Source organism: Saccopteryx bilineata, chromosome 1 (genome assembly GCF_036850765.1).
Source record: "Saccopteryx bilineata isolate mSacBil1 chromosome 1, mSacBil1_pri_phased_curated, whole genome shotgun sequence".
NCBI lineage: Eukaryota > Metazoa > Chordata > Mammalia > Chiroptera > Emballonuridae > Saccopteryx > Saccopteryx bilineata.
In genome coordinates this window covers 347741036-347882286 of record NC_089490.1, presented here as the reverse complement: position 1 = coordinate 347882286, position 141251 = coordinate 347741036, and the positions used below count along the sequence as shown (strand labels likewise).

At 50.6% G+C, this 141251-nt stretch overlaps 2 protein-coding genes, 1 long non-coding RNA gene and 1 other non-coding gene across 16 annotated transcripts; 3 read left to right on the top strand and 1 right to left on the bottom strand.

The window, feature by feature from the left end:
• The first annotated feature begins 8675 nt into the window (after nt 1–8675).
• Nucleotides 8676–66475, top strand: P2RY6 (pyrimidinergic receptor P2Y6). Of its 13 annotated transcripts, XM_066250542.1 has the most exons (6): nt 8676–8797; nt 14331–14540; nt 40845–40933; nt 57452–57515; nt 58524–58587; nt 59431–66475. In XM_066250542.1, the coding sequence occupies exon 6, from the start codon at nt 59465–59467 to the stop codon at nt 60449–60451; it is 987 nt and encodes a 328-aa protein (XP_066106639.1). In that variant the 5' UTR covers nt 8676–8797; nt 14331–14540; nt 40845–40933; nt 57452–57515; nt 58524–58587; nt 59431–59464; the 3' UTR covers nt 60452–66475. The 13 variants fall into 13 exon arrangements, with proteins under 13 accessions (XP_066106639.1, XP_066106640.1, XP_066106604.1 ...); XM_066250543.1 differs by lacking the exon at nt 40845–40933; XM_066250507.1 differs by lacking the exon at nt 58524–58587.
• Nucleotides 66476–73097: 6622 nt separating this feature from the next.
• On the bottom strand, nt 73098–74837 carry LOC136320565 (uncharacterized). The gene is made up of 3 exons (XR_010728355.1): nt 74627–74837; nt 73861–73997; nt 73098–73194 (listed from the first exon to the last, which is right to left on the bottom strand). It is a non-coding gene; the product is annotated as an uncharacterized lncRNA (long non-coding RNA).
• Nucleotides 74838–75403: 566 nt separating this feature from the next.
• ARHGEF17 (Rho guanine nucleotide exchange factor 17) lies at nt 75404–139521 on the top strand. Its single transcript, XM_066250463.1, has 21 exons — nt 75404–79027; nt 119583–119660; nt 125159–125341; nt 128445–128561; nt 128751–128843; nt 129026–129202; nt 129497–129547; nt 129798–129907; nt 130015–130100; nt 131707–131825; nt 132154–132367; nt 132904–132977; nt 133458–133657; nt 133862–134160; nt 134664–134913; nt 135201–135287; nt 135612–135679; nt 135932–136080; nt 136501–136675; nt 136787–137056; nt 137984–139521. Exons 1-21 carry the CDS (start codon nt 75836–75838, stop codon nt 138178–138180), a joined length of 6189 nt encoding a protein of 2062 aa, XP_066106560.1. The 5' UTR covers nt 75404–75835; the 3' UTR covers nt 138181–139521.
• TRNAA-CGC (transfer RNA alanine (anticodon CGC)) lies at nt 81263–81338 on the top strand. Its single transcript has one exon. It is a non-coding gene; the product is annotated as a tRNA-Ala (tRNA).
• Nucleotides 139522–141251: the final 1730 nt, after the last annotated feature.

Here is a 141251-nt window from a genome sequence, read left to right as displayed (position 1 = left end):
GTCCTGGGACTCTGCCTGGGGGCTTTCTGTGGCTGTTTTGAGCATATTGACCAGAAGTGTTAGAAAGTTTGGAGACCAGCCTTTAATCAATGACAGCTGGAATTGACAGATAAATGCTCCATGTGTCTCCCAGAGGTTCCCAACGGGATTGACCCCCCCCCCCCCAGTGATAATCAGTTCGTTGCCCGCCCTGAATTGTCTTCCTTCTTCCTCTTGTCTCGCTTCACCTGCTCTCTACTGATGCTTCCTAGGATCGTCTCAGAAATTAACCATTTGCAGTTGAATCCCTTCCTCAGGGTCAGCTTCTGGAGGAACCCCAATCAAAATAGCCCCCTGTTTCCCTCACATTCTCATCCAATCTGCCTGTCCTGGGGATTCTGCATCCTAAAGAGCCCCGAAATTCACCTCATAGTCAGCTTCTCAGTTATCACCCCTCTTCCATCCCCACTGCTCTGGCCACCACTTGCCTGGACTAGCAGCCCAGCCTCGTCACTGGTCCCTTCTGCCCCTCCACACAACAGCCAGGACAAGTGAGCTTTCTAAGACCCAAGACTGATGATGTTTCTCTCGTTCAAACCCTTCCATGGCTCTCATCACTTCCAGGATAAATCAAGCTTCCTAGCCTGGCTTTCAAGGTTCTGCGAGAACTGACCACCTGCCCTCTTCAGCCTTGTCACGTCCCACTCCTCCCTTTAGTGGACTCTCCAGGACACCTGAGCTTCACAAGTTTCTCAGTATCTGCTACATTTTCTCTCACCTCTAGGTCTTTGCATGCTGCCCCCCTCCCAGGAACACTCTCCCTGATTTTTCCCAGATAATTCTCGATCTTGAACACTCAGCTTAGAACACACTTGTACTCTGACCTCCCTGTGACCCTGTCCCAGGCTGGGGCTGGTACCCTCTGGACTCGTATGTCTCACTGTATGTCTCCGCATCCCAATGCCCCATGTCCTGATTTACCCTGTCTCCACACCAGACACTTACTGAGGGCGTTAGCCATGGAGAAGTCATCGCTGCATCTCTGACGCCCTGACCATGCCTGGGCACATAGGAAGGGCCAAAGAATAAGTGATAGTGATGACTCTAAGTCCCCAAAGAAACCTATATTTATTCCTTCATTTAGATATTTACAGAGCACTGTGCCGACGGTGAGGGAAATAGGGCTGGTGAACAATAGTTAGTGTCTGTCATGGAAGAACTTTTCTGCTGGTTGGGAAAAGATGTGAGGAGAGACATCAGGCTGGAGGTGATCAGTGTATCAGAGAGAACATTGCGACCTTGGAAGCCCAGAGGAGGCACTGGGCTCTGTCTGGTGGGGAGAAAGACAGAGAAGGCTTTTTTTTTAAAGTTCTTTTTTTTTTTTTGAAAGTTTTTTTTTCTTTGTGGCAGAGACAGAGAGAGTCAGACAGAGGGACAGACAGACAGGAAAGGAGAGAGATGAGAAACATCAATTCTTCCTTGAGGTTTCTTAGTTGTGCATTTATTGCTTTCTCATATGTTCCTTGACCAGGTGGCTACAGCAGATCGAGTAACCCCTTGCTCGAGCCAGCTACCCTGGGCTCAAGCTGGTGAGCTTTGCTCAAACCAGATGAGCCGCGCTCAAGCTGGCGACCTCGGGGTCTCAAACCTGGGTCCTCTACATCTCAATCCGATGCTCTATCCACTGTGCCCAGAGAAGGCTTTTGAGAAGAGGTACCTACTCTCTGTGCTGGCCCTGCTCACCCTCTGTCTTTGCAGAGCATGCAGGAGGCTTGAGAAGTCAGGAGAGAAACCCAGTCTACTATGATCTTACCTCCTCCTTCCCCTCAAAGGTTTAGTATTATTTTGAATGTTTTAAAATGTTATGTTCATAGTATAATATAATACTATGTGTATCCTTCTTGTACTTCTTCTTGTAAGATTTAGCTTTATTGCTGGGTGTTGCTCTAGTTCATTCTTTTTCTCTGTTCTATAGTATTCCATCATATGAATATCAATACACAGCCATCTCTTGTTATCAGAACATAGACCATTCCTAATAGCAAATTTATGGATAATGAAAGCTCATGTTATTGAATTTTAGCTGGGAAAAATATGTTCCCAGCTCATCCTAAAACTTCAACTAATTTCCTGCAAATATTATTAAAATTATTAATAATCAACAAAGATTTGTACACAGTATAAAGCTATGCTGTCCAATATGGTATCTGTTAGCCACACCACGCTATTTAAGTTTAAATGTAAATTAATTTAAAGTTAAAAATTCAGCCCTGGCCAGATAGCTCAGTTGATCAGAGCATTATCCCGAAGCGCAGAGGTTGCTGGTTCAATCCCTGGTCAGGGCACATATAGAAACAGCTCGATGTTCCTGTCTCTCTCTCTCCTCTTTCCTCTCTCACTGAAATCAATAAATAAAATTTTATTTTATTTTATTTTATTTTTAATTTCTCTTAAGTGAGAAGTAGGGAGACAGAGAGACAGACTCCCACAAGTGCCTCGACGGGATCTACCCAGCAAGCCCCCTATAGGGTGATGCTTTGCCCATCTGGGGCTGCTGCTCCATTGCTCAGCAACTGAGCTATTTTAGCACCTGAGGTGAGGCCATGGAGCCATCCTCAGTGCCCAGAGCCAACTTGCTCCAACTGAGCCATGACTATGGAGGGGAAGAGGGGGAAGAGATAGATGAGAGAGAGGGAGGGGTAGAGAAACAGAGGGTTGCTTCTCCTGTGTGCCCTGACTGGTCGAACCTGAGACATCCAGATGCCTGGCCAACACTCTACCACTGAGTCAACCAGTCAAGGAAAATAAATAAAAAATTTTTTAAAAAAGAAGAAAATATCTGAATCTCAGTGAAAGGTGTTCTCTAAAATACTTTCTAAAAAAGTTAAAAATTCAGGCCCTCAGTTGCACTAGACACATTAAAAGTGATCAATAGCCACATGGGTGGCTACTGTATTGGATGGCAAATATAGGATATTTCACTCATTACAGAAAGTTCCAGTGCATTTAAAGCACTGATTACTTCATAATCTAACACTGAGTGAGCATTTTATGTTTCCTCACACATTAAGCAGTTTCTGTATGTGATGAAGAAGTGTGTATGCCTGGCCAAGCTCTCTCAATGAGCTTTATTACTTTCACATTTTCTTTTATTGTGAGAGCATTTCTAAGCCTTTTGGGCTCACCTATTCTTCTCAGGTTTTTCCACTTTCTTAGAAGATATTTTCACTTAATAATGAGGGGAAGATGGAAACAATTATGCACCAAACAAGTTTAAACAACAGGAGCATGAGGCACAATCCTATCCTTTCAGGAGAACAACTGAGAACAGCTGCAGCTCACTCCTCATCCTCTCACCCAGACTCAAGTACCTGCAGATTTGTTATGACAGGTTTTCTACTAGTAAAAATATTGCAAGTCATTAGAATAAACATTGGGAAAGTGAAAGTTCAAATGGCGTAATAATGTACTTTTCCATTCTATTGATGGATATATATTTTAAAAATTTTTTAAAGATTTTATTTATTGATTTTACAGGTCAGGGAGAAGAAGTATCAACTTCACTCTAGTTTTTTGTTGATTGCTTTTCACATGTGCCTCGACTGGGCAAGCCCAGGGTTTCAAACTAGCGACCTCAGTATTCCAGGTTGACCTTTATCTACTGTGCCACCATAGGCCAGGTTTATTGATGGATATTTAGACTGTTTGCAATGTTTTGCTCTAGACACGATACTGTGACGTACATTTTTATATACCTGCCAGAGTTTCTCCTGGTTATATATGTTGGAGTGGAATGGCTTAGTCTTAGACTAGGTATTGACAAATTGTTCTTCATCTTAGTTGTGTTCAGTTTCTAGTCCAGCACTGCATAAAAGTTCCTATCTCTCCACACTTTCAACAAAGTTTATATTATCTAACTCTTTAATTTTTGCTAATCTACTATACAAAAAATGGTACTTCACTGTGGTTTTAATTGAAATTTCCCTGGTTGATAGTAAGGTTAACATATTTTCATATGTGTATTGGCCATCCTTGCTTTCTCTTTTGTAAAATGACTGTGTCCTTTGCTCATTTTTCTATTAGGTTGTTTGGCTTTTTCTTATTGATGTGTAGAAGTTGTTATTAGATGCTGAATAACAGTCCTTTGTTTGTTACAAGAGTTACAAGTACCTTCTCTCAGTTTGTGGTCTGTCTTCTCATGTGTGTGTGTGTGTGTGTGTGTGTGTGTGTGTGTGTGTATTTGGAATAACAAAATTTTATTATGCTTGAGTTTACCAATTATTTTCTTCATAATTTTTTTTTGTACTTTTCTGAAGCTGGAAACGGGGAGTCAGACTCCCACATGCACCCGACCGGGATCCACCCGGCATGCCCACCAGGGGGCGATGCTCTGCCCATCTTGGGGCATCGCTCTGCCGCAATCAGAGCCATTCTAGCGCCTGAGGCAGAGGCCATAGAGCCATCCTCAGCGCACGGGCCATCTTTGCTCCAGTGGAGCCTGGACTGCAGGAGGGGAAGAGAGAGACAGAGAGGAAGGAGAGGGGGAGGGGTGGAGAAGCAGATGGGCGCTTCTCCTATGTGCCCTGGCCAGGAATCGAACCTGGGACTCCTGGCATGCCAGGCCGACGCTCTACCACTGAGCCACCGGCCAGGACCCATAATTTTTTCTTTTTTGTTGTGTTTAAGAAATTCTTCATTAATCCTGGCACACAGTAGGAATTCAGTAAACGTTTATTAGATATAAGCTGCAATAGGAGATAAAGGAGTGCTGCAGGTGCTGGGCGGAGTTGATGGGCTGATGGTGTCAACACAGAGATGAGGACATTGGGGAGGTTATTGTAGAGAAGAGGGTGCTTCAGTTATCAAAAAGGAGATGTTCAAGGAGCAGTAGGTCAGGGTGGGTATTGGAGAAAGGCTGGGGGTGGGGACCGTGATTATCCAGCATACAGGGATAACTTATGGAAAGCCACAGCCCTCTCCCAGGGAGAACATGTAGAGTAAGCAAGATGGGGAAGCAGCTGTGGGAGGAGTCTGGAAAGCAGGGGAGAATGGGGAAGGTTGTTGTAGGGGGCCATATGGAGAGTTCTTGATTGTATCTGTGGAGTGACTTCCATGGGCACTCCCTCAGAGGCATGGAGGGCACTGGGTCCATGGAGGGACCATCTTGGGAGTGTTCCGGGGGCAGAAATTAGATAAATGGGCAGAGAACTAAAGAGAAGACAAGTCCTCCTGGACCAACCAAGGCAACTTCTCCCCAACTGCTGGCAGTGACGGGGAGAGAGGGAAGCAATACCTGAAGGGGGTGGCTCTAAGGTAGGGTTTGGGGAGACACTGGAATGTGTTCATAGCCTGAGCCCCAAGAAGGAATATATCTGCCAAGAAGGACCCCTTGTGGTTAACTGAGCCCAAATTCATAACCAGAACCTAGTGCCATTGCTGACAGAGGCCTCTCAAGCACATTGCCTTTCATAGAAAAGCTACAGACTGAGCTGCCAGCCTCTCCTATTATGTTTCTGCTAGCTGAGTCAACCCTTACAAGGGGGCTCCTGGCATGGTCTCTTTATACCAATAGGTCTGAGACCTGCTCTGTCTAATCAGAACTGTGCAGCTGCATCTTCATTTGCATCTATACTGACCAATCAGAGCAGTTCCATAACAACCAATCAGAATGCACAATTACAGCCAATCAGGACTGTGAGATACGGGCTAATTAGATTATGCAGATGTGGATTCCTAATTTGCATATAATGGACCAGTCAGGAACCAGGATGGGAACTTTATGAAAGGCAGCCTCTCTTTTGTCTCAATTGAGTGCACTTTGGATTTCTGCTGGAGACTGTATTTCCCAGGTTTGCAAACTATTCATCTGAATGAAGTTTCTTCTTTTTCTGCACCCCAGATTTGGGACTACTGTTGACATTAGTTTGGTGTCAGTTAACTTTTGGTACCTACAGGGAAGGGAACCAGGAGAAGGTAGAGCACCCGAGGGTGTGGGGACCTGGCTGCAGAAGCTGAAGAGCAGCTCTGGGCATAGCTGAGGCCTTCATCTGGAGGTGAAAGAAGAGCCAATTCTTGGGGAGATGGATGCTGAGCAAAGAGGTTGAGAATGGGAACTTAAGTGAGCCCCCTCCGATGTGCTTGGCCTCAGTTCTAGTGTCTGCCTGGCCCAGGGAAGAGCCACTGGGCATTTGGTGAATGAATTGTCTTGGTGAGTAAGGTGGAGGAGAGTGGAATCAGCAGCTAAGATTGAGGTGTCAGTGAGTTAGGGCTTGTGGGAACGGAAGATTTGGAAGGGCCACTGTGAAGGGAGATGAGAGAGCTTCCGTAGGTGGTGGGTTTCTACGGCCCAAGTCTACTAAGTCACAGGCAAATACCTTTCTACAAGAGGCTGGCAGCAGTCCCCCCCCCCCCACCTCCCTCCTTGAACCAGACAAGGCCTTGCCTTTAAACCCCTTTAGTCAGGGAGAGATAGCCACAACTATCAGTCCATGTCACCAAACACCCCTGGATCTGTCTTCAGATCTTCATCCCCACCCTCTCCCTGGGCCAACCGCCATCATCTCTTCCCAGATTACAAAACAGCTTTCTAGCTGGGCTCCTGCTGCCGCCTTGCCTCTCCAGTTTTTCCCTCATTCTCTATCCAGCAGCCTGAAAGATTTATTAAAACAAGATTTGATTATGTCACTGCTGCTGCAAACATTTTGGTGACTTCCACAGCCCTTCAAACAAAGGCCAAATACCTGACCATTGCCACAAGGCCCTGCTGGGCTGGCCACTGCTGCTCCTCCAGCCCTATCTCCAACCCTGCCTCCTGGCTTGTGGGGCACCCCAACTCTGGCTGTACTCTATTACCTGGTCTGTGCCAAACCCTTTCTTGTCTCAAGCTCTCTGTAGAATTCCCTCTGCCTGGGACACTCTTTCCCTCACTGTCACCAACTTCTCACTCTGGTTTCAGCTTAAATGACACTTCCTCTGGGAAGTCTTCCCAAATCTCCCAATTTAAACTGGGTGCCCCTCCATTATAATCTCTCCTCTAGCTTTCCACTTTTCCTTCTTAGCACGTACTGCAATGTGTAATTACATACAAACTTATGTGACTGTTTAATGTCTGTGTTCCCCACCATATTTTAAACTCCATGAGGCCAGTGCTATCCAGCCAGTCTTGTTCACATATATCCTTAGTGCCTAGCACAGAATCTGGCACATGGTAGGAACTCAGTAACTGTTGAATAAAAGCTGTAGTGGTACCCAAGAGGAAGGGCAAGCTTGTCTGAGGACTACAAGTCATGGAAAGTTTCAGAGATGAGGGAATCAGAGACCACTGCCCACAGGAGATATTAGAAGATAAAAGAAAAGAAGAAAGGGAAGGGGAGTGACGTTCAGGAGGAATGTTGACATTGATGAGCACCAACTATGTGCCAGGTACCATCCCATTACATTATTCTGATACTCACCATCTCCAGCATCACTCCCAACCCACCCCCATCTTTAGTGTGATATCCCACTACTGGGGTGACCTGGGGTAAAATAATCTCCCTGAACCTCAGTTTGTTAATCTGTAAAATGGCTTTGTAACACCAAGCCCTGGGATTGTTAAAAGGATCAGGGAGCAGTGTATGGTATGGAAAGTGCCACCAACCCACGCTCTAGGGACACTTAGGTTCTGGAGTCAGACTGCCTGGTTAAAATCTCAGGTTTGCTATTTACTAGGTATGTGACCTTGAGCAAGTCACTTCACCTCTCAGTGCCTTGGCTTGCCCCCCTGTAAAATGGAGTTAAGAACACCTCTGGGATTGCTATGGTGATTAAATGAGGTAATGTTTTTAAAACGCCTAGCAAATGCCTGGAACAAAGTAGATGCTCAAGAAATATCAGTATTGCCTGACCAGTGGTGGCACCGTAAATAGTGTCAACCTGTGATGCTGAAGTCCCAGGTTCGAAACCTGAGGTTGCCAACTTGAGTGCAGGCTCACTAGTTTGAGCACGGTATCGCTGGCTTGAGCATGGGATCATTGACATGATCTCATGGTTGCTGGCTTGAGCCCAAAGGTCGCTGACTTGAGCCCAAGGTCGCTAACTTGAGCAAGGTGACACTTGCTAGGCTGGAGCACCCCCCCCCCCCGGTCAAGGCACACGTGAGATGCAATCAATGAGCAACTAAAGTGATACAACTGATGAGTTGATGCTTCTCACCTCTTTCCCTTTCTGTCTCTCTCCCTCTCTGTCTCTCGTGCGAAAGAAAGAAAGAAAGGAAGAAAGAAAGAAAGAAAGAAAGAAAGGAAGGAAGGAAGGAAGGAAGGAAGGAAGGAAGGAAGGAAGGAAGGAAGGAAGGAAGGAAGGAAGAAAAGAAAAAAGAAAAGAGAAGAGAAGAGAAAAAAGAGAAAAGAAAAAAGAAAAGAACAGTATTAACCTTTCCTGTCCTCCACCGTTTCAGAACTGGATAATGATAGAGCCGAAAAGATCTGAGGAATCACCACTTAAGCCACTGTCCCCAATACAAAGAGTGAAACAGAAACAGAGCCAGAGGATAGAAGTCGCCAGGGAACCTGGGCGGGAAACCAGGTGTTCTGAGTCCTAGTCCAGAACGCCCTCCTCCCCTGATGTCTGTACTCCGCAAGGGCTAGCAGACTAGCCGGTCCTGCTAGGTCTGGCCACACCCCCTCCCCGCCCCTTTGCTCTAGCGGCGCAGGGCGCGTGGGACGCTTGGGGCCGGAGCTGTAGCTGGCAGACTTGGCTGCCCCTCGGTTTATGGTTTGTTTCCCAGCGCCCGAGCAAGTGACGTCCACGGCCCAACCCCCGTTTGTGCTACGCGTCCCAGGTAAGAGAGGTTCTGGGCGGACGACCAGGAGGCAGGAGGTGCGGGACTGGGGATACAGGGTAGGTCTGCTCACTCCAGGCTCATGTTGCTGCCCCCCCACCGAGGGGGTCTCGGGGTGAGTCTCTGTGTGTGTGTGATGTGGGCAGTATGTAAGAGATTAGAGTGGGCAGTGTGTATGTGCTGGGTTGTATGTAGTTAGTGTGGGGGGTGTGCCCAGTGTTACCAATGGATTGTAGTGTGTGTCATTGTGCACAAAGTGTGCACGGTAACTATTCAATAGCCTTGGGTGTCTGTGCCAAAGTAGCCCAGAGTCCATGGTGTGTGTTGGGAGCCATGGCGCACTGGTGCATAGATGTGTGTTGTGTGCATTGTGAGATCTGTGTTCTGTGTGTGGCACATCCGTGGCCCCATGTGGTGTGCGAAGCCAGGTAATGGAGGTGAGAAGTGTTTGTGCAGCTCTTACCACCAATAACACGTTTTCCATGATCCCAGGATGGTTCTGACTTTTCCACCCAGCACCCCTAATAGCTTGGGAGAGTAAAAGTCACCCAGGCTCTGGGTGGAGGATGTAAACAGTCCCATGTTCATCCTCACACACACGAATCTCCTTTGAAGTCTCATTTTTCACTCTTCAAAATTCATGTGGATTTTGCTTGATGATGAGTGGGTTTATCCCGTGATGGGAGCCCTCCAGCACCTGTAGAATACAAATCTCCGTCCTGTCCTCCAAGCTGGGAGGGCAGGACCTAGACGTCCCGAGGGAGTATGGCAGTATGGTTGTGCTGTGTGTGCATGTGTGCAGCTCAGCTCTGTGTTGGGAAGCTGAAGTAAGGCTACCTGTGCTGTGTATGAAGGAAGGGGTCACAAGGTGTGGGGGTGTGCCCTATGTGAGGGACAGTGGTGGGATCAGTCTTGGTCATTTATAGTGCAGGGACAGAGGAGCTGGCTTCAGGGGAGGAGCCCTGATCAATGAGGTTCTCGCCTTTGCTCCACTGGAAGTGCAGGAAGAGGTTGCCAGACCCCAGAGGACCACAGGGTAGTCCCATAGCAAGCAATCAACCAGGACTGTCAAGGTAGTTGTGTTATCCAGGCTTGGTTTAAATACCAGCACTCTCTACATGGAGGACTTGGGTAAAATCTCTCTGTACCTGAGTTTCTTCCTTTATAAAATGGAAATGTTAATAGTATTTGCCTTGTAGGGTTATTATGAGGACTGAGTTCCTGGATATAAAGTGCTTGGCACAGTCTACAGCACATAAAAACCCTTAACAGCGGGTAATAAACTACGGTGCTGGTAATAAAACTATGATGATAATGATGGAGCCCCCATAGGGGTGGGTTCTTGCCTGCCCAGAACCCCTCAATTCCCACAGAACCAATGATTTCCCATGAGCCAGTCGGGTAGGAGTCTAAGAACCCCCCACTTAAGTGTGTCTGAAGTAGCCATTTCTGTCCCCAAGCTCCAACATTGTTGAACTCTCAGTGACTATCTGACTTCTAGAAAGATGCAGTCTGAAATGCGAAGATACCAAGTCTCTGGCAAGGCCTGGGATGGGGTGTGGGAGAGAGGCTGGGGGAGAAGTGTAGGGGTAGCCTTGGAGCTGGGGTGGAGGCCTCTCTCGCCTGACAAATACCAGAGGAACAGAAAAATGCTGGTCTGTGTGTGTGTGGACTGGTAGGGGCAAGGGTGCCCTCTGCCTAGAATGTGGAAAGTCAAAGCCGGCCTTGGGAGCTGGAGGGAGGCTGTGAGCAGGGCTAGCGCAGGTGGGTCTGAGCTCCGGGCTGAAGTGGACCAGGAAAACCCTCAGGCTGAGCTTCATTTTGGGAGGAAAACATTTGCATTGGCAGAGAAAGAGCCCTTGTTCCTAGTGACTTTATCGGGTCAGTTTAGAGAAGGAGCTCAGAGGCCTCAGAGGATGAGGGGACTTAAAAGGCAGTGTTGGGAGCTGTGGAAACATATTTAGGGAGGGCACCTAAATATATCCACTGTGGTGGCGGGGTGCTGTGATGGGCTGGTGACAAGGCTCCGGCCAGAGCAGAGACAGACCACTGTCCCCACTGTCCCCGGGCAAGTCGTCCTTTGGCCCAGAGGCTCTGAGTGCTGCTCCAGGAGGTCTGGAGGATGTAACTCTGCTGGGCAGCAGGAGGCCTGGCCCAGCCCCTACTGGCAAGGTGACAAGGCCAGCTGTCTCTTCTCAGCTTTCATAGAGGTGGGACAGAGTGATATTGGCGTCACTTTTCGCCCCAATTTTCTTTAATCCGCAATCCCAACTATAACTGTTTATGATTCTACAGCCTTACTCCCAAGAGTTGATCATCTCAACTCAAACATTCTAAAAGTCTATAACCCAAACTCTAACTTTCTGTACTCTGGCTGTATAATTCCCTGACTCCAGTTCAAATGTTCAAGAATTCCGACCCCAGCTCTGGCAGTCCAACAGTGCCACACTTATAAACTACCAGGGAAGATTTACTAGGGGTCACTTCTGCAGAATTATTTGAGAAGCCCCAGCAATTTTCTCTCTATAGCCAGCCACCGCCATTGTGGGTTCTCTGGAGTAAGGTGCGTTCTCTGCCATAGGCTCCCTGGGATGGGTGACAAGGAACCCAAAGGCCCCTCCTCACCCCGGCAGTTGAGGTGCTTGAAGCAGCTTGTGGTTCTCAGGGGAGGGTGGCCTGGGAGAGGCAAAGGTTAGGATACAGACGGTCATCAGTCCCCTCAGGATGAGGGAAATGTATGTAGGTCACTCAGTTCCTGGAGAGGGAGAGAAAAGGAAATGGGGCTGAGAAGACCCCAAAGGCAAACCTCATTCTATCTAAGAGATTCTCTGAACACCTTAGGTCAGGGGTCCCCAAACTTTTTACACAGGGGGCCAGTTCACTGTCCCTCAGACCGTGGGAGGGCCGGACTATAAAAAAAAACTATGAACAAATCCCGATGCACACTGCACATCTTATTTTAAAGTAAAAAAAAACAAAACAGGAACAAATACAATATTTAAAATAAAGAACAAGTAAATTTAAATCAACAAACTGACCAGTATTTCAATGGGAACTATGGGCCTGCTTTTGGCTAATGAGATGGTCAATGTCCGGTTCCATATTTGTCACTGCTAGCCTTAACAAGTGATATGACACGCTTCTGGAGCCGTGATGTGTGCGTCCGGCGTCACCGGAAGTAGTACTGTATGTGAGCGATGCCGCGTTTTGCGGCACTGCCACATACAGTACTCCAGGAGCACAGGATGCCCCTCTCACTGACCACCAATAAAAGAAGTGTCCCTTCTGGAAGTGTGGCGGGGGGCCGGATAAATGGCCTCAGGGGGCCGCATGTGGCCCGCAGGCTGTAGTTTGGGGACCCCTGCCTTAGGTTGTAGAAAGACTCCCGAGGTCTTAGCAGAAACAGCACCATTAACGCACAGCCCTGTTTGAACTCAGTGTGGGCCGGGGAGTGGAGAGCTGATGGCCAGTCCCAGTTCCAACTCCCTGACCTCTCTTCCCTGTCAGCACTGTTGTGGACCTCAGCGCTATGGTGGAATGCCTGGCCCTTGGACCAGTCTGTAAACATTAGTTGAATGAGTAAGGAATGAATGAACACATGAAGAATCAGATGAATACATGTGAAAATACAGCATAACGCACATCTCCCTTCCCCTCCCAGCCTCAGCCTACGTGTGAGAAATTGATCTCAGGACTAAAAGAACTGGGGGTTTATCCTCTGGAAGAACCCAGGATTGACGGACAATTTAGGAGATTGGGTGGGGATAGGAACTCTTGGGTGTTACCTGTTGCCCTGCAGCATTTTTACTGCCAGCCCTGCCCTGGGCCCCAGGGAGCAGGCCTGTCGATTCACAACACTCCCCATGATTACTTCCCCCTGATCATTGCCCCCAAACCCCATCCAACCTGCCTCCCAAATAACTCTCCATTGGCCCCTTGTCTGCACCCCCTTGGGTGCCTTTGACCCAGCTCTGGGACCCTCACAGCTCCCCACCCTTAGCCCCATTTTCCTCCCTTTTTCCTTCGGCTGCTAGGAAGCTCAGTCACCACCTTAGTGGTGGTTTCTGCTTAGTCGAGGTTTCTGCTATTGTTTTTTTTCTGTTCTGTGTCTAATAGGATCCTGTGGCATTCGTGGGTATTGTCTGAGCTCCTTTACGGACATAGTTGTAAATTCTAAAACAATCAATAAGTAAACTCTAGTATTTCCCAGATTTTTATGAGGACATCCACTGGTTCCTTGGATTTTTCATGTTTCTTTATTGCCTCTCCCACCACACTGACCCCTTCCCAGATATGGAGACACTGCTGCTGAATGGGGCAGCATATTAGTTCAAAACATTGTGTTTAGATCCTGGCTTTGCTGCAAGAACCTTGGGCAAGTTAACCACTGAGCAGCCTTATTTTCCCATCTTTAATATGGGGATATTAATGGTACCTACCATATAAGGGTATGTGAGGACTAAATGAGAGTTTTTCCTGTGGTAAGCACTGTGCCAGTATAGTTATTACCCAAACAGCTCTTAGCTATCCTGGGAGGGTTGGCAGGAGGAGGGGCTGGCTCTGTATGGAATGTTCTAGACCAATGCTTCTCAAATGTCAGTGTACACATCAATCCCTGAGGTCTGAGTCAGTGGGTCAAGGTGGGGCCTCAGAGTGCATTCCTGACATGCTCTCGGATGATGCTGGTGATCCTGAGCAGAGTTCTCACTTCAGTCTGTATGTGAGGACTTAGGTCATGCTGTGGCTGGGATCCTTTGCAGAGACCCAGAGAGTAATGGAGAAGCCTAAGACTGGTGACCTCCACACCATCCTGAAGCTCTGAGGAGGCTAGACTCTGAGCTGGGTCTGGAACAACAATGCTCTTCTTCACCACTAAGTCACCAGCAGACAGAAGAGCTCAGTGGATTAAATGAGTGAATGAACCAATAATCCAGTGAAGTAAGGGCTCCAGTGGGGTGGCTGTGCTCTCTCTGCCTGGAATGGCCCTGCCTCCACTAGAACGCCACATTCTGTCCTTTGAGCTTCCAAATCCAGTGTGATTAATTAGCCTAAAGCCTCGCTTTAATCTGGTGACAAACAGGGCTGGTAGCTGGCTGGACAGGTTGGGGACCACACTCCCAAAGGGACCTGGGAGCCTTCTGGCCAGGGCATGTGAAGAATGGCTGAGGAGGAAAACTGAACAAACCATCTGTGTTCTTGGTAACCCCTTGGAAAGAGATGAGGAGGGGCCTGGCCATCTGAGGACTCAGTTCTTTCCCTCCATCTCTTCCCTGGTCCTGGAAGTTATTTGTGTGAAACTTTCTGCTCAGCTGCACAAGAGCCCTGCATATTCTGGACCACACGTGGCTGCATACTATGTGGGTGCATGTGTGTGTGATGCGAGTGGTGTGCTTCCAGGTGTGACAGGTGCCTGGGCATATGTGCGTGTGTGGATCTGTGTGGGTTATATGGAGCTACATCAGGGTCTGGGTGTGCTGTGCATGCACCAGGCAGGATTGCACCCACAGGCACGCCCTCTTTCCTCTTCTGCCAGGTCTCTGTGGCCCGTCTGTGCTTTCCTGCAATGGTAAACAGCAGACCCCAGACTCTGGACAGAACTACAAAGTGTCCAGGTTGCAGAGAAGAAAAACTGAAGTGTAACAAGAGGGACCAGCCTGTCCCTGTCTGAGGGACCACCAAGCATGTTGCCTGCCAACCTGAAGTGATAGCAGCAGCTCCTTTCAGGATCTGATCTGAATCTGAGGTACTAAGTCTCTTCCATCAGACTGGGGCCAGGCTGTTTCAGACAGACAGCTGAGGGTGGTGTTTTCCTCTTGGCTCCTGGAAGCAGCAAAGGGCCAATGGGCAGTGGCCTTGGGTGCCCGGATGTGTGTGAGACCATTCCTGTCAGCCGGTGGCTCACAGAGACCCTTTTCAGCTCTTGACTCACATGGACAGGAATAGCTCCCTTCTGTAGCTAGGGAAACCAAGGTTCAGGAAGACGTGAGACCCACCCAATGAAGTGGCCTGTGCTGTACTGTGAGCTGAGCCCAGGGCTGGGACGGGGGACCCTGAGACCCAGCTGGCAGTGGCTGCTTGGGGGTGGGGCCTCTGGAGGCAGGGTTCTAGGGTCAGCCTGGCATAAGCTTGGTGTGAGCAGCATGCAACAAAGACACATGGGATGTGAACTGTGAAGTACTTGCCTGTTGTACAGGGGCTGTTGTACAGTTCCTGCGGTGACTGAGGGCAGGAGGATGGCTGTGGAGGGGTCAGTGCCCACAGGCAGCAGAGGGTTTAAGGACCCCTGAAGGGCTTTGGCCTTGGGGACACACCAACCCCCCTCCCAAAGTCCACCCACCCCCCAGGAGCCTACATGCAGGACTAAGCTAGAAGAGCTTGAGTTAATCTTCTAATCCTTCCTCTTCCTCTTGTCTAACTGCTTTTGTTCCTGGGGAAAATCAAGAACCTGCAGTGACCCCACAAATCTCCTACAGCATCTGGACCACCCTGGGATTATGGCAAGACTTGCCTAGCCTGGGAAAACAAGGCCTGTGAACCGGGGGTCTGTGAGCTCCCCAGGAGTAGGCATGTGTGTCTGTGTGTGTACATCACATGCTGAGGCATAGGCACAGGAAAATAGACACTGGAACAATTCCAAACACATGTGAGTACGTGTTTGTAACTTCCAGGTTAGACCCACACGTGGCTGACACCGCCCATGCAGACATGTGCATAGCCAACATTCCTGTACGTACATCCTCTAGCAACCAGCCTGAGGGCCTGAGGTGGGCGATGAGTGACCCTCACAGTTACCTCGGGCCTGCTCCTTCCCCTCCCAGCATACGCTTTCCCAGGCCCCCTAGCCTTGTCCCTTCCCATCTCTCCCTCCTCACCTCATCACAAAGATAGAGGAGGGGCTCTTCCTGTCAGCTGCCCACCAGCTGGTTGAGAGCAGAGGTGACTTTGTCTCTTCTTAAGAACTGGTCCTGCGGAATGTCCACTTATTTCCTGCCAATGTCAAGGCTTGCTCTGGGGCTGCCTCAGGGCCTCATAAGCATGAAGAGGTTTTCAGAGAAGCAGGGAAGTTGAACATACGACCGCCTCTGACATCTGGGTAGCACCTAAATTTTGCAAACTGCCTTCTTGCCAGTGTCTTGCTCATTCTTCAGGATAGCCCCAAGGTGTAGGGCCTTCATGTCCTCCATTTGACAGATGAGGGGACCAAGGCCCAGAGAGAGAGGGATGGAACCTGCCTGAGGTCTCACAACAACATGAGGCATAGTTGACCAAAATTCTAGTCTACTGAGCTAGGGCTTTGGAGAAGTCATTTTAGCTTTCTGGGTCTTGGAGAATAAGAACCAGAAGGCTGGGGCAGGCAGGGACCACCAGGTGGGCCCAATAAAGAAGCATTTCACACACCTTACCAGGAGCTGGCTAAGGGCACAGACAGCGCCATCACAGGCCAATGCTTTGCTGTGAGGCTCAGCCCTTAGTCCGCCATTGTGGACATGCAGGAGGAGAGGGCAGGAAAGGGAACAAGAACCCCTTTGCCTTGCTGTGTGATCCAGGCAAATCCTTGCCCCATTATGGGCCCAAGGCCCTCTCTCTACAATGGAATATTAGGATTGGTTGGAGGATGCGCTCCCTCTCCCAGCCTGCAGAGGGGGCTTCCGCAGGGCCTGGAGCAGAAGTCAGGCTTGGGATGCTCCAGGCAGAAGCCTTGGTGGTCCTCAGCTGAGGCCTAGGGAGCCCCTGGCCTGCTGCTGAGATCAGCCAAGGCAGGGCCTTACACAGAATGGGGTTTCAAGGTCTGGGGTCTCCTTCAGGCTGGGCAGGAGATGGTGTTGTGAGAGGAGAACCCAGCAAAGCCCCATGGTGCAGTCCAGCCTGTCTGAAAGTGGCAGCTCACCGGCTCTCTGTCCTTTACCCTCCCTTATGTTCCTCTATAGTTCTTATCACTACCTGACTTGCTATATATTTACTCATTAACTAAAATAAACTAGTCTCCTCTGCTAGAATGTCGGTGCTACAAGGGCAAGGACTTTGTTTTATACACTCAAGTGTCTTGAACATTACCTACACAGAGTAGGTGCCCAATAAGTACCTGTAAAATAGGGTGCGGGTGCGGGTAGAAGAGGAAGAGGACAAAAAGAGGAGGAGGAGGAATCAGCTAATGGACGGGAGGGGCCCTCCAGGCCCACACTGACCTGAGGCAGAGCCACTGGCTTCCTTCTCATCAAGCCAGCCTCAAGGATGGATTGGAGCTAGGGAAGGGGATGGTGACCAAGCTCAGATTTCCCCCCAAGTCACCTTCAGTCTGAGGAGCCATCCTCAGTCCCCTGGGAGAGGCATGGCATCTGGACCCATGGAGTCAGAGCTGCAGTCAACTGAGACGTTCATCTCAGGGTCTCAGCCTCTCTTAATGGGTCTTCCAGGCAGTCTTGAGAAAACCAGGTTAATTGTTCCCTGTGACAGCTGTGAGCAGGACCAGGACTCTCTCCAGACTTGAGAAAGGCCAGGAGAAAGCTGGGGTGGAGAGAAGGAGGGGAAAAATGGTCACCTGATGAGTTTCTACCCTGTGTCAAGCCCTGGTCCTTGAATGTCATCTCATTCAATCTTCCGCATAGCCCTCAGGGCTGACTTGATGAGCACACTCAGGGTGAAGTGACAGCTCACAGCTAGTTAGGGGCTGAGTCAGCCTTGGTTTAGGGCTTGAGCTGGTATGTTCTTGGAATTTGGGTCCCAGCCCTGCAGTTTGCCCGCTCTGTGCTGTGGCAAGTTACTTCCCCTCCTCAGATTTCTCAGTTTCGTCATCTGCTGTCTTCCGGGACTTCTGTGAGACATGCACATGACAGTTTGTGCTGCAGGAACTGGTTAGCGATAGGGGCTGCTCCAGGAGTCAGAATTTGCTTCAACACTTCATAGACCAACGTGGAGCTCACTGACTCCTGGGTGAGTGTTCTGGGTCAAGGCTGTGAGGTTGCCCGAACCTCTACCTCTTCTCAGCCCCTATGCAGTCTGCTTGCAGCCATCATGGCCCCTCATAGACTGGGGCAGGAGCAGGAGCAGATTTGGGGCGTGCTCTGCCCTTCTCCTGCCTGATTGCGGCCGGAGCCAGCAGACTGCGCAGCATGGAGGGCAGAGGAGATGGAGCTGTGGGGACCAGGCTGGGCCATGTTGGGGGAGTAGAGTAGTCGAGGCAGAATTGAGAACCACATAAACCTAGATTTGAATCCTGAATGACACAGGACACTTTTCCACACTGGGCTTCAATTTCTTACTCTATAAAATGGAGATAACAGTGATCTCCCCCACCCCCACTCTGAGTATTGGAAAACTGTTAAGGGTTGTATGCTGGTGAGGGGTCCCTCGAGGAGGAGCCTGTGGTGGGAGAGACTACAATAATGAGGTGATCAGATAAGAGTCCATGGAGGAGGGCCTTGGGAAGTTCTGGCCTCTGCCATTCCAGCTACAGTTCAAGAGAGCCTGAAGCTGACCCTGTGTGACCCGTAGGGAAAGTGTGTCCCTGAGTCAAGGTGGGACTTGTTAACGGGGAACAAAGTAGGGTAAGTGAGTGTATCTGGGGAGCTGGGGTAAACCTGGCTGGGGTTTCCGTTGCCTTCCAACTCCCGCTGACACCACCACTGGGGGAGAAAGGAGGCAATACAGCCCATGGGACAGGCCCTGGCCTCTTGAAGGTATCCGGTATGCACATCTCCTGCGAGCTCTAGAACAGATCCTAAGCCAATTCTGGGACCATTTTTCCACCCCTCGTGATCAAATGAGATGATAAATGAGAAGGCTCTTTGCAGACTGTAAAGTGCTCTGCCTCGGACGGCATATCTGCATGTGTGTGAAAGGCCTTGGGTATGTATGCGTGAGTGAGACTGTACAATTTGTGAGTGTGCGTGAGTGCACACGTATCCCCTGGGTTGGTGGGGTGGAGTAACTCCACACTGCCCAAGGATCCCTGTTTGGCTTGGGCTTTTCTCCTCTAAATGTCTTACAGTCTTTTTCTGTGTTTCTTAGTTTACCAGAAAGGAATCAGGCCATTGTTCAAAAACCTAGCAGTTGTCTCTGAGCCTACTGACTCTTCTCCCCTCCCTCCAGCCCTCGCCTCATCCTGTGGTTGTCCCTGGAGGCCCAGCTGCCCTGCACGCCCAGCACGGCCCGGTCTAAAGGGGCTGGCAGCTTGCCTGGCTCTTCTCTGCAGCCCACTCGCCACCCACTTTCCCCGCCAAGGCTCTTTGCTGCTTTCACATTATTCTTCCACTGACTCTTTGAAACATCCCAGCACCCCCGGAGGGGCTCTTATTATTCCCACTTTACAGGCAAGAAAATGAAGTCTCAGTGAGAGGAAATGGCTTTCCCAGAGTTACCCAGCCAACTAGTGGCAGTGCTGAGGTTTAACTCCTACCTAACCCCAAAAACTTTACTCTTAACTGTGGTGGCCTACCTGTCAGGTATGTGCTGGCTGGTTGGCTGAATGAATAAATGAATGAAAAACAAATGAATAAATCACTTGGTCAATACTGAGGTGAAAGAAAACAGTAAGTGATATTAACTATCACTTATTGGGCACCTACTATGTGCTAAGTGCTTCACATAAAGGCAAATGCAGCCAAGATTATTGTTATCCCCATTTTGCAGTCGAAGAGGCTGAAGTTTAGAGAAATTAAAGCATCTTGTTCGGTGTGGAACCCGGGATGCCAGTTTATCCTCCCTAAAGGAGGGGTGAATTGGAAAAACCTGGTGACAGGTGCCCACTGCAGCAGAGGCCAGTCAAGACTCTTAGGAAGCTGTGTCTACAGAGCCCTCCCCAACGACACTCCACCGCACCCCTCCTGCCTGGGGCCATTTCCCCATTTGTCTCTGAAATGGTTTTCTATTTCAGTCCCAGATCTAACTTTTTCTCTGACTATTGGCATGTCTAGTAAGGGCAAGCACCCTGGCCTGGGCATGTGGAGATATCCTCCTGTTCCCCTTGCCCCAGGGTCAGCCCTGTCATTAACAGCTCCCATGGGAGGGCAGGCCTGTGCAAGATGCAGTTATGGGTCAGTAGAGATGGCCTAGGGGCCTAGAGGCGAGTAAACCCTCTGCTTAGAGAACTCATGGACTGGGTGGGCTAGTTGGTTGTCTTCTGGGCAGAGCCTGGCATCCTGACTCCCAGTGCAGAGCTTGTTTTCATGACCTGGGATAAAGCAGGGGTTGTTTTGTGGCCCCAGGGAAGAGCTGACTTGTGGCATCTAGAAGGCAGATCTCTGCACAGAGTAAAGGATGACATTTTCTCTGTCATGCCAGTGGAATGGGAACCAGCCATTCAGGTTAGCCCGAAGTTCCCTGACTGCCCTCTGTTGGGGGTGGGGATGCAGGCTCTGCACAGGGAAGAAACACAAAATGTTGAAATCAGAGCTGGGTTTGAATCCAGGACCAGCATTTGCTGGCTATGTGATCTCAGATAAGTTTATTTAACTTCTTGGAATATCAGTTTCCAAATTTGTAAAGTGGGATAACAAAACCTAGCTGGCTCATGGAGTATTTTAAACACGGCACATAGCCTGACTGGTGGTGGCACAGTGGATGGAGCCTACCCAGAGCACTGGGGCTCCTGGTTTGAAACCCTGAGGTCGCCAGCTGGAGGACAGGCTTCTCAGCTTGAACACAGGGTCACTGACATGATCCTGTGTGCAGGATCATTGACATGATCCTGGGGTTGCCGGCTTGAGGCCCAAGGTCACCGGCTTGAGCAAGGGGTCACTGACTAGACTTGAGCCCGCCTGCCAAGTCAGGACACATACTAGAAGCAATCAGTGAACAACTAAAGTGAAGCGACTACAAGTTGTTGCTTGTCACTCTCCTCCCTCTTTCTCCTTTCCTATCTCTCTCTCTCTCCTCTCTAAAAAAAATAATAATAAGGCACATAACATTACTTGCTGGTTCTTAGGAAGGTTTAGTTCACTTCCCTCCTCCCCTGGAGAGCCCTTCATCTGAGAAAGGAGATATTCCTTTAGGCAGCAGCTAGTCTGATAGTTCAGGCAAAAGAAAAAATTGGTAAGATGTTCAAATAAACCTACCAACACTTGACAGACTCACCAACACTTGACATTATGGAGCACAGTCTCGTTTCCGATGTCACAAAGGGGAAACAGAGGCACGGAGAGGCCAATGTTTGAGAGGCACCCTAAAATGCCTCTGTTGTAAAAAGTTGTTAGAATAAAGCAGATAATAGATTAAAATCTAAACAGTTCCCAGTCTCTGACTCTGTACTAAGTTGGAAATCTCCCTGTCATATTCCCAGATTCATTAATGAGATTCACCTACTTTGTTCTATGCCCACACCATGGCTTTATTATAGATTTATCTTTACAATAAGAGCCAACAACCATGAAATGTTGATACTGTAACCCATGTTCAATAAGGAGGTAAACTGAGACCCAGAATGTTACATAACTTGCTCAAGGTTACAGCTAATAGAAGCAGAGGGAGGATTCAAGACCAAGACTGCCTGGCCCTGAAACCCATGACTGTCCTACTCCAAGGGGTACTTGTTTCACAAAAAGTCAGGCCTCAAAACAGAAATACAGCCTGACCTGGAGTGGCATAAAGTGTCAACCTGGAACGCTGAGGTTGCTAGTTCAAGACCCTGGGCTTGCCCAGTCAAGGCACATATTGGAGTTGATGCTTCCTGCTCCTCCCCACCTCCTTCTCTACAATGAATAAATAAAGTCTTTTTTAAAAAAAAATCAGAAATACATAAAATAAGATGGTAAAATGTAAATGACAACCCCCCCCCAAAGAAAAAAGGAAGCAATTAGGGAAATAAAAATCAAAAGTGTAATTGATACCATTCCATACCCATGAGAATGGCCATAATGAAAAAGACAGGTAATAAGTGGAGAAATTGGAACTCTGATACATTGCAAGTGGGAATGTAAAATAGTGCGGCCACTTCTTAAAACATTTTCTCAGTTCCTCAAAAAGTTAAACATAGAGCCTGACCAGGTGGTGGCACAGTGCATAGAGCATTGGACTGGGATGCAGAGGACCCAGGTTCGAGACTCCAATGTCGCCAGCTTGAGCGCAGGCTCATCTGGTTTGAGCAAAAAGCTCACCAGCTTGGACCCAAGGTCACTGGCTTGAGCAAGGGGTTACTTGGTCTGCTGAAGGCCTGCAGTCAAGGCACATATGAGAAAGCAATCAATAAACAACTAAGGTGTCGCAATGAAAAACTGATGATTGATGCTTCTCATCTCTCTGCATTTCTGTCTGTCTGTCCTTATCTATCCCTCTCTCTGACTCTCTCTCTCTGTCCCTGTAAAAAATAAAAAAAAATAAAAAAATAAAAGGAAAAAAAAAAAAGTTAAACATAGAGCTACTATATGACCCAGCAGTTTCACTCTTAGGTATATACCCCCAAAATTGAAAATATACACCCATGAAAAAACTTACACACAGATATTTGTAGCAGTGTTATTCATAATAGCCAAAATGTAAAAACAACCCAAGTGTTCATCAATTGATGAACAGATAACCAAAAAATGGCATATCCATACAATGGAGTATTATTCAGCCATAAAGTGAAATTCTGACCCATGTTGCAGCATAGATGAACCTTGAAGACATTAGACTAAGTAAAGTAAGCCAGAAAAAAAAAGGGATGTATCATTTTGTTTATATTAAATGTCCAGAATAGGCAAATTCACAAATGCAGCGAATAGATAAGTAATTTCTACAGGATAGAGGAAGACAGGAATGAGGACTGATAATGAGTACTTTTGTGGTGATGAAAATATTCTGAAGTTAGATATTAGAGATAGTTGCACAGTCTTGTGAATATACTAAAACCCATTCAATTGTATACTATAAAACATGAAGTTTATTATAGGTAAATTATATCTTAATTTAAAAAAAGAAAAAACAGAAGCAGGAATATACAAGTTATACAGGAGGTTGAGACTAACTTTGATCCTAAGATAGAAGATCATAGACATTTGACTTTATCCTTCTTAGCAGCTAAAGAAAAAGAAAGATGCAGCTTCTAAGAGGAGGAAATGTGCTAGCTCTTTAGAAAAACCAACTTTTCCAGGGCTTAGATCTAGGATAAGATTCTCACACACCTGAGTTGGCTGACTATCATAATGAATTGTCAAAAACACAAACTTCCTGTATCTCCCACCTGAAATTCTTTTTTTTTTCTTCAAGATTTTATTTATTCATTTTAGAGGAGAAAGAGAGAGGGAAAGAGGGGAGGAGCAAGAAGTATTAACTCCCATATGTGCCTTGACCGGGCAAGCCCAGGGTTTTGAACCGGCAACCCTCAGCATTCCAGGTTGACACTTTATCGACTGCACCACCACAGGTCAGGCTCACCTGAGATTCTGATGCAAGCAGTATCAGGAACTGTGATGAGACCTGACCAGTGGTGGTGCAGTGGATAGAGCATTGATTTGGGATGCTGAGGGTCTCTGTTCATAACCCTGAGGTTGCCAGCTTGAGTGTGGTATCTCTGAAATGACCCCATGGTCAGTGGCTTGAGCCCAAAGGTTGCTGGCTTGAAGCCCAAGTTCACTGGCTTGGCTTGAGTTGCCACCCCTCCCCCCCGTCAAAGCACATATGAGAAGCAATTGATGAACAACTAAAGTGACACAACTATGAGTTAAGGCTTCTTATCTCTCTCTCACTCTCCCTCAAATTAAAAAAAAAAAAAAAAGAGCTGTGAGGGGTCTGCAATTTTACTACACTTGCAAGTTAACAAGTTAGCCAGTTATAGTTTCAGGAGATGCTGACAGAAAACCTGACTCTCCTGGTAAGAAACAAAGAATCTTTTTCTCACAGCAATAATAACAGGGAGAATATAAGCATTAGCACTGGTTCCTCAAACTCCAACTCCCACAGGCAATGCAAAGGAGGCCAAATAATACCTGCACGTTCAATCAGTTATATTACAAGAAAGGGACCTGGACCCTGGGCAACTCAAATATTTACAACGGGCAGTAAGTCTGCCTGGCTTTTGCCCCAGAGGAAGACATCATCTTTGTCAGGCTAGACAGCCAACAACCCTGCCTTTTGCTCCAGAGGGAGAGACTATCACTAGCTTCCAAGGCTTTTGGCTAGGCAAATATCCTTGAAAAAATGGCTGGCTCAAAAGCCACGCAGAAATCTGAGAGACCCATGGAGAATTATCTCCTAACATGTAGCTCTACTGATTGGGGCTGTTTTGGTTTGTATGTTTGTTTGTTTGTTTATTATTATAGTAAAATATACACAACATAAACATTACATTTTAATTATTTTTTGGTGCTAAAATGCACAGCACTTCTGACACCAAATGTGTAGGGTTTTCTCCTCCTCATACCAACCAATTCTGACACCAACTCTGAGAGTTAGCACCGACCCCACAGGTTAATGCTCAATCCCACAAGATTGTCCCCGTAGTTCAGAGGTCAGTGGCAAGTCCTGGGCCTCACATCCTTCTGACTAACCTACTATATCTTGGGAGTTCCCACAGTCCTCTCCTCAGGTTCGATAATTTGCTAAAGCAGCTCACAGAACTCAGGAAAGCATTTTATTTACTATTACCAGATTATTATAAAGGATACAAGTCAGGAGCAGTCAAATGGAAGAGAAGCACAGAGTAAGGTATGAGGGAAGGGTTGCAGAGCGGAGCTTCCATGCCCTCTCGGCTACACCAACTCCTAGCGTTTCAGTGCATTTACCAACCAGAAGCTCTCTTAACCCTGTTGGTTAGGGTTTTCTAAGGAAGTTTCATTATGTGGACGTGGTTGATGGGATCATTGGCCATTGGTGATCGAACTCAATCTCTAGCCCCTCTTCCATTGCTGGAAATTAGAGAATGGGACTGAAAGTTCTCAGACCGGATCAAAGTTTGGTCTTTCTGGCCTCCAGCCCCCATCCTGAAGTTATCCAGGGCCCTGCCAACAGTCAACTCATTAGAACAAGAGATGCTCCTATCACTCAGGAAATTCCAAGGGATTTAGGAGCTCTATGGAGCTGAGGGCAAAGACAGCTATGTATTTCTTTTTTTGAGAGAGAGAGAGAGAGGCAGGGAGAAAGACAGGAACATCGAGCTGTTCCTGTCTGTGCTCTGACTGGGTAATCGAACTAGCAGCCTCCGTGCCCTGGGACAAAGTAACCAACCAAACTATCTAGCCAGGGCAAATTATGTATTTCTTATGCCACAAATAAAGTTTACCATTTTAATTCTTTTCGATGTATAATTCAGTGGCATTAAGTACATTCACATTGTTGAGCAACCATCACCATTGTCCATCTCCAGAACTTTATCATCCCAAACTGAAACACTGTACCCATTACACAATTCCCTGTTTCTCCCTCCCTCAGCCCCAGGTAACCACTATTCTTCTGTCTCCATAGATTTGACTATTCTGGGCCCTGGCCGGTTGGCTCAGTGGTAGAGCGTCGGCCTGGCATGCAGGAGTCCCAGGTCCGATTCCCAGCCAGGGCACACAGGAAAAGCGCCCATCTGCTTCTCCACCCCTCCCCCTCTCCTTCCTCTCTGTCTCTCTCTTCCCCTCCTGCAGCCAAGGCTCCATTGGAGCAAAGTTGGCCCAGGCGCTGAGGATGGCTCCATGGCCTCTGCCTCAGGGGCTAGAATGGCCCTGGTTGCAACAGAGCAACGCCCCAGATGGGCAGAGCATTGCCCCCTGGTAGGCATGCCGGGTGGATCCCAATCAGGCGCATGCAGGAGTCTGTCTGACTGCCTCCCTGTTTCCAACTTCAGAAAAATACCAAAAAAAAAAGAAATGACTATTCTGGTACGGATAGATAAAATGGCTACTCAGTCACCATCTTAAGAACAATGCAGGCCAGAAAGAGGAAGGACTTGCTTACTGAGTAATCTGGCCCAGACCTCCCTTGCAGCTAGATGCTGATAAGGGACAGTTGAATGGGATGCAGCAACTGCAGCTGCCTTTGCCCAAGGCTCTTGACTAATCCATATAAACCCTGCCCTATCCCTCCCTGTGGCTGACAACCTTTGCTGGTCTCAGTCTGCCTTTATCCAGGCACTTTGAAAATAGATTTTCCTTTTGGAACACACTAGCCTCATGTTTCAGGTTCTGTCCATGGTTTCTGCCTTTCAGGTACCTCATATAAACGGAATCATGCAATATTTGTCCTTTTATATCTTGCTTATTTCATTTAGCATGATGTATTCAAGGTTCATTCATGTTGTAGCATGTATCATATTTCCTTGTGGGTTTTTTTGTGTGTTTTTTTAATTTTTATTTATTCATTTTAGAGAGGAGAGGGAGAGACAGAGAGAGAGACAGAGAGAGAGAGAGAGAGGAGAGACAGAGAGAGAGAAGGGGGGGAGGAGCTGGAAGCATCAACTCCCATATGTGCCTTGACCAGGCAAGCCCAGGGTTTCGAACCAGCAACCTCAGCATTTCCAGGTCAATGCTTTATCCACTGTGCCACCACAGGTCAGGCTATTTCCTTGTTTTTAAGACTGAATAACATTTCATTGTATAGATGGATATACTACTGTTTCTTTATGCATTCTTCTGTTAATGGACAGTTAAATTGTTTCTACCTTTTGGCTGTTGTGAATAATGCTGCTATGAACATTGGTGTATAAATATCTGTTTGATCCCTGCTTTCAGTTCTTTTCACCTAGAAGTGAAATTGTGGGATCTTATGGTAATTCTATGTTTATTTATTTATTTTTTTTTTGAGAAACTGCCAAACTGTTTTTCATAGCAGCTGCTCCATTTTACACTCCCACCAGCAATGTATCCAATTTCTCCACAACCTCTCCAATACTGATTTTCTAGTTTGTTTGTTTTTTTTGAGACAGAGAGAGTCAGAGAGAGGGATAGACAGGGACAGACAGACAGGAATGGAGAGATGAGAAGCATCAATCATCAGTTTTTCATTGCTCATTGCAATACCTTAATTGTTCATTGATTGCTTTCTTATATGTGCCTTGACTGCGGGCCTTCAGCAGACTGAGTAACCCCTTGCTCAAGCCAGTGACCTTGGGCTCAAGCTGGTGAGCTTTTGCTCAAACCAGATGAGCCCTCGCTCAAACTGGCGACCTTGGGGTCTCGAACCTGGGTCTTCCACATCCCAGTCCGACGCTCTATCCACTTCGCCACCGCCTGGTCAGGCTGATTTTCTAGTTTTTTGATAACCATCCTAATGAATGTGAAGTGGTATCTCATTGTAGTTTTTTATTTTTTATTTTATTTTTTTTTGTGACAGACAGGGGGGGACAGAGAGAAGGACAGACAGGGACAGACAGACAGGAAGGGAGAGAGATGAGAAGAATCAATTCTTCATTGTGGCTCCTTAGTTGTTCATTGATTGCTTTCTCCTATGTACCTTGACCGGGGGCTATAGCAGAGCATGTGACCCCTTGCTCAAGCCAGCGACCTTGGTGCTTCAAGCCAGTGACCTTGGGGCTCAAGCCAAAGACCATGGGGTCATGTCTTTGATCCCACACTCAAGCCAGCGACCCCGTGCTCAAGCCAGATGAGCCCACACTCAAGCTGGCTACTTCAGGGTTTCAAACCTGAGCCCTCTGTGTCCCAGTCCGATGCTCTATCCACTGTGCCACAGCCTGGTCAGACTCTCATTGTGGTTTTGATTTGCATTTTCCTAATGATTAGTGACTTTGATCATCTTTTCATGAGCTTATTGACCATTTAGATATTTCCTTTGGAGAAATGTCTATTAGCAATATTTGAATTGAGTCATTTTTGTTTTTGTTGAGTTGTAGCAGTTCTATATATATTCTAAATGTTAATCCCTTATCAGATATATGCTTTCAAATATTTTTTCTCATTCTGTGGGTTGTCTTTTTATTCTATTGATACTGTCCTCTTCTTTAAAAAAAAAAAGACTTTATTCATTTTAGATATGGGAAAGAGAGAGAGAGAAAGAGAGAGAGAGAGCCTGACCTGTGGTGACTCAGTGGATAAGGCGTCAACCTGGAAACACTGAGGTCGCCGGTTCAAAACCCTGGGCTTGCCTGGTCAAGGCACATATGGGAGTTGATGCTTCTAGCTCCTCCTCCCTTCTCTCTCTCTCTCTCCCTCTCTCTCCTCTCTCTCCTCTCTAAAAATGAATAAATAAATAAATAAATAAAAAAAAAAAAAAAAAAAAAAGAGAGAGAGAGAGAGAGAGAGAGAGAGAGGAGGGGTGGAGGAACAGGAAGCATCAACTCCCATATGTGCCTTGACCTGGCAAGCCCAGGATTTTGAACCGGCGACCTCAGCATTCCAGATCAACACTTTATCCACTGTGCCACCACAGTCAGGCTGATAGTGTCCTTTGATGCAAAAAAGTTTTTGATTCTGATGGATTCTAATTTATCTGGTTTTTTTCTGTTGTTGCCTGTGATTTTGGTGTCATGTTGGCCAGAGCTGTTTTGTTTGTTTTTTTAATTAATTGTGTTTACATAGATTCTGGCCAGAGCTGTTTTGATTGCAAATGACTACCTTAGGCAATAAAGGTATTAGTTATGTCAACCTGGATCAGACATGGCTAGATTCAGCAGTTACAGTGATGTCATGAGCACTCTCTCTTTTTGTATTCTTTCTCCTGACTTCCTTTTGGATTCCTACATTCTCATCCAAGTTCTTTCGAGAAGCACCAGGCTTCCAGGACCCTCACAACTAATAATCCTGGAGGAAAAGGGAGAGAATCTTTCATGCTGGGACAAATTCTAACTGGTTTCCCCCAAACCAGTCACTGGTAATGTTGTAAAGTACCATACCTCACTTCCATGGGTTTACATAGAGACACCAAGTCCAGATGAATTTTGAAGGGTTTTATTAAAAGGAGATTTATTATTATGCCAGCCACATATGACTAACATGGGGCATATCTGACCCAAATCATGCAGCCTCAAGTATATCTCAGAGGCTGGTTATATACCCTTTGACCACATACAGGTTGGGGGGAGCATGACATCATGGTACAATCATTAACAAGCTTATAACATTTGTCTAGGGCAGGGGTAGTCAACCTTTTATATCTACTGCCCACTTTTGTATCTCTTAGTAGTAAAATTTTCTAACCACCCACTGGTTCCACAGTAATGGTGATTTATAAAGTATGGAAGTAATTTTACTTTATAAAATTTATAAAGCAGAGTTACAGCAAGTTAAAGCATATAATAATAATTACTTACCAAGTACTTTATGTCGGATTTCTGCTAAGTTTGGCAGAATAAATTTTTATAAAACAACTTACTATAGTTAAATCTATCTTTTTATTTATAGTTTGGTTGCTCTGCTACCGCACACCATGAAAGCTGGAACGCCCACTAGGGGGTGGTAGGGACAAGGTTGACTACCACTGGTCTGGCAGATCCATTAAAACATTAAAACTCTCAAGGTAATATAATCAAAGACACTCACAAATCTTTTAGTGTCTATCTCCCCTCCTTTGCCTAGAGGTATGTTACTCTCAGGATTCCAGAAAGGGAGGGAGAGCCAAAATCAGTGTAGGGTGGTATGTAAATTTTGTCTCTTAATGAAAGGGAAAGGAAGTTCTTCAGATAACCTTAAGCCTTTCAGAAAACTAAAGCTAAATGACCCAATTGTCCTTGTAAGTCAGGAGACTTTCATATCCTTCTCCCTCCATTTTCCAAAGAAAGGACAGGACAGAAAGCCTGACTTTTCCTTTTAAAATGGCATTGCCAATACTAAGTTTTACAGTTCTCTGGCACCTTACCACATTCCCCACTGGTTTTATATCCTGAGTCAAATCCTTGACTCATTTTAACGAGGTACATGAGGCAATTCTTAATTTTTATAGATTTTCTTAATCAGAAATAACTGGCTTTTATAACAATTTACTTTCTTCCTTTCTCTTTCAAAAAGTATTGCTGTACCCTATATTTTTTATTACTATACAATTCCTTTTAGTCAGAACTCTTAAAAAATACTTAACCTTTAGTGACAACCAAGCTGGCTTTTCTTTTACCCCAATTTCCCTTCTTCCTCAAGTCTAATTAAAAGGGAGTCTTTAGTGGGTTTCTTCAGGCATTAGCTGTGCATAGACCAACCAGCTTCCAGTTTGTGGTTGGAGCAGGGCATGCCGTCCTTCTCAGGGTTAACTTACAAGGGTTGGTGGGGTCAGTCTCCGCTGTCCACAAGGTGTCTCCGCTGGGACTGCAGGTTTCAACCGATTATGGTGGACCCAGGTGGGCATGCCTTCTATCTTGGCAGCAGTGGGAGTGGTCAGGATCACAGTGTTTCGATCCATCCATGTGGGAGTCAGTCCTTGGGTAATGTACTCCTTTACTCAGACTGGGTCCCCAGGCTGAAAAGTATGTACTGGATCTCCTGGCAGTGCTAAAAGCGCCTCTCAGACAGTCTTTTGAACAGCCTGCTGAGTAATTTGCAGACCCTGCAAGTACTTAAGGAAGGAGTGGTTTGTAAAGCCAGTAGCCACGGCCACTATCACAGCCGCCTGGCCCATGCAGGTTCGCGTTAGATTCAGACAGTTGGTAAAGAAACAACGGAGCCAAGAACTAGTGGGCCATCATCTTTAATCCTAGCTTGCACCCGGCAGGCAAGTAAAAACACACACTGGGCTCCAAAACCCACTCATTCAGTGCTCACAAAGCTCCTGACTTACCCGAGTTTCCTAGAATCAAAGGTTTCTAGCTCACCAGACTTATTCACCTCTGTTCCCCATCTCCTTCCTTCTCCCTGCACAAACTCTGCTCAAACTGGCTTTTCCTTCATCACTCTGCCATCTTGGCTGCTTCTCCTGGCCTCCTCCATGTGGCCTTTCTCTGCTCTCCTCTCTAATGTTAATCTCAGGAACCAAGAGAGCAAGCTCCTGGTCTGCCCCACTTTATAGTGCAGAAATCAAAACCTTTAATCCAATATACAAAATAGGGAAGTCTCTAATACAAAGTCACTTGTTGGAGGCATGATGGGATTGTACCACCCCACATCAAAAAGGGTGGGAAAGTTTAGTCCTAAAACCAAGCCCCAGGCTACAAGGATTCTGCCTGCCCACAGCCAGCCCCCAACACACATTAATATCACCTGGGTGACGGGCTTCCATGTGGGCAGCGCCATCTTTAACAAAGTGAGCATAATATATTTTATCTGCGCAACGGGGGCCTTAGACAGAAACATTAAAAACAAAGACTGAAGATCTCGACAAACAAAAATTTGTCCCTGGAAGTCTTGAGACAGGACTGATCAGCTCAGTATTAACCCAGTCTCTACTCAGGTCTCTTCCTGAGAGCACCCCCAGATGTGGTACCACCAAATGTCCCCACTCAGGTCTTTCTCTGAGAGTACAACCAGATGTCCCCGGAAGTTCGGGGTTAACTCAGTCCCCACTAATGGTCTTCCTAGAGCACGAAAAAATGTGCAAACACAAATAGACGCCTCTGGAAGCCCGAGGCAGAACTGATTAACCTGGTCAACTCAGTTCCCACTAATTATCTTCCTCGAGCACGAATAAATATGCAAACACAAATGGACGTCTCTTCCAGAGTACAACCAGATGCGTCCCAGATAAGCCTAAGGCAGGACCCAAAACTCTCCACCGACGTCTCAGTCTTGGAGAGCCTACTGAATGAGTAAGATTGTGTCCAATCCCCATGCAGCAGATCCAGACTGACAGACTAGTCCCAAACAGCAAAACAGAAGATTGGCCCTACCTACACACCTCCGGAGTCCCAAACAATAAAGCAGAAGCTCTATCTACATATCTCCAGTCACAAACAGCAAAGCCACAGATCTGCCTTACCTACATACTAGTCCAAAACAGAAAAGCTAGAATTCAGAGGAAAGTTAGAATTCAGTAAAGAGAAAGTTGCTTTACCTACACACCTCTGGAGTCACAAACAGCAAAGCAAAAGATTTGCCTTACCTACGTATTTCTGGAGTTACAAACAGCAAAGCAAGAATTCAGAACAGACAAAAAGCTAGAATTCAGTAAAGCAAAAAGAGTTGCTTTACTTACCTCCTTGATTTCTATGCCGAATTGTCCAAATCGTCAAATTTGGGAACGGGGGGGGGGGGGGGGGGTGTCTACCAAAGAACTGTCTGAACCCTACAGGAAACATATGTATTTTCCGATGGCTTTAGGCGACCCCTGTGTTTTGGTCGTTCGACCCCCGCCGGGGTTGCGACCCACAGGTTGAGAACCGCTGGCCTAGAGGTATGTTACTCTCAGGATTCCAGGAAGGGAGGGAGAGCCAAAATCAGTGTAGGGTGGTATGTTAATTTTGTCTCTTATTGAAAGGGAAAGGAAGTTCTTCAGATAACCTTAAGCCTTTCAGAAAACTAAAGCTAAATGACCTGGTTGTCCTTGTAAGTCCGGAGACTTTCATATCCTTCTCCCTCCATTTTCCAAAGAAAGGAAAGGACAGAAAGCCTGACTTTTCCTTTTAAAATGGCATTGCCAATACTAAGTTTTACAGTTCTTTGGCACCTTGCCACAATAAGGGGATGGATGCTTTCTGATTGATTGGCTTTGGGTCAGGTGCCTACTTTGAATGAACAAAATTACCATGGAATGGGGTAGGGGGTTCCCCAGAGCAAAAAGTGCTTGGCAGGCAAACATTTCTCCCCAAGAGTGGGCCAGGAATCTGATGAGCAGTCAGGGTCATGAGGTTCTACTTGAAAGGACATTCCTCATCTCAGACTTGCCATAGAGGGCACTGAAAGAAGTAGAGGCAATCCTTTTAGTTGGTCTCTGGAGGAGGCAGTATTTATGGAACCTTGAAACTGGTGGGAGGGTGAGCCCCGGTCAAGCTGGGTCCCAGGTGGTTAGGCAGAGCAGTGGAGGGGCTGGATTTCCCTGCCACAGGAGAGCCACCCTCCCCCAGCCCTAGTGTATTGTAGGTGCTCAGAACATAGACTCTGGAGCTGGTCTAAGTTCATAGCCCCAGTAGCCGTTCATTCTATCTGTGCCCCCTCTCTATGCCTTGGTGTATGGCCAGTACTCGCGGCCATCCTCGTCGTGGCCATGCACATGCAGGTTCCTGTTAGAGTCGGGCAGACAGCAAATAAACAGTGGAGCCAAAAAATGGTGGGCCATTCTTTTATTAAAGTCTCGCACTGGCCGACGAGCAACACACAGGGAAACGCTTCCCTCTTCATTCATTCTGTTGGGCAGATAAAATGTATTATGCTCACTTTGTTAAAGAGGCCGTTGCCCAGGTGATATTAATGTCTGTTGAGAATCCTTATAGCCTGGGGCTTGGTTTTGGGATTAAGCCTTTCCCACCCATTTTGATGTGGGGTGGTACAATCCAATCATGCCTCAGAGAAGTGACTGTATTAGAGACTTCCCTATTTTGTATATTGGATTAAGGGTTTAGATTTCTACACTATAAAATAGGGACGGAGCGGGACCTTGCGCTCTTGGTTCCTGAGATTATCATTAGCAGAGAGAGTAGAGCCAGCAGCGGAAGGAGGCCACGTGGAGGAGGCCAGGAAAAGCAGCCAAGATGGTGGAGTGCTGAGTGAGATGCCAGTTTGTGTAGAGTTTGTATCTGGGATAAGGAAGGAGATGGGGAACAGAGGTGAATAAGTCTGGTGAGCTAGAAACCTTTGATTCTAGGAAACTCGGATAAGTCAGTGGCTTTGTGAGCACTGAATGTGATTGGGTTTTGGAGCCCAGTGTGTGTTTTTACTTGCCCGCCAGGTGCAAGCTAGGATTAAAGACTATGGCCCACCAGTTTGTGGCTCCGTTGTTTCTTTACCGACTGTCCGAATCCAATGCGAACCTGCATGGGCCGGGCGGCAGCTGTGTTGGTAGCCCTGGCCCTGGCTTCTGGCTTTACACATTCAGAGTTCACAAAACCCTGACACATTATCCGGTTCCGCAACCAGGAGAATCTTCTCCGGTTCCTCCTGGAATCAAAGGCCCCACCAGTCTCAGTGGAGCTCACAAAAGCCCCTCACCTCTGGTTCTCCATCTGCATATCTTCTCCCTTCTCTCTGCACAAACTCTGCAAACATGGCTTCCTCCCTTCTCTTTTTAATATTGATACTTTCTGGCTCCAAAACCTCTCTTCCAGCAAACATTAGCAAGACAATAGCCCTTCCCAAGCAGGAAAGTAATTTGCAGTTTCACAGATCACATACCTGGCACTGCCCAGCACCATTTTTTAACAGTAAAAGTGAGCAAACTCAAAAAACACAAATTTTACAAACTCATTTACCCAACGCTTGGTATAAAGTAAAAATAACACCAGTCCTATTGCACAGAGATTAAATGTAATATACCTCTGGCACCAGTCAGGTTCAATATGTATCATTACTATTCTTAGTTTGGGGCTCCTTTCCAGCCACATTTACTGGTGCACTGGCAGCTCCAGCTGCAGTCACCATCCTTCAAGCTTCCTCATCCAGCCTCAGCCCTTGCAGTCCCCTCTGCCTCCATGTGCACTTGGCGGTTTCATTGTTGCCTCCTCCACTGAGCCTTCCGTGCCTGCAGAACCACCCCTTTTGGCCTGGGCCCCCTCAGGACCCTGCAGCACTGCCGTCTGCCTTGGACTATGGACCTTCAGGTACATGATCCCTGTTGACACTGAGCTCCTGAGGGCAGGGCCTGGGTTTCCTCTGTCCCTGGGTTCACAGCAGGAGTCCGCCAGCTGCAGATGTGGGGAGAGGGCAATCTAGGGGCAGAAACAGCACTGACCAGGGAGCAGAGAACACAGCTGGTCCCAGGAACTGAAAGTAGCTCAGGGCCCTGCAGGTCATGTGTGAGGGGCAGAGGGGGCGCTGAGAACAGAGAGGTCAGCAGGGCCAAGGCTTGCCTTAATTCTCAGGCCCTGGGAAGCCATAAAATGTTTGGGCAGTGGAGTGATGAGGTCAAATTTTTGCTGAGCACTAATCCTTCTGACTGCAGAAAGGAAACAGATTGACCCAGGAGATGGAAGATGGAGAGCATGAGGTGGCTGCAGTCTAGGTTGAGGCATGGACAACAGGATGAGAGAAGGGGACAGTATGACAAATGTAAGGATGGAGAACAAACATGGCTTAGTGATCGATCTGAAATGCGGCCTCAGTGTTGTCAATGTAAGAAATATCCAAATCTGCCAGAATTTTTATGATTTTATTTGAGCCAAACTGATGACAGCTATCAAGAAGTAAGATCTCAATGGATTGAGAAAATGCTTCAGAAAATGCCTGTTTTACCATTTCTTTTATACATCAGAATCAAAGAGCAAGATGTAGGGGGGTCACATGAAATCCAGTGGTGGCAGATGAGGGAGGTGGGAGAAAGCAAAGCAGGGAAATCTCTGGGATTGGATAAAAAAGTAAAACAAATAGACATATACCTTTTTTAAATTTTGGGGTATAGGATAGTTAACAGTTAACAATTAATATGGCCTGACCTGTGGTGGCGCAGTGGGTAAAGTGTCGACCTGGAAACGCTGAGGTCGACGGTTCGAAACCCTGGGCTTGCCTGGTCAAGGCACATATGGGAGTTGATGCTTCCAGCTCCTCCCCCCTTCTCTCTCTCTCCTCTCTCTCTCTCTCTCTCTCTCTCTCTCTCTCTCCCCCCCCTCTCCTCTCTAAAATGAATAAATAAAAAATTAAAAAAAATTATAAAAAAAAACCAAAACAATTAATATGATAACAATAACAATGAGGGGATTTGTGGTCTCCACTCGGGTGCAGTGGTTGTGCCCTGAGGGGTCTGGAAAAAAAAGAAAAGAAAGAAAATTACCCTGACATTCCAAAGATATGCTATCCTAAGTGCAAAAAGACAATAGACGCAGTTAAGGTAAAGACTGACCTTTGACAGGGAAGATACCAGCCTAGGACGTGACTACCTGCCTTGACCTGCTTTTAGTTAGAGAGTTTTCATTTCAGACCATCCTCTGTGGTTACTTCTGGTCTCTGAGTTTGTAAGGCCGCCATGCAGGCCTCCCCTGGGCTCATCAGGTTTAGTATGTGGCCCTTTATTTGTCCACACTTTTCCCACCAGGAGAATGGATGGCAGGCATCTGGCACTGACCATATGAAACAGTAGCATACCTCCCGGGTAGTTCCATAGGCTCCACCTGCCCATCCCACCCCCAGGTCCAGGTCATGCATAGGCCAGACACTGACGGGTCTTTGTCAAGTCTGCAAGCCCCAAGGCAAGAGCCAGGCCTCCCCACCAACCCCACCCTGGCTGAGCTGTGTTGATAGGACATCTGACTCCCTTGGAGAGGGTTAGGTTCTGGCTACTCCACCAGAGATGGGACTAGTCCAGGCCCACAGTTCCCTGGAGCAGATGGCACACGGTTCCTTCTTATTTGTCCTTCTCAGCCATGCCTTGCAGTGACACAGACTGATTTGGAAGGGGAGTACACCCTGAAAACAGAGCTGAGCACAGGGCAACAGCCAGAGACAGATGCTGTGCTGTAGGAGCTCCACCCCTCACCAGCTGCATACCCTCAGGAATCATGAATCCAGCTGCCCAGTGGCAGGGCCAGGCCTAAGGCCCATGTATTCTGTCTTCTGCACCTGATACCCATAGGCCAGATGGCTGTGTTTATATCCTAGGAGCCCAATGCCTCTCTTCCCTGAGCTTCGGTTTCCCCCGCTGCAAACTGGTGTGGAAACGGACAGGAGAGAACTCCGGAAACTCTAAGGGTTCCCCTTGCAGTTGGAGATGGGAGGGCCTACCTGGGCCTGGCAGTTGGAGCAAGCCATCCTTTCGGACTCCTCCTAGTCCCCATCTACCAAAGCCACACCTGTGCTTCCCCAGGAGAGGAGTTAGACTGGAGAAACAGGCTTGGGCATGGGGGCCAGGGTGGGAGGTCCCCATGGGGACACAGAAGGGACATAGGCCATGCTCTCACTTATTCTGGATCCTGGATTCCCGTTTGTGACCTGAGGACTGGAGGAGGGCATCTCTGAGAAGCCACACCTTCCCCCAATCCGTCTTTCTAGCACTGGCTGTCAGGATTGTGGAGGAGTGTGTAGAAGAGGGATAGGAGGCTGCTATGAACCTGGCATTCAGTGCCCCTGATTTGGCCCTACCTCTAGCCCCTACTGGAAGAGCCAGGGCACCACCTCAGACCTTCTTGTCTCTGACCTGGAATAGAACCACATCTAATCTGTCCTCCATGCAGCAGCACATAGGACCCCTAAATCTCAAATTTGATCAAATCTCTGCCCTGCTTAACAAACCATCGAAGGCTCTTTGGCTGGCACCCACATGCAGATGCCAAATTTGTAGCCTGGCATTTGTGGCCTGTCAGGACCTGGATCTGATGACCTCTCAGCCTCAGCTTCTACAAACACAACCACTTGCAGATAGCCCATGCCTTCACCTCTCCAGCAGTTCTCCCTGCCAGGATTACCCTCTACTTCCTTGACCACATCCAACAAAGAATTACCTCCTCCAGGAAGCCTTCCTTGGTACTCCAGGCAGGGATAGAAGCCTCCTGTCTCTTTCCAAGGACCCCTTCATTTATCTTTTCACTTGCTGGGGCTTCTCAGAAATAGGGACCAGAGCCCAGAGAAGTCCCTGCACACTGTAAGGCTCCCTGCAATTGCATGTCAAATGAATGAATGAATAAGTGAGTGAGTAAATGAGCAAAGGCTGCAAATGAGGCCATTTCTCATGGATTTAGCTGGTTTGTGATAAAATTATGAGTGAATAGAAGCCTCACTGAGTGACTGCCTGTTCTCACCAGATACTGAACCAGGTGTTCTAGTTCCATTACTTCATTTGAGTCCCAACAGTACTATGAGGTGGGTGTTATTATCTCTACTTTTCTCTTTTAGTGAGAGAAAGAGAGGCAGACAGACTGGAAGGGATAGAGATAGGCATCAACTCATGTTATTCATAGATTGCTTTCTCATATGTGCCTTGACTGGGAGGCTCCAGCAGAGCCAGTGACCCCTTGCTCAAGCCAGCAACTTTGGGCTAAGCCAGTGACTTTGAGCTCAAGCCAGCAACCTTTGGGCTCAAGCCAGTGGGAGTGTGTGGGACTGCACAGGAGAATTAGAATTACTGATGGGGCTTGAAGAACTCTGAATTTTCAGGGAGCTCTGAGGAGAGACCCCATCCAGAGTGTAGTCTCATATTTTGTATGACCAGGGTGATGCCAGGGGGTAGCTTAGGGAGCTTTGTACCCCACCCCACCCCCGCCTTCACCTGCTCCATGATTGATAGCCTCTCTTATTCTAAGATGCAGACAACATTTTCTCAAACTGATGTCATGACCTATGCAAAGGTATCAGTCCCCTCCTCTGCCCCGGCCAGATCCCCATTCCCCCCTAAACAGACATTCTGGAGGTGCTGCTGCCCACCCTGAGCTCCACCCTACCTTCCTGTCCGAGTCCAGGCCCTTTCCTGGACGCCGCAGATGCAGTGCCCCTCCTCTAGCCCTGCATCAGCCTGGTGGGGCTGAGGGGGGTCAGGGAGAAGTTCCCTGGAAGTGGCCTGTTTTTTCTCCCAAATCATGTTATGTCAAGGTCACTTCTGAGATTTCCTGGTGATGGAGCTCAGATGGTCACTCACTCCCATGGTCTCATCTCGCCAACTTCACCAAGAAAGACAGGGTGTCCACTATGTTTCTCTAAGCTGGGTCCGAATACTCCCTGCTCTGCCCTGCGACCAACTGTAGAGCTGGGAGAAATGGAGGCAGAGCAGCGAGGACTCTTCCAGAAGCTTGACTATGAAGGGAGGAAGACGCAGGGCTGGGAAGCATGGGGGTCAAGGAGGAGGTTAAACTGGATGGAGAGCTCTGTGGGCTGAGGGGGAGGAGCTGGCAGCCCAGGAGGAGAGGCCTTGGACCCAGGAGGGCTGCAGAACAGGGAGAGAAGGGGGCAGATGCAGGCAGGCTTATTTTAGTGACCAGAATGTGAAGAGGCCCCTCTGCAAGGGCTCTCTTTGCTTTGGAAGGAGTTGAGGGCTACTGGGGTTGAGGGTGTAGCGCTGACAAGAAAGATGAGGCAAAGGTTTGAAAGAGAGGGGAAGGAGACCAGTCCAACACAGGCAAAAGGTTGAGGACCCAGCCAAGTAGGGTAGTGACCTTGTCCATGGAGCCTTGGGGTCCTCAGCTGGGTCACATCCTCCAGCCACGCTCAACTTCGCAGCGCAGGACACAGCATTTGATGCTGCCAGAAGTAAAGGATATGAACAGATTGGCTGTGTTCCTAGGAATCCTGGGTCCAGACTGGCAAGGGAAGGGGTCCAGACTGGCAAGGGAAGGGGTCCAGACTGGCAAGATACCTGGGTCCAGACTGGCAAGATACCAGGGAGATGCTGGCCCAGGTGCTGAACGACTCTAAATCAGAGGCCCCAGTGCAGAGGGAGTGATGGTGTGCAGGCTGGGAGGCTCGGGGAGAATATGCTGGAGCAGCACCACTATGGGGTGGGGGGCATGATCTAGCAGGTGAGAGTGTCAGGGAGGAGGGAGAGGCAGGCAGCCCAGGCCCACCAGGTCATATCCTGTTTGCCTTTCTTAGGTGGGACTATTCACAGCCTGAATCATGCACACAGCCAGATAGAGGCAACCCCACTGTGGCTCTATGGTCTCTGTCAGTTCCCAATCCCCAAGAAACACATGCTGGAAATACAAACTGCAGCTTGTAATACAAACATAGCCTTAAGCGAAGTCCACTTTGCCCCCAATCAGATCTCTGCTCCCAAGTCCTTTCCATCAGACATTCCCCTAGAAATTCACTCATTCATTCAATAATTTTTATTTTAAGTGAGAGGAAGGGAGATAGTGAGACAGATTCCCACTTGTGCCCTGAGCAGGATCCACACAGCAACCCCTGTCTGGGGCTGATGCTCGAATCAACCAAGCTATTTTTAGCACCTGGGGCTGACACTCAGACCAATAAGCTATCCTCAGTGCCCGGGGATGACGCTCAAACCAATTGAGCCACTGGCTGCAAGAGGGGAAGAGGGAGAGAAGAAGGAGAAGAGAAGTAGATGGTTACTTCTCTTGTGTGCCCTGACTGGGAATCAAATCCAGGACGTCCATACATTGGGCCAATGCTCTATCTACTGAGCCAGCCAGCTAGGGCTATTTAACAAATATTAAGTACCTACTAGTGCTAGGCACTGTCTTTGGCACTGGAGACTCAGTAGTGAATAAAACATGAAACCCCTGTCCTGGTGGAGTTTATGTTCTGGTGGGGGGAGACAGACAATAAGCAGACAAATAAAATAGTACCTTAAAAGATGGTAAATGTGGCCCTGGCCAGTTGGTTCAGCAGTAGAGTGTCGGCCCAGTGTATGGAAGTCCCGGGTTCAATTCCCGGCCAGGGCACACAGGAGAAGCACCCATCTGCTTCTCCACCCTTCCTCCCTCTTTATCTCTCTCTTCCCCTCCTGCAGCCAAGGCTCCACTGGAGCAAAGTTGGCCCGGGCACAGAGGATGGCTCCATGGCCTCCACCTCAGGCACTAGAATGGCTCCAGCCGCAACAGAGCAATGCCCCAGATGGGCAGAGCGTTGCCCCCTATTGGGCATGCTGGGTTGATCCTGGTCAGGTGCATGCAGGAGTCTGTCTCTCTGCCTCCCTGCTTCTCACTTCAGAAAAATAAATAAATAAATAAATAAATAAATAAATAAATAAATAAGGTAAATGCAACCTGACCTGTGGTGCCTCAGTGGATAAAGCATCAACCTAGAATGCTGAGGTCGCCGGTTCAAAACCCTGGGCTTACTTGGTCAAGGCATATATGGGAGTTGATGTTTTCTGCTTCTCCCCTCCTCTCTTTCTCTCTCTCTCTCTCTCCTCCTAAAATGAATAAATAAAACCTTAAGAAATTTTTTTTTTTTTTAAAGATGGTAAATGCTAAGGAGAAAACTACAGCAGAAGAGAGGAGTAGGAAGCATGCATGTGCAGAGTGGGAGGGTGCATTTTAGCTCGAGTGGTGGGGGGGCCTCATCAGAAGGCCTCATGAGTGGCCCCTGAAGGAAGTGAGGTCTGTCCCGTGTTCCCTATTTTCTTCAAGCACTCTCCACATATAGCAGCATGCCCTTCTGCAGCAGGAACTGCCTGTGTCACCGCTGACCTCCCACATTACACTTTGAGCCAGGCATTGCCCTGACTTTGATCTCTTCCTCCCCAGCCACCCTTCAGATGCCTACAAAGTGCCGCTCCTCCCTCACTAGATTGGCTTCAAATGGGGCTCCAGTCCCACATGACTGATGTTTGAAGGTGAGGATTTGGGGTCCGGTGGAAGGTGGTCCAGCTGATTGGAAGACCACTGACTGGTGGCCTTGGTAAGGTACTAAGCTTATGGGGGCCTCAGTTTCTTCCTCCCAAAATGGTAAGAGACCCCCACTCTTCTTGCCCCCGACCATGTACACACAGACACACAGACCCAGTCAGGAAAGGGCGGAGGCAAAGGGTTTTGTCTTCACATTTGGAAATGGTCATAGCCCCTTGGCTTTATGCCTGGTTTGTGGGCTCCACCACTAGGTTCCCTGGGCCTGAACATAAACACTAGGATTGCCTAGTGACAATGAAGACCAACTGATGAATGGTCTCAGACAGTCTCTATAGGGTGCCCTGGGACTTGGGGGCAGCCAGGCTCTGTGACCAGAGACAGACTAGGCAAGGGAAAATAAGCGGTGCCTAGGGGCAGATCTCAGGGCTTGGTATGACAAAGCACATCTCCTGTTGAGCTTTCTCAAGGTAGAATGCAGTGGCCTGGAAATAAAGGAGTGAGCTCCCTGTCGTAGGAACTATGCAAGCAGAGGCTAGATAAGTCCTGTCAAAAGAGGCTTTAAGAAGCCTCCTTCTCGAAAAGATGGGAAGAGCTCCAGGTCAGATGCCCTGAGGGCTCAGAGCTCAGAGCCCTGTCATTGACCCCTGGGCCAATTGAGTATTGTATTTCTGCTAGGTGGGCTTGTGTGCTAGGGATGGTCAGAGCAGGGCCAAGGCGAGGGCTCTCTCTCATGGGAGCTGAGGGGTTCTCTAAGTCTTCCTCCACACCCAAACCTTACTGTGAGAGCCGTGGACAAAGCTGCTTACGTTTGGGGCCTCAGTGTCTGCTGTGAAACACTCCAGCAGTGTTGGTGTTCTGCCCTGCTGGTGGGTCAGGGACTGGGGTGCCCAGGAAGGCTCAGAGGTGCTACTCTGTTAACTGTATTTCCCCTTAACACAGTGGTTCTCAACCTGTCTAATGCCGTGACCCCGCAATACAGTTCCTCATGTTGCAGTGACCCCAAACCAAAAAATAATTTTGGTGGCTACTTCATAACTGTAATTTTGTTACAGTTATGATTCAGAATGTAAATACTTGATATGCATTATGTATTTTCTGATTGCTTTAGGCGACCCTGCCAGGGTCACGACCCACAGGTTGAGAACCGCTGCCTTAACAAGTCTTCTCTGCCATCAGCCAAGACAAAAAATTTGTAAAATTTTAATTGAGCCAGGCAACACCAAGGACAGAGCCATGTGGCCCTTCCTTCCTTCCTCCCCCACTCCCTCCCTCCCTTCCTTTCTTTATTTTTAAATTGATTTGAGGGGGGGGGAGAAAAAGAAACACCAATTTACTATTCCACTTATGTATGCATTCATTGGTTGGTTCTTGTATGTGCCCTGACCAAGGATTGAACCCACAACTATTGGGACAGTGCTCTAACCAACTGAGCTACCTGGGCAGGGCTGTGGCTTATCTTTACAGACTGGCTTCACTCATTTGATATTTCCCAGTGTTTCTTGGAAGCTGGCACCTATGCTGGTCTCCGGAGCCCCCAAAACAAAGCAGACCTTGTCCCAAATTCCTAACAGAATTAGAGAATGGAGGGAGTGTGGCTGACATCGACCCTGGGACTAGTCTTTTCTTCCCGATCTCCTGGCTCCCGTTTCTTTGTTCTTTCTCAGGCCGCTGTGTTCTTGAGAGGCTGGGTGGCATGGTGGATTTACTGGACACTTTGGGCAAGGTCTTAATTTCTCTGGTTTCAGTTTTCCTGTAGGAAATTGTCACCTCTCTTTCTGGGCACAGATTTTATCATTATTCAGACCTGCATCCTAGTCCTGGCCCACCACTGACTCACTGTGTCTCCTTGGGCAAGTCACTAACCCTCTCTAAGCCTGTTTCCTCACTCTAAAATTGGGATATTATGACCTACCACACAGGGTAGTTGTAAGAGCAAATGAGATTCTATAGCAAAAGCACTTAGCTCAGTGGCTAGCACCTCCTGAGTAGCCTAGAAACTGTCACAGTGAAATAGCTCAGGAAAATAAGGTTCAGAGAGGAGAAGTGACCTGCCCAGGGTTACACAACAGGTAGAAGGTGAATTAGGACTGGAACTTGGGTTTACAGCTTTCCAGTTTCCTGTCTAGAACCTACTGAGATGACAGTGGTCACCCTGGGAGCTGTTGAGGGGATTAGGTTTGACAGCTCCTCAATCCCCACCTGCCCCTCTGTTGGTGGCCCCGAGGGAGACAGTCTGTTCTAGCCTCCCCTATAGGAATGTTAGGATTCATGGGGGTGCAGGTCTGTGGGCAGGACTCTGGATTTCAAGTGGCAGAATCCTAGGTCAAATGGACTGAGACAAAAGGAGACTTTATCAGCTCACACCACAAAAGCCTGAACCTGTGGTGGCGCAGTGGACAAAGCGTCGACCTGGAATGCTGAGGTTGCCAGTTCAAAACCCTTGGCTTGCCTGGTCAAGGCACATATGGGAGTTGATGCTTCCTGCTCCTCCCCCCCCCCCTTCTCTCTCTCTCTCTCTCTCTCTCTCTCTCTCTCTCTTCTCTAAAATGAATAAATAAAAATTAAAAAAAAAAAAGTCCAGTGGCAGGTGAAGTTTCAGGTATAGCTGGAACAAGGCACTCAGTGGGGTTCTCAGGAACTTGTATGTTTCCAACCCTCTACTCTGCCATTCCTTGGCTTTACTTTGGACAGTATCTGCAGTGCTTAAGAGAGTGCCCGGCACATCGTTCACCTGGTTCGAGCAGCTCCAGGCTCATTCCCTACCAGCTTTGCAAATCCAATGGAAAAGTCTGTCTCCTTCCCAGTGTTCCAGCAAAAGCTCCAGAATTGACTCTGGGGCACCCAAGGAGGTTGCTCCTCCACCCGAGCCATTTATGGGGCCTGAGGAGCCCACTCTTCTCTGATTGGCAGGCCTAGGTCACAGGGCCACCCCCTCCCCCCAGATCCTCAAGGAGAGAAGGAGGGGATCCCCCAAAGAAAAAGCAGCAGGTGGGGCCCTAATCATCAGAGGGGGTCTGGGAATTGGGTGGGAAGAAGCTACAGAGGAGCAGAACAATGACTGGCTGGACCCGGGCCATCTCTTCCCAGCAGACTGGAGCCTGGTTATCTGAGCGGATGGGTGGGTCCTTAAGATACCAACAGAAGCTGTCAGTCAACTGCACTGCTTGCAACTAAATGGCTAGTTCTTTCTTGAAGAGAGATCCAAGTGGTACACATCCACAGGGAGAAAATTGAACATCCTGGGGTCCAGACAAAAAACAGAGATCCTCCCACATCAGCTCCAGGTGAAAGAGGGCTTATTGGATGATCTTGGGATCTCCTGGAGTCCTGGGTGGGAGGAATTGCAGTCCCAAGGGCACAGACTTGGGAAGCCAGGTACCGTGGGCTCTCCCTCTTCTGCTGCTGCTGCTTTCTGGGCTCTGTGCACACTCTCGAGCTCTCTCACAGTTCCTCAACCCCCCTAGGCCACCGTGACTTGCCAGCCCTGCACTCACCAGGGCATCGTGGTGTCTGACCTCATCTCATTTCCAGGAGAAAAGCTGTTGCTAACTTTGCCAAGCTGCAGCTTCCTCATCTGTGAAGTTGGGATGGTAACTGTGAAGAGCAAATGAGATAAAGCATGTAAAGCACGTTCGCACGTTACTTGGTGCATAGTCAATGCCAAAAAAATGTCTGTCCAGCCTGACCAGGTGGTGGCACAGTGGATAGAGCGTCAGACTGGGATGCTGAGGACCCAGGTTTGAAACCCTGAGGTTGCCCTCTTGAGCATGAACTCATTCAGCTTGAACATGGGATCATAGATACGGCCCCATGGTTGCTGGCTTGAAGCCCAAGGTCACTGGCTTGAGCCAAAGGTTGCTGCCTTAAGCAAGGGATCACTGGCTCAGCTGTAGCCACCACCACCACCACCACCACCCCTCCCCCCCCCCCCGCCACCGCTTCAGGTCAAGGCACATATGAGAAAACAATCAATGAACAACTAAGGAGCCACAACTACGAGTTGATGCTTCTCATCTCTCTCCCTTCCTGGCTGTCTGTCCCTGTCCCTGTCTCTCCTCTCTCTCTAAAAAAAAAAAAAAAACAGTCCAGATGCTGTGAGCTCAGCAGTGGGGCAGCTGGGGCCTGGCACATAGGAGAGACTCAAGAGATTCAAGTTTCCTCTTTGCTCAGCCTGTACAAGCTGGAGAGAAACCAAAGGAAGCGGCTCCAATTCCCCAAAGCTACAGCTTCTCCTCCCTTGCACTGAAAATGGTTGTTTCGGTTCCAGCTTTAATTCCTGTTACAAAGGAGATGAGAAGGGGAAGTGGGAAAGAGAAGAGAAATTAGGTTTCCTGCCTTCTGTGTGCCCCCCTCCTGCCAGGTTTTACTGCTTTTGTGGCCAGCCTGATACCACAGCTGAGATCAAAACTCCTACAAAAGGAGTTGGCTCTGTCCCCTGCCCTCTGTCCTCTGGGTGCCAGAGAGGCACTGGCATCAGGAACCTGGACTCAGACTGGCCATCGGGGGGCTGGATGCTGCCTGGGTCAGGGATGAGTTGGTGAGTGGAGCACAGAAGACATAATGACCCTGTCAGGTAAGCGCCACGATTAGCTCTGGCCTGTGAGTTTAGCAGCAAGGGCACGGGATGCCAGTCCATCACACAGAGACACAGGCGCATTGAGGGTAGGTAACTCATGCTGGGTCATGCAGCAAGTTGGTGCTGGATCCCAGCCTGTCTGACTCCTCAAGGGAAGGAAGCTGAGAGTTGACCCCTGTCATCCTGTGCCCTTGCTGCTAACCTCTCAGGCCAGAGGCTGAGCAAGGGGGATTCCAGACGAGTTTCCCAGCAGGCAGGCAGGCCAAGGTGGGAAGGACTCTTTCCACATTCAGCCTGGTCTGGGCTGGTTCCTGGCTGGCTGGAAGGCTGTGACTCAGGCTTCCAGCTCCTGCCTCTGGCTATCAGACCTCCTCATCCCTTCTAGATATGAGGTCCTTGGGGCCAAGGCAGGAGACGTGGGAGGCTGCTAAGTCATCTAAAGGGTATCCTGAGACCAGAGGATCCAGGCAACTCAAGGAGCATCAACCCTTGTCACTTCTTCCTTAGGTCTAAACTGAATTGCTTCTTCTCCTGGCATAAACTGACCCTGTGTATTATTGTTGGAATTGTAGAAAGGTTGTCCCCTCTATGGGGTGAGGGACTTCATTGTTTCTGCTGATGGTATACCTGGAGGAGAAATGGGTGGTGGATACCTGGTATCAAGGTGACACCCCCAGGGCCTCTACCTCAGAAGGACAGGGCTCAACACTGGCCCTGTCGTCCTGCCAATGTCCCCAGTGGCTCTTGTGAGCCACATTGACCAGGTGAGGGTCTGAGAACAGGGCTTGAGCTTATCTGGGAATGATAAGTAGGAGAAAGGCTGGAGAGCAGGTCAAGAGGAAAGGCTGTGAGAACCAGTCCTGACGTTGTTCAGTGCCAGCCCCAGTGGGGAGGCCCCTGCCGTGTGCAGACCTGCGTGCAGCCCAGGTCTGAAGGTGAGGCTGGCTCTCCTGAGCAGTCTGCTGGCGCCATCTCATGGCCATAGGCCTTCAACACCGGGAATACACTCCCCCAGGAGTCCCCTGAACTTTGGGGGAACGTTGAAACAGTTCCCCCAAGTCATAGAGTCAGAAAGACTCTGTTGGAATGCCACCTGGCTGGGACCCTTTTGGGAAACGCACTGGCCCTTCCTCAGTCTTAGTTTCTTCATCTGTAAAATGGAGAGAAGAGTCTCTCCCTGCTCCTCCCCTCCTAGAACTGCAGAGAAAGCATATGGCACAGAGGAGGCAGTTAAGAAATGACACTTGGTGCTGAGGGCCCAAAAAGTAGCGGAGACTGTGGAGGGCTGAAAGAGCCTAACATGGGGACATTTAGGTTGGGCCTGGAATGGATTCATGCAGCTAGCGAATGTTTATTGAGTACCTACTGTCAGTGGTGGGACTCAAGTAATTTAACAACCGGTTTTCTGCCCTAATGACTGTTTTAAGTACAAAAAATGATATAACAAAAGGTAGTTTATTATTTCATGCATTTAATGCTTAAATAAGAACACTAAAAGAGGTATACAAAACTAGATTATAAGAAAGTTTTAAAATATTAATAAAAAATATTAAATAATACCTGACAAAATTAAATGAAACTATTGTTTAAGATATTTCCATACTGCTTCTAGATTGGCATCCTCACTTGCAATTTTTTCACCTATGGACAAAATGAACATTGCTAAGGTGCTTAAAAGACACTGTTGCACAGATGAACGTTAAAAATGAGTAAGGGCCCTGGCCGGTTGGCTCAGTGGTAGAGCGTTGGCCTGGCATGCAGGAGTCCCAGGTACAATTCCTGGCCAGGGCACACAGGAGAAATGCCCATCTGCTTCTCCACCCCTCCCCCTCTCCTTCCTCTCTGTCTCTCTCTTCCCCTCCCACAGCCAAGGCTCCATTGGAGCAAAGATGGCCCTGGCGCTGAGGATGGCTCTATGGCCTCTGCCTCAGGCGCTAGAATGGCTCTGGATGCAACAGAGCAATGCTCCAGATGAGCAGAGCATCGCCCCTGGTGGGCATGCCGGGTGGATCCCGGTCGGGCACATGCAGGAGTCTGTCTGACTTCCTCCCCGTTTCCAACTTCAGAAAAATACAAAAAATAATAATAATAATAATAATAATAATAAAGAAAAAATGAGTAAGGAGTGTAAATTTGTGATTTCCACATTGGGCGGCTGCCCAGGCGCCCACCTTAGAGAGAACCATGATTACAAGTGCCATTTTAACAACTGGTTCATTGAACTCAACAAAAAAATTAGGTATCGGTTCTGCTGAACCGGTGCGAACTGGCTGAATCCCACCACTGCTTACTGTGTCCCAGGGCACGTCGGAAACATGGTTTCGTTTCATTTAACTTTTACATCAGCCTATGTGGTTAGTACCAACGATCATTCTCATTTCGCAGATGTAAAAGCTACAGGAAAGATAAGTAAGAGTTATTCAGAGAAGATGGGGTAGAGCGTCCCAGGCAGAGGAAGAGCTTGTGCATATGTGTAGGGGCTGGAAAGCCAGGTGGGGAAGGTTGAGGCTGGGCTGGGGAGCAGGGCAGTGGCACTTGGGCTCTGCATGGGGGTTTTACGATGGGCCAGCCCCCTGAGGCCTCCGGTCTGAACTCCTCTTTGCACTACTCATCCCGTGGTCTGGCTACAATATTTAGTCTTTCTTTCTTTCTTTCTTTCTTTCTTTCTTTCTTTCTTTCTTTCTTTCTTTCTTTCTTTCTTTCTTTCTTTCTAGAAAGGGACAGACAGGCAGGAAGGAGAGAGATGAGAAGCATCAATTCTTTGTTGCAGCACCTTAGTTGTTCATTGATTGCTTTCTCCTATATGCCTTGACCGGGGGGACTCCAACAGAGCCAGTGACCCCTTGCTCAAGTCAGTGACCTTGGGCCCAAACCAGCGACCATGGGTATCATGTCTATGATCCCATGCTCAAGCCAGTGACCCCGCAGTCAAACTGGTGAGCCTGTGCTCAAGCCAGCAACCTCAGGGCTTGAACCTGAGTCCTCTGCATCCCAGTCTGACACTCTATCCACTGCGCCACCGCCTGGTTAGGCTAGTCTTCATTTCTTGCACAAGGTAGGCCTATTCCCCAACTCTGTGCCTCCTGCCTGGAATATCTCTTTACTTTTCTTTCTTTCTTTTTTTTTTTTTTTTTTTTTGTATTTTTCTGAAGCTGGAAACGGAGAGAGACAGTCAGACAGACTCCCGCATGCGCCCGACCGGGATCCACCCGGCACGCCCACCAGGGGGCGATGCTCTGCCCCTCCAGGGCGTTGCTCTGCCGAGACCAGAGCCACTCTAGCGCCTGGGGCAGAGGCCAAGGAGCCATCCCCAGCGTCCGGGCCATCTTTGCTCCAATGGAGCCTTGGCTGCGGGAGGGGAAGAGAGAGACAGAGAGGAAGGGGGGGGGGTGGAGAAGCAAATGGGCGCTTCTCCTATGTGCCCTGGCCGGGAATCGAACCCAGGTCCCCCACACGCCAGGCCGACGCTCTACCGCTGAGCCAACCGGCCAGGGCCTCTCTTTACTTTTCAAAGTGCAAGTCCCCTTGACTCCCTAAGGCCCAGCAACAGACATGTCTTCTCCAGGAGCCCTTCTAGGTCACTCTCTCCTGGTTGTATCTATGACCCCCTAACACCTGAGCTCTCCCCCCAAGTGGCAGGAACTGAGTCCCAAGCCCTGTCCTGAGCCTAACACCTCCATGAAACCCTTGGAGCTGCTCCCATTCTTGGGACATACAGTGGCCCAACCTAGTGGGGGTGACCACAGGAGTCCATCCTAGGAACCCAGCAGAGGGCTGGCAGCTGGACTGAAGACCAGGACTCCTTGCCCTTCTGGGCTCCAGCACAGCTCAAATCAGACCAGGAATCAATCCATGCTTTCAAGCAACACAAGCAACCTCCTAGCAGATCTGAATATGTAGTAGGTGCTCAATTCATGCACGACTAACCAAGTTTTTCCAACAGTTCAAACCTGAATTTTCTCAGTTTGGTTTAAAGTTTTGGCCCTAACTTGGTTCCTCAATTTGCTTGCCCGTAAAATGCATTTGGGGGTGAGGTCAGTGCTTACACCATACAGGGTACAAAGGGTTCTCCCTCCCTCTGGCAGTTCATCCTCACAACCTGCTGGTGGCCAGTATGACCACATTCTACCAAGGAGGTCAGAGAGGGAAAGGGGCCTGTACAGAATCACGAAGTGGGCAGGAGCCAAGGCAGAGTGAGAACCAGGAACCGGGGCCCACAGTTCTGAGTCCGTGCTCGGCAGTAAGAGCAGTTGGGGAGGGCGTGCTCAGGCAGGGAGAACTTCACTCAGGTGAGCTCTCAGAGACATCGCCTCCATCCCCACAGCACAGACCTGTCTTTCCCAGTGAGCTCTGAGTCCACCACGGGGAAGGGGGCAGTCACTGCTATTAGGGGAAACGTGGCACTATCTGATGGCACATAGTAGTTGTGTAATAAGTGCTCTTGGAGAAAAGGAAGAGAGCTAAAAAGGGAGGGAGGGGATAGCTGATAATAGCCACATAGAGGTTTGGGCATATAATTGAATGAGCCACTAAATAAATGGAGAAAGGAGGGGTAGATGGAGGAGTCGGTGACTAGGAAGGTGGCTCTGGGTGTCACAGCTGAAGGAGGAGCCAGCTCTTTAATCACTAACCTGTCCATCTGACAGATGAAAAGGCCAAGAAGAGGCTGAAAAGAAAGGAAGCTGCTGGGTCTATGCGGCTGATCTTTGACAGGCAGCCTCTGGTCCCCCCACTCCCCTCCCTCTATTCCTTCATCACCCTCTTTCCTCTGCTGGGGTGGGGGAGGATTCCGGGAAGGGAACTTTTCTCCGCCTCCTTGCTCCTCTAGGCCCAGTTTCCTCCAGGCCTTGGTGTTAGGGGTGTGAGGGCGGGGCTGGCCCCTGCAGGGGCTATTTCAGTCAGAGAGGGCCCTGCCAGGAAACAGAGGAAGCTTCCCGCCCCAGCAGAGGTGTTGCAAACTGGGCTGAGGTGGGGAGCCTCGTATCTGGCTTCCCCTCGCTCCAACATACTTGAGTCCAGCAAGGCGCTTCAGGGACAGGAGGCTGCATGTGAGTGTTGGTGCATCTCGGGACCACGGGCCATTGTGGAGTGGGGCTGGTACTGGATACAAGGGACTCTAACTTTGGGCAGGCAAACTGGGTTTGGTACTGACCTAAAGAAGGTCCACAGAGTTGGAGGTCCCAAAGGAAGGGACTCTACCCAGCTGGGGGATCAGAAAAGAAGCAAGATTGGACCTGTGGCTTGATGGACACTTGGAGTTTTGATGAACAGAGATGGGTTGAATGATACTTTGTGTGAAGAGAACAGTCAAGATGAGGAGGCTGGAGCAGAAGTCTGGATTTCTGGCGGTCTCGGTGTCTTGGGAACAGTGTGATGAGAAAGGGACAGAGTGGAGGGACTTGGGGCACTTCAAATGAGGCTGGGAGGCTCAGCAGAAGCTTAACTGTCGGGACAGGGGTTTGAGCTTTTCCCCAAAGGACGGAGGGAGGCAGAGAAGGAGGTAGTCAGGCCTATCTGTTAGGAAGCTCCCCACAGAGTAGCCGGAGCCCAGGAAAAGGCTGGGGTCTGAGATGGTCCAGGCCTCAGGGCCCAAGAGTGGGTGACAGATGTGAGAGCTGGAGGGAGGCAATGTCAGCTGCTGCCTGGAGGCAGGGCCCAAGTGAGCCCTCTATCAGAACCAGCTCCTGCTGGGAACTGGAAGAACAGCTCATCCCTCCTACGTCCTCAGAAGGCAGAGTGGATGTGGGTGCCAGGTGACAGCCAGGCCTGCCTTTGCTGGAGCAGACCTGAAGGTTTGCCCTGGATCCTCTCGCACACCCCTGCTTCCTGCCGAGAGGACCCATCTCACCAGGGGATGGGGGCAGAAAATGAGTCTCCAGTCACCTAAGTCAGAGGGCTCTCTCTGGGGCGACAAGCCTCTCAAAAGAGGGTTAAGGGACACAGAACAGTTTCTTCCACTAACTTCCTCCTCCCTACCATGACCCTCAGCCCCAGCAGGCTACCCTCCTCTCATGCCTGCTCTACCTTCCTCCCCATCTGGAGAAACCCAAGGGTCCTTATACCCCTCCCCTCCCACGGAAACCCTCCTCAGCCATAGGGGTCTTCCTCCATCCCTCATCCTCCTCTGAAAATTCTCTTCCATCCTATGGCTCGCACTGGTCTCCTCCCTCAGACTAGCACATGTATAGGGTGGGGCAAAAGTAGGTTTTACAGTTGTTAGTATGGAAAATACTATATTAATTAATAATAATACAAAAGTACACTGTGTTCATATAAGTAAATGTGTATATGTATTTTTATATCTCTTTCTATCTACATTTATATACCTACCATCATACATCCATCCGGCAGTAAATACTCATTAAATGCCTAGCATGTAAAAACCAGAAAATGGCCTGACTGGGTGGTGGTGCAGTGGATGGAGCATTGGACTGGGCTGCAGAGGACCCAGGTTCGAGACCCCGAGGTCGCCAGCTTGAGCACGGGCTCATCTGGTTTGAGCAAAGGCTCACCAGCTTGGACCCAGGGTCGCTGGCTCAAGCAAAGGGTTACTCGGTCTGCTGCAGCCCCACCCATGGTCAAGGCACATATGAGAAAGCAATCAGTGAACAACTAAGGTGTCGCAACGAAAAACTAATAATTGATGCTTCTCATCTCTCTTTGTTCCTGTCTGTCTGTCCCTATATATCCCTCTCTCTGACTCTCTCTCTGTCACTGTAAAAAATAAAAATAAAAACCAATGCATGCCATTAACTGTAACAAAAAGAAATTAAAATTGCATTAAAAAAAAAACCCAGAAAATGAATGCATGAATGAAAGAATGGCCTACACATTCCTGGCTACAGTGGGGGACTGCCTTGCTTCCTCCTTGGCCTCCCCCTTGTGCCTGACTGTTCAGCTGGGCACCCAGAATCCTTCTAACTCATGGGATGAAGTCCCACAAAAAAACCTTTGGTAACTACAAGGTGATACAGTGTGTGGGATACAGACTAGAGAATCCAAACATCATTATTTTGCAATTGCTGACATCTGGGTAAAATCTATTTTTTTTAATTTATTTATTTATTTGCTTTTTTAGATTTTATTTATTCATTTTTATTAGAGAGAGAGGGGAGAGAGAGAGAGGGAGAGATAGAGAGAGAACAGGGGGACCAGCAGGAAGCATCAACTCCCATATGTGCCTTGACCAGGCAAGCCCAGGGTTTTGAACCGGCGACCTCAGCATTCCAGGTTGACGCTTTATCCACTGCGCCGCCACAGGTCAGGCCTTTTTAAATTTATTTATTTGAGAGAGAGAGGAAAGGAGAGAGAGAAACATCAATTTGTTGTTCCACTCATTTATGCATTCACTGGTTGATTCTTGTATGCGCTCTGATCAGGGATCACACCCGCAGCCAGGGTGTATCTGGACAACACTCTAACAAACAGCTACCCAGCCAGGGCTTGGTAAAATATTTTCATCAGAATCAAATTTTAAGTTGGAAGGTATTAGTGTGGGGAGTTATGTTTTGCTCTAATATAACTTTTTAAAATCTTGTAACTTTACTTAGCGAGTATATTCACATTAGGAATAGCTAACACATGCCCTGGGCCAAGCACTGAACTTCACAACAGCCCTATGAGGCAGGTACTATATTACCCCATTTTATAGGTGAGAAAACAGAGGCATGGAGGTTTAGTAATGAGCCTTAGGCCACACAACCAACATGTGGCAGAGCTGGGATTTGAACCTGGACATCTGGTCCAGAGCCCAACTACTCAGCTTTAACCCTCTATCACCCTCTGAGTGCATTTGCAGGACTTCATATTTTCCCTGGGGCTCAGTTTCTCCCATCTGTAAAACAGAGAAGGGGAGGATTTGACTCATTATCTTAACACATTGTTGACTGGCAATTTTACGCAGAAGTTATCTCATGTCACTGGCTATTTTTTCGTAATTGAATATGAAAGTGAAACAATCTAAATAAACTTCATTATGTATACTTTCTTTATACATAATGAATTTAAATGAAATTTTGTACATATCTGCTACATATTATATTTTATACATATTATATATATTTTAGTAATTTTTTTTGGTGTGGTATACTGTATAGCAATCACCTATGTGTAACGGTATGCAACATGTTTTGCAAATGTATCTGGTTTTGCTGCACTTTCCTTTTGAAACACACACTCTACACCAGGGGTCTCAAACTCGCGGCCTGCGGGCCACATGCAGCCCGCCAAACAATTTTGTGCGGCCCGCAGACTAATCCACGAAGTTCAAAATATTTTGGATAAAATTAAGTAAGCCTAGGGGCCTACTTGTATTTTTCATTTCTCTAGCATCCTAGCTAGATATTAGCTTAGTTAACGGCAGTTGTGATGTGAACTACAGTTTCTGGTCGTTTTGTGACACTGAGTAAACTGCATGTATGATTGTGCTTGTTGTACTGATTTTTTTTTTTGTTTTCAACTGCAGTGAGAAAAGTGTTGCATAACAGTTGCCTTTTGTAGACCTAGTGCGGCCCACCGAAAGGCTGTGATCTTGCTCTGCGGCCCACATGCTGAGTTGAGTTTGAGACCCCTGCTCTACACGTTCTAGTTGGATTTTTTTTTATACCAGTGGCTATTTTTTCTAAAACGTGCTCTTTTAGTTGCCCTGAAAGCCTAAAGGATGAATCAATGTAAGGAGCTCTCTTAGAAGTACCAGAAGTGTTAGGTTCTGAGCTGCACTCATTTGAACCAGCAGACATCCATTCCCTAGCTACTTCAAGTAGAAATTTTTTGTATTTTATTTTGTCTATTGTAATTACAGTAAATTTTGAATGCATTGACTAAAGCGCAATTGATCAGAAAGAATGTTACTTTTTTAGACCACTTTATACTTTTTCGAAAGATACTGCTGTTCGCTAAATATTGGTCTGCTCGATGGACTCCTTTCATGTATTTGTTGTAGTCTAATATGCACACAGGTTTAACTATATCTTCTGTAGAATCCCTTTTTTGCTTTCCAGTTGTTTTCATAGAGGCAGCGTGGATATTTGATATCATATTCACTAGTCTTTTATCTTTCCATGATATAAGGACAATGGGTCCTTTCTGTAAAAATGTCATTTCCCCTCTCTGAAGATTCTCTGACTTTTCTTTTAGTACTTTTGGCAAGCCATGGTTTTCTCTTATGGTACCACAGATTAGTGTTTTCTTTTCTAATAATACTTCAGCTGTAGAAATGCTGTTGTAGTAATTATCTTGGTATACATGATGCCAAGAATCAAGATATGGCTCTAAGACAGATACTATAGTTTCTTGCAGCCTTTTGCCTTCACCTGAATAAATCTCGAAGTTGCAAATGTATTTACTCTCACTTTCACAAAGCATTCTCACTAAAATCCATATTTTATTATTTTTGCTGGGTTATATGTTCTGAAGCTGATATGTTCTCTATATCAGTGGTCCCCAACCCCTGGGCCACAGACCGGTACCCATCCGTGGGCCATTTGGTACCGATCTGCAGAGAAAGAATAAATAACTTACATTATTTCCGTTTTATTTACATTTAAGTCTGAACGATGTTTTATTTTTTTAAAATGACCAGATTCCCTCTGTTACATCCGTCTAAGACTCACTCTTGACACTTGTCTCATAAGTTTGACAATTATATTTAAAAATACCACAGTTTTTACACCAGTCACATAATTTTATTTTGTGCAATTTATCCGTCCCACCCTAAAGGCCGGTCCGTGAAAATATTTTCTGACATTAAACTGATCCGTGGCCCAAAAAAGGTCGGGGACCACTGCTCTATATGGGGATATATAGATATTGCTTCATCTAGGGATAACTCCTGCTTAGGTACATACAAAGACTGAAATTTTAGAAGAAAGTAATCCAAAAAAAGCCTGGTTTTATACAGTCTTTATTAGATATATTTTGTGAACTATCACTAAGATGTAAAAATGTAAGAATTTGCTCGAACCTCATTCTGCTCGTAATTTTAGGAAATATTGGAGCTTCAACCAAAGGGCTCATTGATTAGTAATCCCTCTAATGTGATTTTTTCGTTTGTCCTATCAATACCAACAAACCGAGAAACTTCTTTTTTTTTTTTCTATAAAGTAAAGTTACTTCTCTACTTTATTTATTTATTTTTTTATTCATTTTAGAGAGGAGAGAGAGAGGGAGAGAAAGACAGAGAGAGAGAGGAGAGAGAGACAGGGGGGAGGAGCTGGAAGCATCAACTCCCATATGTGCCTTGACCAGGCAAGCCCAGGGTTTTGAACCGGCGACCTCAGCATTTCCAGGTCGACGCTTTATCCCCTGCACCACCACAGGTCAGGCCGAGAAACTTCTTTAAATTGGTATTGGTAACATTCGTCCATGGTACAGTTTTAGTAGACTTTTTTGTAAGATTGTTCCATTTGGTGGTGGTATAAACTGGTTTGAGAAACAACTTAATCAAAAAAAATCATAACAAAAAAGTAATTTTGTCACTTCCCTGATGCTCCCTGGATCAGTAAGGTCTGCGGTTACACCTGAAATATTTGAATAATCCTCCAAAGTTGGTGTAATATCATTTCAATCCACTCTTCTTCAAAATCACTTTCACTATCAGATCTTATTACATTTCTTTTTTTGTTGTTTTGGTGGTCTAATATCCGACTCATTACTGTCTTCCAATAAACTATCAATTTCTACATCACTACAATTTATTTCAAAGTCAATCAGATAAATTGTGTGCATATAATTCATTGAAAATTTCTTCACCTTCAAGATCCGTCATGGTTGAAACTTTTGTAATACTATAATTGTGATAAAACCTAAATATCGCCTGACCAGGCAGTGGCGCAGTGGATAGAGCGTCGGACTGGGATGCAGAGGACCCAGGTTCGAGACCCTGAGGTCGCCAGCTTGAGTGCGGGCTCATCTGGTTGAGCAAAAGCCCACCAGCTTGAAGCCAAGATCACTGGCTCCAGCAAGGGATTACTCGGTCTGCTGAAGGCCCGCGGTCAAGGCACATATGAGAAAGCAATCAATGAACAACTAAGGTGTTGCAACACGCAATGAAAAACTAATGATTGATGCTTCTCATCTCTCTCTGATCCTGTCTGTCTGTCCCTGTCTATCCCTCTCTCTGACTCACTCTCTGTTTCTGTAAAAAATAAATAAATAAAAAATAAAAATGAAAAAACCCCAACAAACCTAAATATCAAGAAAAGTCACTTTTCTTTCTTTCTTTCTTTCTTTTTTTTTTTTACAGAGACAGAGAGAGAGAGAGAGTCAGAGAGAGGGATAGATAGGGACAGACAAGAACAGAGAGATGAGAAGCATCAATGATTAGTTTTTCGTTGCGACACCTTAGTTGTTCATTGATTGCTTTCTCATATGTGCCTTGACCATGGGCCTTCAGCAGACTGAGTAACCCCTTGCTTGAGCCAGCGACCTTGGGTCCAAGCTGGTGAGCTTTTGCTCAAGCCAGATGAGCTCGTGCTCAAGCTGGCGACCTCGGGGTCTCGAACCTGGGTCCTTCGCATCCCAGTCAGACGCTCTATCCACTGCGCCACCGCCTGGTCAGGCCACTTTTTTTTATAATAAACTGAACACCACAAAGAAAGATTTTTCAATATCCTTGATATTGTATGTTCAAACTGCAAGCAGTTAGAAGATAGTCCAAGTTTAGACGGCTGGATACTGTGATTGTTTTTGTTGACCGTAGCTTTGATTTTGTGGTCTCACGCCTGGAGGAGTGGGAAGAAAAGGAGTCCATATCAGAATATAAGAAGGTGTGCTGTTTTTCAAACTTCGACCCTCAGGGCGAAGAGTCACAAATACAATAATCCTATATTACTCTGAGTTTCAAAAATTGAAATAGCTAATGCAAGTGCAAACACGAGTTAACTCGTGAGTGGTCAACAATGTGTTAATTAATAATGGCTTTGCCTTACAGGTCCACTGGAGTTAAGTGGTGAATTCACTCTAGACACCAGTAAATGTGGAATGCCAATTGGGAGGTAAGCATCAAGAAGTCAGACTTACCCCACCAGGGAACCCCTAAGGCATTTGTGCCACTGGCTCCCCCAAACCTCAGCCTGAAGAGATGAGTGGAGGGATAAGGTACAGGATAAAACAGCATGGCATGGAATTTATTAAGCATCTGCTCCATGTCAGGCCTATCATACATTTTACTGATGAGGACACAGGCCCAGAAAAGGAAAGTGGCATGCCCTGGGTTGAACAGCATAGAACAGGGGTCCCCAAACTACGGCCCGCGGGCCACATGCGGCCCTCTGAGGCCATTTATCCAGCCCCCGCTGCACTTCCAGAAGGGGCACCTCTTTCATTGGTGGTCAATGAAAGGAGCACATTGACCATCTCATTAGCCAAAAGCAGGCCCATAGTTCCCATTGAAATACTGGTCAGTTTCTTGATTTAAATTTACTTGTTTTTTTATTTTAAATATTGTATTTGTTCCCGTTTTGTTTTTTTACTTTAAAATAAGATATGTGCAGTGTGCATAGGGATTTGTTCATAGTTTTTTTTTATAGTCCGGCCCTCCAACGGTCTGAGGGACAGTGAACTGGCCCCCTGTGTAAAAAGTTTGGGGACCCCTGGCATAGAAGAAGGGAAGCCAGGACTTGAACCAGGCCTGCCTCATTCTGTGAAGCTGGCATGGAGCCTCTACATAGTATAGCCTATGTCCATGGGCTATACTAAGCTGCCTCCTCTGAGTCAGGTGATTGGGCTTGGGTTCCTGCTCCAGCTCAGACTCGGCTTTACTTCTATTTCACTGAGTAAAATTAAGTAGTGACTGCCTCCCCATTGTCTATGAATTTCCCTCCCTGTAAAGTAAGTTGATGTGGCTGCTCTCTCTGCCATTTGCCTTCAGGGAAGCTGTTTCTACTATAGCCACGAGAGGGCGCTGTGGCTTCAGTGCTCTGCCAGACCAGCCTCTGTATCTTTAAGTCAGCTGGAAGGAGGCTTAGGGACCTCCTGAATCCCCTCCTTTCCTCGTTTTACAGATAAGAAACTACAGCCAGAAGAAGGACCATGGCTTTGGAAGGTGGAGTCCTTGGTCAGCTCATGGTGTGTGGACATAGTTGATTCATTAAGAGTGACCGTGGCCCTCTGTACCCTGGGCCTGAGGCTGGGCTGTCACTCATAGAGAGGCACTGGACCTAGCGCTTCTCTTCAGGAGGTTCTGATCTGTGAAGGAGAGACAGGGGGCAGCCCCCTCTCCCCCATGACCACATCTCCAAACTCCAGGGTGCCTGGGGAAGCCCTGTATAACATGATTTAGCAGGCGTCCCCAAACTACGGCTTGTGGGCCACATGAGGCCCCCAGAGGCCATTTATCCGGCCCCTCACCGCACTTCTGGAAGGGGCACCTCTTTCATTGGTGGTCAGTGAGAGGAGCACTGTATGTGGCAGCCCTCCAACGGTCTGAGGGACAGTGAACTGGCCCCCTGTGTAAAAAGTTTGGGGACCCCTGATTAGAGCCTCTAACCTCATAACATTCTGAGAGGTAGGTGCAACATTCCCCCATTTTTCAGGTGGGAAAGCTGAGACTCAGAGAGGGTATATCAGTAGCTCAAGGTTGCATAGCTGGTAAGTTGGGATTCAAACCAATGTCCATCAATTTCCACTTACAGAGGAGAGACATTTGACTAAAGTTGTGAAGAATGAAAAGTTCACCAGGAAGTCTAGTGAGAAACAAATATTATAAAAAGAAAGTGGATTGGATTTCTCACAAGCTTGAGCTGTATTGTATTCCAGGTTTTTTCCTTGAAGTGAGGGCCTCTGGGGGCTGGTATCAGAGACAGTTTAGCTGGCGGGGAGGGGGGGGGGGGGTCAAGGCCCAGGGAGGGACAAGGGCCTACTTGGTGTCAGTGAATGTGGTCACTGACAGGTTATGTGTTGCTTCTCCAGCCTCTCCAGATGTAGGAAGCCCAGTCAGGCAGCCATGGAGTGGCACAATGGCACGAGCCAGGCTCTGGGCTCACCGCCGACCAACTGTGTCTACCAAGAGGACTTTAAGCGACTGCTGCTGCCACCTGTGTACTCAGTGGTGCTGGCGGCCGGCCTGCCGCTGAATATCTGTGTCATTGCCCAGATCTGCACCTCCCGCCGGGCCCTGACCCGCACGGCTGTGTACACCCTGAATCTGGCCCTGGCTGACCTGCTATATGCCTGCTCCCTGCCTCTGCTCATCTACAACTATGCCCAAGGTGACCACTGGCCCTTTGGCGACCTTACCTGCCGCCTGGTACGCTTCCTCTTCTACGCCAACCTACATGGCAGCATCCTCTTCCTCACCTGCATCAGCTTCCAGCGTTACCTGGGCATCTGCCACCCTCTGGCCCCCTGGCACAAGCGGGGGGGCCGCCGGGCTGCCTGGCTAGTGTGTGGGGCCGTGTGGCTGATTGTGACAACCCAGTGCCTGCCCACAGCCTTCTTTGCCGCCACAGGCATCCAGCGTAACCGCACTGTCTGTTACGACCTGAGCCCGCCCACCCTGGCCGTCCGATACTTGCCCTATGGCATGGCCCTCACAGTCGTCGGCTTCCTGCTGCCTTTTGCTGCCCTGCTGGCCTGCTACTGCCTTCTGGCCCGCCGTCTGTGCCGCCAGGGCGGCCCTGCAGGGCCGGTGGCCCAGGAGCGGCGTGGCAAGGCAGCCCGCATGGCTGTGGTGGTGGCAGCCGCCTTTGCCATCAGCTTCCTGCCTTTCCACATCACCAAGACAGCTTATCTGGCGGTGCGCTCTACACACGGGGTCCCTTGCCCCGTGCTGGAGGCCTTTGCGGCTGCCTACAAAGGCACGCGACCTTTCGCCAGTGCCAACAGCGTGCTGGATCCCATCCTCTTCTACTTTACCCAGAAGAAGTTCCGCCGGCGGCCACATGAACTACTCCAGAAACTCACAGCCAAGTGGCAGCGGCAGGGTCGCTGAGTCCACTGGGGCAGGACACCGGGGCCTGGACAGCCGTAGCGTTTGCCATTGTGGCTTGGGTTGCCAAAAGCCTGACCAGCCCTAAAACGTGCAGAGAATTAGAGCTAAGCTCAGCTGGGCATGGAGTGACAGACCCCAAAATCTCAGCAACAACTATTTATTGAGCCCCTTCTCTGGACCAGGCCCTGTGGGCACAGAAACAGGCCTGAGCCTGGCTCTCCAGAAGGTCCCAGTCAGCCATGGAGAGTTGGGGAGGCCATGTGAAAAAATACAGTATGACATGTACCGTTATTGAGGAGTGTGCTGCATGCTTTGGAGTCACCAATAAGGGAGTGAAGGATGATGGGAGGGAGAAGTTGGCTTCTGGGAAGAGGCGTTTCAGCTGGGTTCTGATGGGTGAATATGAGCTGAGTGTGATGTTCCCTTCATTCAGCAAGACTTTACTGACACCTTCTGTTCGGGCCTGGGTTAGTTCTGGGGCCCCAAAAGAACCAGGCCCAGCCCTGCCCCATGCAGGCTCCCCATTACTGGAGGTCTGACACAGTGATGTCAAGGCTGTGACTGGGGAAGCATGACTGGGGCAGGAGTGCCCAGGGGGTGCCCCTGACCCAGGCCAAGCAGTCAGGAAAGAGCTTTTTGGGGAGAGGGAAGGGAGCATCTGAACCAGATGTTAAAGGCTAATGGGAACTCGGGGTATCCTCTATGCCTGGGACACCTCCACCAGGCCCCCAACTGAGGGGAACTAGTCCTTGTTATTTCATCATTGCTTCATTCTAAAAGAAGTCGGCTGCTTGAGGAGACCCAGCAGCACCCCAGGGCCATCAGGAGGCTGCTACGTGGAGGTTCTGTGGTCAGGAGCCTTCTGACCAGTCTGAAGAGACTGCTCCTGCTGGGTTCCTCTGTTCTGCCTCCGAGCTCCATCCTCTGGCCTGCGGGTGCCTGGAGGCCATCTCAATACAGAGGCATCTCAAACACAGACTTGAGCCTTAAAAAGTCTTGGAAAGGCATCTTCACTGAAGGTCCCGAGGAGGCAGCAAAGGGGAATTATACCAGGCAAAGCCCTTCCAAGTCCTCACCTGCTCTCCCCCTGCATGTCTCTCCTCTCAGCCACACCTCTGCAAATCCTTATCCTCTCTGCTCTTTTTCCTTATCTCTCCCCCCCCCCATTCCCCTCACTTCTCTAGGGCTTTATTCCCCCCTGTGGAACAATCTGGCCTGCCCTTGGCTATTGGTATACCACACAGACCCTATACAGGACAGAAGCAGCCTGGCAAAGGGACTTCCCTTTTAGAAGGTAGAGGAACAACCAGGGAAGGGAAAGACTATATAACGAATTCCATACTTTCCTTTTGGCCCTGCCTAATCTCCAAGGTTGTTGGGGAATGGGGGCCTTCAGAGGGCGGCTCTGGGGGAGTTAAACTCCATAGAGATGACAGAGGTATACTTGCAGCTGGTAGAGGAAGTGGGAAGACCAGGCCCAGCCCACCTTGGGAGTCCATTACAAGTGCCGTTGCTGGAGAGGCTGTTTCTCCCCCCACCCAAGTGAGAAGCAGGGAGGCAGAGAGACAGACTCCCGCATGTGCCTGACCAGGATCCACTGGCACGCCCACCAGGGGTTGATGCTCTGCCCATCTGGGGCATTGCTCCACTGCAACTGGAGCCATTCTAGCGCCTGAGGCAGAAGCCATGGAGCCATCCTCAGCACCCGGGCCAACTTTCTCCAATGGAGCCTTGGCTGTGGGAGGGGAAGAAATAGAGAGGAAGGAGAGGGGGAGGGGTGGAGAAGCAGATGGGTGGTTCTCCTGTGTGCCCTGGCCGGGAATCGAACCCAGGATTTCCATATGCCGGGCTGATGCTTTACCGCTGAGCTAGCCGGCCAGGGCTGCAATTTTTTTTTAAAGATTTTATTTATTGGTTTTACAGAGGGGTGGGGGATGTAAAGTGAGAAGTATCAATTTATAGTTGCTTCATTTTAGCTCTTCATTGATTGCTTGTCGTATGTGTTTTGACCAGGCAAGCCCAGGATTTCAAACCAGGGATGATGCTTATCCAGGTCGATGCTTAACCGCTGCACCACCACAGACCAGGCAGAGAGGCTGACAGTTTGGACAGAAGGAACTTAGATTCTTTGGGCCACAGTGAGATAGACATGTGGGGATGTCAGAAGATAGAGGCTAGTCCTTATTCTCTAAATGGCACCATGCTATGCCTAGCAGAACAGATATCTATCTTACATCCTGTTCCAAGTCTCGACACCAGACTCTTTGGTTACCTGTGATGAGGGAGTGGGGGAGAGAGCGAGCAGAAGGCAGAGGGCCCAGGCTGAACCTCTGTAAAGACCCAGATAACTGTCAAGAACTGTGACCTTATGGTAACTTTTTCACAAGTGGGCCACAGGTAAATTCCATTCCCAGCTTCCCTTTGCGACACAGAATAGCTAGACTCCAGAACCAGACCCCCTTGGTGTGTATGCTGGCTGTACCATTTACTAGCTGTGTTGTTCTGGGCAAGTTATTTAACTTATTTGTACTCTAACTTCCCTAACTGTAAAATGGGAAAATAATGAGACCTATCTTGTAAAGTTGTATTAAATTACTTAATATGTGCAAAGCACTCAGTACAGAGTGAGCATGTGATGAATGTTGCTCTTATAATGATACTTGCTTTTTTGCCACAGGTTCCTCCATCTCTTGGTATAGGCATAGAAGGTGTCTACACAAGGGACTTCAAGCTATGGATTGTCTCCTCCTTCCTTACCTAGAAGGCAGCTAGTCTTAAGAAGAAAAATAACAAAAAGTCAGCACACTTTTTTTTTTTTTTTACAGAGACAGAGTCAGAAAGAGGGACAGATAGGGACAGACAGACAGGAATGGAGAGAGATGAGAAGCATCAATCATTAGTTTTTCGTTGTGACACCTTAGTTGTTCATTGATTGCTTTCTCATATGTGCCTTGACCGTGGGCCTTCAGCAGAAATAGTAACCCCTTGCTCAAGCCAGCGACCTTGGGTCCAAGCTAGTGAGCTTTGCTCAAACCAGATGAGCTCAAGCTGGCGACCTCAGGGTCTCGAACCTAGGTCCTCTGGATCCAGTCCAACGCTCTATCCACTGCGCCACCGCCTGGTCAGGCTGAAAAAAGTCAGCACACTTTTTGAAAAACAAGAGCCATAACTCATGAGCCCCAGCTGTTTCTATAAGGACGAATATTTCTTACACCATTACTAGGGACTCCAAGCATCATTTGAGGGTCTTGAATTCCTCCTTTTCTTCTCACTCCTTTTGTCTCTTTCATCCCCTTTCTCCCTATTCTCCCTCCTCACTTTACCCAGAGCACACGCAGTGATTGGGTGGGAGGCGAGGGCTTACCCTGAGGATGTCTGCTTGCTGGGGTGGGAAGAAAGGCAGGGGTGTAGAGGTGGGATATGTTGAGGGGCAGGAGGCCACAAAGGTTCAAAGGGCTCCAAGGTGACTTTTCCATGGGTTTGAGAAGACTTCCCAGGGGATGGAGCAGTGCAGCTGGATCTTGAAATATGTATGTAATTAGACTGAGGGAGAGAGGGTCAGGGTGTTCCTGGTACAGAGAAAAGCACAGGCAAAGGCAAGGAGGCTGTTGGATGAAGCACAGGAAGGGTCGTAGCCCGAGGATGAGGCTGGAGAGTTGGCACGGCAAGAGACTGCGCACTTGATGCCAGGCCAGGGAAGCAGTGGGAGACTACAACAGTGACAGCAGTGACCGCCTGCTTTGCTCTGCAGGCTGAGGGCACCATGCAGTGTGCTGTACATACATCTTCTCATTTAATCCTTATAATAACTTCTTTCATAGGTGGGGAAACTGAGGCCCAGATGTAGGAACTGATATGCCAAGGTCATACTGCCTTTCTCTAACCCAGATACGAGATCCCTCCTGCCTCATCCTCGCTCCCTTTCTTTTTTTTTTTTTTTTAAGATTTTATTTTTATTCATTTTAGAGAGGAGAGAGAGAGAGAAGGGGGGGAGGAGCAGGAAGCATCAACTCCCATATGTGCCTTGACTGGGCAAGCCCAGGATTTTGAACCAGCGACCTCAGCCTTCCAGGTAGATGCTTTATCTGCTGCGCCACCACAGGTCAGGCACCCCCTGCCCTTTCCGTACTGGCTTCCAAGTGCCCACTGCCCCACCCAGTCTCAGGGAAGTTGTCACAGACAGCGGATTCCAACCAGAATAGCAGTTCTCTTTTAGTTGGGCACATGAGCCCCAGGGTGCACACTATTTCCCAGGCTCTTTGTGGCTGGTATGGCCAGGGAACTCACTCCTGGTCAATGTGATATGAGCTAAGTGCCTTAGGGAGTTTAACATGGGAGTAGGATGTCTTTTAGGGAGTGTCTGTTCTTTGCCTTTCTTCCCTTCTTGCTATTCACAACATGAACATGACAGCGGGAGCACCATCTTCTTGGACCAGAGGGCAAGGGTGCTTTCTGTGGCTGGTGGAGCAGTGGAGCAGGAAGCTGGAGGCGGCTTGGGTCTCTGACCATTCCAGTGTGGGGTCATCAAAATCCAGATTTTTGCACGAGACATTAAGTATCTATCATTTTTAAGCCCTAGTTGTTTAGATCTTTGTTGCCCACAGCCCAAACTAATCCCTCTACTCAGGTTCCATCCTGAGATGGTAGGTTTAGGTAGAGGCCAGGCAGTGTTCTTAACTGAGGAGACTTTCATCTGGTTGGGACCTAGCAGTCAACAGGGTCTGGAGACACCTGGGACAGCTTTATGAAAAAGGTGCAAAGCCGCCGGTTCGAAACCCTGGGCTTGCCTGGTCAAGGCACATATGGGAGTTGATGCTTCCTGCTCCTCCCCCTTCCCTCTCTCTCTCTCTATCCCTCTCTCTCCTTTCTAAAATGAATAAAAAACAAACAAACAAACAAAAAGGTGCAAAGCCTGGGATGTGGTTAACCCCTTTTTGACTAGAATCTGAGGGGGTAGATGGGCTTCTTGAGGGAAAGAGTAAAAAAAAAATGGAGTGGGGGCACCTTGACCTGTGGTGGCACAGTGAATAAAGTGCTGACCTGGAACACTAAGGTCATTGGTTTTAAACCCTGGACTTGCCTGGTCAAGGCACATAGGAAAGTAGATGCTTCCTGCTCCTCCCCCCCCCCCTCCCCCTTTCTCCCTCTCTCTCTCCCTCTCTCCAAAGATGAGTAAATAGGCCCTGGCCAGTTGGCTCAGCAATAAAGCATTGGCCCGAATGTGTATGTCCCAGGTCTGAATTCTGGTCAGGGCACACAGGAGAAGTGACCATTTGCTTATCCACCCCCTCCTTCTTTCTATCTCTCTCTTCCCATTCTGCAGCCATGGTTCGGTTGAAGCAAGTTGGCCCTGGGCGCTGAGGATGGTTCCATGGCCTTGCCTTAGGCACTAAAATTGAGCAACGCCCCAGATGGGCAGGGTATCACCCCATAATAGGGGCTTGCTGGGTGGATCTAGGTCAGGGCACATGTAGGAGAGTCTGTCTCTCTGGCTCCCCACTTTTCACTTAAAAAATTTTTTTTTTAATGAATAAATAAAATCTAAAAAGGGGGAACCTGGATAGAGTCCTGGAATACTGACATTAGGGGGTGTAATGCTGGTGGCCGAGGCAAGAAGGTCCACATTGGATTCAGGCAGACAGTAGATAAACTGCGGAGCAAGAAAGCATTGGGCCATTACCATTTAACAGGTTCTTACAATAGCGGATGAGTAAACAGGCAGATGAAAACCTCTTCTCACAGCAGCAAGGTAACAAACAGCAAAAGGATCCCTCACAGTGGTGGGCAGGCAATCCACAATCCGCAATCCACCCTGAGTGCAAGCACCTTACATACGTGGTCCCCAACCTTTTTTGGGCCACGAACCGGTTTAATGTCAGAAAATATTTTCACGGACCGGCCTTTAGGGTGGGACGGATAAATGTATCACGTGACTGAGACAAGCGTCAAGAGTGAGTCTTAGACGGATGTAACAGAGGGAATCTGGTCATTTTTAAAAAATAAAACATTGTTCAGACTTAAATATAAATAAAACGGAAATAATGTAAGTTATTTATTCTTTCTCTGCGGACCAGTACCGGTCCACGGCCCGGGGGTTGGGGACCACTGCCTTACATAGACTGTCCACATGTGGCGTTGCCATGGGCTCACACACTAATCAAATGAAGTGCTTATAGCTGGTAAACCAGTGAGTAAGCCTAACACAGATGTTTTCCCCGCATTCCACCCATTCCAACCCTTTAGGGCTGCTCACCTCACAATCTACATGACAGATATCTTCCACGACTGTCCCTGTGTGAGGAGTGAGGTATATTATAGAAACAAACAAACTACAGCAACAGCACAAGTTATACAATAATTCCAAAGGTGCCCTTCACAATGTCTTCCCTGAGCACTCTGCCCAGAGTTAACTGGAGGCCCACCTCTAACTTGCTACCCCACAGTGAGTGGGAGGGCCTGTGTAGTGCAGGGCTATGTCCATTGAAGAAAATGCCCTTGGTGCATCTCTGCAACTGGTTGGGAGTAGCTTCCCAGTGCAAGAGGGCCTCCACAGGTACCCCCCCCCCATCAAGGTCTCTCATAGTACTGTCCACAAGTGGCATGTCCGTCAAGCAAGGGAGCCAGTGATCCCCTTTGGTCACAGTCCAAGAACGCGTTACACCACTCAGTGATCAGTCCATGATAGACAGCCCAGCTGTGTGCAAATCACCAAGGTAAAGGCCCATTACAGGCAACTAGCCATACAGCTCTTTATTAATGGGTCTCAGCACCTTTCCATAAACTCTCTGTCCATTGCCACAAGCCCCATCCAAACCCCTCAGCAAGCTCACAGGGCCTGAGGGGGGTTAAACACATTCGAGGCCTGTGCTGCCATGACAGTTCTCTTCTGCTGCTGCAGCAAAAAAGCATCTATTACCCTCTAATGCCAACACCTGCAGTGCATTAGAAGGGGATCAGTGGACTGCCAATTTCACACGGGGTCTCTGGCCCCTGCCCATCCCCATTGGATGGGTCCCTCGGCCTATCCCCTATTCAAACTGAGATAATGGGTCTTGGGGATCCTCCTCTTCCACAGATGTCTCCAACAAGTAATCCTGCTGGGGCCACCCACTCCCCCCATTCTTTCAGTGGCTGGAACCTGTTCCGGTCAAGCTGCCACTGTAACTCTGACAGGACTTTATTAGACCTGCCGTCCAAGTTCTATCAGCCCTGGCCGCAATAAAATCTACCCATATCTGTGTTCAGGTAGCCTTTACAGGCCCCTTTCTCTTGTTAGTTGGGGCAGGGGGCAGTACAGGCATCGGCCTGCACAGCCTTACAGGCCTGTGCCGTCTCCAGCTCCCCCAAATCCACTACTGTCTGTGTAACCACGTTGATGGGCTGCCCACATAAGGGCTCAAGATAGCCACTAGTGACCCATAAAGGGCTGCTGGGGCTTTACAGAGAATAAGGTCCCTCATTCCTGCTGTAAACATTTCCTCATATGGCCCGTGGGGCCTCGGGTTAAAAGCAACATTCTTCATACATAGTTTCCAAAGGACCTGGGGCAGCTCACTATAGGACTGCCACTGATTCACTGCGCCCAGCAAGTCCCAGCATTCTGCCAGACTATACGAATGGCAACCATAACACATTCTAATAGGGTATGGTTTCCTGGGTTGTCATGGCAGTTTTGAAGACAATGCCTCAAGGGGGAGTGTATGTTAATGGCAGCCAGTTTCTCCGTCTCTGTTCAGAGAGCATGATGCCATCCACCCACTACGTCTCACAACCTCAGCAACCAGGCTGCCAGGGGCTCAGTGGGTTTCTGCTTGAATTTTACCCCTAACTCCATCAGCTCTGCCTGGGTGTAAGGCCAGACCACAGAGGGCTCCACCACCTGAAGCTACCAGGTTTTTACCTTCTGCATGACCACTGGCTGGGCTCTCAGTCTGCGGATGGCAATTTCAGCCTGAACTTCCTCATCAGAAGAGGAAAAGTTGGAAACACTTGCTCCTGCTGACACAGAGCCACTCCACCAACATGGATGCAGCTCTTTCTTCAGTGCCTACTTTTGCTCCTGTGGCTGCTGGCTCTTGGCCTGAAGCTGAGACTTAAGCTCTTAAACCCACAGTTGTTTCTCTAACAACTACTGCTGCCAACGTTCAGCTTCCAGGGCAAATTGCAGCTCACAAAACCATAATTCCTTCTCCAAAGACCATTCCAGCTCTAGGCACCGTTGGTGCTCAGCCTGTATCTCACACTGCAGCTCTCAAACACGGTCAGCCTCCTTCTCCAGTGCTCACTTCAGTTCACACTGTCATTGGCACTTGGTCTCTTCTGACAGGGCTGTAAAAAACACCCAGCCCACAGCCCCCCAAATGACAGCCACAGGGACCCATACACTGGAGAACAATGACCACTCCTCTAACCCACCCTTCAAGGGTGTTGGTGGCTCCATACCAATCTTATCTGAATCCTGTCTGCTATGCCAGATGTAATGCTGGCAGCCGAGGCCAGGCAGGTCCACATTGGATTCAGGCAGATGATAGAGAAACTGCAGACCAGAAAGCATTGGGCCATTCCCATTTAATAGTCTTGCAATGGTGGATGAGCAAACAGGCAGGGGAAAAACTTCTTCTCATGACAGTAGGTGACAAACAGCAAAAACAGACCCTCACAGTGGCAGCAGGCAATCCACAACCCACCATTCACCACCTGCAATCCTCCCTCAGTGCAAGCACCCATAGCCTTACATAGACTATATACACATGGCACTGCCACATGCTCATGCACTAATCAAGCAAAGTGCTTGTAGCTGGTAAACCAGTGAGCAAGGCTAACACAGCTGTTTTCCCCACAGGGGGCTGGCTAGAGAGGAAAAGGAGCCAGAGAGGTAGAGGAAGAAGCTTGGCAGTCTCTAAATGATGGTGACATGATGAGGCAGTGGAGTTGGGTGAAGGAGGGAAGGGCTGGAGGGAAGTGAAGGTGATAGGTGGAGAAGTAGAGGAAGGTTATGAGGGAGGCCAGGCCCTGGAAAGGCATTCAGTAATAGAAGACAGGGGGCCAGGGGTGCAGTGCCAGGATGGGAGCCAGAGAGTCAAGAACCAGGGCTTGATTTGGCGAGCTTTACACTCAAAGCAGGTAAAGCCCAGGGACATCAGATCTATCCTAGCAATGCATGCAGCTGCCTCCTCCCTCCCTCCCTCATTTGTTTAACAAACATTCTCTGTGCTCATCTGAGATGGTGCTGGGAACATGGAGGCAGCTGAGAGACCCAGACTCTACCCTCAGAAAAAATCCAGGGGCTGGGGTTGCAGACAAAGAAACAGTTCATCTAGTAAATATTTACTGAGCACCTATTGTATGCCAGGCATCATGCTGGCAGCAAGTCCCTGCCCTCAGGGAGCTCCTACTCTGATGGAGAATGACAATAATGAAATAAACACCTATACATCTGGATCATTACAGTCAGAGAGAAGAGTTCACAGAAACATACAGAGGGCCAGGGGCAAAGAAGGTCTCACTAGGGAGATAATAAGCTCTCGGAATGATCAGGAGATGCTGGGGAGCACTGGGGCCCTGACCCAGCTTGAGGGACAGAGGTTTCTTAGCTGAGGCCTATAGGCCTCAGAAAGTATTAGCTTACTACAGAAGGACTGTTACTAATTCTGTGACTTTGAACAAGCCCCTTCACTTCTCTGAGCCTGTTTCCTTGCCTGTAAAAAAAAATGTAATAGTTCTATCAGCTCTCCCTAAACCATCAGGGGTATCGAGCATGGAAAGGTTAGGGCAGAATTTTCATAAAGTAAAACAAAGTATTATAACCCAACAGAAGAATGGACAAGATGCATAAACAGGCACTTCACAGACAAATACAGATAATCAAAAAACAGAAAAGATGTTAAATTCTAACTTGACAATGCCTACTCATGTTGAGTAGCCATATGGCCCACTGCCCTGAGCACTTCTGCAAATGCACACCTGGAGTGTGTATGCTCAGAGCAGCCTTGTTCACAAGGGCAAACACCTGGAAACATTCAAATGCCCATCCACTAGAGTGGATGAATACACTGGGCTATTTCACATATTAGAATGCTGCATGCAGCCAGAATGCACTACACTGACATACAACAATATGGATAAACCTTAGTAATATAATAATAAGTAAAAAGAAATCCCAAAAATTATATACAGAAAAATGCCCTTTTTTCAAACTTAAAAACAACTAAAATTAAAATATATGTTTTAAGTAAATACACAGACGCAATAAAACTATATGAAAAGGGAATGCTGGACACAGGAGGTGACAGTTACCTTGGCTGGTGAGGCGGCAGGGGAACAGGTGGTGTGGGAACTATATGAGATGTAGGACATTGTAAAGGTTGTAGTTGTGGGGGTTTTTTTCTTTTTTTTTGGTGGGAGTTAATTAAATAACTAATGAGAATGTGTCATTCACAAAAGGGTATAAATAATCCAATTCTGTGCACTTGAGTTCTAATTATACCAGAAAGGAACAGCACTTTTTCAGGTCATTTTCATTTCTATTTGACTTTGGAATAGAGTCAGGAGCCAGAGCTCTTTCCTGGAGCTAACTGCTTCTCAGAGTCCTCTTAATCCTCACCTATCTCCTCCTTAAGTACCCGAGGCCTAACATTGGCCGTGACTTTGACCATCATAACCTTCCCATCTTGATTTTTCTAAGGCAGGGGTTCCCAAACTTTTTACACAGGGGGCCAGCTCACTGTCCCTCAGACTGTTGGATGGCCGGACTATAAAAAAAACTATGAACAAGGCCCTGGCCGGTTGGCTCAGCGGTAGAGCGTCGGCCTAGCGTGCAGAGGACCCAGGTTCGATTCCCGGCCAGGGCACACAGAAGAAGCGCCCATTTGCTTCTCCACCCCTCCGCCGCGCTTTCCTCTCTGTCTCTCTCTTCCCCTCCCGCAGCCAAGGCTCCATTGGAGCAAAGATGGCCCGGGCGCTGGGGATGGCTCCTTGGCCTCTGCCTCAGGCGCTAGAGTGGCTCTGGTCGCAACATGGCGACGCCCAGGATGGGCAGAGCATCGCCCCCTGGTGGGCAGAGCGTCGCCCCTGGTGGGCGTGCCGGGTGGATCCCGGTCGGGCGCATGCGGGAGTCTGTCAGACTGTCTCTCCCTGTTTCCAGCTTCAGAAAAATGAAAAAAAAAAAAAAAAAAAACTATGAACAAATCCCTATGCACACTGCACATATCTTATTTAAAAATTTTATTTTATTTATTCATTTTAGAGAGGAGAGAGAGAGACAGAGAGGAGAGAGAGAAGGGGGAGGAGCAGGAAGCATCAACTCCCATATGTGCCTTGACCAGGCAAGCCCAGGGTTTCGAACCAGCGACCTCAGCATTTCCAGGTCGACGCTTTACCCACTGTGCCACCACAGGCAGGTCAGGCAACACATATCTTATTTTAAAGTAAAAAAACAAAACGGGAACAAATAAAATATTTAAAATAAAGAACAAGTAAATTTAAATCAACAAACTGACCACTATTTCAATGGGAACTCTGGGCCTGCTTTTGGCTAATGAGATGGTCAATGTCTGGTTCCATATTTGTCACTGCTAGCCATAACAAATGATATGATGTGCTTCCAGAGCCATGACGCGTGTGTCCGGTGTCACCGGAAGTAGTACTATATGTGAGCGACGCTGCGCTGCACAGGATGCGGATGCATCCTCTCACTGACCACCAATGAAAGACGTGCCCCTTCCAGAAGTGCAGCGGAGCCCGATAAATGGCCTCAGAGGGCTGCATGCGGCCCACAGGCCGTAGTTTGGGGACCCCTGCTCTAAGGGATTCTATAGCTCTGATCTTGCTGAGTAGACTCATGGAATAGATGGGTTATTGTTTTCATTCCCTTTTCACAGGTGACAAACCTGAGGCCCAAAGGAAAACAGTGACCTGCTAGGTTCACCGGCACATCTATAAGGGTGATTGCATTGGGTCTGACTCTAGACACACAGTACAGTGTTCCTCTGTCCACCCTGATGTTCAGCACTCCCAGCCCCCTCCTAGATGACTCTTTTGAAGTCTAAAAAGGCCCAGGTCCCTCTGTGCCGGGAACATGACCTTGTCTCATCCTAAATCAGAAGGGGTTAGGTGTGGGAGGGTTCATAAAGTGCTGCAAGCAGCCAAGCCACTTTTCTGATTGGGTAAGCCCATATTGATGGAGGTCCAGCCTAGATCCTTAAACACCCTGCCTCCCCACCAAGGGGATTCTTTTTTTTTTCTTTTTTTTTTTTTTTTCTGAAGCTGGAAAAGGGGAGAGACAGTCAGACAGACTCCCGCATGCGCCCGACCGGGATCCACCCGGCACGCCCACCAGGGGCAACGCTCTGCCCACCAGGGGGCGATGCTCTGCCCCTCCCCTGCTTCGCTCTGCTGCGACCAGGGCCACTCTAGCGCCTGGGGCAGAGGCCAAGGAGCCATCCCCAGCGCCCGGGCCATCTTTGCTCCAATGGAGCCTCGGCTGTGGGAGGGGAAGAGAGAGACAGAGAGGAAGGAGGAGGGGGGGTGGAGAAGCAAATGGGCGCTTCTCCTATGTGTCCTGGCCGGGAATCAAACCCGGGTCCCCTGCATGCCAGGCTGACGCTCTACCGCTGAGCCAACCGGCCAGGGTCACCAAGGGGATTCTTGATCCAAAGTCTCAAGCCAGCTCATCTCATGGTCAAGCTGCAGGATGCTTGGAGCCTGTGACCTGAGTCTCCACTCCTCTTTATCAGTTTGCCCATCTGTAAAATGAGAATATTTCTGTATCCCAGAAGTGATGTGAAGACAGAATAGAACAGGGTGTGAAAGAGTTTGGAAAAATACAAATTTCAGATGGTAGGGGACATCAATTGGAAGAGAGCAGTGATTCCTCGGATAAAGGTCCCCTCATCATTCTACAACTGCCCCAAAAGAGTAGAAAGAAAACTCTAGAGACAAGATTCTGACTTCAAATAAGAGTCAGAGAGAGACATCCTTGAAGAAGCCTCGACCTACTCCTCATTTTTCAGGTGAGGCAGCTGAGGCCCAGGAAAGTGCAGAGATTAACCCCAGGTTATGCAGCAAGGCAAGGGCAGAGAGGCACTAGGCCAAGCAGCGCTCTCTTCCTAGCCATCAGTTTCCCAGCGAAGAAGGAATGATATGCTGGCCCTTTTAAGGCACAGCTGAGACCAAGTTGAGGTTAGGGACTTAGAGGAAGGAGACTGGTCTCAACTCAAAGAGGAAGAGCTTTCTCCCTACAGCAAATTCCCACAACCCAAGGGAAGCAGCAAGCAGGGCTCAGGGTCCTGGCTGAGTCCTCCCTCTCTCATGCGGTAGTCAGGCAATCAATCGCTCAGTGTCTACCATCCTGCCCTTTGCCCATCCCTGCCCCTCTCATCTGGACCAGGGTCCCTGCTCACAGGGCCTACCATCTTAGGCTCAGCTGTAGTCCTCTTGGGCTGAGGGAACCAGAAGTATCTTCTATTCCTCAGGAAGTTGAGCCCAGGCTCAAGGAGGAGGCTGCTGGGAGCTCAAAGATGAGAGTACCCTCTGCTTCATCAGGAATCTGGGACATAGAAAGGCTGTCTGGAGAAACATGGTGTTTGAAGCTCCTGAAATCCGAATTTGAGTCATAGCAGGAGCTGCCATTTCCTGACTTTAATACCACTCAGAGTTACTTCTCCTTCATGACCCATAGAAGAAGCAATAATATCTACCTCCAAGGGTGGTTCAAAGACTAAATAAAACAAATGAAATCATATTACCAATACATCTAAGGCACTCCATAAATTCCCATTCGTTCATTCAGCTATAGAGGAGCTGTCATTCGTTTAACCTGGGCCAGGGTAAATGAATGGGACCTAGCAGAGGCGGATGGGGAAAGGGACCTCCCCCCCATCCTCTACTATGCGAGACTTGCCAGAAAAGTCTTGGGGGCAGAGGCAGAAGGGGATCAGCTAGAAGTAGGTGAAGCGATCCAAACCTTCCCTGTCGGGAGGGTGGAGCAGTCGCAGGTAGGAGTGTAGGTTTGGCAGTAGCAAGTCGAGGGCATTCCTGAGGCCGAAGGAGGGGCAATGCGTTTTGTGAAGAGATTAATTTTAAAATGGCACCTGAAGGGCCTAGGAAATGACTGAAAGAAAATAAAGGAAGTGGTCTTTCCAACCTCCGGTTTTTTGGTGGTGGATGCTGTTTTACCTGCTTAGGATTCCGAGGTGGGGGGGGCAAATCTGGTCGGTAGAGGGCGCAACACCCACATACCCCTGGAGTGCTGGGAAAGGAGGCCTGGAGCAGGACTGGCAGCAGGAACCAGGAGAGCGGGCGGGGGCGTGGTCACAAGGGGTGGGGCTTCTGAGCGGCGTGGTAGGGATGGGGGACGGTCTGAGCAGGACTGGCCCAGAGGTGGGAGGGGCGGGGCGTTTGGGGGCGCCAGGGGCTGAGCAGGGTCGCAGTTAGAGTGGGACTCTCCTCCGAGGGCCAAGTAAAAGGCGTGGCCTAGGCGGGGTGAAGGGGTGGGGCAGGGAGCTGCAAAAGCCCAAGTGGACCCGTGGCGCCCACTGCTCCCCCTGGCGGCGAATCCTTCCCCGTGTTCCGCTGGGATAGTCGTGTACCTGAGTGTCGGTGTGTACTAGTTTGTGGGTCTGAGGTTGCCATGTTGGTCCCCTGGGCAGGAGGTGTTTCCGCATGTAAGCGGCTAAACCGCAGTGCGTGCGCCGCCCTGGCTGTATGTCTGCGGAGCTGACCACATTCAGAGCTTGCGTGTGTGTCAGAGTGAGTCCTTTGGAGACAGCTCGGGCCCTGAGGGTCGCTTCCATCTGCCTTTGCTCAAGCAGTCTAGTTTTTTCTTCGGCTCCTCCCCGATTTCCTCCCCTTCCCCCCCTCCCCCGACACCCAGCCTGGCGCGCGCGAGGAGCCCACCCCTTCTTTAGGGCTCGAGGCCCCGCCCCCCGCCCCCTTTCCACTGCCACAAAGTTTATTTGCAACAAAAGGGAACGGGGATCGAGCAGCCAAGAAGGAGGGAACAGGAGCGGGAGCGCGAGGGGAGGCGAGGCCGGTTGGCTGGCGCAGAGCTGAGAAAGGGATCCGGACCGGGTTGGACCGGGCTGGGCCTTGCGCGATGCTCCGGGTTGCACTGGTCAAGGCTTGGGCTAGGCCTGGAGGTCGGCGCTGAAGCGGGAGGCGCTGCGAGGGATGGAGCCGAAGCAGCCCGCGGCCGCAGAAACTTGAGCTGCAGCGGATAAATCTCAGCTCTGGTGTCTGTGCCCTCTTCTCGCAAACTCTCTCGACTGTGGCTGCAGGATCCAGGCTTTCGGATCCTAGTCGCTGCGCTCCTTTGGAGCGGGGGCGCAGGGGGGGGTTGGCCCTCGGCTCCCCGAGGCCAGCCCCCCCGGAGTGAGTGCCGCCACCATGGAAGACGGGGCGCCCCGGCCCCCACTGTATCGCAGCGTCTCGTTCAAGCTGTTGGAGCGTTGGAGTGGCGGGCCCGGGCCGAGGGAGGGGGCCGCGGTCAACTCCGGACTGCGGCGCCGCGCCTCGTGCCGGCCGGCCGCAGCCGTCCCGGGCCAGCCCTCCCGGCGCGTGTCCAAGCTGGCGTCGGGGCCCCCGGCCGCCCCCGCGCAGCCGCGCCCGCTCCGCAGTCTCTCGCCATCCGTGCGCCAGCTCTCCCGGCGCTTCGACGGACTGCGTCCGGACCACAACGCTGGGGCCCGAGACGGAGGCGTCTCCACCGGGGCCGCGGAAGAAGCTACCGAGGGCGCAGCACGCGGGGTCTGGCCCAGCGTCACCGAGATGCGCAAGCTCTTCGGTGGCCCTGGCTCCAGGAGGCCCAGTGCTGACTCTGAGGCTTCGGGGACGCCCAGCTCCGACGGCACTGCGTGGGAACCCCCTGCCCGGGAGCTCCGACAGCCACCGACGCCACCTCCTCGGACGTGCTTCCCTCTGGCGGGCCGGCGTTCGGCGCGGACGCTGCCCGGCCCGGGGACCGAGGGAAGGAGGCGGCGGCAGCAGCAGCAACAGGAGCGGGCGCAGCGTCCGGCGGATGGTTTACATTCTTGGCATAGCTTCTCCCAACCGCAGGCCGGGGCCCAGGCCTCCTGCTCCTCCTCCTCCTCCATCGCCTCCTATCCTGTCAGCCGCAGCCGGGCTGCCAGCTCCAGCGAGGAGGAAGAGGAGGGCCCGCCGCCGCTGCAGCCTGGGGTGCAGAGTCCGGCCTACCATGGAGGCCTCTCCTCCGGCAGTGAAGAGGACCAAGATGGTGAGGGTGGCCGCCGCTGGATAGGGAGGCAGGGGCCCAGGCCTGGAAACTCCCTTTTGGATAAGAACTGCAGGCCAGACAATTATGGGTTAAATATGCGCAGCATGGACTCTGCTGGAGGAACCAGGAGTCCGGAGCCCCCAACATCTCCAAGAGCCCTTAGCGAGGAAGGACCCCGGGAGTGGGGTACTGGCTCGCCTCCCTGTGTACCAGGTCCCCAAGAAGGACCTCGGTCCTTGTCAGACACTGTGGGAGGAGCTTTCCGAGTGGCCAAGGTGAGCTTTCCCGCGTATCTGGCCAGTCCATCAGGCTCCTGTGGTAGCAGCCGATATTCCAGCACAGAAACCCTCAAGGATGAAGATCTGTGGGCCAGCCGGGGTTCTGGGAACTGGGGTGTGTATCGTTCCCCCAGCTTTGGAGCTGGAGAAGGGCTCCTCCTAAGGCCCCAGGCTCGAGCCCGCACCAAGGGACCTGTGGGCACTACCAAGGCCTTGAAGGATGGAGGATTGGAGGTAGACAAGAGCCGGCAGCGGAAGTCCCTCTCAAACCCAGACATTGCCTCAGAGACCCTGACGCTGCTCAGTTTCCTGCGCTCGGACCTTTCAGAGCTGAGAGTCCGAAAGCCTAGTGGGCGCCCTGGGGACATTGGGAGTAGCCCCCTAGATGGCAGAGACTCACCATCAGCAGGTGGCCTTGTGGAGCAACTTGGGTCGCTGCCCCCCTCAGCCCCAGTAGCAACTGGCACCCGCCCCACACTCAAGGACTTGACAGCCACACTTCGGAGGACAAAGTCTTTTACCTGCTCTGAGAAGCCTATGGCCTGCCGCCTACCCCGCACCAGTGCCCTGAAGCCCAGTTCCTCTGAGCTCCTGCTGGCAGGCCCAGGTCCTGAGGAGGACCCACTGCCCCTCGTTGTTCAGGATCAGTATGTGCAAGAGGCCCGTCAGGTTTTTGAGAAGATCCAGCGTATGGGTGCCCAGCAGGACGATGGAAGTGATATCCCTCCCGGAAGCTCTGAGTGGGCAGAGGACATGCCCCGAGGGCAGCGGTCCCAGGAGGAGCTCTCTGGCCCTGAATCTTGCCTGACAGATGAGGGCATTGGGGCGGACCCTGAGCCTTCTGTTTCATCCTTTTGCAGCCTGGGTACCACAGGTGTGTGGCGACCCCTTAACTCATCGTCCTCAGCCCAGACCAACCAACTCCCTGGGGCTGAAGACAGTCTGGCAGGGTGGTCCCTGGTGTCCCCTGATACCCCTCCTACACCAGGTGCCCTTCGCCGGAGACGCAAAGTCCCCCCTTCAGGCCCTGGTGGGACTGAACTGAGCAATGGGGAGGCAGGGGAGGCCTACAGGTCTCTAAGTGACCCGATTCCACAGCGCCATCGTGCTGCCACCTCAGAGGAGCCCTCTGGGTTCTCTGTGGATAGCAACCTGCTTGGCTCATTGAGCCCCAAGTCAGGGCTTCCAGTAGCTCCACCTGTGGATGAGGGCTTGACCAGTGGCCACAGTGACTGGTCTGTCGGCAGTGAAGAAAGCAAGGGATACCAGGAGGTCATTGAGAGCATTGTTCAAGGGCCTGGTGCCTTAGGATGTGTGGTAGATGACAGGGTTGCTGGCAAAGCCCCCAAAAAGAAATCTCTGAGTGACCCTAGCCGCCGTGGGGAGCTGGCAGGGCCTGGATTTGAGGGCCCTGGAGGGGAGCCCATCAGAGAGGTTGAGTCCATGCTGCCTCCATCCAGCAGTGAGCCCATCCTTGCAGAGCGACAGGCAGAACCAGAAGAGCCCCGTCCTGCCAGGGGCCGGGCACAGTCTGAGAGGGCCCTACCTGAGGCCCCACCTGCCTCCCTCAGTGCCCACCGTGACTTCCACCTTGACCTTAAACTGGCTGGCGTTCTGTCCCCACGGCTTATCCGCCGTGGTTCCAAGAAGCGCCCAGCCCGGAGCAGTCATCAGGAGCTACAGAGAGAGGAGATCCATCAGGACCAGACTGGTAGCCTGGCTCGTGCCCGACCCTCCTCCAAACATGTTCGCCATGCCAGTGTGCCTGCCACCTTCACACCTATCATGGTGCCCGAGCCACCAACTTCTGTTGGCCCCCCTGTGGCTGTGCCAGAGCCCATGGGTTTTACTGCCAGAGCCCACCCCACATTACAGGCACCTTCACTCGAGGATGTCACTAAGCGATACATGCTCACCCTCCACTCTGGCGAGGTGCCTGCCCCAGTGGATGTGCCATGCTTGACTCCAGTAGTTGTACCGCCCTCTGCTGAGGCCAAGCCCCCAGAGGCAGCCCGGGCTCCAGATGAGCCTGCCCCAGCCAGCAAGTGCTGCAGCAAGCCACAAGTGGTGAGTCCTTTGTGGGGGGGGTCTTCAGGGTGGGGCTGAGGGAAGGCCATGGACACTGACTTCTGTAGGAGCTTTTTGAGAGTGCTCACAAGGTAGGTACCCAGGTCTGGCAGTAATTCTGTGGTGCTGAAAGTGCCCAGGCACTTTTAAGAGTGTTGACGACAGAGGGTTTCTATATATTCGGGTCCTAGAAGCTTCAGGCTTCTGCTAGTGCAAATGTCAAAGGTACTTCCCTGCTCCAAGGTCCTCTGGGTGATAATTCTACAGGGTTTTAATCTTGTCCTTTGGCTGTTTCTCAGGGATTGGATTTAGAGATAACTATCTCTAAATTGTTGTTTTAAACACACAAGGAGATGGGAGATGATGGAACTTTCCAGAGAGTCTTGTTGCCCTAAAAGCTAGACCCCTTATAGGATGTTTGGGCTGGGGCATCCACAGTTGACATGGGTTTGCCCTTCCTCATGTGGCTTCCCTTCGACAGATCAAAATGTGGGTCTGTCCCTGGGCCTGGGAAAATTGGAGTGGTGCCAGGATTTATTTTATGGAGTAGCAGAGAGGGCTCCAGAAAGTACATTGATGGTCCTGGCCTTTCTCTGTGACTTAACCTCCCCATTTAAACTTGGGGATTGTGGACAAGTTGGTTCCTGTGTCTCCAGTTGGTGATGCCAAATTTGGGGGGGAGTCTGTGGGTTGGAGTGGGGGCAGTCTCAGGACCTGAGTCTGCCGGAGCCTCTTCTGATTAGAATGAGGGCCTCCAGGGGAGTGCGGGGTCAGGGAGGGGATTGCTGGGGCTCACAGACAGCAGCCTTGAGAGGTTGAGAGTGGTTCTGGCCCCAACAGGCATGGTTGCCTCTGTGGGTCAGGGTGGAGGTTCTGTTCCTTCATCCTGCTGGTCCCTCTCTCCCTGAGGCCTCCACTTCTGCATCCCTGGAGTTTGGGCTGTGGATGCAGATGGGTTCCAGGTGCTTGATGTCCTGGCATCCAGTTGGAAGCTAGATTTGAGGTTCTGGGTTCTGGTCCTATCAAGAGGATGGCCCTTGGGTTATTTCAGCTGTGACCTGCACTCCCACTGTGTTCCCTGCATGAGTGAGGAGCCTCGAAACCCTAAACCCAGTACTAATTTGGTCACTCCTGTTCCCAGCACTCTCAAGCCTCCTCTGAATTTTCTCTCTTTGTTTTTCTCTCCTGGTCTCTAGTTTCCCCTGGTCCTAGCTCTGGTGTCTCCCATGGAGGCCACAGACACAGCAGGCAGGGGGTGGGGAGAGGGGAACTTTGGGGCCTGCCCTTCCTTTGAGAGCCTAGTAAGTTCGGCTTAGGTGCCCCTAACTTCAGTGCCTATTGTCTTTGGAGCATGGGGGTGGGGGACTGTGTGAGAGCAGGGCAGCTTCTGCCGGCGGCCCCTCCCCAGCTGCCTTTCCTATATAATTATCTCCTCTGGGATCCTTGAAAGCTAAATTAGGGGAGAGAGCAGGGGTGAACTAAGGAACTCAAGGAGACTGTTGGCGGGTGCTCCTATGAAGAGGTACTGAGACCCAGAGAGGACATGGGAGTTTCTGCAGAATTGGTTCCTGGTCCACCTCCTGACACATTCTCTCTTACCTGCCAGACCTCGGGGAGAAACCCGAGAGAGAGGCAGGGAGAGAGACAGAGAGACAGGAACACTGAATTGCTCTTGTGTGTTCCCTGTGCCATGACCAGGGATCGAATCGGTAACCTCTGCGCTGTGAGATGCTGCTGCAACTAACCAAGCTATCTGGCCAAGGCTTAATTTTTATTGATTTTTAGAGAGACAGAGAAAGGAAGGGAGAGAGAGGGGAGGGGGAATGGAAGCATTTGTTCTACTCAGTCTTGCTTTTTTTAGTTGTTTACTGTGTGTGCCCTGCCACGGGATTGAACCCGCAACCTTGTTGTCTCCTGGAGGACACTCTTTTTTTTTTTAAAGATTTTATTTATTCATAGAGAGGAGAGAGAGAGAGAGAGAAGGGGGGAGGAGCAGGAAGCATCAACTCCCATATGTGCCTTAACCAGGCAAGCCCAGGGTTTTGAACCGGCAACCTCAGTGTTTCCAGGTTAAAGCTTTATCCACTGTGCCACCACAGGTCAGGCTGGAGGATACTCTTAACCAACTGAACTAACTGGCCAGGGCTGCTCAGGGAGAAGCTTAGAGGCGGATTAAGGTTAGTTGAGGCCCCGGGCACAGAAAATATTGGGCCCCTTAAAAAAAAGAGACAGGGGGCCCTGGCCAGTTGGCTCAGCGGTAGAGCGTCGGCCTCGCGTGCGGAGGACCTGGGTTCGATTTCCGGCCAGGGCACACAGAAGAAGCGCCCATTTGCTTCTCCACCCCTCCGCCGCGCCTTCCTCTCTGTCTCTCTCTTCCCCTCCTGCAGCCAAGGCTCCATTGGAGCAAAGATGGCCCGGGCGCTGGGGATGGCTCTGTGGCCTCTGCCCCAGGCGCTGGTCGCGGCAGAGCGACGCCCCGGAGGGGCATAGCATCGCCCCCTGGTGGGCAGAGCGTCGCCCCATGGTGGGTGTGCCGGGTGGATCCCGGTCGGGCGCATGCGGGAGTCTGTCTGACTGTCTCTCCCTGTTTCCAGCTTCAGAAAAATGCAAAAATGCAAAAAAAAAAAAAAAAAAAAGAGGGAAAATAAAAATACATGCTAACCATATTTTTAAATAAATAAAAAATATTATGTACTATTAATGTTAAAATTACACATATGAAACCAAACTTGGTGTCATTAGAAAAAAGTGTAAAGTTGGGGTTTTGCGGGGCCCTTTAGAAGTTGAGGCCCAGGGCCACCATTAAATTCGCTTCTGGTCCCCCTGCCATCCAGGGGGTTATGCAATGGGACAGATCTGCCTATAACACAGGCCTCTCCTTGCTCACAAGAGAGGCTCTCTGCAACCTCCAAGCTTTGTCTGTTCTAGTCGTCCTACCTTTCCCGGCCTTGGTTGGTGTCCCCTCTTACCCCTTAGGGGAGAGAACTGGTGAGTCTATCATAGAACACAGGGTTTGAACTTCAGCTCCTAGATCGCTGTGTGGCCTAAGACCAGTCACATCCCTCTTCTGTGCCTTACCTTCCCCCTGCTGTGAAATGGGGGTAATGGTTTCTGCCTGACAGGCTTTTGTGAGTGGTTGGTATGATCACTCCCTCCCTGGGGGCAGGAGAGAGGGAAAAAACTGGTTCCACTGCCCCAGCTGCTTCTAGTGACCTTGGCCCCTCCTCTCTGCCACCTACTACTTTCTGAGCACAGGGCCGGGCACTCCCAGCCTCAGTATAACCTGATGGACTTAAATTAACTCAGAAGAGATTCACCATCCCCTAATTTCCTATCCACTCATAAACTCTGGAAGTTCTCCCATATGCTAGCCCAAATCCCTGCTGCTGTTCCCTTCCTTTTGGCTCTGGGGCAATGTCTACTCCCTCCTGCTGGCCTCCATTAAGAAGACAATGTTCCCTTGTTTCGGGCCTGGGGCTCCAGTCACGCTCCCTGGGCTGTGGGTGGAGATGGTGTGGAGTGGGCTCCAGAATAAGGAGTGAAGAGAAGAGGCTTTCACACTTTGCTGATGGGGCAGAAACCAGTGTGAACCCAGCCAGGAGCAGCCGCCGGGCAGAAGGGGCCCCTGTCTTGACCTCAGGCAGCCAGGCTGCATGGAAGTCCCTCAAAGTCAGGTCTCTTCTAGCCAAATTCCTATTTGCCCTCCACATGGGGTTGCCCCAGTGTTGGGAGCAGGAAGCCTGGGTACCAGGCCTGGTTCAGCCTCTGACCCACTCTAAGACCTGGAAAGTCATCTTGGGCCTTGGTTTTGCCATCTGTACAGTGGGAGGTTAGACTGCTTGGTCTTTGAGGCTGTATAGGAAGGATTCAGCCTGCAGGATGGTCGAGGGAAAAGGAGGAGTTGGGATGTGGCTGGAAGGGAGAAAAAGACAGGTTATGCAAGACCTAGGACGTTGGAGCCCAGGGGATGAGGAATAACTCATGGTGGCTTTATTCTGTGGATACCTGCTTGCTTATGTGCTTAGCGGAGAAGGTAGAGCTGTGGGAGCCTCCTTGCCCTGCCCCTTCCACGCCCCTTGGCATTCTACTTAAGTTTACATAGCCTGAATGATCAGTGACTCTTCACCCTGGCCTCAAAATCAGTCATGTGGTCCAACCTGCTGCCCCTCAGATACGTGATACCCATTAGACAGATGTGACAGCTGTCACCCAGAAACAGGAAGTGGCTTCTCTGTCAGAATCCGATGGATGGACTCACAGAACTTCAGCTTATTAGAATAGGAGCAACAGTGGCTAACATTTATTAAGTGCTTTCTGTATATCAGACACTCTGAATGTTTAATTCTTCAAATGTGTACGCTGTGGGAATCTTGTAGTGCTGAATTCTTAGAATTGCAGACTTAGATTCCCACTGAATCTAGAATTCCAGCCACATCCCAACTTCTCCTATTCCCTTGACCATCCTGCAGGCTGAATCCTTCCTATGGAGCCTCAAAGACCAAGCAGTCTAACCTCCCACTGTCTTAGAGGTGAAGGGGCCCAAGAGGTCCCTCTTTTTTGGTGGGATTGGCCTGCCATCTGAATAGAGGAACAGGATGGGAGGGAGTAGATGGGGGTGTCACCTGCACACCCCTAACAGCCTGAACACCTTCATGGTGGTTATTTAATTCACTGGAATCTGGGGTTGGAGTAGGAAGAACTTCAAGACTCAGAAAGAAGAATGCTGAGTCTAAGTTCACACAGCAAGACAGGACAGAGCAGGCTCAAGCACCAGAACCTGGCCTTGTCGGTCACCCCCTGCCCCAGCAGACCCGGCCCATCCCCCAGCATACCCAGCCAGCTCCCTGCCTCGGGGAGGAAGGCCTGGGTTGCAGCTCTTCATAACCTTTCTTCTCTGTCTCCTCTTGGCGGGGAACCCAGAGGTGGGGGTTCTCTCCTTTCTCTCCTTGGCTCTTTGCTCTGATTTTTCCATGGAAACGTGTTCTGGGAGGGGAGGCGATTAGGACATTTGGAATTATGAGCAGTACCAAATATCTGTAATTAAATGTCTTGTCACCCAGTAGGAGGGTGAGAAGGAGGAGTACAGGCAGAGAGCTGTCCTTTCCTTTGTTTATTCCCTGCCCCCACTCCTTCTTAAGGGCCCTGGGCTGGGGGGAGTGGAACCCAAGAATGGTTCTCTCCACATCCAGCAGAAAAAAGTTGGGGGATGAACCGAAGTTGAGCTTGACATTTTCCAGCCCCACATTTCTGGGACCAGCTGGGTTTGGCAGGCTGGCAGCCTCTGCTAATCTTGTCCCCAGCCCCCAACCCAGTGTAGGGACTTGTCCCTCCTGCTTTCTTCCCTCCCATCTGTGATCTCTCAGGCTATACATGCCCCCCACAGTGGGGGGGGGGGGCACCCCCAGGCTGCCTGGGGAGCTGGAATACTCAGAGCTTTCAGAATATAGAAGTGGACTGGAGGAACTGGAGGATGTTGAAGGACTGGGCCCATGCTGGAGGAGGCCCTGCCAGGCTTGGCCTTTAAAACTGGAGTGAGGGAGGGATTCTAGGAGAGCACGGCGTGAGCCGAGGGAGGAGGTTGCAAAGGACGTGGCAGATGGTGTACAGTTGGAGTCTGTCTCTGAGATTTGGGTGACTCTTGATAGGGTAATGTATTCATCCATTTAGTAAATACTTACTCTCTTCTAGGCCCTGGGGATACATCAGCAAACAAAGGCCTGGCCTCTTGGAGCTTCCAGACTAAGGAGGAGACCTATCTGTAAAGGAATATATTATGTGTCAGGGAGAGGTGGGAGCTGAGCAGCAAAGTAGGAAAAGGATAAGGGAGTAGAGAGTGATGGGGAGGAGGTACTGTTTTAGATTGAGAGGTCTGAGAAGGCCTTTTTGAGAAGGTGAGATTGGAGCAGAGTCCTGGAAAAAGTGAGAGAGCAAGCCAGGTAATGGTCTGGAGGGAAGGGCATTTTGTCTGAGAAAAGCAAGTACAAAGGCCCCGAGGTAGAAGTGTGAGAAATTTTCAAGAGGATTGTGTGGCTGGAGCAAGGGAGAAGATAAGGTCAGGGAGATAAGGGAGGTAGAAATGGGTTGTGCCAGACAAAGTAGATCTCATAGGCCAGTAGGAGGGCTTTGACATTTATTTGAGGTGAGGTGGGGCAGGCACTGTTGGAGGGTTCTGAATGCAGCTCCTGATCTGACTTAGGCCTTCACAGGTCTGCTCTGGCTGCTCTGCGGGGGTAGATTGCAGAGGTCCAGAGTGGAAGCAGAGAGGCCATTCAGAAGGCCCCTGGAATAATCTGGGCAAGAGCTGATGGTGGTTTGGGCTAAGGCAGAGGTGGTCAGCTGGGTAGTAGGTTTCTGCTGCAGCGCAGAGCGGTTTGGCAAGGCCTGGACTCTAGCATTCAGGGGGAACATGTAGCTACCGAGGCTTGGCAGTGTGTGAGAGGTCGCTTAGGATGGGGAAGGGGAGACTGACCAACTCCCAGGCTAGACTGGGACTGTAGGCTGCACTGACTCTCGCTTATAGACCTATGTTTGCTTGGCTCAAAGGCTAGGAGGGTGGAGCCACCACAGGGCCCCAGTGAGGATGGTGACAGTGCCACATCCCCTTTGTGTCTCCTCTGTAGGCACTGTGACACCCATTAGGTCTAGCTTGCATGTCTCCTAGGATGAAGAGCTCATGCCACCCCAAGCAGCACTGTCCCTCCCATATGGTCCTCCAGCTAGGTGGGCATTGCCATGACCCCAACATATGGATGAATCAGCAGGCCCACAGTGGGCAGAGGCTCAAGTAGGGGATTTGGTCCTAGGTGTCCTGATGCTCAGGTCACATTGGCCCCACAGAGTTCCTACTGAGCCCTGTTGGCGGGGATGGTGGTGGTAGGGCGGGGGAAGGGGGACCCATGTTTCCCAGAAAGGCTTGCATCCCTGGCGTACTTATTGGGAAGTGTGCCCAGGCAGCCTGGCGCCTTGCTGGCAGGGCCTGAAACAGGGGCCCTGGGTCCCCTGGGACACAGGGGTCTATTGGAGCCAATGTCCTCCCTAATGGGATTTGATCCCCCTCACTCCCCACTTCCCCCCAGGCCTCTGGGCATTCCAGGGGTGGACAGAGGCAGAAGTAGACTGCCGGGCTGCCGGGCCCTGGGCAGTGGTGAGCTCCAGCCTGTGACGAGGGCATCAGAGCCCCCGGAGGGGTGTCCATGGCCTCACTCTGAAGCTGTGGGGTAACCAAGGATGACCTGGTATAGTATATCGAAGGTCTGCTTTAGGGTCAGGAGACCTAGGTTCTAGCCTTAGTCTCTTCGTTTTCCTGCCATGTGTCCTAAATAAGTCCCTTTCCCTATAAGAGCCACTGGGAGAGGTAGCAGCTGCACTGAGTAAAATCCGGACTTGTAGATTAAAGTGCTGGCAGTGGGGGACTCACAGCCCCTTTAGGCTGCAGAGGAGAGTAAGGCGGTACTCACCCAGGTCTGGCCCCGGGGCCCTTTCCCCTACCCCCAGCTGCTGCGCATGGCTCCCCCCCAACACACACACACAGAAATGGGCTTCTCCCCACACTTAGGGTAGACTGTGGGGCTCACCCTGGGGCCTGTCCCAAAAAGTAGTGATGCTGCTGTTCCCAGTGTGTTCAAACTTCCTCTGGGGCTTGAAGTCCCAGGGCTCTGAGACGCCCAGGGGGGAGGGAGGGAGAAAGAGCAAGAAAGGAGAGAAAGAGATAGAGAAAGGAGAGAGAGAGAGAGAAAGGAAAGAAAAGAAAAGAAAAAAGAAAGATCTTACAGAGCTACCTGAGGTGGAAGAGACAAGAGCTGATTCCAAGGTTTAGGTTGGCAGAGATGGATGGTATATTAATTTCCTATTGCCTATGTAGGAAATTGCTACATGTTTAGTGGTCAGGTAAGTGTTACCTGATCTGTGGTGGCGCAGTGGAGAAAGTGTCAGCCTGGAGTGCTGAGGTCTCTGGTTAGAAACCCTGGTCAAGGCACAGACAAAAAGCAACTATGAGTTGATGGCTTCCTGCTCCTCCCCACCCTGTCTCTCTCTCTCTAAAAAAAAAAAAAAAAATCAAATAAAATCTTAAAAAATAAAAAAATGTTTAAAAAATATAGAAGTTATCTTACAGTCAGAACACATGGGTCTCACGGGCTAAAACTCAGTGCTAACAGGACCCTGTTCCTTCTGGAGGTTTCAGGGGAGAACACTTTGCCTTTTTCAGCTTTCCGGGGGCTGCTCTCACGTCTCTGTTTATGTCCCCTTCCTCCATCTTCAGAGCCAGCAGAACAGCACCTTCACGTCTCTCTGGACTCAGAACCAAACCTCCTGCCCCCCTCTCATAAGGGCCCTTGTGATTACTTAGGGCCCACTTGGATCATCCAGGACTGTGGTCGGCAAACTGCGGCTCTCGAGCCACATGCGGCTCTTTGGCCCCTTGAGTGCAGCTCTTTGGCCAGTTTAGGAGTACCCTAATTAAGTTAATAACAATGTACCTACCTATATAGTTTAAGTTTAAAATTTTGGCTCTCAAAAGGAATTTCAATCATTGTACTGTTGATATTTGGCTCTGTTGACTAATGAGTTTGCCGACCACTGATCTAGTATAATCTTCCCATCTTAAAATCCTGATCACATCTGCAAAGTCCCTTTTGCCATGTAAAGTAACATATTTATGTTATGGGGGTTAGGACGTGGACCTCTTTAGGGGCCATTGTTTTGCCTACCACAGGTGGGCGGAGGGGCCCACTGCTGGCTCCTGGGATCCAGAGCCTCTGATTGCTGAGGTCCTTCATGGGCAGTGAGTACACACAGGGAAAGCTTGAACATCATCCCTGGTTGCCAGGAGCTTCCAACAAGGGCCCTAGCCCCCTGAAGTAGGCGGGGTCCTGGTGGTGGCTGAGCCCTGGCCTGGTGGGACAGGTACACAAGAGCCAGTGGGTCCCTTATAGACTGGTTTGGCTCCTAGGCTGACTGACCCTGCGTTTGCTGACTAAAAATTAGTGTGAAGCAGCACCCAAGCGGGGCAGTTGGCAGGAGAGTTTAGATCCAAAGCATAAAGGAAAGGTAGAAATCTAGGCAAGAGGTAGGAGTCACATCTGCACCGCTGTCCCAGGTGGACCTCAGGGGCGTCTGGAGAGGAGCCCCCTAGCCTCCTGTGCCAGGATCCAAGGTATCTGGGTCCCCCGTGGGGCATCCACGACCTCCCTCCAGTAGCCTTGGGGTTATCCAGAATTGGTGACTCTGATGCTGTTAGACCACACAACCTGTTAGGTTCCTTCATGCCCTGAGAGGCCAGGGCACTTCCTAGGAGGTGTCACATGGGGGGGGGGGTGTTGTGTGGAGGGTAAGGAGCACAGCCCTGATCTCCCCCCACCCCCACCCCCAGGCTGGCTTCAGGACCCAGGAACAAGCATTGATAGCCTTCTCTGGGTCCACAAAATGGGTGCACTATCCACTTCACCAAAGATTGTTGTTCAGATTAAATGAAATAATGCCTAGAGGGCTTGGCACATAGTAAGTGTTCAAGAAGTGTTCCTCTGCTTGTGACTGAGATGCTAAGATGTTAGGATTCTAAGATTTCCAGAGACATTGACTCCAAGACGCTCGGATTCTTGGCAAATCTTTCCAACCCTGATGCAGAGGACAAAACCTCACCTGGAGGGCAGGTGGGGTCCTGACTACACCTGGGTAGGCTAGGTGGCCCAGCATCCCAGGCCTTTGGAGGTGGACAGAGAGAAGGGGCTGGGCAGTTGGGTGGAAGCGCCCACTGGCCTTGCTTCTCTCTCCAGCTCTTTCCTCTTATTACCACCAGCCCCAACCTGAGTGGCACAGCAGAGTTGAGGCCGTCTGGGGCTCAGAGCCCCAGACCCATTGATCCCAGCCTATGAAAAAAAGCTCAGTCCCCTCCAAGGCAGGGAGCCTGAGGGTCTGTGTGCCTGGTGGGCTTTGGGGTCAGACTGGCAAGGATTAACCTCAGACCTGACTCTGACATACTCACTAGGTGATACCTAACAAGTCACTGCACCTCAGCTCTGAGCCTCAGCTTCACGCTCTGTAACATGGAGACACTAAGGAGTTACTGTGAGGGCAAAAGATAGAATCCTGATGGAGTCCTCAGCCTATGACCCCAGGTCTAGAAGCTCTCAGAAATGCGGCCACTTTGTATGCTTTTGAGATGGGCAGTTCAGAGTGTCGAGTTTCGTGGTTTCAAGATGGATTTTGAGTTTTTTCCAGGAGTGATAACTCTTAACTTGATTTTGTCTGTGCATTTGTGGTCCTTACTTCTTGGTTCTGAGATTCTGAGGCTGGGGGAGAGGTGAGGTGGGTCCTGGGACTGTGATTGAGAGGGCCAGGCTGAGGGAGCAAGCGCCAGGTTGGTATCTGTTTCCTGTTTATTGGTTCCCAGGGGGTGAGCAGGCCCTGCTCCCGAGCTGGAGCTGGAGGGAGGGAGGCCCAGGGTCCTGGCTGCCAGCCAGCCCCACAGCCTGGCCTCCTGGGACTGCTGATACCCCTCCCCCCAACCCTTGGACAAACATCCAGTCGTTCCCAGGACAGGGCACTAGAGGTCAAGGAGCAGATGTGGAAGGGAAGGGGCAGAAGCATGGGAAGGGACCCCCTCCCCTCAAAAAACCCTATTGACTTTGTCTTGGTGGCCTGTGTCACTGAGGCCTCACTCCTGGTTCCTCACTGTCTCCCTCTCTCTTCCTATTTCCCTGGGATGGGGCCTGGTGGTGAGACATCCAACTTCTTGGCAGCCCAGGAGGCAAGAGGAAGAAGAGGGGCAGGCTTCAGTGCCAGGATGGTCTTCTAACCACCCCTCATCCGGCATCATTTGTAGAGGTGGCTGGGGCCAGTGAGGTGGGGAGGCTTGCTCAAGGCTCTGCAGTAGGAGACCAGGCCCAGCAGTCTGCCCCTGGCACCTCGCCGCTGCTGCAGCCCTGCAGACCCATGCTTGGACTGCAGGTCTAAGGGGCCACTGTAAGTTCTCGACGGGGGAGACCACTTGGCATTTCAGGGAATAGGGCTGAGCAGGGCAGGCAACAGAAGTGTCGATGTATATCTGCGGCCAAGCGGGCAGGGAGGTTTCCGATCAGAGCATGCGGGAGAGGCTCTGGGTGCAGGAGCCAGGCTTCAGGCCACAAGTGCCAAGTTAAACAGCCTAGGCTTGTCCTGTGGGAAGTGGGGAGCCATGAAGGATTAGGAGCTGAGGAGGAGCAATGCCAGATGGGCACGTGGGAAAGCATACTGTTGTTGATTGGACCAGAGGGAACAGGGAGGTGAGAGGCCTGAGCTGAGGGGAGCAGCTGATATGGGGAGAGAGAGAAAGGGACTTACTAGTAAGAGAAATCATTTGGAGATAAAATCTGATGGTTTAGGCTCAGGGGCCCTATTAGTAACTGGGGTGAGGGGGGAGTAGGAACAACCTGCTTTATTAGAGTTAGAGAAGGAGGCCTTGGGACAGGATGCAGGGTCATCTGAGTCATCTACCTGCCTCATGAAGAACTTGCCCCGGTATCCCTGGAAGGGTGAGAGGCTCTGGGCCAGCTCAGGCGCCCCTGTCTCTCTGCCCACGTGCTTCTTGTCTAACTTCAGTCTCTCTTGCTCCAAGGGAAGTGCCCTGCTCTGTGCTATACCTCAGTTGGTCCATCTGGGAGCAGCCTGGGCAGGGAGCATTATTAGAGTTTATTTGAGCCAAATTGAGGACATATGCCAGGAAGTAAGATCTCAAATGCTCCAGAGAATGACAGTTTTGCAGTTTCTTTTTTGCATTTGAAATTAAGGAGGGAACATTAGGAAGATTATATGAATGTGGGAGAAAGCAAGACCTGGATTGGATTACAGGTTAAGATTCTATGTCCTCTTGAGGGTGGATACGCCTTTGGGGGTGGAGAGGGGGGTATTACTCTGGCTTTTCAAAGGTGTGTTAACCTAGATGCATGAGAACAATGGACAGGGCTTGCTTAAAAACCTTTCACTAAGTAAGTTATAGTCCTATGGTGTGATAACCCACCATGACCTGCCCTGTTGGGAATTTATGATCTTATCGCCCTGTGAGGTTACTTTCCAGAGAACCCCTTTTTCATCCACACTGGCTATGACCCAAGACGAGTCGCTTGGCCTCAATCTCCCCATCTGTGAAATGAGAGTTCCAGATGTGACAGCCCAGGAGCGCTCTGTACTAGGCAGGCTCTCGGAAGCCGGGGGTAGAGGGACTAGTAGGTGGACAGGCAGGCAGTCTTGTTAGTGGTGAATCCCAGATAGAGACAAAGTATCCTTATGAAATTCTTACCTGAGACAAGTACTGCGCTGCAGCCCTGTAGCCCAGGAGGCCTCCCTGGAGAGTAGGGCAGGGACTATAAGAAAAGGATAACATGTTTGGGGCCTGATCTGAGCCTCAGTTTTCTCTTCAGATGCCCACGTTCGCTTCTAGCTCCCTGCTGCTCCTGGGCCCACCTCTGCCCTCCAGCCTGTACCAAAGAGTCCAGGCTTCTCCCCAAGGCCAGCGGGGGTGTAGCCTTCGGGGGTGTAGCCTGGGGAGGGCGAGGAATTTCCGAGGGAACAGCTAAATTCAGTTACCACTAAAAATAGCTCTGGGCCTGGCTTCAAGGCTGGAGAAAGAGGGGGGGCGGGGCAAGCTGCTTATCCGCCTGCTTCACCTCTTAACCTGGACCCAGGGCCTGGCCTCCTCCTCCTTCACTGTTTTCTTCTACTGACTCACACCAGACCTCCACCTCATTGTGGGCTCCTATCTTTCTTCTCTCTTCCCCCCTCGGTCCTTCTTCCTGCACTCATCCCTCAGTCCTGCTCCTTCTGTCTTTCTCTTATTTCCTCTGACCCTATCTCTGTACCTCCACAAGAGCCAGACAGGTCTCTGGCTACAACCAGGCCTTTGGAAGAGGGCCCTGTATTGGGCAGTGTCTCCTTGGCAGCCCAGGCCAGGTGTTAAGAACCCTCCCCCACCCCAGGACTCATCGCTATTGCAAATACTCTCTGCTGGGGAGTGGACCGATCTCAACAGCTCTGGGATCTGGCAATGTGGGTATGGCCCCCAGTTCACCCTATCACCTCATGCTTAGTTCTGGTCATGTGCCCACCCCCTCATGCCAAGCCCTCCTGTTCCTGGCACACGGTGGGACATCAAAACACATTAATTGAATAAATAATATGGAGGGGTTGGAGAAGGCAGAAGGAGGAGAGCTGGGCCCTGCCCCTGGGGAGTTCTCCCCGCCATGCCCAGCCCTGTGTGGGCTCTACTCTGGGACCACAGGCCTGAGCACCCAGGCAGGTGGGAGCTGGCAGATGTGCAAAGGGTACTGCCTCAAGCCAGTTCTGATTGGGAGTGGGAGCTAGATACAAGCACAGAGAGGGTGAAGTGCCTAGCTTGGACCACAGAGTTTAGGAGAGAGGTGGCTGTGGAATCTAGGCTGGCCTCACTCCAAGGCTATAGGAATGACTCTTGTTTAAAGCAGAGAGATCAAGGAGAAAGCTGATGGAAATTGAATATGGTGGGGTCAGGTGGTGGAGAGCACAGTACTGGTAGCAGAGCTCTTCCTGTGTGCCAGCCACTGGTCTGATTACTTCCCATATGTTCCTTTAATCCTGACATCACCCTATGGGGAGATGCTGACCTGCCTGTAACACAGATGAGGAACTGAGGCACGGCATGGTGCAGTCGTTTGCCCGGGTTAGGAAAGCTAACCAAGTGGCACACTTCAGGTCTAAACCCAGAGAGTCTGGTTCCAGAATCCTTGCACGTTACCCATGCCCCTGGCTTTCAGGACTGTCAGGTGGGGGTGGGGGGCTGGGGGTGCCATCCCCAGGGAGGAGACAGTGAATTTGTTTGGACATGGAGAGCTTATTGCATTCACAATCCACAGTCCTAGCCCCAGGAGCTAGCACACAGTAGTTGCTCAGTATATACTGAATGGCTCAGTCGAATACGAGGGGCCCTTGGGGAGTAAAAGGTGATGGTCAGACCAAGGGAGTGTGTGTTTCCTCCTGACATGAGCTCTTTCTCTTGGTGCTGCGGAGCAGCTGAGGTGGGCGCTGGGCTCCCTGTGGGTGGAGAAAGCGCTGCCCCAGGGGTTGGAGGAGTGCTGAGAGGAGCCCAGGCAGAGAAGGAGAGGTGGGTGGGGGCAGGCCTGGCCGTGCTGGCGCAGTCCCTCCTGCTTGCACTATCTGGAAAGCAGATCTCTTGGGCCATGGCCGGCGTGACTCAAATGGAGACAAAAAAAGTTTCCATATTTGGACAAAGAGCCCAGAGCAGCCCAGACCCACAGCCAGCCCAGGCTAGCACCCCCACCCCCAGCCTCCTGTCTCCCACTGGGCTCCTAGCCCTGAGCCCAGTCTCAGGGGTTTAGCTCTTGGGCCTCAGGCAGCACTGTGGCCCCCACTCCTCAGTCATCAGGCCACCTTCCGTGTGGCCAGGTCTGGGCCGTGGGTGCTGGGGAGGAAACACCAGTGTTGGGCGCTGAACTCAGGCTGGAGATGCAGAGAGGAGCCCTGGCAGAGAACCCACAGGACAAAGCGGGGATGCGCTGAAACCAACAATTCCCACTCTGTGGGATAAGTTGACTGTAGAACCCCCGCATCAACTCCAACATGGGAAAAGTGCAAGGTACGCAACACATAGGCATGTGCACACATAGACTCCTTTCAATCCCAACAGACTTATACCAATGAAGACACATCTGTACAGGTGCTAGAAATAAGGACCCAGCTTGAGAATCCCTCACACCTTCTGGGGAGAAAGCTTTGATGACAAGTCAGAAAAGTTAGGGGTAGCCAGACGTCAACTTAACAAGTAATGTAAATAGGCATTATCCATCTGAGCAGATGTGAACAGAGCAGTCATCTCTGTACTAAACTCCCTGAGTTTCCACCATAGGACTGAGCTGGGCAGTGGACGATAGAACCAGGTGAATAGGGAGAGGGCCTCTGCCCACTTTCTGCCTGGAGCAGGGCCTCCCTTACAGGTGGAAAGCCCAGCAATTTGAGAACTGAGGTGCTCGTTGTCACTGGTGGAATAGCTGAGCTAACTGCACAGCTGCTCCTAGCTTTTCTAATGATCCCTGAGTAGTTACCTCTTGAATCAACCTGGGTAATGGGTTTGGAGAGCTCAGGGTAATTTTAAAGAAATTCAATTCCAGCCCAGACCAGTGAGCTCAGCTAGAGCATCGTTTCAAACCACAGGGGTTGCCGGTTCGGTCCCCAGTCAGGGTACATACAGGAACAGATACTCCTGTCTCTGTCCTGCTCTCTCCCTTCCCCTCTCTAAAATCAATAAAATAAACATTGAAAAAAAAAATCAATTCCACTGTCATACACTGATGCCTATATGTACAGGGTTAGCCTGTGGGCTATAGGACCAGTAAATAGTAAGGAGTTCCTGCCCCAGGGAGCCCCACCTGAGAACTGAGTATCAGAAAGGGGGAGGCCAAGGAGAGAAGAGGGAGGCTAACAAGGGATGGGGGGAGGGAATCGCTGGAGTCTTGAAGGACCAGCGGGGCCTTGACAGGCAGAAACGGGGCCAGGACCTTCAGGCAGAGAACTGGGAAGGCAGAGGCCGCGATGGGAGAGCCCTGGTGCGGCTGGGGCACCAGGTTCTAGAGGACTTGGTGGGTCCTGGGGAGTCGGGAACACCAGCCCTGAAAGTCTGGTCCTGGGTAGCGATTTCCAAGCTTTTAAGAACAGTTGAACCCTTTCTTGTAAAGGAATCTTGACACATTAACTATAAAACAGGTCAACTTGGGTTGGGACCTTATTGATTTAAGTGAAGGTGGAGGTATGTCTACCCCCTTGACAACATCTCCGCCCCATATATATACTTCCATGGAACCCCTTAGACTCAGGCAGAGAATCCCTGTTTGGGGCAAGAGGGCCCCACAGGAGGGGGTTAGGGCTGGACAAGCCTCTCCCTGCAGGTTCTCTGGGCAGGGACAAGCTCTTTTGGAGGCAGGTCTCTACAGGGAGCCAGGCTGATGGAGCACTCACGTTGAGGCTCCTCTGAGCAGGTGATGTTCCCCCACCGGGGCCTGTGGAGCTGGGCTGTGCCCCACCTTATCAGGAGGATGACCTGTTGGCATGAAGACCCCAATTGCCCGCTGCTGCCACTTGGGGAGGTACAAGTCCTTTGAGAGAGACGGGAGCTGGCAGCCAGCCATGCTCCCAGAGCAAACACACTGTCTGGCCCAGCTTGGTCATGGATCAGAGTAAGTGGAAATACATTCTGGAGGCCCAAGGAATCCCCTTGGCTCATTTAGGTTGAGGTAATTTTAGTTAGAATCAGGAAGACTTCCCCAGAGTTTAGAGTAATAGGAGATCTGAACAGGTACTGGCAGGAGAAAGTCTGAGCTCCAAGCCTGGCAGGTTTGAGGCCCTTGAGGACCCAGCGTTGCTCACCTCGGCCACCAGCCTCCCTGGCCCACCACACAGACTAGGCCCCCACTTCTTTGGACACCGAAAACATAGGATGAGTAGGAAGTTGCCAAGCATCAAGACCAGAGGAAGCACCTAACAAAGAGACCAGCATGTGCCAAGACCAGCGTGTGAGTATGACGCGTTGAGGAACTACTATAGCCAGAGTATGATATGGGTGGGGAAATTTGATGCTGGTGGGTCAACAAGGGCCAGGTCACCCAGGTCAGAGGTCAGCCTGAGAACTTGGACTTGATCCTGCATCCAGATGTGTTAGTGTAGTGGTTCAGCGCTTCTTCTTTGCTGCACGGCCATGAGTAAATAAATACCAGTATTTCATCCCTCTGGATCTTATTTTATGCACCTGTAGAGTGGGCATGATGTTGGCTCCTATTTATAGGGTTTTTGTGAATATGAAATCTGATAATGCCTGTGGTGGCTGGACTGGACCACTGACCACTGAGGAACAGTGGGAATTCATGAAGCACGCTGGAAGGCGAGGGAGAGTGGTGGCCTGGCCTGGCAGAGGGGTCTCAGGGATGGAGAGAAGTGAATGGCATTACCAAGAATAGCCGAGGACTGTCTTTTTGGGGAGAGGGTATGCTGAGTTCCTGAGAAAGACTCAAAATTTCCCCCCAGGCAATTGCCTGTGGGAAAGGAGCTAAGGGGCTGTGCAGAAGTGGGCTTGGGGCTTTGCTAGATTCTTTTTTTGGAGAGAGAGACAGACAGGGACAGACAGGAAGGGAGAGAGATAGTAACATCAACTCATAGTTCAGCACTTTAGTTCATTGATTGCTTTCTCACGTGTCCCTTGACTGGTGGGCTCCAGCTGAGCCAGTGACCCCTTGCTCAAGCCAGCAACCTTGGGATCAAGCCAGCGACCATGGATGGGGTCATGTCTAGGATCTCACACTCAAGCCAGATGAGCCCACACTCAAGCCAGTGACCTTGGGGTTTCGAACCTGGGTCCTCAGCATCCCACTCTATCCACTGTGCCAGCACCTGGTCAAACTAGATCAGGGGTCCCCAAACTTTTTACACAGGGGGCCAGTTCACTGTCCCTCAGACTGTTGGAGGGCCGGACTATAAAAAAAAACTATGAACAGGCCCTGGCCGGTTGGCTCAGTGGTAGAGCGTCGGCCTGGCGTGCAGGAGTCCCGGGTTCGATTCCCGGCCAGGGCACACAGGAGAAGCGCCCATCTGCTTCTCCACCCCTCCCTCCCCCTCTCCTTCCTCTTTTTCTCTCTCTTCCCCTCCCGCAGCCAAGGCTCCATTGGAGCAAAGTTGGCCCGGGCGCTGAGGATGGCTCCATGGCCTCTGCCCCAGGCACTAGAATGGCCCTGGTTGCAACAGAGCAACGACCCAGATGGGCAGAGCATCGCCCCCTGATGGGCATGCCGGGTGGATCCCGGTTGGGCGCATGCGGGAGTCTGTCTGACTGCCTCCCCGTTTCCAACTTCAGAAAAATACAAAAAAACACAATGAAAAAAACCCCCCAAACTATGAACAAATCCCTATGCACACTGCACATATCTTATTTTAAAGTAAAAAAACAAAACGGGAACAAATACAATATTTAAAATAAAGAACAAGTAAATTTAAATCAAACTGACCAGTATTTCAATGGGAACTATACTCCTCTCACTGACCACCAATGAAAGAGGTGCCCCTTCCAAAAGTGCAGCAGGGGCCGGATAAATGGCCTCAGGGGGCTGCATGTGGCCCGTGGGCCATAGTTTGGGGACCCCTGGACTAGATTCTCACTGGCAGAAATCCCATCCTGCTGTAAAGTTGCCTGTTGCCAACCTCACTTTATAGTGTTTATAGATGGTATCTATGGTCCAGATAGGGGCAGGATTGCTAGGACCCAAGGAAGGGGGAAATTGAAGGCCTGTGAAGGAGGAAATTGACAATTTTCTGTGGAAAGGGTTGGCGGGCCAAGCCTCTTTCTGACTGCAGTGAGGGCAGGGAGAGTGTCCTGGAGGGGCATCAGAGAAGAGACTGGAATTGTCCAGGAAGAGACCGGTTAGGAAACAAGCCTCCAAACTCAGGGTCCTAGAGCAGCCCCCCCGACACAAACACACACTTCATTCAGTCTTCATTTGCTGGGAGCCCCCTTGGGACCTGGTCCTGTTTTATAGGCAAGGCAGAACCCAGACACACATATAGATTAAGACAATAGCAGTGATCAGGATTGGGACAGATATGCCCAGAGGCTGGAGGAACCCAAGTAGTGCTTCTTGAGGAGGGCGCCTGCAGAAGGGGAGTTCCTGAGGAAGCTGAAGGTAAGCCCCTGAGGCTGAGGAGGAAAGCTGCAGAGGCTGTTCAGAGCTGAGCCCCGAGCCTGGAGCAGGCAGTAGGGGCCTGATTGTGAGGTGCTGGTTTAAACAATTTCATCTGAATATTTTAAAATGTGAATAGATAATATACTAAAGTCATTTAAAAATATCATGAAGGGCCCCTGGCCTAGTAGCTCAGTTGGTTAGAGCATCGACCCAACATGCCAAGGTTGCAGGTTCGATCCCTAGTCAGGGCACATACAAGAATCATTTAATGAGTGTAATAGATGGGTAGAACAACATATCGATGTTTCTCTTGCTCTCTCTAAAAATTAATTTAAAATTTTTTTTAATATTAAAAAGGGTAAAAGTCTCTTTCCACCAGCTGCTTATTACCTACCTGGCCCTACTCCAGGACACGTGGGTATTAGTTCTTATGACTCCTATATGCAAATACCAGCAAATGTACTGTCTTTCTCTGACTTTCCACATAGACAGTCTGTTATAAACAGTGCTGCAATGAACAAACGCATTTATAGGTAATTAGCATGGGAGGGCATCTTCTTTTTTTATTTTTTTAGGTGAGAGGACGGAAGATAGGCAGACTTCTGTATGTGCTCCGATTGGAATCCACCTGGCAACCCCTTCTGGGGCCAATGCTAGAATCAACTGAGCTATTTTTAACGCCTGAGGCTGACACTTGGACCATACGTGAACCAATCCAGCCACTGGTTGTGGGTGGGAAAGAGAGAGAAGGGGGAGCGGGAGGGAGAAGAGCGAATGGTCACTTCTTCTGTGTGCCCTGACCAGAAATTGAACCTGGGACATCCATACACCAGGCCACTGGCCACTATGCACTGAGCCACTGGCCATCTTCTTAAGAGTGGAATTGTTGGAACAGAAGGTATATGGGATTCTAATTTTGATGCTGTTCACACGGGTCCACTGCCAGAATAAGGTGCTTGGTTCCCACAGTCTCACCCAGTCAAACCTTTGAGTAGTTCCCCAATCTGACAGGTGGAAAATGGTACCTTAGTGTGTTTTAATTGGTATTTATTTCATAATGACACATCTTCCCACATGTCCAAGAGACATTTGGTTTCCCTTTTCTGTTAACAGTTTGTATCCTTTGCCTGTTTTTCTGTTGGGCTGTTGGCCTTTTGTTTTACCAATTTCTAGGAACCTTTAAATAAATGTTAGGGAGGTTGGTCCTTTGTTTGGGTTATGAGTTGCAGATATTTTTTTTTTCCTGACTTGTTACTTGATTTTAACTTTGTTTATGGTATATTTTTACCATGCAGAAGGTTTCATTTTTATGTGGTATAATTTATCAAACTTATTTTATGGCTTCTGGATTTGGAGTCATGATGAGGAAGGCCTTTCCCATTCCAAGGTTATAAAGCAATTTCCTCATATTTTTCCTCTGGTGTTTTATGTTTTCTTGTTTTGTTTTACATTTAAATCTTTGATCCATTTGGAATTTATCCTGGTGTGTAGTGTGAGTTATGATTCCAACTCTTTTTCTTTTTTTTTTCCTAGCTGACTGTCATTTTAAGCTGAGGAGTGACTTGGTCAGAATGAGAGCATCTTTGTGGGGTGGGTGTAAGGGCCAGCTGCAGGAGCCAGGCTGTGGTCGCTGAGGAGCAATGGCAGTGGGGTGAGAAGAGGGGCTTGGGATGACATCAGTCTAGCAGGATGGACAGTTGGAGGTGGGGAACAGGCTGGTGGCATAGCATTCCCAAATCGTCGTCAGTGCTGGGTGACTTTGGACAAGTCTTATTCCCTCTCTGGGCCTAGAGTGTCATAGGTGAAGGGCCTTGGAGATCACCCTGACTCCAGGGCTGACTACATGGAAGGAGGCACCCAGCAAGAGGGGTCTGTCCTTAAGGTGGAGGCACAGAAGATGGTCATGAATCCAGTACCCACTGAAGCTTGGTTGAAGTGGAGTAGGATCGGAAATTGGCACCAGAATTCACTGTGTTCCTTAAGTGGGTGGGTGGGAAGGTGAAGAGGGGTGGGCAGGGCAGCCATTTAAAATTACTCACTGCAGCCTGGTACTGCAGTCATGGTGGGGACAGGCCCTCTGCCAGCCCTCCAGATCCAGAAATTCTGGAGATTGCTGGGGGAGCAGGCACATTGTCCATTGTCTCAAGAATGTGGGCTTGGCCCAACCATAGCCATTCTTTTTTTTCTTTTCTTTTTCTTTTCTTTTTTTTTTTTTTGTGTGTGTGTGTGTGACAGAGAGAGGGACAGATAGGGAAAGAGATGAGAAGCATCAATTCTTTGTTGTGGCTCCTTAGTTGTTCATTGATTGCTTTCTCATGTGCCTTGACCGGGGGTGTGTGGGGGGACTACAGCAGAGCAAGTAACCCCTTGCTCAAGCCAGCAACCTTGGGCTTCAAGCCAGTGACCTTTGGGCTCAAGCCAGCGACCATGGGGTCATGTCTATGATCCCATGCTTGAGCCAGCAACCCCGTGCTCAAGCGGTGAGCCCGTGCTCAAGTCAGCGACCTCGGGGTTTCGAACCTGGGTCCTCTCTATCCCAGTCTGACGCTGTATCTACTGCGCACTGCCTGGTCAGGCCAGCCATAGCCATTCTTGAAGATCCTCTTCTCCCCACCATGAAACAGGCATCCTTGTCTTTTCCAGTGGAGAAATAGGAAAGCCAGAGTGGGCAGACCCACACCACCCCCAACTGGGGTCTAGTCCTGGTACTACTGTGGATTTGCTGTGCCACCTGGGGCAAGTCCCTGTCCTCTGGGGTCCCTCCACCAAAGGGGGCACCTGGCCTTGCTTTGGTTACTTCCTCTAGCCCTAGCCCTCACCAGGTTCCAGTTTAGATTAGAGCTGGAAAGAGATCTTGAGGTCCATGCCTTTTCCCCCCTTTACAGATGGGGACACAGGCCATGGAGGGGACCCTGACCCCTGCCCTGCCTTTGCTCTTAGCTTTCCTGGGCCTCTGGACCTTCCTCCCTGCCCCCAGCATGGCCTGTGTCGAGCCCCCATCCCCACTCCTGGGCCCCAGTGGTCAAATTCCAGGACTGCCATTGCCATGACAACAGCCAGCTCCCAAGGCCCCTCCTCTCAGGGCTCTCCACCAGGCTGTTGTCCAGGGAAGAGACCGAGAGGGCCTTCTGCCCCTGAGGGACTGGAGGGGTTGGAGGTGGAATAGAGAGGAGGTCACACCCAAATGGTTTCTCATGTGTTTTCCGAAGAAAGTGGAAAAGGCACAAAGTACTGCCAGCAAATGCTACTGTTACAGAAACAGTGGAGGGTCAGAGGTAGTTACCTGGGCTGGGGGCGAGAAACCTACTCAGAAAGCCTCTTCCATTCTCTCACCTGGAGAACCACCCCATAGAGCAGGGGTCCCCAAACTACAGCCCACGGGGCCGCATGCAGCCCCCTGAGGCCATTTATCCGGCTCCCGCCGCACTTCCGGAAGGGGCACCTCCTTCATTGGTGGTCAGTGAGAGGAGCATAGTTCCCATTGAAATACTGGTCAGTTTGTTGATTTAAATTTACTTGTTCTTTATTTTAAATATTGTATTTGTTCCCGTTTTGTTTTTTTACCTTAAAATAAGATATGTGCAGTGTGCATAGGGATTTGTTCATAGTTTTTTTTATAGTCCGGCCCTCCAACGGTCTGAGGGACAGTGAACTGGCCTGGCCCCCTGTGTAAAAAGTTTGGGGACCCCTGCCATAGAGGATTTAGAATGGGAGATGGAAGATCCTTCCTAAGGTCACTTCCAGCCCAGCGTGGGCTTTCTCCCAAGCAGACCTACCCCGTAGTAGAGGGAGTTACCATGTACCATTAGAGAGGGTGAGATCCTTGGCCCTGGGGGCATGCAAGCCAGGGCTGCCAGGGGATGCCTGCCCCAGGAGGGGTTGGCCCAGTCACCCTCTGACACGACTTGCCTTGTAAGGTTCTATGGTTTTTCATAACAACCAATATTTACTGCCTGGCCTGTGTGGAACTTTGAGGTCGTTGGTTTGGAACCCTGGGCTTGTCTGGTCAAGGCACACATGGGAGTTGATGCTTCACCTTCCCTCTCTCTCTCTCTCTCACTCTCTCTTTCTTTCTCCTCTCTAAAATGAATAAAATCTTTTAAAAAATTAATTTGAAAAATACCTATTGAGAGCTCCTTGTTCTTCCCGCTCATTGTTAAGTTCCCCTGTATGGTGTTTTGCTTCCAGCCTTTGCTCTTTGCCCTGTACATATATATGTATGTTTCAGGATATCGAGATGGTGCAGTATTTATGTTTCATGCTTCTTTCATTTATCGTTACACTGAACATTTCTCCTTGGCATTTTAACTCCACAAGGTGCAGGTTCACTCTGCCTGCATGGTCAGTCCCCACTGCTGTGAAGAGGCAGGCCGGGAGTGTTCTCCGCCACCTCTTCGTGGTGCTGGGGGCCTAGGCTGCTGTCTGGGTGACTCCCTTGGGCCAGGAGGCTCCCCTTTTCCTTCAGTGTGGAATGGATGTAGATATCCTGCCTCCTTGGCCTCTGGGGGAAGGAATCCTGTCTGCTGTGAGACTTTGAGCCAGGCTCTTGGTACTGTCATTCTCTTGTGTAAAGCAGGGTAATAAGGCCTGCCCAGAAGGCTTAACTTGAAGTTCAAATAAATACCTATAAGCAGTATCTGGGAACTCCTCAAGAAAGATGAACTTCTATTCCTATGCCATTGTTGGGCAAACAAGTGTGTTAGGCTTGCTCACTTGTACTATGCCTGATTGGTGCATGAGCACCGGGCAGCACCATGTGTGTATAATCTATGGAAGGCTGCAGGTGCTTGCTCTCAGGGTGGCAGATTGTAGATTGCCTGCTGCCACTGGGAAGGACCTTTTTTTGCTATTGTTTCCAGCCCCACTCCCCCCACCGTCTGTTTGCTGGTCAGCCCTGAGAGAGGGAGAAGCAGTTTTGCCCTGCGTGCTTGCTTATCCGCTGTTGCGAGACTCTAAGAAACAGAATGGCTCACCATCCTCTGGCTCCACAGTTCCTTTACACTCTGCCCGAATTCAGTACGAATCTGCATGGCACAGGCACCGGCCTTACATCCATTGCTCTCCTGTCTCAAGCACAGGTTAAGTGATTTACCCAAAGTCCCGTTGCACGTCAGTGGCAGAGGGGGGTTTTGAGCTCCAGACCCACCACCCCTTTAGTCTGGAGAACCTGAGCAAGTTATGGTTTTGTTTTTTTGTTTGTTTTATATAAATAAATTTTTATTAATTTTAATGGGGTGACATCAATAAATCAGGGTACATATATTCAAAGAAAACATGTCCAGGTTATCTTGTCATTCAATTATGTTGCATACCCATCACCCAAAGTCAGATTGTCCTCTGTCACCTTCTATCTAGTTTTCTTTGTGCCCCTCCCCCTCCCCCTTTCCCTCTCCCTCCTCCCCTCCCCCCCATAACCACCACACTCTTGTCCATGTCTCTTAGTTTCTTTTTTTTTTTTAATTTTTTAAAAATTTTTATTTATTCATTCATTCATTTTAGAGAGGAGAAGGAAAGACAGAGAGAGAGAGAGAGAAAGAGAGAGAGAGGAGAGACAGAGAGAGAGAAGGGGGGAGGAGCTGGAAGCATCAACTCCCATATGTGCCTTGACCAGGCAAGCCCAGGGTTTCAAACTGGCAACCTCAGCATTTCCAGGTCGACGCTTTAACCACTGCGCCACCACAGGTCAGGCTTAGTTTCATTTTTATGTCCCACCAATGTATGGAATCTTGTAGTTCTTGGTTTTTTCTGATTTACTTATTTCACTCTATAATGTTATCAAGATCCCACCATTTTGTTGTAAATGATCCGATGTCGTCATTTCTTATGGCTGAGTAGTATACCATAGTGTATATGTGCCACATCTTCTTTATCCAGTCATATTTTTTTTACAGTGATTAAAGCCTTTAAGCAAACTCTTGGCCAATACAACAAGAATCCATAAAAGAGTAGTGTCTTTAACATGTTCACCAAGTCCAAGTTGGCACCAACACCATTCCAGATCCCTGCGAATGCAACCCAACCCCAGTTCAGTCCGTTAGGAGCTATCACAAGGAGCAAGAGTCCAGAAAAAGTCCACATCCAGGAAAAGTCCGATGGCACTGGAATTGTTGTCACAATTCTATACTTTGCAGCTCACGTCCAAGTCCCAATGACCACTGCTTCTAGATGGTAATGATTCAGGTAGACTGGAAAAGCCATCTGCAGCATGTGTGGAGATGGAGCTTCTGTTCTCCTCTGCCTGGAGAGATGAGACCAGGGTGCTTTTCCCTGGAGCTCTGCGACTGTGGCATGGTAAAGAGAACCTTGGGATACACTAAGCTGGGTGGCAAAGGTAGATTCATAATAGAAGTTGGCAAAAGGGGGAGAGAGAGCTCTAAATTAGGAGTAGGTCCCAGCCTGAAATATGAGTGGGGCATTGAGGTAGGAGGAATAAAGGAAACACTATATATTAAACAAAGCAGCAGAAAATAGGACTATCAACACCCACAACATAGTTATGGTTTTTCACTGAGCCTTGGTTTCCCCACTGAGTTGCTGTGAGGATCTGATGAGATTAGGCCCTTCAAGCCTTTTGTAAGCTGTGAAGTGCTGGGTGGTGCCACTTACTAACATTACATCAGCAATCCTAGAGAGACTTTGAGGTTTCAAGACTGTAACTCCAGGCCTTGGCCGTTTCGCTCAGTGGATAGAGCATCAGCCAGGCATATAGAAGTCCTGGGTTTGATCCCCGGTTAGGGCACACTTGAGAAGCACCTGCTCCTCTCCTTCTCCCTCTCCCCACCCCTTTCTTCCTCTCTTGCAGCCAGTGGCATTGGTTTGAGCGTTGGCCCGGTGCCAAGGACAGCTCGATTTGAGCATTGGCACCAGACGGGGGTTGCCAGGTGGATCCCGGATCCCAGTTGGGGCACATGCAAGAGTCTGTCTCCCTATCTCTCCTCCTTTCACTTAAAAAAAAAAAAAAAAGACTGCAACTCCAGAAGCCCAAGATGCTCAGAGAAGGAGAAGAGTCAGCAGATCTGAGCCATTAGGACAGCTTCCTGGAAAAGGAGGCTCCAGATTGGAAATGTAGAGTCTATCCCTGCTCAGGCTGACCTTCTGCTATGAGTCTTGTGCAACACACACACACATATGACTTGCTGCCCCGGCACTAAAGCTGGTCATTAGTTGCTGATAAAGAACAAAGAAGCTTAGAAACAAGGCTGCCTCTGATCAGCCCAAGGCAGAGACCACCTCTGCCTGCATGACCCAGGCCCAGTGACAGCCCCCTGGAGGCTGGGGTGGAGGCATCTGAGCAAGGCATGGTCACTGTCACTGGAACCTCTACCACCATAGGCTTGTCTGGTGTGATGAGAGGAGCTTCCCTGGGCTCTGGGTCTTGGAATAGGGTAGGGGCAGGGAAGGTGGGGGCCACAAGGCTGTAGTGGAAGAGTCCCAAAGGCCTGGCCCCAGCTTCAGCTAACTGTGCCTGCGGCCCTGGGGAGTCACGAGACACTTTCCTCTCTGGACCTTGGTTGCCAAATATAAAATGGGAAGGGATGGCTCCCTTCTTCAAGGGAGGATTACACATGGACATTCTAAACTTGCTGCCCACATTTATTACACTGATACTTATTTCATCCATTCACTAATTCACAAATATATACGGGGTTCCTATGAGCCAGACTCTGTTCTAGGCATGAACACTGAAGTCTGTGAGCTCCAAAGGGAAGGAAGGACCTCTGCCTTGTTACAGCAGCATCCAAGCCTAGAACAGAGGTCAGATTACTAGGTTAGAGGAAGCTGATAACACTTCAAGCCTCCCTGGGCCTTTGGTGTGTGCGTAGAATTTCTGGCACCCTGGTAAACCCGGAAGATGGCCTCTTTTGGCTGTGGGAGGGGCTTTGAGCGCCCCCAGGATTATATCTATGGCTCAGACAGGCCCTGCCTCTCGGCTCCCTGGGGCTCTGGCCTGAGGCTGGTCTGGCCTTTCCCAGGGTGCCTGGCCAATAGCCCAGTGAGTCATCTTCCGCTCTAGAGACAGGACACCCCATCCCACCCCAACAACACACACACAAATGGGCCCCCCCTCCAATTTGTGCCTGGTCTGAGGGAGGGAGGGAGAGAACAGGAGGGCTGGACACAGACACTGGATAACTTCCGTTCCCACGATCCCTCACCCCAGCCTCCCTGCAGGCCGGAAAGATGGGTGGAAGCGAGGGAAGGGAGCCCGCCTTTGCAGAGCACCTACTGCACAGTAGGTGTACACCCTCATTTTTTGAGTAAGGAAACTGAGGTTGAAGGGAAGTGATATTTCTAACAGAAGGTAGTGGTACTGGTCCCAGACCATATGGGCCCAATTCCCTGTGCAGTGTTCTATGATGAGCAAAATTTAAACATTTTAAATGAAATAGTTTTTGGCACTGGGAGGGGCGGGCTTTGGAAGCTGACCTCATGGAAGCTGGCTCAAATTCTGAGCCAGGGCTGGCACCACAGGCCAGACCACCACCGTGGGCATAACTGTGTGCAGGGGGAGGTGGGTACATTTCTTGGGAGCTAGGTTTGCCAGATTTAGCAGGTCCTACTCTAAGGCTTCATCAGATTTCCAATGGTGTCCCTCCCTCTCTCCAAGGGTGAGGCAGCCTGCCCTCTCAGATGCAGATAGGGGACCCAGAATTTATGGGTTTCGGTTTCTCTGCCTGTAAAATGGAGGTGATAGTCCCAGCCTCTTGGGCTCTGGAGGTGAAGCTATTCAGAACTTCCTTGCTCATCAGGCGATGTTTTTTACATCTGTTGGGGTCTGTCTATCCACCTCCCCCCCTCGCCCCCGTTCCCCGTTCCCCGGCCCTGGCCTCCTGCTACCAGTCATTATTGTGACGTCAAGGAGCTTCTCCTTCCCAGGCTGGAAATCCAGCTGTATCTTCTTGAAAACAAGAGGAGAGGAAAAATAAGGAGGGAAATCCACATGTAAAAAATACATAGTAAATTCAAACCACATGCACCACAGGCCCTGCCATGCAGGCTTCTGCTGCCACCTGTGAGGCATCTGGTAAAATTTCAGTTTCTGGACCCCAGCTCCCTCACTGAAGCCAGGAGGCTGGGTCATGGCTGGGAAATCAGGGAGGAGGGTCAGACAGTCCATTCTCCCATCTCCGGGCCATGACCTCATTGACTCACCTCCCTCAGGGGGCCTGGTGGGAATTTAGAGTCCATTGGTTCACTGAGGGGGAAACTGAATCCCAGGTGGGGAGCAACTTGGCTAAAGTCACAGAGCAAGTCAGTCAGTCACCCAGCCAGATATGTGTTGTGTACCCACTCGATGTCAGGGACACAGCCTTTATGGACCTTACAGTGGGGGGAGGGGGTTAGGAGGCAGACTCAGAGACCTTCCTCCTGTTTCATTTCTTTATTTCCAGTTATCCAGGGATGAGAATACAGCCCACCACCACCTCATGCTAGGTGCTCTGGGGTTGCTTGACTCCCCGTTTATGGGCTTTGTGACACTGGTGAAGTCACTCGGGCCTCTCTCATACACTGGTTACTTGGAATCAAACTCTAGTTTTGCCTGACCTGTGGTGGTGCAATGGATAAAGCACTGACCAGGAATGCTGAGGTCACCGGTTCGAAACCCCAGGCTTGCCTGGTCAAGGCACATGCGGAAAGCAACTACTACGAGTTGATGCTTCCTGCTCCTTCCCTCTTTCGCTCTTTCTTTGTTCTTTCTCTAAAATTGATAAATAAAATCTTTAAAAATTTTTTCTTTTATTTCAGTTTTGCCACATCAGACTTTATAACCTCAGGCAAGTTGCTTCCCTTCTTGGAGCCTTTGTTTACTCATTTTTAAAAGGCTCAATAGTAATACATAACTCAGGATTGGTGTTGGGATTACATAAAGATTAAAGTGGCTGGGGTGAAATCACCTTAAAGGCATTTTCACTCACAAATCTGACAATTCTTGTGGGGATCTGGGTGGAACCTCCTCTGGGCTGTCAACTGGAATACCCTACACATGGTCTCTGCATGTGGCCTGGCCTTCCTCACAACGTGGCAGCTGGGTTTCAAGAATGAGTGTCTTGCATGACCTGTGGTGGCGCAGGGGATAAAGTCTTGACCTGGAATGCTGAGGTTTTTGGTTCGAGACCCTGGACTTGCCTGGTCAAGGCCCACATGAGAAGTAAGTTTATACTTCCCGTCACCCCTCCCCTCATCATTTCTGTTTCTCTCTCTCCTCTCTCTAAAATCAATAAATAAAATCTTTAAAAAAATGAGTAACTTGACCTGGGTTCGATTCCCAGTCAGTGTACACAGAAGAAGCGACCATCTGCTTCTCTACCTCTCTCCCTCCCCCCCCCCCTTTCCTTCCTGCAGCATGGCTCTCCTGTTTTGAGCAAGATGCCCCTGCACTGAGGATGGCTCCATTAAGCCCCCACCTCAGGTGCTAACGATAGCTCAGTTGCAAGCATGGCCCCAGCTGGGCAGACGGGGGTTGCCAGGTGAATCCCAGTTGGGGCGCATGCGGGAGGGAGTCTGTCTCTCCTCCTCTCACTTAAAAAAAAAAAAAGAATGAGTGACTCAAGAGCAATGTGGTAGTAGCTGGCATTTGTAGGGCCTAGCTCTGATGTCACATAGTAGCTATCCCTTCTATTGTCCTCTGTTAGCTGAAGCCATCACAAAGGTCTACCAGGTTTAAAGAGAGGGGACAAAAAACCTCATCACTTTATAGGAAGAGTATCAGTACCTCATTGTCAGAAGAGCATGTGGGATGGAAAGTATTGTGGTAGCTATCTGAGAAATACAGTCTGCCACACCTGTCTGGGATGATTGTGTGGATAAATTGAGAGTGATGTAAAGCACTTAGCCCATGCCTGGCACATAATAAGTGCTTAGGAAACAACAGCTGTAGCTACTTTGGGTTATTACTGAAGCAGCCCCTTTACTTTCCAACTCTGCCATATAACTACACTGTCCATCACCCACCGAGAGGCTGTGTACCTGCCCACCAACGGGCATACACACATATATGGGTGAGTCCCCCCAGATGGGCCACATGTCACGTCAGTTATAGTCCCACCTCGAGGTGCACACAAAGATCCACCTAAGCAGGGCAGTGTTCCTTTGACAGGAAGGGCCTAAGCTCCTTAGGCCCTTGATATCCCCTTTCCATTCCCTAAGCACATTCCCCAGAATTCTGGGCCCTACCCGGAACAGCCGGTCTCAAGGGAGCCCTGCGGCTTGGATACTGCCCTCGCAGCTGCCTGTGAGGCCTGGGAACTCTTGAGAGGCTCTTCCTTCAAGAAGGGAGGGTCTGTGGGGGACAGGCTATGACGGACTGTGTGGGGAAGGGACTGATGATGGGAAGAAGAGGAAAGGGGTCTCAGGGACAAATAGAGAGACTGAGGCCCCAAGAGAGGAACTGTCTTGCTCACAGTTACATCACAAGTACATGGTAGAGCCAGGATTTGAGCCCAGGCTATCTCGCTCAAGTTTGCCCTCTTAATCTATACCAAGAATTCCCTCTTTTGGACCTTGCATCTCCTTGATGAACCTGTGGACATGAGGAGGACAGCAGCCATCAGTGAAATGGATAGCTGCAAGGTTGGGAACATCCAGTACTGACTCCATGTCTGTGCATCAGTGGGCTCAGGAAAGTCAGATGGTCTATCTGGGCCATTAGCCAGGGCTCCATTCCCAGGAAAGAGGATCTCAGCATTGCCCAAGGGCAGCATTTTATTTTTCACCAAAATCATCCTGGTTCAAGAAAACCTGTTCATGTCACTATCTCAGTACAAATAAGCTGGAGAAAGGCAAGTCAGGCAGCTAGTGCTCCAGGGAGGCAGGGGAGGCCGAGCTGAGTGCACAAGGTCAAGGGGAGGTGGAGAGAGGCTCTCTAAGAAGGTAGTAGGTTTAAGAACATGGCGCCTAGAGGCAGCCTCTAGCCTCCTCCCCTTAATAGTTAGGTGATGTCCCTGAACTTCAAGTGGGAGAGTAACAATAACCAACTGTCATTGATAGAGGGCTGCTTTGGGCATTAAAAGCCCTGGGTTGTCTGGCACGTTGACAGATGTTCAGACAGCATTAGTGATGGTGAAGATTCTAAGATGGAATTCCCAGTGTTCCAGTCTGGGTGGCTCTGGGGCCCAGACACCCTGTCCTGGCAAATACTTATACAGAGCCATGCACTTATGAAAGGCTAGAGACCCTTGACCCAGAACCTGCATTTCTCCTTCATAACTTGCATTGCACTTGTCATTCCTTTTTCTACTTCTGCACAGACTGCTGTGCCCAGGAGGGCACAGTCCTCTCTTCTTACCTTGAACCTCCAGCATAGTGTGTGGTACCTAGTAGGTACTCAGTAAAATATTTGTTGAAATAATCAACAAATGAATAAAATAAAAACTCATTGAACTACTCGTCTATTGAAACATGTACCTGTGCATCCATTCGTCATTCCGTTCATCATTCTGTTCATCCATTCATTCATTTATTCCTCTAGTCAGCATTCCATCCTTTCATTTATCCTTTTATTTCATTTATTCAGCCATTTTTCATTATCCATCCATTTGTCCATCCATGTGTCCTTCCTCATCACTGGTCCCCCAATTGGTCCAGCACCAGCTGCAGAGCTGAGGAAACTGTCGGCAGTCTGGATGGAGGTCGGAAGAGTTAGGTGTGTCCCCAGGACTGGCAGATGAGTGCGGGAGAGGTGTATGTGTTGTGGTAGGGGTGTGGGGTATGGAGAAGCTGGCTGGGTAGGCCTTTGCCAAGCACCTCATACACTTATAAAATGTATTCTGGCCTTGGCCAGATAGTTTGGTTGGTTAGAGCATCTCTCTGAAGCAGAGGTTGCCAGTTTGATCCCCAGTCAGGGCACATACAGGAACAGATCGATGTTCCTGTCTCTCTTTCTCCATTCCTCGCTCTCTAAAATCAATAAGTAAAAATTAAAACAAACAAACAAAAAACTATTCTGAGACAGACCAACTCAAACAACTACAAACACCCAAAGGAAGAATCAGTGCCTGAAACAGGGGCTCAAAGGAACACAAGTTGTTCCCCAGCCTCCACCATAGCTACCCTCACCTTGGCAGGCTCCAGGCTGCAAAGCCTGGGGTCTGGATGCCCTGGACACTGATTCAGCAGCTGTGTACTTCTGGTCCTTCTCTCAGCTGCCTTTCAGTCTCCCACCAGTCTCTTTGTTCTCATGGCAACAGGCTTGGATCTAATTAGCCATTCTTAATGAAGCAGAGCAGCAGATAGGCCTTTGGCACCAGTCCCCACCCCTTTCTCCAGGCTGGGTACCCACATACCTTTGGATCTTTTGACCTCAAGACCTTGTTCAATCCCTGCCTCCTCTAGGGAGCCCTCCCTGAATACTTTCTATCCCCCCACCTCTAGCAGAAGTGGCCCCCTCAGCTGAGCCTTATGAGTGTCGTCTGGGAGCACCTAGATGCCGGAGTGGATTCATCTCTGAAAGGCCAGTCCAGCTGCAGCTGTTGAGGGAATTGATCCACCTCACTGTGCACCTCCTCCCAAGGAAATGAGGCCCTGGGTCATATTGCTGGGGAGGGTCAGGTGGGAAGGAATGTGTTCTGAGAGAAAGCCAAATGTGGGTTAAGTAGCTACAGTGATCAAGCAATGGGCCATGGGTGGGGCCTGCTGACCACTGGCCCTCGTGCTAGTGTAGGGTTATCTTTGGTACCTGGCTGTTTGGACTAGATCATGGGGTGTGTCCATTCTCTTTGCTCAAACCATAGCTCAGTCAACTGGCCTAGATGTCCCCCATATGCCCAGACCTGAAAGAGGTAGTAGGAATAGTCCCCACCCTAGAGAAGCCCACAATCTATGTTTCTATCTAAAGGGTAAGAGACAGGACTCACTGGTTTTCTTGGTCCAACCTGGTGGCAGAGGACTCTTGTTCCGGCCTCCCAGGGGCAGAAAGGACTTTGCAAGGACCCACTCTCCGATCAGGATGTGATGACCAGGCAGGCTGTAGGCCCTGAAGGCTCCATGCGGCCAGTGTCTGTGCATTGGGCCCCAGTCCAGAGCTTCAGATCAGTAGGGTGGTTGGGGTGATGGGGAAATGTGCATTTCTAATACATTTTCAGAAAGCAGTGAAGCTCTTGGTTCAGGGATCACACTTTGAAAAACAAAGTGGGGCCAGAGTGTGATTGGTATAGAGCATATATTCATATTTTCGTTTCATTCATTCTTTCATTCAACAAACTGACTCAATAATTACTGTGGGCCAGGCCCTCGTGGAACCCAGGGGAGGCAGGCAGGCTCACCCATCATTATGTGGCACACTTAGCACTTAGTGAGCACCCATCAGTTGTCAAGCTCTGCCCCTAGTGTAGCCTCTGGGAACATCCCTACCTTTGTGTGGTGCTCACTGCTTTGGGGCCTGCTGCCAGGTGGGGGTTATACCAGTTCTCTCTGGGAATTCTCTGTTCCCATTTTGGTTGCAGGCTACTTGGGGGCTGTCTGTTCCGGAGTTAACATCTTTTTTCTTTTCTTTTCTTTTTCCAAAGCTAGAAACAGGGAGAGACAGTCAGACAGACTCCCGCATGCGCCCGACCGGGATCCACCCGGCACGCCCACCAGGGGGCGACGCTCTGCCCCTCGGGGGCGTCGCTCTGCCGCGACCAGAGCCACTCTAGCTCCTGGGGCAGAGGCCAAGGAGCCATCCCCAGCACCCGGGCCATCTTTGCTCCAATGGAGCCTCGGCTGCGGGAGGGGAAGAGAGAAACAGAGAGGAAGGAGAGGGGGAGGGGTGGAGAAGCAGATGGGCGCTTCTCCTGTGTGCCCTGGCCGGGAATCGAACCCAGGACTTCCGCACGCCAGGCCGATGCTCTACCACTGAGCCAACCGGCCAGGGCCATCTTTTTTTTTTACAGAGACAGAGAGAGGGATAGACAGGGACAGACAGACAGGAACGAAGAGATGAGAAGCATCAATCATCAGTTTTTCGTTTTGCGTTGCAACACCTTAGTTGTTCATTGATTGCCCTCTCACATGTGCCTTTTCTGTGGGCCTTCAGCAGACCGAGTAACCTCTTGCTTGAGCCAGCAATCTTGAGTCCAAGCTGGTGAACTTTGCTCAAACCAGGTGAGCCCGTGCTCAAGCTGGCGACCTCGGGGTTTCGAACCTGGGTCCTCCGCATCCCAGTACGACGCTCCATCCACTGCACCACCGCCTGGTCAGGCCGGAGTTAACATTTTAATGTTAGATATTTTGGACTCTGAGCTGGCCAGGGCTGCCAGGGCCTGTGTCCTGCCTTCTCAGGAGAGTGTGAGAAATAATGCCTTTGGGTGAGATGGACTTACCTGGTTGCAGGCTGAACAAGAAGAGGGGAGACAGTGGAGCAAAGGAGGATAGGAAGCTGCAAGGGCCAGCAGGAGAGGTTGATTCTGTGCCATGGAGATGGCAGCAAAGGTTTGTGAGCAGAGACCTTTGGGTTGGTTTGCTGTGTGGGTAGACGGGAAAGGGAAGAATTACTGGGGGTTGTTAATTAGCAAGCATATATGTGCTGAGTGCTATGGCTTACAAAAGGGGCATGGATCATGCTCTGAAGTAAGCTTCAGTTCCCAGGGAGGAGATCAACATCAATCTAGAAGTTGCTCAAATGTACAATTACACACTATGATACCTGGTTAAGAAAAACTGTGAATCTTTGAAAGCACAGAGCATGCGCATCTGACCTAATCTGTGGTTCAGAGAGGGCTTCCCTGAGAAGGTGACATTTGCATTAAGACTAGTGTGTTTTGCCTGACCAGGCAGTGGCACAGTGAATAGAACGTCAGTCTGGGATGCAGAGGACCTAGGTTCGAGACCCCAAGGTCGCCAGCTTGAGCATGGTCTCATCTGGTTTGAGAAAAGCTCACCAGGTTGGACCCAAGGTCCCTGGCTTGAGCAAGGGGTTACTCAATCTGCTGAAGGCCTGAGGTCAAGGCACATATGAGAAAGCAATCAATGAACAACTAAGGTGTTGCAACGAAAAACTGATGATTGATGCTTCTCACCTCTCTCCGTTCCTGTCTGTCTGTTCCTATCTATCCCTCTCTCTGCCTCTATCTCTCTGTCCCTGTATAAATTAAAAAAAAAAAAAAAAAAAGACTAGTGGGTTTTTGTTTTGTTTCAAAATTTTATTAGCCCTGGCTGTTTAGCTCAGTGGATAGAGCATCGGCCTGGTGTGTGGAACATCTTAGGCTCAATCCCCGGTCAGGGCACCCATGAGAAGCAACCATCTGCTTCTCTTCCCCTCCCTCTCCCCCTTCTGTCTCTCTTCCTCTCTTGCAGCCAGTGGCTCAATTAGTTCAAGTGTCGGCCTCAGGCGCAGAGGATAGCTCAGTTGATTCAAGCTTTGGCTCCAGACAGGGGTTGTGGGATGGATCCTGGTCAGGGCACATGTAAGAGTCTGTCTCTATCTCCCCACCTCTCACTTAAAAAAAAAAAGAAAGAAAAAAGATTTTATTTATTGATTTTCCCAGCCTGTGGTGGTGCAGTGGCTAGAGCATTGACCTGGAACACTGAGTTTGCTGGCTTGAGGACCTGGGCTTGTCCAGTCAAGGCACATACAGCAAGCAATGAACAACTTGAGTGAAGCAACTATGAGTTGATACTTCTCCCCCCCTAAAATAAATAAATAAAAATATTTTTAAAAGATTTTATATATTGATTTTAGAGGGGGGAGTTGCTGGAAGCATTTACTCATAGTAGTTGCTTCTCTAATGTGCCTTGACTAGGCAAGCCCAGGGTTTTGAACCAGCAACCTCAGCGTTCGAGGTTGATGCTTTATCCACTGCACCATCACAGGTCAGGCAAGACTAGTCTTAAAGGAAAAGAAAAGGCATTCCCAAGGAGAAGGAAAAGGAATGGGCTGAGATCCTGGTGTGTTTCTAGAATTTTAAACAGAAGTGGCTACAGAATTTAAGAAGCAGGGAGAGATGGGATGGATGGATGGGGCTAACTGGTTTGGGTAATGGAGTCAAGAGGTCTCCACTGTGCAAGAAATCCACGTTAAAGCAGGTTTGGAGGAGGAAGTGAGTTGAGGGTTAGGTGAATTTGGGAGCCCTCAGTACCTAGGGGAGCATGAAGTCTGAAGTTGGCCAGAGCTGAGACACAGCAGAGGGGTCCCACCAGTCAGCTGCAGGGTGCAGCAGAGCCCCCTGGTGGAGGGTGGGGGCTGGTGCACAACAAAGTTCAGCCCGCCCCCTTGCTTAAGGGGTAGGTTCTGGCATCACCTGGGATTTGAAGGACAGATATTTGGGGCGGGGGTTGTAAATGCCTGAGCCCCTCCCATGGGGGTGAGGAGTTGGAGAGGGATAAGACTGGAATTCTCTAGCACTGTCTCAAGTACAGGACACTGGTCAGCTGGGTGGGGTGCCAGTAGTGTTTACTCAGGGTGGGCCCTTTTCATGGTAGCCCCCTCCATCAGGCCCAACTGCTGGAGTACAGTGTCAGTTTTGAGGGATGTGTCTTTGTGTGCATCTCTATATTTGCCTGTTTCTGATTACAGTTGTGTGAACACAGAAACACGTGCAACTGTGTTCTGCAGTGGGTTGGGTTCATGCGTGTCAGGGTTTAGGCCTCTTCAAGACTAGATTGATGTGTGTGCACTTGGCTCTGACACACAGGTGAATACGAATCCAGGCCTGAAGGCAAGTTTCTTTGTATGTGGGACTGTTCTGTGTAGGTGTGTGTGTGCCTCCATGGGTACAGATGTGGACAAAAAGTGCGTGTTACTAAGTGTACTTGCCTTTGTCCACGGGTGTGCACCGACTTGTGTGCTCAGAGGTGATAAAGTAAGTGTGCAGGTGGACGCTGCTGTGTAGAGGAGCGGCGGGGACAAGGTTGGGCCGCCATGTGCGTTCGGGGGGAGATGGGGCTGCGCGGAGAAGGCGGGGCTTCTCCCTCTGCCACGCCCCCACCCTGGCCCCCCTTCTGTTCCCCGGCGCCGCTGGAGCCAGGCTCGCGGAGCTCACTTGCTGAGCCGAAGAGGTAACAGCGCCGCCGCTGGCCAGGCCATGAGCAATCAGATCGACAGTGGAACTGACGCTGTGACCGCCGCGGCGGCTGGGCTGAGCCCCTAGGGAGCAACGGTGGGAGGGAGGGAGGGGTGCCCGCTGCCCGGCCGCCCCTGCCTCGGCGGCAGGCCAGCCGTATGCTGCAGATGGTGAAGACCCTGGCCCAGTTCACCATCGCGCTGGAAGACATGCGTGAACTGGGCCCGGCCGCCGCCTCCGGGGAGCCTGCCGGGAACAGCGGCCCTGACGCAGAGGAGCCTGGGGAGGTCCAGGTATCAAAAGAAGGAGGGGCAGCCAGGGACCTGGGCCAAGACCTAGAACCCAGCTGACCCAGGACTGGGGTGCAGGACCGGGAGACGTAGGATCAGGCACACCAGCTGCCTGGTTACAGGGCTGGGGACTCAGTGATAAGTAATGGAAGCAGAGAGAATTGAAGATGTATGAGGGGCTCTGCCAGGGGTGGTGTGGCTTGCAGGGCACCTAGGCTTGGTGCCACAGGATGCAAGCTTAGAATGGCAGAAGGGCGGAAAATTCAGCTGGGGTGGGAGACCTGCACCCTGAGACCCAGTCTTGGCAAGTCCTAGTAGTATTTAGCATAGTGATGTGGCTCAGTATGGAGTAAGAGGCTGTGGCCTGGGTGTCCTGGGTCGCCAGGCTCAAGAAGGGGAGGTTTTTCCAGCCTCCCTCTCAGGCCTGAGGGAGTCCCCAGGTGTATGTACTGGAAGGGATGCTGAGGGAGGGGGCGATTTTGCCCCCACCCCTTGTCATCCTCTTCTTGCCACTGTACCCACTGGGCCTTGGGGGTATCATGCTGTAGTGGCAGCAGTGGTAGTATCCCAATTCCTGAATCAGCCTGCAGTTCCCTGAGGGGGTGGGGAGGTTTCCAGGGGCTGTTTCCATGGCTTCGTGTGTCTGGGTCTGGATTGTTCTCTCCCAGCTCCAGTGGGGGCTGTGGTTCTGTCTTCTTCATTGCTGTTGTGTGTTTCTCTCTCTACCGCCATGTCTTCAGGCTGAAGGCCCTGGTCCTCAGCTGGGTGACTAGGCTACATTTTTTGTCTCTGCAGGATGTCTGGCCTTTATGGCTTCTCTCTGTGTCTTGGTCTTCATGCCATGTTTGTTAGGCTGTCAGGCTTTGGGTCATGATGTCCCTGTCATATAGGTAGGAGAACATCCCCCACCCCACCCCCACCCCCATCTTCCTGCTGTTTCCCTTCAGCCCCTACCTTCCCCTCCCTGGCAGTGAAGGGCTGGGGCTGGGGCTGTTGAGGGCTGAGGGACTCTGCAGGAAGGCTGGGCCTACAGGGCTGTCCTGCCCAGAACAGGTGGGCCTGCCGATCTGGTTGACAGCTGCATTGCCCATCTGCTGCTTCCTCCAAGTCCCCCACCCCCATATACATGCACACCCGTGTCTGGGCACGTGCATAAGGGTGCTCATGCAGGGACAAGGAGCTGGCCTTGTTTTCTGTGCCTTTACCTGACAGCTGAGTGACAGCCTGCTGTGCTTTTAAGCATGGAGGAGGCTGGGGAAGGTGGGCACTGCAGAATCAGCCTCTGTGCACAAGTTGCCCCAGCCCTCCCGGCTGTCAGGCCCGACCCCAGCCCTGCCTCCCTCGGGAGGCCTCCCTGCCCATGACCCTCACTGCTGAGCCTGGCAGGGCTGGGCCAGGGATGGGGGTTGGGGGAGGGTGGCTGTGCCACTCAAGACTGAGCTGGCCTGGTTCTGCTCTCAGGGAGCTCCCTGCCCCGCAGGGAGACGCACATAGATAAATAGCCTCGCTGAGGTAGGGGAGGAATGGATCTTGCAGACCCAGTGTGTATAGAGAACGCTGCTTTGCTCCCTGTATCCTTACTTTCACAGTTCTGAGAGGGAGGTATTATTCCACCGTATAGAGGAGAACGTGGAGATTTGGGTGGTTAGGTCACCACCCAGTGTCACAGATAGTAAGGTCTATGCTGGGGCCCTAAGACTCAGCATCAGGTAACCGAAGAGACGCTGGTCCTGGCTGTGCAGAACCAGGCTCTGGCTATGTGACTTCAGGCAAGTCACGCCACCTCTCTGACCTGACTTCTTTCTTTACCTGTCAAGTGGAGATGATGACACTTATGCCACAGAGCTATGAGTGTGAGACTGGAATGAGACCGTATCTGTGAAGTGCTGAGATGTCCCTGGGGGACGAGGGGAGGGCTGGGTATCTGGGCCTTGATGCTCTCCCAGATGCTCTATCCTTTGGTGGGCCCAGGCCATGCTGCCTCCTACTGGAAGCTGCCCTGATTTTTTTAACAGTCTCAGAAATACTGAGAATAGATGATCTCTCTGGAACTGGGGGCTCTGAGGCAGGGCGTGGCACCTTCTCACCCATCAGAGCAGAGCTGGAGGGGGTGTCATTCACTCACCTTACACCTGACTTGCTAGCTTAGGAGTCCACTTTTCTGAGTGTGCTTCGTTATAGGACAGGTTTGGGGACAGGCCTGACCCCTGAGCCCCTGGGTCAGAGGTTGGGGGACCTGAAGTGGGCATACCATAAGCAGAAGAGTGAGCAGTAGCTGGAATAGGTAGGCTGGACAGACCTGGGGCTCGGGTCTGTTGCAGCAGACATAGACCCAGGCCACAGCAGTGAGCAGGGCAGCCCCACTGGTTAGTCCCTTGGGGTGGGGATTGGAGGGATGCTGCACACATGGACACCCACCCTGGCATTGCCACATGCACTCATATCAGTAGGCCTTGATAGCTAGAGCCTGAGATAGGGTTCAGACAGATAGATGCTCTGGACAGTCTGAGGCCTGGTAGGGAGAGTGGAAAGGGAAGAATAAACCCCAGAGATCTGGGGCCCAGAGGAGTTAGGGGCCTTGCCCTGTCAGGGACGCATGTCCTGTCCCTGTGGGCATGGGTGTGAGTATGGGTCACTCCAGAGGGACTCCAAAATGCATATCATCAGATTCTCAGGATGGAGGCATTGGTACCTGGGTCTCCTTTTCCTTTTCTTTAGAATGGGAAGAATAATAACATCTACCTAACAGTTTATATAATACTTAGAACAGTGCCTGACACAGTGTAGGGCTCAGTTAACTGTTTTTAATGAGAGAACTGGGATCCAGCCTTGTCTGAGTGTCTGAATCTTGCACCGACCCAGCTGCATGACCTTCGGCGCCCACCGCCTGTCTCTGGGCTACCTTGTCTTCATATCTAGCAGGGGCATCAGTTTCCTCTCTCAGGGATGGTGTAGAGTCCAACTAGGTGGGGTCTGACCCCACAGCACTGAGCCTGAAGGTGGGATTGTCCAAATTGGCAGCTGAAGTGGGGGTGGTCTGGAGGCATCCTCCTTTGAAAATGTGAGACATCATTGATTTTTTTAGTTCTTCTCAGAAGCCCAGCAAGGGAGCCAAGCAGTAAACAGATCTCTAGATGAGCGACAGCTATGGGGGGTGGTGGTGGAGGAGCAAGGGACATGGGGGGGGGGGGGTTGGAGAACCATAGCAGGGGACTCCCTGCAGTAGGAGCACGTGAGCAGAGGCTTGGCATAGCAGAGGTCCAGGCACCTTGGGGGAACAGCCAGCAGCCCTGGATGGGGGGTGTGCTGGCCTTGAGGGCCAGGGAGAGGATGAAGGTGGGCTCTCTCTGGGCCCATGTGCACTGCTCACCCTTTTTTTTTTTTTAAGATTTTATTTATTGATTTTAGAGAAAAGAAAGAGAGCGAAGAGGGTGGGGAGGAGCGGGAAGCATCAACTCATAGGTGGTTGCTTCTCATATGTGCCTTGATTTGGGCAAGCCCAGGGTTTCGAACCAGCAACCTCAGCATTCCAGGTCGATGCTTTATCCACTGCACCACCACAGGTCAAGCACTGCTCACCCTTCACTTTCTGTTCCCCCAGGACATGCGGAAGCACGTGACCATGACCCTGCTGGACACGGAGCAGTCGTATGTGGAGTCACTGCGCACCCTGATGCAGGTGAGGCTCGCGGCCTGTCCAGGAGGCCGTTCTGAGCCTCGGAGGCCGTCAGACGTGAGGGGAGAAGCCCATTTCATGGCCAGGGAGCCGAGGTCAGAGAGGAGAGAGGAATGATCCTGGGGCCCACCACCCCTCCATGGAGAACCCCCATGTGACTGCCCAGAGGAGGAAGCCTCCTTCAGGGCAGGAGAGAACACAAAGGGGCTTCATGAGGCCAGACCAGGCTACCCCAGGGCAGTGCCCCCTCTACCCTGCTGTCCTGTCAGCGCCCCAAGGCAGCCCTGGGTCTGAGCTTAGCTTGTGAAGCACTTCCTCTACACAAGGCCTTGTTCCAGTGGGAGGAAACACAGGGGTAACCAGACAGACAGACCACACATGAGGACAAATGAAGATGCAAAAGTGCACAGAGAGTATATGCTTCACAGCAGACTTGTTCAGCCTTAAAAAGGGAGGAAATTCTGACACATGCTACAATATAGATGAACCTTAAGGACAGTATGCTAAATGAAATAAACTAGTGACAAAAGGACAAATACTGCATGATGCCGTTTATATGAGGTACTGAGAGGAGTCAGACTCATAGAGACAGAAAGGAGAGCAGTGGTTGCCAAGGTCTGGGCGAGGCGGAAATGTGGAGGAATGTTCAGTTGGTATAGTTGGGAAGATGAAAAAGTTGTGGAGACGGATGCCACATGTGATGTTTCCACAGCAGTGTGAATGTGAGCATGCTGAACTGTATACACTTAAGAATGGTTAAAATGGCAAGTTTTATGTTATAGTTTACCACAAAAGAAATTACATGGGTTTATATATTTTTAAAGAGCACGCAGAGAGCTGAGAGCACAGAATGGGGGCCTTCCTGGTGTCGGGGCCAGGGAGGGATTCTCTGAGGTTGGGGTATTTAGCTGAGACCTGAGAGGTGGGTGATAGGAGCCAAGGAGGGGGCGAGGCTGGAGGGAATCATTCCAGGTGGAGGGTCAGCAGAACAAGGGCTGGGAGGCTGGAGGGAACCTGGAGCAGTTAGGGATGGAGAGGTGGCGGCTGTGGCTATGGGCAAGGAGCTGGCCTTTGTTGTAAGCACAGGGCAGCCATGCGAGGGGCATCTGTTAACCATCTGTTAACGGAACTCCACCTTTAAGATATGCCTTGGCTGCCAGTCAGGAGTAGGTGTGCAGGGGACTGGGGTGGGGGTGGGGGACCCTGTGTTGTCCTTGGTGGGAGTTGAAGGCATAGAAGTCAGATAGTCTGTGGTTTGAGTCACTTGCCTGCCTGCTAGATGATGCTAGCCTAATCATCTCACTTGTCTGCAAAAATGTAGCTAACCATACCCGTCTCCCAGTGCAAAGATTAAAAGGTGATGAGGCCGCCCAAGCGTTGTTCACAGACAGGAGGCAGGCAACGCCTGGGCGTGTCTCTTTACCCTTGCATCCCTAGCTGCACACATGGAGTCTTGCAGTATCTGTGGGTGGTCAAGTTAAGGGAGGATCATGCTGAGGGAGCCAAAGGGAGAGGGTTGGGTGGGGAATGGTGGAGATGGGCAGGAGAGTGTCAACTGAACCCAAGGACTGTTACTTGAGGCAACCTTGGTGTGTCTAAAAGACTGAGGTCTGGCCCAAGGGTCAGGAGCCAGGCTACCAGTGTTCAAACCAGACATGTGACCTGAAGCAAGTTACAGAACCAGTCTCTGCCTCACTTTCTTTACCTGTAGAGTATGAATAATAAGGTGCCTGCTTCAAGTGCAGATTACTAGAGATAAGCATGTGTCATTTAGCGCACTGCCTGGCAATCCTGCATGCCTGCATGCATGCATGTGTGAATGTATGTATATAAAATCACAATCCTTGTATTAACTTTGTGAAGTAGATATTATAATCCCCTTCTTTAGATGAGGAATGAAGGTTCAGAGAGGTGAAGAAATCTCCCCAGGGTCATCCATCTACTAAGTGGTATCCTGGTTCACATGGGCTGCTATAACAAAAATGCCATAGACTGGATGGCTTAAACAAATTTATTTCTTGTAGTTCTGGAGGCTGGTAAGTCTTAAGATCAAGGCATGGGCAGATTCAGAATCTGATGAGGACCCACTTCCCTGATTCATGGATTCCTTTCTTTTCACATGTCCTCACATGGCAGAAAAGCCAAAGGAGCTCTCTGGGCTCTCTTCTATAAGGGCACTAATCCTATTCACAAGGACTCCACCCTTACGATCTACTCACTTCCCAAAGCATTGGGTATTGGGTTTCAACACAGGAATTTGAGGAGGGGGGGGACAACTTGACTGTAACAAGTATAATGCTAAAACCTGAGGACACAGAGAAGTAAAGCCGCTTGTTCCAGGTCACAGAACTAGAGAACTAGGAGGTACCATAGCCAGGGTTGAATTCTGTCAGCCTGACTCTAGAGTGCTCCCTCTTACCCACTAGTCTATACTACATGAAACAGGTGGTATTCAAGCTGAGACTGGATTCCACAGCCTGGTGACCACTACCACCCACATTGATTGGTATTACAACCTGCAGTCCAGGAGCTTAAAATGAAGTTAAATACTGTGGTTAACAGTCAGAATGGGATTTGAGCCCAGATCCTAAAGCCACATCCTCTCCTCAGTGTCACCCTCACCCAACTTCTCAGCCAACCAAGCTCCTTTCTCCTAGCACTCCTGACTGGGTCTTTTCCCCACAGCACTTACTACCTTCTAACATACTGTATAGTTTTGTTCTTTATGGGGCCTGTTTTCTGCCCTCCTCCACCAAATGGCCAGCTCCACAAGCACAGGGACTTTTGTCTGCCCACTGATGCAGCCCCATGCTTAGAAGTCCAGACACACAATAGTTGCTCAGTGAGTGTGCGGGGAGTGAATGCAGGTGTTGGTTCCTAGTGGGTTCTGTGTTGGGTTCTGACTGTTTATTCTTTCCTCCCACTGTGTGCCTGCTTCTGGGGGTGAGCGGTTTAGCTCCTGCTCCTTGTTGGGCACCAGAGCCTAGCACGGACAGGTGCTGGCCCAGACCTGCCTGCCTGTCTCCTCACCATCACCCCTTGGCCTTTTCAGAATCCCCAGTCACATGGGAGCATTATGTTGAACTTTACTTTCTGGAACTTGTCTTAAAAAACAAGCCAGATTTTTAAAAATGTTTAATATACATTGTATTACAACACTGCATCAATATACATCTTATTACAACATTGCATGTACTTTTTTTTTTTAATAACTTTTATTTTTATTTATTTATTCATTTTAGAGGAGGGGGGGAGCAGGAAGCATCAACTCCCATATGTGGCTTGACCAGGCAGCCCAGGGTTTCGAACTGGCGACCTCAGAGTTCTAGGTCGACGCTTGATCCACTGTGCCACCACAGGTCAGGCCACTTTTTTTTTTTTTTGAGAGGAAGGTGCAGACTCTCGCATGAGCCCAGACCGGGATCCACCCAGCCACCTTGGTCTGGGGCCCATGCTTGAATCAACCAAGCTATCCTCACTACCTGAGGCCAGTGCTTGAACCAGTTGAGCCATGGGCTGCAAGAGGGGAAGAGAGAGAGAGAAGTGGGAGAGAAAGGGGAAGAGAAGCAGATGATTGCTTCTCATGTGTGCCCTGACTGGGAATCGAACCCAGGACTTCCACCTGCTGAGCCAGTGCTCTGTCCAACAGGCTAGGGCTGCATATACATACAATACTTTTCGCTTTTTATGGCCTGCAGTTACAGTTTGGGCCTGTAGAGGGCAGCTTCTCCTTGAGCACACCAGCCACTGAGCAAGGGCTACTGATGCTCAGGAATCACCATTGAAAGCAGATTTTAAGTGGAAAAAATAGGAGGTTTACACAGACTGTCCAGCAGATCTAAAAACTGTTAAAATAATGTTCATATAGTGTCGCTAGAGGCCTCCAGTAACTTCCCATATGACTTCCCATGCCCTCTCTGCTTTATCTTCTCCACAGCAGTTACCTTTTGACTTACCATGTGATTTCTACAGGTAATCAATTCTAAGACACGTTTTAATATCTCTGAAATTAAGGTTTATTTTATAATTGCATAGCACCATTTAATTGGCAGCAATTTTTTTTTCTTAAACATACCTCTTAGATTTAGAGAAAAGAGAAAGAAGATAGGTCATAGATTTGATGAAATGTGGGGGTTTTTTTGGGGGGGTCCAAAGTGAGAAGCAGGGAGGGAGAGGCAGACAGACAGACTCCCACATGTGCCCGACCAGGATCCACCCGGCACGCCCACCAGGGGGCGATGCTCTGCCCATCTGGAGCATTGCTCCACTGCAATGAGAACCATTCTAGCCTGAGGTGGAGGCCATGGAGCCATCCTCAGCGCCCGGGCCAACTTTGCTCTAATGGAGCCTTGGCTGTGGGAGGAGAAGAGAGAGACAGAGAGGAAGGAGAGGGGGAGGGGTGGAGAAGCAGATGGGCACTTCTCCTGTGTGCCTTGGCTGGGAATTGAACCCAGGACTTCCACATGCCAGGCGGACGCTCTACCGCTGAGCCAACCAGCCGGAGCCTGTTTATATTCTTCTATTTGTGTGTACGGGTGTGTGTGTGTGTGTGTGTATATATTTTTTTTTACAGGGACAGAGATAGAGTCAGATAGAGGGACAGACAGGGACAGACAGACAGGAAGGGAGAGAGATAAGAAGCATCAATCATCAGTTTTCCGTTGCGACACCTTAGCTGTTCATTGATCGCTCTCTCACACGTGCCATGACCGCGGGCCTTCAGCAGACCGAGTAACCCCTTGCTCGAGCCAGCGACCCTAGGTCCAAGCTGGTGAGCTTTTTGCTCAAGCCAGATGAGCCCGCACTCAAGCTGGGGACCTCGGGGTCTCAAACCTGGGTCCTTCCGCATCCCAGTCCGATGCTCCATTCACCGCGCCACCGTCTGGTCAGGCTATATTTTTTTAATTTAATGGGATGACATTGATCATCAATAAGAGTACATAGGTTTCAGGTAAAGATTTCTATAGCATTTGAACTGTTGATTGTGTTGTGTGTGCATCAACCAAAGTCAAATCATTTTCCGTCTCTATATATTTTGTCCTTCTTTACTCCCTTAACCTTATTTGTATATTTTGTCTGACTAGATTATAAGCTCTTTCAGTGCAAGGATTTTGGTCTTTTTGGTCACTGCTGTCACCCAGTTCTTGAATGGTGCCTAGCATGTAATAAGTGCTCAGTAAAATATTTGCTGACTTAGTGTGTATGGGTCTTCCAGGGATCCCAATCTGCTTGCTTTCCTCACTCCAAACTCCGTTTGTTCATGTGTCCAACAAACCTTTCCTGAACCCCTCAGGCCCGTTTTGTGGCAGGCCCTGGACTGCGCATTGAGGGCTGTGGGGATGAGTCTTCCCAGCTCCTTCCCAGAGCTTCGAATCTAGTGAGGGAAATCCAGGAGGCAGGGCCCCTGGGCTGCAGACCTGGGTTACTTTGTGTGTACCTATGCCAGTGGGCTGGGGTGCCATTTTCTGAGGGGACCTGCGCTGACCTCATGGGTCCTCCAGGGCTACATGCAGCCACTGAAGCAGCCAGAGAACTCCGTGCTGTGTGACCCGTCTCTGGTGGATGAGATTTTCGACCAGATCCCGGAGCTCCTGGAGCACCACGAGCAGTTCTTGGAGCAGGTGCGGCACTGTGTGCAGACCTGGCACGCCCAGCAGAAGGTGGGAGACCTGCTCATCCAGTCGGTGAGTGGCCCTGCTGCCTACAGCTGCAGCCCCTACAATCCGGACCCCTCCTGGGTGAGGCTGACTGCTTCTGTGGACACCTCACCCCACCTCGCTCCACTTCACCTGGACACTGATTCTGATCCTAGCTGTAATCCCAGAACCTGACCAGACACTGGCACTGACCCCAGACCCTAGGTTGATCGAACCTGGACATTGTCAAACCCCAGGGCTTGGCTGGACTCTGGTGTGGACCACAATTTCAACCAGATATTGACCTGACCCTGGACCCAACTCAGGTTGCTGGTTTTGACCTACCCTAGTCCTAACCCTGAACTAGTGCTGATGCTACCCCAGACCTCAGAGGGATGCTAGGACTCACCTCAGTCCCTACCTTGACTAGCTCTTTTCTTCATTAGATACTTCAATAATAATAGCTAACTATTTGGCACTTAATATGTGCTAGGCATTAAATACATTACACTATATATCAACAGCTCTAGGAGGAAGGTGCTATTGTTATCCTGAATTTAGGGTTGGTGACTCTAGGGCAGTGAGATAAAATAACCTGATCCAAGTCATAGCTCATGGCACAGGATTCAGCCCCCTGAAACCTGGTTCCAGAGCTCATGCTCTATCTCAGCGGTGGTTAACCGCCTGTCCACAGACGGGTATTGGTCCACCAGAAATTTCATGCCAGTCTGCAAAAGAGTTAACCACCCTGATGTTATCTGAAGATTATAGATTCTACAGTCATTGGGTCTGTAATCTTCAGACAACGTCAGGGTGGTTAACTCTTTCACGGACCAGCACCGGTTCGTGGACCAGCCGTTGAAAACCACTGAGAGCATCCTCCTGACATACCAAGGTTACAGGTTCAGTCCCCAGGCACATACAAGAATCAACCAATGGATGCATAAGTAAATGGAACAACACGTGAATGTTTTCCCCTCTCTCTCCCTCTTCCTTTCTCTGTCTCTCTGAAATCAATCAATCAATCAATCAATAAATCCAAAAGCACTACAAAAGCAAAACTAACAAACATTTAACCAAGTGTTTATAAACATTAGCATGCCATTTTCTTTAATTATTCAATTTAAAATTCATTTATAAGATTGATTACATTTGAAAAAATTGAAGTTACACTTTATTTTTGCCAGAATTCCCTCAAGAATGCATGATGAGCCCTGGCCGGTTGGCTCAGCGGTAGAGCATCAGCCTAGCGTGCGGAGGACCCGGGTTCGATTCCCGGCCAGGGCACACAGGAGAAGCGCCCATTTGCTTCTCCACCCCTCCGCCGCACTTTCCTCTCTGTCTCTCTCTTCCCCTCCCGCAGCCAAGGCTCCATTGGAGCAAAGATGGCCCGGGCACTGGGGATGGCTCTGTGGCCTCTGCCCCAGGCGCTAGAGTGGCTCTGGTCGCAACATGGCGACGCCCAGGATGGGCAGAGCATCGTCCCCTGGTGGGCAGAGCGTCGCCCCTGGTGGGCGTGCCAGGTGGATCCCGGTCGGGCGCATGCGGGAGTCTGTCTGACTGTCTCTCCCTGTTTCCAGCTTCAGAAAAATGAAAAAAAAAAAGAATGCATGATGATGGAAAATAGATTAGTATAGCCAAATGTAAACTAAATGGTTACTTAGAGCCAAATAATTTCAGAAAGCAAAATTGTAAGACTCCTTCCAAAAATTGTACTAGCAAAAACAAGAAATGATCTTTTTATGGGATGTAGGTGTATTTTTGTATGTCTGTGATGACATGGGTGGGCTTCAGGCCCGGCGCGGTCTTAGAAAGTCAGTCTGCGCGGCCTGAGAACCGATGTGAGAGCGCCTGGGGGGCGGCGATGGCGCCCCACCCAGCGTGAGCGCTGGCTCCTCAGCCCGTCAGCACCCTCAGTGTCGCTCAGTCTTGATGCTGACCGTGAACTAACTGCAAAAGAAGCCTTGGCCCCCAGGGAGCGGTCAGCAGAGGATGCTCTGTCCCAGCACAGGGGGCAGGTGGTGGGGTCTGTCTTCCTTCCTGACCTGCTTTAGCCTCTGCCCGGAAGCACACCTAGGGAGTCGGGGCGGGGGGAACAAGGCGCAGGAGCTTGGAGGCTCAGAGGGACCAGGAACATCACCACAGGTCACTAGTCCTCCCGTGGTTCAGCCGAAACAGGAATCAGTGTCCCGACTCCCAGCTGGGGCTTCTAACCAAGAACCCCCACATTGAGCCCAGCTGACAGCCAGCCAGCAAGTATGAGCCACTGGCTGTGTGCCGTTCCCTGAGTGGGGCTTGACTGGCTGGGGTGGGGGCACCTGTCTCTTTAGAGAGGAGAAAACTTGTCCTGAGGCTCAAGGGAGGCCGGAGAGCAGGTGTAGCTCCAGGCAGAGCCCTAGTGAGGTCAGGGAGTGCTTCCTGGAGGAGGCAGAACTAAAGCTCAGCCTCAAGGGTAGGTAAGATTTGGATGGAGGAAGGGCATTCCCAGTGGAGGGAATTATATGAGGAAAGGCCAAGCAACTAGAACAAGTCTGTGTTACTCAAAGGAGAGCTAGGAGAGAGAGACCTTCCTGGTCAGACTCAGTGGGGTTGAAGACCAGGGGATAGATATGCCCAGGTATAAGAGAGAGAACCTGGTCTGATCTCACAGGATACATCCAGGCACACGGATGGACACGCACACACACACAGATAAAATACACATGTGTGAATCATTTCATGTGCATACACCTAATCCTGCAGTCACACATACAACATGTACACACAACACAAGAGCACGTGCCTTATCTCGCAGGGACTGTATCATTTTTATTTATTTTTATTTTTTTTTAATTTTTTTTTTATTTATTCATTTTTAGAGAGGAGAGAGACAGAGAGGGGGAGAGAGGAGAGAGAGACAGAGAGAAGGGGGGAGGAGCTGGAAGCATCAACTCCCATATGTGCCTTGACCAGGCAAGCCCAGGGTTTCGAACCGGCGACCTCAGCATTTCCAGGTCGACGCTTTATCCACTGCGCCACCACAGGTCAGGCAGACTGTATCATTTTTAATCAGAGGGAAAGGATGTTGGCTCTTGAATCAGTGGAAACCAGGACAGGGTGAGGTGGGGTAAGGGATACCTTGAGGGTCCCCAACTTGTGTCTTTACCCACAGTTCTCCAAGGATGTCCTGGTCAACATCTATTCTGCCTATATCGATAATTTTCTCAACGCAAAGGATGCCGTGCGAGTGGCTAAGGAGGCAAGACCTGCCTTCCTCAAGTTCCTAGAGGTACTGTGGGCCAGGGCTGGGGAGATGGAAGCCACCTCATCTTGGGCCAGCTTTGAGGGCCCCAGGAGCTCCCAGCCTGGGCAACACAGCCCTAGCCAGCAAGCCAGCCTCTGCCCTCGGGCTGAGATGCAGAGGCTCCCTGGGGGCCGGTCCCTAGACAGTCCCTTCTTTACATGTTTTGGATTCCAGCAAAGCATGCGTGAGAACAAGGAGAAGCAGGCGCTGTCTGACCTCATGATCAAGCCTGTGCAGCGGATCCCACGCTATGAGCTTCTGGTGAAGGTGGGCAAGGCCTGGAGGCCTGTGGGGATGCAGGGGGCTCGAGGCTGGGTCCCCAGGGGTCAGGTAGGAAAGGAAGTCCTCTATGATGTCTACCCATAGTACCTTGTGCTCCAGAGGCAGTGTGGGAGCCCAGGACCCAGTAGGGCAGCTAAGCAGGCAGATCTGTCTCACTCCCACCCCAGGACCTTCTGAAGCACACGCCTGAGGACCACCCAGACCACCCACTCCTGCTGGATGCACAGCGGAACATCAAGCAGGTGGCTGAACGCATCAACAAGGGCGTGCGTAGTGCTGAGGAGGCAGAGCGGCACGCCCGTGTACTGCAGGAGATCGAGGCTCACATCGAGGGCATGGAGGATGTGCGTGCAGCCCCGCCCCATCCTACCCATGCCTGTGTCCCTCTGTGGTCACCTGGAATTGTGGCCATGTCCACGCCCACAGTGTGTTTGCATGTGTCTACCAGCATCTCTGCCCTTCCTCTTCCACATCTGTCTCAGCCATGTGGTCTCTGGCCTGAGGGCATCAGGAGGGTGGGTGGGATGTTGCTTCTGCTGGCCTGGCCCATAGAGTGGGGCCAAGGGGTCACCAAGGTCTGGGAGAGGATGGGGATTAAGAATTAGCTTGCAAGACGCCTTGTGCCTCCTGCCCCACAGCTCCAGGCCCCTATGCGGCGGTTCCTGAGGCAGGAGATGGTCATTGAAGTGGTAAGAAGTGTCCTGTTATCTGCCTGCTTGTCGCCACCCCCACACCTACTTTATTAACACTTCTGCTCATACCTGCTTCCCACGGCTCTCCCTGCTCTTCCACTCCAACAGGAGCCCTGGGTCGAGTCCCAACTCTGCCTCTGGGCAGCTTGGGGAGAGTCCTCACCCCTCCCTGGGCCTGGCTGTCCCCTTGGGCACTGTGGGAAGGAGGGTGGGCCTGTAGGCCTGAATCCTGCCTCGGGCCCCACAGAAGGCAGTCGGGGGCAAGAAGGACCGGTCTCTCTTCCTGTTCACGGACCTCATTGTCTGCACCACCCTGAAGCGGAAATCAGGTTCCCTGCGGCGCAGCTCCATGAGTCTGTGAGTGGCTGGGGTGGGAGCAGGGGCGCTGGGAAAGGGGGGAGCAGTTGTCCCTCCCTGGGCCCCACTCTCCTGCCCTGGCCAGAGCACCCCTTGGCTCACCACAGGTACACAGCAGCCAGCGTTATTGACACGGCCAGCAAATACAAGCTGCTATGGAAACTGCCGTTGGAAGATGCGGACATCATCAAAGGTGGGACTGCCTCAAGCCTGCCCAGGGTCAGGGTGTTGGGGTCTTCTTCTCAGAAGCCCTCCTGATGGGTTTGAGCTATGGCCAGGCTGGCTGCCTGTCTGTCTGCTTTGGCTTCTCACTTTCCCATCCAGTATTAAGGGGCTGGCACGTGGGATCCATTTGGCATCCACAGAGCCAGGCTAGGACTTGTCTGCAAAGACCACCTTCTGCTGGGCAGGGAGCTAGCCCCGGCTGGCAGGCGGGGCCGGGCTGGGGGGCACAGGGAGCACAGCGTACTGCTGTTAGCCACTGATTCTGCACAAACATTTAAGCTCCTCATTAAATCATGGGGCACTGTTCTAGTCCAGTAGTTTTGTCATAGACTCACTCAAGTCAGTCCTAGTAAAGGGCTGGTTGGAAAAAATCTATGCTTTTTGGGGCCAAGACTGCCAAGAGCAGAGCTGGCTCTAAGGACCTGCCTCTCCTGCTCTGTGTGTGTGTCTGTCTCTGACTCTCTCTCTCTATGTCAGCTGTTCTCACTACTCTCAGCTTTCTCTGCCTCCTCATACCTCCCAGGCTTCATCATGTTCTTCTCTGTGTTGGCCTTTCTCCTTCATCTCTGGCCCAGCTGTCCCATGATCCATCCACGCTCACCTAATTGACTGGGTTGTTTGGTTCAGAATGATGGTGTGGGCAGCTCTGGGCCAGCAGGCAGTTCACGCCCCGACTCTGTCCCTAAGCTCACCTGGGGTGGTCGCCAAGATGGGGAAGGGGCTTGCTCAGCCCCTGGGTGAACCCAGGCCTGCTCCACATAGGCCCTTATGTCGGAATCTGAGCTGATTATTGGGCCAATTCATTCCTACTCACTAGAGAACAGGCCAGCCAATGAAGTGACTATCTTTAGGTCAGGTGTCCAGTCCTGGTCCAATCAGCTCTGGATAGGTGAGGGGCAGGGTCATGTTGGAGAGAACACGAGCTGCTTTGGCACTGAGAGCCGTGAGAAACAGTTCCTCAGAAGGAGTAGTAGATACCCCCAGCCTTGGCTTGTCTGGTGCACTCCACTGCTATTATGCAGCCCATTTGTTGCATCCCCAGCCAGGCAGTGCCGGGTGTGGGGGCTGCTGCGCTGGCCTCTGGCACCAGCTGATTGGCAGTGGTCAGGTACGGTTCAGGGCAGAGGAATCCAGGACATCAGCTCGTTGCTCCCTCCTCTGTGGAGGAGTTGAGTCCTGTCGTCAGCAGATTTGACTGCCCAAGGCTCTTCTTGCCCAGCCAACTCCATGGGAGGCTGCTGCAGCGTAGCAAGCCAGTTTGTTGTCAGTGGTGCCAGCATAACTTGCAGAGCCGTCTGCTGTTTATTCTTTGTGCTCTTCCAGGGAGTTCTCCAGGGGCCCAACACCCTGCACAATGTAGCTCTGAATTAGGGCCAGCTCCCTGCTTTCAGGCCTGGGGTTTCTGTGTGAGCTGCCTGCTGACTTTATTCCTAGGCACTTAGGGTTTTTGAGCTCCGTTTCTCAGGCCACTCCCCACACCCAGCTGCAAGTTGTGTGAAGAGGGAGGAGCATCTCTCCAGGCTTGACCTTGTCTGTCTCTGGGGCTGTCCCTGGCCTTCCTTTGTCCCCACCAGGGGCATCCCAAGCCACTAATCGGGAGAACATTCAGAAGGCCATCAGCCGTCTAGATGAAGACTTGACCACCCTGGGCCAGATGAGCAAGCTCTCTGAGAGCCTCGGTTTCCCCCACCAGGTCTGTGTCCTTGCCAGAGGCTGCCCCCAGTTGGGGGTGTGGGCTCCTTGATCTTACCTGAAGGAGAGGATGTCCCTGTCACTTATCTAAGGGGGAAGATACAGCCTCACCCCATCTGAGGGAAGTAATGGTTTGCAAGCCTGAGGGTGGAGACACAGTTCTACCCCCGGCTGAGGGATGAGAGAGGGACCATCCTGTCTGTAGGGGGAATCCAGACTTCCTCTTACTCTAAGAGGGGGGACAGAGCCCATTTTCTGTGGGACAAGAGAGGCAGGAGTAGACTGTGGGGAGATCTTAGGGCCTGAGGCCTGGGCCTTTCTCCCCACAGAGCCTGGACGATGCGCTTCGGGACCTCTCGGCTGCCATGCACCGGGACCTGTCAGAGAAGCAGGCTCTCTGCTATGCGCTTTCTTTCCCCCCGACCAAGCTAGAGCTGTGTACCACCAGGCCCGAGGGCACTGAGTCCTTCATCTTCGAGTTCCCCCACCCAGATGCCCGCCTTGGCTTTGAGCAGGCCTTTGATGAGGCCAAGAGGAAGCTAGGTAAGCCAGGGCCCATACCGGCACCTTCCTCCCAGAACCTCCGGGCAGTAGGCAGCACCTCGTGGCTGTCTGAGACATTGGGAGCCAGAAACTCCAGGACTGCCATGTCCTGTGCTCCAGTCCCTGCTGGTGAGAGGGTGGGCTAGACTCCTGCAGTAAAACAAGACTTCCCCAGGGCCTCCCTGGCAGGGAGGGGATTCCATGAATAGGGTCAGCTTAAGTCAGGAGCCCCACTGTGGGAGCAGATGGCCAGGAACCCCTCATCTGCACATATACATTTGGAGAAAGCCTGGGTCGAGGAAAGCTATTGATCAAGGCCCACGGCTTAGAAGATTCTTAGTGACCTCTGGGTCTCCTTGCGTATTACAGATAGGAACTTAAAACCAGGGAAAAGCAGGTCATAATTCACAGCTACCTCATTCTTCCTTGAGAGACCCTGAGGGGCATGGGAGGAAGGGAAATGGGCAAGGTTAGGAACCACAATGAGGTGGATACTAAGCAGTGTCTGTATGTCTATCTGTCCATCTCCACTATAGCATCCAGCAAAAGCTGTCTAGACCCTGAGTTCCTGAAGGCCATCCCCATAATGAAAACACGCAGTGGCATGCAGGTGTGTGTATATACCTGGGTCGTGGGTGCACATATTCAGAGCCAACGCATGTTCGTGTGCTTCCATTCTGTGTATATTACATACATGTCTTAAATATTGCAACTGCTCCCTGTTTCTTTGAGTATACAGCTCTCTCTGCACACGAACACTGCATGTGTCACATGCCTATGGGTATTGTTCATGCTTGTCTATATCTGTGCACGTGAACAAGGCTATATACATTTGCAAGGTGTCTAATTTACGTACTCGTGTGAGTGTATACATATGTACAAAGGTTATCATTTTTATGTCTTTTACAAGCATAGACATATTTGGAGGGGCATATATATGTATGAGTGTGAACAGATGATACCTATCTATGCAGAGGGGTGTGTTGGGAATCGTACACACCCATGTGGGCCTGCCTTCCCTGTTTTGTGGGTGGGGAGCTAGCAGCAATTCTTCTTTTCACCCTCCCCTGTCCATTGGTGCTGTCTGCAGTTCTCGTGTGCGGCCCCCACCCTGAGCAGCTGCCCAGAGCCCATGCCGGAGGTGTGGGTGTGCAATAGTGATGGCTACGTGGGCCAGGTGTGCCTGCTCAGCCTGCGCGCCGAGCCCGACGTGGAGGCCTGCATCGCCGTCTGCTCCGCTCGCATCCTCTGCATCGGGGCGGTGCCAGGCCTGCAGCCCCGCTGCCAGCGGTGAGGTCTCACAGTGGGCAGGGCCACTGGACTGAGTCCCCACCTTCAACACACAGACGTCACCCCTATGGTTGTGGGCTTGTCTGGTGGATGTAGGTGTGGCTTTGATGGTGTGTCCGTGGGACAGGGCCAGGTGGGGTTGCCAGGGAGTGGGGCTGAGCCTGGGCCTGTGGGGGCTCTCATCCCTACCCCTTGGTTTCCTAGGGAGCAGCCTTCATCACTGAGAACCCCCCAGGAGTCAGCATCCCAGCCTGCTGGGCCGGAACTGGATGTTGAGGCCGCAGACGAGGAAGCAGGGATGCTGGTAGAGTCAGGGCCCCAGCCCTGCCTACACATCTCCATTGCGGGATCAGGTCTTGAGATGGCACCAGGCCCTGCCGAGGGTGACCCCCGCCCAGAATTGGTGCCCTTTGACAGTGATTCGGATGATGAGTCTTCGCCCAGCCCCTCGGGGACCCTGCAGAGCCAGGCCAGCCGGTCCACTATTTCCTCTTGCTTTGGCAGTGAGTGCCCGACCTGGGACTGTCAGGCAGGGTGGCCTGCCTGGAGGAGGGGGAAGCTCTGTGGGTACTGATAGGTGAGGAGGGACTGACATAAGCAGACATGGAATCAAGTCTCAGGACATCAGCACACAGAGCCGTGGGGGCCAGCAAGGTGGGCAGGGGCTATGGTGCTGAGGACCTAGAATGTAATGAGACAGTAAGGCCAGATTTTGGAAAGACTGATGAGTTAAAGAAGATGGGTAGGGGTAGAGTGGTTGGTCCCTTTGTTCATGGTGTCATGGAGGATTGGAACAGGCCAGGCTAGGACTAGGGGCCTGCAGCACTGAGCTGTCAGTGAGCAGGGTAACAAGGCCTGAGCAGATGCAGAGGCCTCGGGGTTGGAGAGAATAGCTGTGAAAGGGATTCACCGAGAGGGATGCATTGAGGGGAGACTGAGGCCTGGAAATATATCAGGGCTCAGGCCTGGCAGAGGGGAATGCAGATAAGACCTTTGTCTTCCTCAGATGAGGAGACCCCAAGCTCCAAGGAGGCCACGGCAGAGACGACCAGTTCAGAGGAGGAGCAAGAGCCTGGCTTCCTGCCACTGTCTGGCTCCTTTGGGCCTGGCGGTCCCTGCGGCACCAGCCCAATGGATGGGAGAGCCCTTCGCCGCTCCAGCCATGGCTCCTTCACCCGCGGTAGCCTTGAGGACCTGCTGAGCATTGACCCTGAGGCCTATCAGAGCTCCGTTTGGCTGGGCACTGAGGACGGCTGGTAGGGATGCGGAAGGGGCCTGGGCCACAGTGCCAGACCCTGAGTGCCTTGCTTTGGGAATCACAAGGTTTCTTGAAGCAGAAGCAGAAGGGCTTTGGGTCAGACCCCAGGGGTATCACCAGCCAGGGCTGCTAGTGGGTCTGAAACTCACAGGGAGGCTGGGATCTCAGTATCTTGGGTAGGCACCTGGCATGAAGGAGATGGTGATAGAGGCAGAGAAGTGGAGGGGTGACTCCAGGGACTCGTGTGCCTAAGCACTGTCAAAGGTGCACATGCCTGCTCCACAGTGTCCACGTGTACCAGTCCTCCGACAGCATCCGTGATCGCAGGAACAGCATGAAGCTTCAGCACGCAGCCTCTGTCACCTGCATTCTGTAAGGCCCCCCGGTGGCCCTTTCAGCCCAGACCCTTCTCAGCTGTACATGCAAACTTGCTTCTCTTCACCGGGTCCTCTTGCTCTGCAGGCCCCTCCTTTCTTTGGAGGCTGGAGGCCAGAGGCCTGGCCCTAGGCTGGCTATGCGGCTCACACACTGTGTGACCTTGGCCAAGTGACTGCCCCTTCATGACTCAGGCTTCCTCACCTGGAAGCGGGGGTGTCTCTTGGGAACCATAGTTATTTTTTCTGTGATTTCCTTGGCCCCAGGTGACCTGCTTTGGTCTCCTGAAGTCTTTGATGACTCCTCATTTTCCCTGCCTAGGTATCTAAATAACCAGGTGTTTGTGTCTCTGGCTAATGGAGAACTTGTGGTTTACCAGAGAGAGGCAGGTGAGTGCTCAGCCCCAGCCCAGCCCCCAGGAACCCTTGCTGGTATTAGAGTTCTCTCCTGAGGGAGGCTGGGTTCTCGGGGCCAGGAGTCTAGAGATGTGGCTTCGGGGCAACTCCCAGGCCCTCTCTGGGCCTTGGTGTCTTCATTTTTAAATTGGGGTTGTTAGCACCTCATTTCAGGAGAGGGTGAGGCTCAAGTGTAAGTAATATTGAACTGAATTTGCTGCTTTCTTTACCCTACACCCACTCCAGGTCGTTTCTGGGACGCCCAGAACTTCAAATCTGTGACTTTGGGTGCTCAAGGGAGCCCTGTCACCAAGATGGTATCTGTGGGTGGGCGGCTATGGTGTGGCTGCCAGAACCGAATCCTGGTCCTCAACCCTGACACACTGCAGCTGGAGGTAGCAATAGTGGGGGCTGGGGGGCGGATTTAGGGTGAGCCCGGCCTAGAAGAGAGGGAGATGAGACTATGGGGACCATAGAAAACTGTCCAGATGAGGGAGAAGCCAGTGATTGCTCATAAAAACCTTCAAGCTTTGAAGTTCTCTGATCATTACATCACAAAACAGAGGTGGGGAAAGGGCACCTCCATTTTAGTTCCTGAGAATTAAGTGGGGAGGCTCCAGTGAAAACTTGGATAGGTTAGTCCTCCAGACCAGGGTGCAAGGCTGCCTTTGCTGTCGATCAGGGGGGCTTTCTGGAGAGGTTGCTGTGGGCTCTGAGAAGGGAACAGTGGGTACTGGTGAGGCCCAGGCAGGGAGGGGCCCTGGAAGGCAGACCTGCCAGTCACCTGTCTGCTCTCCCTCCGCCCCCTCCCCCAGCACACGTTCTGCGTGGGGCAGGACTCCAGCCGCAGTGTGGCTTGCATGGTGGACTCCAGCCTGGGCGTGTGGGTGACTTTGAAAGGTAGTGCCCATGTGTGTCTCTACCATCCAGACACTTTTGAGCAGCTGGCAGAGGTAGACGTCACACCTCCCGTGCACAGGATGCTGGCAGGTAGTGACCTCAGGCTACCAATGCCCCTTCCCTTGGAGCCTTTTTGCCCCAACATTGAGGCTGAGCTAGGGCCAGGAGTCGGCCTCAGCTCTGGTCTGTCTCCCACCCCAGGCTCGGACGCCATCATCCGGCAGCACAAGGCTGCCTGCCTGAGGATCACAGCGCTGCTGGTGTGTGAAGAGCTGCTGTGGGTGGGCACCAGCGCTGGGGTTGTGCTCACCATGCCCACCTCGCCCAGCACTGTCAGCTGCCCGCGAGCGCCCCTCAGCCCCGCCGGCCTAGGCCAGGGACACACTGGCCACGTCCGTTTCCTAGCTGCAGTCCAGCTGCCAGACGGCTTTAACCTGCTCTTCCCAACCCCACCACCGCCCCTGGACACAGGTGGGTCTGTGTATCCTACCCCAGCCCAGGGGTCCTGGACTTTTGGATTAGGACTGCCCACTGTCCTGTCAGAAGAGGTTGAAGAGGGAGGAAAAGTGTCATACAGAACTAGAAACCCCAAAATAAAATCTTCCCAGGGTTTGGGAGGCATGTATGTGTGAGTGTGTGAGGGTATGTGTGTTTGTGTGTTTAAAATTCTGTCCAGAGAAGTGTCATGGAAGACAGGGAGTGAACTAAAAACTAAGAATTAGAAGATGGCATAAGCAGGGATATATACAGGAGGAAATATGACAGGAATAGAAATGATGTGTGTACAGGGCAGGAAGTGATGTGCAAAGCAGGAAACAGAAATGACACCAGAGAGCAGAACATAGAATGGCAGATAGGACAGGAAAAGATCTGAAAATTAGAAAGAACTGAAAAATGTACATGCTAATGTGATATACACATAAGGAAATGATGTACATCAAGGAGGCAACAATTAGCAGTCTTGTTGGCAGGGCAGGAAGCCATATTCCCAAGAGAAAGTGGCTGTGGGAATGAGGAGCAGGGCAGCCTTGGTCAGGATCTGTCTGGGTGCAGAGAAGACCTAAGCCGCCTTTGGAAAGGGCCCCCGGACACAGGAACTGAGTCTGAGGAGGACAGGGAATGTGCAGTAGTCAGGAGAGATTGAAAGTGGCGTGGCCCTGGGAAGTTATGTCACTCCTGCCTAGAAGTCCCGATGGGAGGTAAGAGGTGGTCTGACAGCCAGGAAGTGGTCATGTCTTTCCAAACAGGAAGTTCTTGGCTAACAGGAAGTGGGATCCCCCACAGGAAGTGTGCGTGTCTTTCTTCCTGTCTTCTGGGGTATGGGAGCCTAGGCCCTGACAGGGACACTGCAGTCACCAGTTGCCCTGGGCTACTGGATCCTTTCCCTCCGCCCCCCAGGCCCTGAGAAGCTGCCATCACTGGAGCACCGGGACTCCCCTTGGCACCAAGGACCCACCTCAGCCAGGCCGAAAATGCTGGTTATCAGTGGAGGTGATGGCTACGAGGACTTCCGACTCAGCAGTGGGGGTGGCGGCAGCAGCGAGACTGTGGGCCGCGATGACAGCACAAACCACCTCCTCCTATGGAGGGTGTGACCCTGTCCAGTATGGCTCCGGACTTGACCACCCACCTGCCCTCAGCCTGCTTGCCCCTTCCTAACCCACGCACAGACTCTGCCCAGGAGTGTCCAGCCAGGGGCACACCGGTGCCTACATGGGCTCCTCCGATTTTTGCAGAAGCATTCCTGAAGGAACACTTGCTGACCAGCAGACCAAGGCCTTTCCTGACCCTCTGGCTGCTCGCGTGCTCCCAGTTGTGATGGGGGCTGGGTGGGGGGCATGAGGGCTACCCAGGACCTCTGTCCCTGGAGCTTCTACCAAAGACACGGCGGGGCCTGGACCCCACGGGGTTGGGGAGGGCCATGTGCAATATTTGGAGGGTTTTCTGGGCACAGCGGGAGGGCTGGGGGGTGGAATCCTTTCCCATGTACAGTATTTATGTTTCTTTTTAGATGTGTACCTTCCCAAGCACTTATTTATGCAATGACCTAGGGCAGGGAGTGATTGGAAGAAATAACAGAAGGAAGAAGAATCCCTATTCCTGCCCGGGGGGGCCACCCAGGACCCTAACCAAGCCTTCCTGGAAGGACCAATCCCCTCTCATTACATACATTCACATGTGCGCGTGCACGCGCGCGCGCGCGCGCGCGCGCACACACACACACACACACACTGCATGTTCAGGGCACTGAAACACTGCCTCTTAACACTTCCCACAGCCTCATCCTGACTGGGCTGCCCTCCAGTGTCCCAAGCCAAGGACCAGTCGCCTCAGTCATCGGACGCGGTGATGACTAGAACAGTGATTCCCGTCTGCGGGCTTCCCCAGGACTTGGCATTTCCTAGTTTATAGGCAGTGCCTTTAGTAGTTTCTGAATTTGGGAGCATGGGTGGGGCTTTGGACAGGGTTCTCTCCTGGCCTGAGCAGGGAAAAGAAAAGCGCCCTTGCTCTCCTCGCAGCCGACCCCACCCCTAGCCCCTGTATCTCATGCACTGGCACATCCGGTCACCATGGGAGGGTGGGCTTAACAGCCCCCTCACTCTGACCACTGAATTTCTCTTCACACCCCTCCTGCCAGGGGTAACCCCTCCAGGAAGGATGCCCAAAGCCGAGGGACTGGACATGGCCACTTGAACTGGGAGTCACTTGAGGGCAGCCTCCCCCCTGCCCCGGACTGCAGACGCCAGTCAGCCCCAGCCCCCTCGCTTCTTCAGCTATTGCTCCAAAGGTCTGGTTTCAGATGGGGTTGGTTCTGTTTTTGTTTGGGGTGGGTGGGTCATTGCGGTCTTAGATTATGTTTCTCTTGCTACCAAACAGTCATGTATTAACTTTCCTTGGATGGTGAATTTTAAAGAGTCAATAAATAGAAACACCAAATGACTGCTCCCCATCAGTAGTCCAAGTGGCCTGCTGCCAGCAACATAAGGGCTCCCCGGCTGCATGGGCCTCCGACTGCCACTCACTTGCACAGAAGGGAGGTCTCAGAGACCCAGAAGAGTGCCTGAATGGCAAAGCTGCCACTGACTTGCTTTGTTATTCTGGGCAGGTCACTGCCCGTTAGGGCTGTAGTTTTCATATCAGGAAAGCAAAGGTTTGTGCTGGTCCAAGGCTACATGTTAGAGTTCTTTACAGATTCATGTGTAAATACAAAGCATGACAAATTATATGTTCTTGTAAATACACATTCCCAGGATCCCCTCAGCTCCTGAGTCAGTGGGTCTGGGATGAGGCTTGGGAACCTGAAGCTGACAGGCTGCAGCTAGTGAGCTCTCTACAGCTCCTCCAGGACCCGTTCCCTGGTGAAACTTCGTATGAGGTAATCTAACAGAGGCTAAGGTGAGCTCAGGCTTTAGAGCTGGAGTGGAATCCAAGTCCATCTGATTTCTGGACCAAAGAGGTGTGCCATAATAATAATTTTTTTTAGAAAGTATGTCATTAAATCAGATACAAGAATGCAAGCCAGTCTGTGTTGAGCAGAGCCCATAACACCAGGGCTCCTGCCAGACTCGAAGTGGTGACCACTACAAAAGGAGAGGTCATCCTCTGCTGAACACATGCTTGAAGGTTTTCAACCAAAACGATGCAGACTACAAAAATCAGATGGTACAGGAGGAGTGCAGACTCCTGCTTTGCAAACTGATGGACACTTAGTCGCTCATGAGCAATCTGGCTCATGTTCTTCAGACCAGCCCTGGGCAGGGTGTCCTGACCTCAGAGGACAGGAGAGAGGACCAAAAGCCACCTCTCCTCCAAAAGGAGTTCTCCAGGTGTCCCATGAGCTAGGGACAGAGAGTATGGTTTAGGTGGACCTCTACTTCATGGGGAATATGAGGCAAAGAGGGATAGGGATTTTCCTGAGGTCACACAGCAAGGCAGCGTTGAGGCTGGGGCTGCATGCAGGGGACAGCCCAGACAGAAAGGTTTCCTGTGGTCAGAAGAGTCAGAGAACGACCCTTAGAACAGAACTCAGTACAGGGCTAGATTAGCTGGCCTTCAGAAGCCCACTGCACACCTTGAAATAGGGTCAACAATAGTCTAGGTCCAGAGGGCTTGGCAAAGGGAGCAGCAAGTATGGCTAAGGCTCTTGCTTAGACCTACGTAGAGGCTGGGGATGGGACGAGGACAAAGGGGTCTTAACTGAAGCCTCAGCCCTGGCCTCCGTCACGGTATGACTCTAGGCAAGTGTGAACCCTCGACACAGGTGACCTCTGAGAGCCCTTCACGTCTTTTGCATGCCTGCCAAGCACCAAGTCTTTTTTCTCTTCTGTCACAGACCTTAAGCCACAGGCCAGGTTGCAGGAAGCTGCAAGGGAAAGTGCTATTTTGGGCCCATTATGGCCAATGAGGAGCCCTGCCTGGCAAAGGCAAGTGAACGGACAGCCCAAGCTGGGTCAGGGAGATAGCAGGGCTGAGTTGGGGAGGGAGGCGGCAAGCATCAATACATGGGGCAGAGCCCAGGGGCCAGGTTGTGGGGAGGACACTCACCAAACATTAGGGTAGGGGAGGAGAGGGCACAGACCTGGTGTTCGAGCCCAGTGGCTTGGAAGAAGCAGGTTCCCCCCATGTGGGGGTCTCAGTAGATCCTTACAACATCCTGGGTGGCTGA

Coding starts and splice junctions, on each gene's coding strand:
- P2RY6 (XM_066250505.1), top strand. Junction 57,516..59,430: donor TGTGGAATGCCAATTGGGAG/GTAAGCATCAAG, acceptor TTGCTTCTCCAG/CCTCTCCAGATGTAGGAAGC.
- ARHGEF17 (XM_066250463.1), top strand. CDS start 75,836: ATGGAAGACGGGGCGCCCCGGCCCCCACTGTATCGCAGCGTCTCGTTC. Junction 79,028..119,582: donor GCTGCAGCAAGCCACAAGTG/GTGAGTCCTTTG, acceptor CTGTTCCCCCAG/GACATGCGGAAGCACGTGAC. Junction 137,057..137,983: donor ACCACCGCCCCTGGACACAG/GTGGGTCTGTGT, acceptor TCCGCCCCCCAG/GCCCTGAGAAGCTGCCATCA.